At 42.1% G+C, this 143,276-nt stretch overlaps 1 protein-coding gene and 1 long non-coding RNA gene across 6 annotated transcripts in view; both read right to left on the minus strand.

Annotated features, from left to right (window-relative positions):
* Positions 1-972, minus strand: part of LOC109493441 — an 8,925-nt gene extending 7,953 nt beyond the window's left edge. Inside the window, exon 1 of the long non-coding RNA XR_002147689.3 lies at positions 1-972. This exon is cut by the window's left edge and continues 2,299 nt beyond it. This is a non-coding gene — a long non-coding RNA (uncharacterized LOC109493441).
* Positions 973-31,155: 30,183 nt separating this feature from the next.
* SMAD2 (SMAD family member 2) lies at positions 31,156-115,635 on the minus strand. Of its 5 annotated transcripts, none has more exons than XM_023241969.2 (11): positions 115,503-115,635; positions 92,207-92,495; positions 64,494-64,583; positions 63,242-63,435; positions 62,016-62,150; positions 59,138-59,212; positions 49,127-49,180; positions 47,720-47,932; positions 44,634-44,771; positions 44,275-44,419; positions 31,156-39,409 (listed from the first exon to the last, which is right to left on the minus strand). In XM_023241969.2, the coding sequence occupies exons 2-11, from the start codon at positions 92,440-92,442 to the stop codon at positions 39,286-39,288; spliced, it is 1,404 nt and encodes a 467-aa protein (XP_023097737.1). In that variant the 5' UTR covers positions 92,443-92,495; positions 115,503-115,635; the 3' UTR covers positions 31,156-39,285. The 5 variants fall into 5 exon arrangements, with proteins under 5 accessions (XP_023097737.1, XP_023097738.1, XP_023097734.1 ...); XM_023241970.2 differs by having other exon boundaries at positions 115,448-115,550; XM_023241966.2 differs by lacking the exon at positions 115,503-115,635 and adding an exon at positions 115,080-115,251.
* Between the last annotated feature and the right edge of the window lie 27,641 nt (positions 115,636-143,276).

A 143,276-nucleotide genomic window follows, 5' to 3' on the forward strand; every position in this document is an offset into this window, starting at 1 on the left:
GGGGGGTCCTCAGTTCCTCCGTCGTCGTAAAGTGGTTAACATCAGTCCCTGGATTCGTTTGCGAGGGCTGACATAAAAAGCACCACAGATGGGGTGGGGAAGCAACAGAAATGCACGGTCTCTCAGTTCTGGGTGCTGGAAGTTCAAGATCAAGGTGTTACCAAGGTCGGCTCTTTCTGAGGGCTGTGAGGGAGTCTGTTCCACGACGCTGCTGTAGCTTCCTTGGCCTTCTTTGGCTCGTAATCACATCGCTCTGATAGCTGACGTCACCGTCACATGGTGTTCTCTCCCTGTGCACCTGTCTCCCCATCTCCCCTTTTTATAAGGACACAGGCCGTATTGGATAAGGGCCCACCCATCTTAACCATCGCATCGGCAATGACCCCGTTCCCATCTCAGCAAGTCCTACAAGTGTCGCAGAAGGCCATGCACGTGAAAGTACTTAGGGGCAGAGAAAGCAGACAGGATGGAAGGGACCCGTGTGGTGTCTTCAGGCCACGAGGGCCACAGAGATGTGGCCGTAACACCTTCCAGGGGCAGGAGCCTGGAGGTGCCCGGGGTTCGTGACCATTCTGGAGAACTCGGCAGAGAGCTCAGGTGGCCAGCTTACCCAAGTTTCCCCGAAACCCTTGGTGCAGAAAGGGAACCCTCTCCAATTGTCTCCCTCCATCCTATGACACAGAGACCTGGAGTGACTTGTCCCAGGCCCCGAAGACAGGTAGCTGGAGGAGCCCACATTCAGACCCAGCCAGTCTGGCTCCCGAACACCGCAGCTGCCTGCACTGGGGGGCGCCAAAGGGCTCAGGGTGGGATGTGGGGCTGAGGAAAGGACTCCACTGACAGGGCTCAGCCTGGGAGATGTGTGGAAATTTCCACTTTGTGCTTTAGAGTTTTCCAAATAAGCTCCTTGAAGAAGAGGGGGAGGTCCTGGGGAGCAACGACCAAACCTGGGTCAGGTGAGGCATTTGGAGAGGGACGAATCCTTCAGGCCCTCCCCCCCACCCCGCCCTCCATCCCTGGAGAGGTCTAAGTAACTTTTTCCATTACTTGATTTTATTGGAAAACATCAAACATCCAGACAAGGATAGACCATAAAACCCCTTCTGCTATCTGGCTTTATCAAAGTTACCAATACACCATATTTACCTCAGATTTTTACTTCTAAGAAATGGGACGACAGGGGCACCTGAGTGGCTCAGTTGGTTAAGCATGTGACTTCGGCTCAGGTCAGGATCTCACGGGTCACGAGTTCGAGCCCCACGTTGGGCTCTGTGCTGGCAGCTCGGAGTCTGGAGTCTGCTTCGGATTCTGTGTGTGTGTGTGTGTGTGTGTGTGTGTGTGTGTGTGTGTGTGTCGGCCCCTCCTCTGCTGGTGCTCTCTCTGTCTCTCAAAAATAAAATAAACATTAAAAAAAGAAGAAGATTCTCCTAGTGATGAGGCTCCCATGCTCCCCCGTGGTATAGACCTACAAGTGGAGATGCCTGGGTCAGGGAGGCAGGGGCATCTTTGGCTCTTTTGGGTATTGCCAAACTTCTCTTGAAAGTGTCTCTCCAATTTATACTCCCGCTTGTAAACGTTTGAACTCACCGCATCCTTGCCTACACTTGGTATTATCAGACTTCGGAATTTTTACCAAGCTAATGGGTATGAAATGGTGACTCTCTGGGATTTGAATGCGAATTTCCACTTACTAGCTGTGAGATCAAGAATCTTTTCATGGTTTTATTTTAATGGCCTGAATCTTTAGGTAACTCTCCCGGTGAGGTTCAAGGGGCAGTGCAGAAGGGCCTGAACTTAAATCTTTGGCCTGGCTGTCAGTAACTCCAGAAACTCTCCTAGCCCCTGGGAAAGATATTCCCCATTGCTTGAATAGCCTGAAGTTGTTGATCTTGTGGAGGCTGAAGGGCAAACGTAAGAGACAAGAGGCCTGTGTTCCACCCCATCATTCACCGATCATCAGCTCAGCACCCCTGGTGGTGACCCATGGGGTGGGAAGACAGACAAAGCTCCTCAGTGATGGCACGGGAGCCCGTGACGGTGCAGGAACCTTCTGGAGAGAATGTGAACAAGAGAAACAGTAAGATCAAGAGACTGCTCCCCTCTTGAGCAGCAACCACAGGGAAATTCTGGGTGCTATTTTTTAAGTGAACTCTATTGAAATTGAACAGACCGGTAGAAAAGTATACAGTTGTAAGTGCTCAGACCAATGAATTTTCATAAAGCGAATGCCTGGGTGTAATCACCACCCAGATCTAGAGTAGAAAGTCACCAGCACCCCAAAAGTTCCTCTCCCCTCCCCTCCCCTCCCATCACTACCACCTCTCCCCTCCAAGATAGGGCTACGTACATACTGTCAATATATAATTCTGGCTGTTGGAGGGTAGAGGCACAGAAGTTTCTGGATTTTTCCCTTGAATCTCACCAGAGAAGGTACCTGAAGTCTTATGTCATCCTAATACCATGTGAACTTTTAAGTATTTGAGCACATAGCCTCCGATCGCAGCAAGGTCACTGAGGTCCCTTGCTTGGCCATGGAAGGAGGTTGGTGGCTGGGATGGGGGTGGAGCCCTGAGGTGGGGAGTGGCTCAGGGCAGTGATCATTTACTAACTGGCCAGACTGTTAGTTATTCTGACCTTCTCCTACCCAGCATGCACTTGCTGTGTGAGTAGCGGAGACTCAGCAGAGGGCACAAGTGAGAGAGGCAAAGCCACCAAGAAGAGGTTTGTGCCTTGCAGGTGGGGGCGGGCGGTGGGGGCTCGGCGCACGGCTATGCGGAGAGAAGTGAATGGATTGTCAGTATATTTTGCTGGAAGAATTCACAGGACCTGGTGATGGGTTGGACGAGGGGGTGAGGGTGAAGGAGGTGTGAAGGACACCACCTAGGCTCCCGGTGTGGGCGCCTGGTTGGAGACCAAGGCTGTATACCAAGACAGCGTTGCCCAGAGGAGGAACAGAGTTAGGGTGAAAATCATGAACTCTACTCGGGACACGTTAAACCTGAGGTGCCTCCAAGCCCGGCCTGTGGAAATGTCAAATAGAGAATTAGAAATAGGGTGTTGGATGGGGCGCCTGGGTGGCTCAGTCGGTTAAGCGTCCGACTTCAGCTCAGGTCACGATCTCGCGAGGTCCGCGAGTTCGAGCCCCGCGTCGGGCTCTGGGCTGATGGCTCAGAGCCTGGAGCCTGCTTCCGATTCTGGGTCTCCCTCTCTCTCTGCCCCTCCCCCATTCATGCTGTGTCTCTCTGTGTCTCAAAAATAAATAAACGTTAAAAAAAATTAAAAAAAAAAAAAAGAAATAGGGTGTTGGAGCCGAAAGGAAGGTCTGGATTGAAGATTTAAGCCTGGGAGTCAGCGGCCTATGCAGGTTGCTCAAGACCATGGAAGTAACTGAGATTCCGAAGGAGAGAGAACTCAACAACCTAACTAGTTATTGTTAAATAAACATGAAGTGCGTTAGCGATATCAAGGCTATGTTTGGAGAGTCCTTATCTTTTAGGCAAACATACCAAAATGTTTACATGTAAAATAATGCGTAGCATGGGGTTTACCTAAAAGTAAACCAGGGCAAGGATGAGTATTATGAATATTTACGCCTTAAATTGGCAATTGTTGAAGATGGGCGGTGAGTACCCAAGGGTTCATTACCCTGTTCTTTCGATTTTCGTCTATGTTTGAAATTTTCTAGACTAAAAAGATTCAGAGGAAAACAAGGATGCAACACAGAGCCTTGAAGACCTCCAGCGTTTAAAGCAGTCAGATGGGGGAGTGCGGAAAATCCTGCAAAGGAAACAGAAGGAAGAAAGGCAACCAGTAGAAAGGGGTCCCTGACGTTCACCAGAGGGAGGGACTCAAGAAGGATCAAGACGGAAACTGGCCTGTTAGGGACTCAGAGGGCGAGTCGGATAGGCGTTCAGTTGGGCCGGATGGGTTTAACAACATGGAGGCCGTCGGTGACCCCTGCAAAGACAGCGCCAAAAGAGCAGGTTCAGTGTCAGGAATCTCCCCGGAGTGAACCGAGGATCAGGAAAGGTGAGAGAGGGCAGGAGGATATGTGGACACCCCCGACTGGGAATGAGAGCAGAAGGCGGGCAGTTGAGGGGATGGGAAAGACTGGAGCATTTTGATCCGAGAGAGAAGGAGACATCAAGACGCAGGGCGCGGCCAGGGCACCAGCGGAGTGAGCCTCCAAGGGACCCATCGTCTACTGTTACAGGAGGGAAGGGGGGAGTCTGGTGGGGCGGGGGGCGGGGTGGGGGTTGCAGGCTGGAAGGCTCACGGGCCAGGGCCCAGCTGATGGCTGCTCTTGCCTCTTCTGGGGGCAGGACACTAGACCATCGGACGCTCACGATGGAAGGGCACAAAAGGACAGTTGAGGAGAGTGAAGTCTGCTCGCAAGGGTCGCGGGGAATGAGGGCTGGACGTGTTAAAGAAACCCCGCAGGACGGTCCCTTCCTCAGTTACCACTTCCTGGATGCGGATTTTAATTCTTGTTTCAAACTCTGAAGTCACGGCCGCTCGCTGATGTTGCAGGACCAGGGAGCCGCGAAGTAACGCATCACCGCACTCAAGGTGAAAGTCACGGTGACACCAGAGAGGACCCGTGTCCTCAGAGCTGGAGGCCACCTCTGAACCAGAGACGGGGTCAGAACTGAGTCAGGACGAGGCCCCTGGAGTCACGGATGTTCCCGCGCTTGGCAGTGGCTGTGTGAAAACGTCGTAATTCCAAACTGGAGAAATCGAAGAACAAACTGGCCGCTAATGGTAGGCTTGATGCAGTATTTCAGTAATTTGCCGTCTTCCGTTTATTTCACAAGTAAAACATTCTCCCTATTCTCTTTTTCCGTAAACTGTGTGTTTCTGTAATACGGCGGAGGAAAAAAAGTCGGGTGACGGTTTTTGGTTAACTGCTAATACTGAGCTCTTGACTTTTCGTTATTGCTAAAGAAAATTCACCTTGACGTAAATATCTTTCATTTTCTCCCCTTGTAAAGGCTTATATATTTCCCTTAACTGGCTGTCTCTCCCCGGGCTGGCATTGTATTTATCGGGGAAAAGAAAAAATAGCCACCAGCCTGTATCTGCATAGTACCCTGCGTTTTCTAGGCCAGGTCTTCCAGCCTCAGCCGCCTGGAGCTTCACACAGCCTCATGCTCCATGACGTTGGCAAGACGGGGTGGCGGTTCTTTTCATTCTTCTTTTTCATCCCCACTTACCACGTGAAGAACACAGGCGTCCGGGGGGAGACATGATTGCAAAGACGACTTGGCTTGTTAAAGGCCGTTGCCCCAGGAGCCCATCATCCGGCCCGCTCGCTCGTCAGGGCTCTGGGAGTTGCGGGTTTGGGTCCGAGGGACAGGGGACCCAAAGGCTGGGGCTGGGGGCTGAGTGGCAGGAGGGACCCCAGGATGAGAGCTCTGACCGGTCCTCGGGCGCCCTCTCCTGGTGTCTCATTGTTAACCAGCCACAGCAGGTATGAGCAGGAAGTCTTTTTCCTCCAAAGGCAGAGGCCCTCCCCGGGCAGAAAGCTGTGAAAAGGTCCTTCCCTGCCAGAGAAAGCCAGAGGCCTGCCAGGCTTGGGCCATCACTTAGACGTGCTCCAAGTTAGAACAGAACTCTGCTTCTTATTGAGCCACGAGCAAAGGGCCAAAGGCAACACGAGTGGGGACCCCCACCCCCTGGAAGCCAGGCCCCTGCCCCCCAGCGCCTCACCGCAGCCTCTACCCCTCTGCAGACGGACAGAGACAGGTCTGGTGACTCACTCCTCCCCAGGGAGCAGCCTGTGGAGGAAACGGCCCGAGGAGCGCCTGGGAGGAGCTCTGCACGGACGGACCTCAGGAAGGTCCTGGTCTCCAGGAAGGAAAAACAGAAGGACTGAAATCACCACGGTTGGCAACAGTGCCGATCTCCAGGGTGTGTGGGCCCCCGGCGAGCAGTAGGAGGAAAGAGCCGCGTGGGGCTCCTGAGACGTTCTGGGTGGTCAGCCTCTCGTGCAAGAGAAGGAAGTCCCAGGATGGAGCTCCTGGGAAGGGAGCACCCTGTCATCTTGTCCTGGGGCGCGGGAGCACTAGTGGATGCCTGGAGACAGACCCTGCGGTGCCCCACACGAGGCCAGAAATTCATTCAACTCCTCCTGTGTCATACAGCCATTCGTCCCACCACTCTGCGGGCACATGGCAATTGCCCTCTTGTGCCCGATGCCGGGCTGGGCTCCGGCGCAGATCCAGGGAGCGATGAGACAGTCCTTGCCCACGAGTGGCTCCCAAGGCCAGAGGAAGCAGAAGCTTGAATGACTCTGGCTTGCGGCAGCACGACACAAAGCAGGCCCCAGAGCCGCCCCGGGCCCGGGGCTGTGCTGTGGGAACACAGAGCATGTCCCGCTCTGTGCGGATGGATATCTGCTCCCCCACTGCCTTCAGGTGCTGCCCAAACTCCTCGGTGCCGGAGGCCTTCCCTGACCACACCCCATTGCCCCCTGTCCTGTCCCCTGACCCTGCCTTATGTTTCTTCAAGGCACTTATTCCCACCTCCTAGGCTTACACTGATTGATTATCTCACCCAGAATGCCAGTTCTGTGAAGGAAGAGACCTTGTCCTGCTCACCTTGGAGTTCTCAGCTCCCGCTACAGGGCTTGGCACAGAAGCTGCTCGGTGCCTCTTTGTTGAAAGAAGGAAGGGAGGGAGGGAGGGAGGCAGGGAGGCGGGGAGGGCAGCGTGACTCATCAACCCTGGCAGATCTGAGAAGGGCTTCCAGGTGGAGGTGGCCTATGGCTGGGCCTTACAGCAGGAGTAGGATTTCCCCGGGTGGGGGAAGAGAGGACAGTCAGACATAGGGAATGGCTGCTACAGAGTTAGGGAGACTGGAAGGAGCCATAGCCCAAGTGCTAAGAGCTTGGAGCAGAGCTGCGGCCAAGAAGGCCAGAGAAGTATGTGGGACGGGTCCTGAAGGGTCCTGAGGGTCCGAGCCATGTCCCTGGGCTGTAGGGAATTGTCTAGAGCAGTTCAGCAGAAGACAAGGAAGGGCGGGGTGTGCTGGAACAGAGAGACGGAGCCTGGGAGGGAGACGTATTGGCAAAGAACTACTTGATTTAACAGCTGTCAGTACCAGCAGGGCAGGAGGAAATTCAGGGGGCCAGAGGGTCCCAAGCCCAGAGGTACAGCCCAGGTAGAGCCTGGGAGGCTTCATGGAGGAGACACGCTCTGTGCGGGCCTCTGAAGGCCCCCAGACCACACCAGAAGGAAGGAGAGCTCCTGCCCAGTGGGTCCCAGGCCTCTTGTTCAGCAGGGTGATGGGAAGGAGGAAAGAGCCGGAAGGAAGGCACCAGAGCAAGCTCTCAGCAGCTGACAGCTTCCCGGATGGGCACACTCCCCCGACACGACCAAGATGGGCTTGGACTAAATATCCAGCCGGGAAACCCCTGTGTAGACAGGCCCACGTCCCGGGCAAGCCTACCCCTCCCCTCTGCCTGGGCCGGCCTTGAGTATCCTGGGCCCACCCCTTGCCTGGTGCCATCTCAAGGCTGGCCACTTGCCCCAGACACAACTCTGCCACCCACCCTGCCCGGGGGCCCTCTTGGGGCGCCCTCTGTCCCAGGCCAGGCCCTGCTCCCCTTTGGAAGGCACTGGGGTTTGGGTCTCTCCAGGCTAAGCGGAGCCTGGGCGGGCAGAGGAGGCGCAGCGGCTGGGTCTCCTCTGGTCTCTTGCAGCCCCCTTCCTTCCCACCCCCACACAGGAGAGGGGGCCAAGATTCACCCCAACACAGGCGCCTTCCCCTCAGGACCCACCCACAGCCAACATCAGGCTCCGGAGGCCTTGTGGAGAGACACAAACTCTGACAACCAGCAAGTCCATAGACGTCACCCCACCCAACTTTGGGATGTAGGGGAGACACATTATCTTATATATAGCACTGCTCCTTATAGCTCTAAAGTCACTTTTTGGTGCAAACACATTAAAAAAAATGTATTATGTATGACTCGATATCACATTTGATATATTTAGATAATTTTTCAGCAAAGGAAACCAACAAAACCTCTCTGGGAAAAAGAAATTCCCTTTCCCCCACATTTTCAGGTTCTTTTCGGTGCCTGGGTCCTGGCTCTCCTCTGGAGAGCAGAGAGGTCGGGCCCCCGCTCCCGGCCCCAGGAGCCCGGCTCTGGGGAGAGGCGAGCGAGCAGCCCTTCCTCGGGTGCACACGCCCCACCGAGAGGTGTCAGATTGATTAACTTCTTGATGGTAGACAGCTCCCTAATGGTTTTCTTTGCAATGTCTCCGCTCCAAACGATCGTGACCCAAGGCAATTTACAGTTACTTCCATTTTTTTTAATGAAGTCTGATTTAATAGTCGGAATGGTTAATGGCCTCGTCTGTCACACATAATAAAACAGAGCCTAATTGTATTTTAAAAAGGCCCTTTTGGTATGAACAGAAGCAACAACTTGATTGCATTCTGAGAGAGGGTTTGGGTGTGTGCTAAGATGGCTTCCCAAGGGCACCAGAGCCTTCTCCCTGGCTTGCCATTCACCGTCCCTCCCCCCACTCAGCGTGCTTTCTTCTAAAGGGATTTCTCAATTCCCCTCGCCAGTTGAGGCCCATGGCCATCCCACCGGTTTCCTCAGGACGCCCGTCGTGGGCTCCCAGGACTTTACACACCCTGCTGTAATTATAGCCCTCCGGGCCCTCCCACGGGAGAAAATGGCCTGCTGCCCATTTTACACCTGGGAAAACTGAGGCTGGCTTGGCCGACTTGCCCAGAGCCCCAGGGTGGTGAGTCACTGTCTCTGGCAGGCACGGGTATCAGTTCTGCCCACTGACCCTCTCCGACCGCCAGACACCCCACTTGGCCCTCCCCCTGTGTGGCAGAGTGGGGCCCCTCTGAGCCAGGCCCGGTGTCCTGACCTCTCGGAGTCACCGCGGTTGACCGCTGAAGGCAAAGACCCATGAGGAAACTGAGGCGAAGGGAAGCGACTCCCTCACACAGAGTTTGCTCAAAGGCACCTGAGGTGATGTTTGGGGTCACTGAGCAAATGGCACGCTTGCTTTTTATAAAACACCAAAGGAGCCTCCTTCCTTTACAAGAGTCTGGGAAACCGCGCAGAAGTCTGGCAGGGGTGGCCCCCCACCCCCACTGGCCTGCTCTATGCAGCAGCCTCCCCTGCCCACCCCCCCATCCCCCGGTGTCCCAGCATGCCCTGAGAGAGCCCAGCCCGGAGCCCTGGGCAAGGCCTACCAGTCAGCCGAGGCAGGTGTCACAGGGAAAAGGCCTGAAGAGGCAGCGCAGCTTGGCTGAGGCCGCGAGCTAACACGACACTGGGCGCACAGGGCCCTCTCCCCGGGGCTGAGACATGGTGGAAAGAGCACCGGTCCCCGTGGCACGAGGCCACTTCCCCTCGCTGAGGGCCAGCTTTCCCTCTGTAAAACACACCCTCACTCTTCGAGCCTGCCCCTCCCTACCCCTGGCTGTGGGGTCGTCCCTGCCGTGCCCCTGCCTTCAGGGCGAGTTTTGCCAAGGGCGGATGAGGGTGCCGGGCAGGCCCACAGCGTCTGTCTGGAGTGAGACCGGATTCCTGTGGAAGAAATGCCTGGCCGAGGGGGGGTGGGGGGTGGCTTGGCCCAGCTGAGGCACGTACCCCTCCGATCCTGGGAAGTGGGGCCTGTCTGGACATTCCTATCTTCCGTCCTGTAGCCTCTTTTAAATGCTGGTGCCCAAATGGAGGCTGAGGAGGAGCGTGAAACATGTGGGCTCTTGTCCAGTGTCTTTGGCCAGAAGGGTGGGTGGCTGGGAGAGTCATCCAGGCAGGACTGCCGCTGTTCCCCAGAGCTGGCTGGGCAGAGGGCCTGAAGGCTGGTGCCAGAACTTGCAGATCGTGTCTGTGGGCAGGGCCCGTGGCTGTAGGCTCATCTGGCTTCTCTAATAAGGAGAAGGGGGGCGGGGGCGGGTCACGAGGATGGGAGCCTTCTGGCCCCTTGCTGCTACCATGTAGAAGGAAGACATCAACTTGGAGTTGGGCAGGCCGGGCTCCCACCTGCCCAGCTTCCAAAAGGTCTGACTGGACAGGAAGGAGCATGTGTTCTCTCTCTGTCTCTCTTTCTCTCTCTCTCTCTCAGTCTCCAATCTCAAGCTCAAAGGACAAAACAAAAGTGGGTACCAGGAATGGCTGCAGCAGGGGCTCTGCTGGAAAGAAAATTAAAATGAGCCCTTGCAAAGAGAAAGCTTGATGACTCTCCGTGTTGCCAGAAGTTCCAACTGGGCACAGGGACAATTCTCCTCGGGGACATGAGAAGGAAAGATTTCCTCCCAATTGTCTCTGGCAGCCTTCCTGAAGCTATAAGTATAGTAAAGAACCTCAGGATGAATCTGGCGTCTCTCTTCCTTCCCTTCCCGCCCAGCCTCAGCCTCATTAAACACTCCCTCGGTCTCCTCGTCCCTTGCCCCCTCTGTCACGCCTCTCTAGCAAAATCCCGGCGCTGGGGAAATCAAGAGTCTGTCGTCTCCGCTCCTGCACTCGGGCAGGGAACAGAGCTGGAGAGAAGCACACAAACAGGCTGTATCAGTCAGCCCCGGTCACGCTACCGTCACAAACATCCCCCAGGCCTCAGGGCCCCGCCATGGCAGAGGCTCACTTTCCACTCAGAGAGGACAGGTGAGCCGCAGGTGGCTCTCGCCCATGGTCCTCTCTCCAGTCCAGGTTGATGGAGCAGCCTCTGTCTGGGATAGGGCCAGCCTCGGGGTCGAGAGAAAAGAGAACATGGTGAACACGCCTGATGTCACAGAGCTTCTGCTTCGAAGGGACACACATCACTTCCCTTCCTGATTCACTGATCTGTGCAAGTCTTCTGGCCAAGCCCAGTGTCCTTAGGGCAGGAAAATAGAGTTCTCCCCCCCCCCCCGCCCCACCCCGGCCCCCGGAGTGCTCGTGAATATTTTCGCAAAATAATGCAGTCTACCAAACACGTGGGCACACAGCCTCTCTTGTAGGGCATGCCATTCACCTAAAATGGGCTCCATCTGGCCCGTCCATTCGGTCCCCCCCCCAACCTCTATTTGATGCCTTTCCCACCCTTCTCAAATGCCCAAGCTCCCCGCTACACACAATTCCACTCTAGCCAATGACTGTCCTAAATTCACAGAAGAGACAGAGCAACCAGAAGAAACCTTTCAATACTTCCAGCACCAAAGCGACCAACTCTGCCTTCTCTCCTCTCCCCAGATCTGAGCCTTCTGTGTTTCCATCCAGAGACTCTTCTGCTTGGGACCTAGATGTCCCCGACTCCTGAATACCTGTCTCCCTGACACCCCCCCCCCATTTTCCCCTCTCTGCTGGACCATTCTCCTTAGAGTCAAACGTGAGGCTTCATCTTCATCCTGAAACACTCCCTTGACCCTACCCCCTCTCCAGCTCCCACCTCGCACCTGCTCCTGTATATGCAAAATTTCTACAAGCTGTTGCTCTGCTCTGTCTCCAATTCCTCAACCGCCCTTCTCCCTTGGCCCCCCTCCACCGCACCCACCCCACCCCACACGGTTAATCCGACTCTTAAATGTCAGAGAATCCAAGACTTGATCCTCATACCTCCTTTCCATCCATACTCACTTCCTCGGTGGGCTCACAGACACTCGGCATTGAGCACCGCCTGCATCCTGATAATCTCTACACTGACCTCTCTGGGCCCATCATCGCCCCTGAACTTCAGATTCACATATGCGGCAGCTACGCGACCAACAGCTCCATTTGGACAAAATTAAACATGTCCCAAACCAAAGTCTTGCTTTTTAACACCCAAACCCACTGCTCCTACCTCCGTGGTTGTGTTCGCTGTTGCCTCAGTCGTTGGTGGCTCCATTCCTCGAGTCATTGAGGTCAAAAACTAGGAGTGTTCCTTGACTCCACATCCCGTAACCGGGCTCCTTGCTTCTGTCGTTGTCCTCCTCCAGGATGGAGTGATTCTTCAAAGCGAAGTTAAATCAAGGTATTTTCTTCCCCCATTCCTCCAAGGCTTCCATCGCAGGGTAAAACCCAGTGCACCCTCCATAACCTACAGAGGCCTGTGTGATCTGGTCCATTGCTACTGGTTCTCCGTCCCTCCAGGTTTGTACCTCAGCCATCCCGATGCCCCAAACTCACTAAGCAACTCCCACAGGAGCACTTTGTACTGGCTTTCCCCTCAGCCTGGAATGTTCTTCCCCCAGAGACCCACATGGCTTGCTTCCACAAGTCTCTGCGAGGTAGTCCCTGTATCAGAGAGGTCTTCCCTCACCATTCTATATAAAATAGACTTTTGACAACTGCTGTCACTTTATAGACCCCTGCCTGACTTGATTTATTTCCATATTGTGTATCATATGTGCCCCCCTTTTTTCCTCTCATCTCTCTCCCCAAGAGAATGTAAATGCCACAAGCAGACATCTTATTTGTTCCGTTCATTGATGTACGTTGTATGCACATCTGTACATTGATGTAGTCCCAGCCCCTAGAGCAGTGCTCGGCATACAGTAGGCCCCCAACAAATATTTGTTGGATAAAGGAACGTGTGAATGAACCCACGGGGGAGATAGCAGAGACAGGAAATAACTCACTCTCATGCAACACAGGGCCTAGGATGTTTCAAGACTTCTATCTTGCGAGACATTAAGCTTCTTTACTACCGAGGCTATTTTGAATGGAGTGTCTGTTCTTTTCAGCCAACAGCATTCTAATTGAATCACTGCCATCTAGGCCACTGGGCAGGGAGAAAGAGGACCCAGGCAGGAGAATCCTGCCAGCAGCCAAGCTGAGTAGAAGTCCATCCATGGTAACATGGGGTTGGGGAGCTGGCGCTTTGGATATGGTTTTATGGACCTCTCTCCCGGGTTCACATCTAATATGGTGGGACAGTGTCCCAGATTTCAGCAGTGTTCTAGCAGTGCACCACAAGACCCCACAACCAGCCAGAGCTCGGGGTCCTTGGGTAAGGGGCTTAGAGAGAGGAACGGTCACAATAGAACTCTGGTACTTTCTCCCTCAACACCACAGACGCGGTCCGTTCTATTGCAGGGACAGGTCAGTGTTGGCCTCCTTCTAGAGAGAGGTAGAGAAAGAACCAGGTAATCGTGGGCCGTTGCTGTGGGCCAGGCATGTTACATGAATTTTACCATTTAATCCTCACTTGGAAGGGAGCATACAGTGTGGGCTACTACTGACACTATTCTTCTTTTTTCCGTTGTTAAACTTCTCTGTTTTAAACTCATTCTGATCAGGCCTTCATTCCCATCACTGCACCAAATAAACTCCTGTCATACACATCAATGGCCTCCAGGATGCCAAACCCAGTGATGACTTTTCCGTCCTCACCTAACTAGACTTCACAACATCAGCACAACAATTGATGGGTTGACCATGCACTTCCCCTACCACCATATTCACTTAGTTTTCCTGTTTCCTTTCAGGCAGCTCCCCATCAGTGTCCTTTGCTGGTTCCTCCTCATTTTCCCAACCTCTTGAGAAAGGACTACCCAGAAGCTGGGTCCTTTTACCTCTTCTGTCTCTATTCATGCCACTTCCTTGGAGATATCATCCGTCCCATGACTTTATATTTATCCACTGCTGTGGACTGAATGCATGTATCCCTCCCCACCATCCAAATTCATATGTTGAAACTCTAATCCCCAATGTGGTGGTATCTGGGGGGGGGGGGCTTGGGAGGTGATTAGGTAATGAGTATAGAACCTTCATGATGGGACTAGTGACCTTATGAGAAGAAGAAAAGGCCACAGCCCTCTCTTTCTGCCATGTGAGGATACGACAAGAAGGTGGCCATCTGCAAGCCACGAAGAGAATGCTCACCAGAACCTGACCCTGCTGGCACCTTGATGTTGGACTTCTCAGCCTCCAGAAACGTGAGAAATAAATTTCTATTGTTTAAGCCACCCGGTCTGTGGGTATTCCGTTATGGCAGACCAAGAAGACACCCTCATACTTGCCCATCCAGAATTCTTCATCCCTTTCTACCTGGTACATTTCCATTCTGGTATCATTTCCTCTCAGCCTGAAGAACTTCCTTGAGTCTCTTTTCTTGTGTGGGTCTGCTGGCAACAGATTCAGCTTTTGTTTGTCATAAAATGTCTTTATTTCGTATCCTTTTTGGAGACATACTTTTGCAGGATATAGAATTCTAGGTTGACAAGGGCTTTTTCTTTCAGCACCCTAAAGATCCATTCCTTGTCTAGTAACTTATTTTTCTGATGAGGAGTCAGTCATCATTCCTAATGTCGTGCCCCTGTATGCGATGAATGTTTTTTTCTCTTACTATTTTTAAGATCTGCCCCCCCTCCCCCATATTTGGTATGTTGGTTTAGCAGTTTAAGTATGTGTATTTAGTACTTTTTTTTCAAAGCTTGCTTTGGATTCACGGATATTCCTGGATTTGTGGGCTGCTATTTTTGAGAAAACTTGGAAAATGTTGGCTACCATTCCTTCAAATGTTTTTCTGTCCTATTCTCTCTTTTCTCCTTGTGCAATTCCAACTACATGAAAGTCACACTTTTTGATACAGGTCACTGAGACTATCTTCATTTTTTTTTCAGTATCTTTTTCTCTGGGTGCTTCATTTGGATATTGGCTTGTCTTCAAGTACACAGTTGTATCCAACTTTTTAATTTTAAAAAATGCTTATTTATTTATTTAGAGAAAGAGAAAGAGAGAGTGAACAGGGGAGGGGTAGAGAGAGAGGGAGACAGAAAATCCCAAGCAGGCTCCATGCTGCCAGGGCAGAGCCTGATACCGGGCTCAATCCCACCAACCTCAAGATCATGACCTGAGCCAAAATCAAGAGCCAGACACTTAACCACCTGGGCCACCTAGGCACCTCCAATCTTCTGAATTTTTTATTGCATATATTATATAATCCAGTTCTAGGGTTTCCATCTGGTTCCTTTTGAGAGTTTTCCTGTTAATCCTTAAATTTCTTATCTTGTTACTGATTAATCCATTAATTTAAAAGACTTATCACATTTATTTTAGAGACTTTATCTGCTGATTCCAGTATCTGTGTTATATCTGTGTCTGCTTCTGTTGACTTTTTCTTCGACTATGGGTTACATCTTCCTATTTTTTAAAATTTCTTGTAATTCTGGATTGTATATTAGACATCATGATAAATTTATTACAAGGCTCTAGATTCTGTTACCTTCCTCTGAAGAATATTGTATGTTAATTTGTATGTTATTGTATGTTAAATTACTAGCAGATCATCTTAAACCTGAGATGGCCTAGTTTTAGTACCTATTACAGTACAGAAATAAAGAGTGGGTTTATTTCACTTTTGTCCTTAGTTGTAGAATGAATCTCAGTCCCAGGATATATCTTTACTCCTAAATCATGGGCTTTCTGGAGTTTCCACGGGAAGTCTGAAACCAAGGCCCCCACTAACTTGAGTGCAATGAGAAACTGAAATTTCTGCTCAGTTCTGCTCTATCACCTTTCCAGCTGTTGCTTTCCTTGAGTCACCTGGAGTTCTGAGCCCCGCATGCACAGTTAAGAAGTCAGGAAAGGACTTGAGAAAAGTTTCTATACATATTACAGGGCTCCCTGCCCTATAACTCCCCCTCTCGTCCTCAATTTCCAGCTTCTCTAGAAGCCTCAGCCAGCGAGAACTCTGCTTGAGTTCTTCCACTGGGTATTGTGTGGGCCAGTGAACACCCTTAGGAAAACAGTTGTATAAACGTGGGTCTCATTTAATGTGTTTCACTTCTCTAAAGGGTTGAATCTCCTCCAGTAGCTGTTTGCTTTAGGTCGCTCTCCCATGCCTCCAGAGTTGTTATTATCATCAGTACAAGAGTTGGTCTGAGAGAAGCTACTCTGTGATTACCAGAGGCTGGAGGTTCAATCTTTTGGCTTCAGATACTAGCTCTCATCTGACAACTCTCAAATTTATATCTACACCCCAATCTCTCCTTGATATCCAGACTTGTATATCCAACAGCTTCTGTAATGTCAAATAGGAATTTCAAACTATACATGAACGGAATCTCTTGATCATTTCCTTCACAAAATTCCTCCATGTACGGTCTTCCCATCTCAGCAAATGGTACCTCCATCCTTCACAGCAAACTTTGGAGACGCCCATGCTCTTTTCCCCTCACATTCCACGTCCAATTTGTCAGTGAATTCTGGAATGCATATCCAGAATGAAATAAAACATCTGATAATTGCATACAAAGAAAATGGAAAGGGAAAGTGGGGAGGAATATAAATGAAACAAAATCAGCCATGAGATGGTAACGGTTGCATCTAGGTGATGGGTATATGGTTATCTGTTATTCTATTCTGTGTTTATAAATGTTTGAACTACCATAGAATAAAATCACTTCTCGCCACCTCTATCATGATCACCCTGGTCCAAGTCCTCAATGTCTCCTGCCTGGGTTATTTCACATGGCTTCTATCCTTGCCTCTATACCGATATGCCACTCTCAGCTCAAAACCCATCACTGGCTTTTAGGCTTATTTGCCTAAAACCCCACAAAGACCTTTAAAATAGTCTTCAAGACTCATTTTTACCTCTCTGTCTTTATCTTACTTAGTCTTCTACCTTCTTGCTAATAATTATTTCCTAGAATGTCTCCAAACTGGAGTTTTTCAACTGTTTACCATGATTAGATTCAGGTTGTGTATTTTGGCAGAAAGCTGTTGGTGACTGAGCCTGGGTGGCCATGTGAACAGTAGTGTGTCCTCCATGGCCATCTGAACCCTTTCTGCTCCAGAACGTCTGTGTGCTGCTTTCTCTCAAGAATATGTCTGAAGGGGGTGCCTGGGTGGCTGAGTCGGCTAAGCGTTGACTCTGGCTCAGGTCATGATCTCACAGCTGTGAGTTCAAGTCCCGCCTCAGGTTCTGCACTGACAGCTTGGGATTCTCTCTCTCCCTCTCTCTCTCAGTCCCTCCACACTCGTTCAAGCTCTCTGCCTCAAAATAAATAAATTAATTTTTTTAAAAATGTCGAAGAAGAAACCATACCAGTAAAATGCCTGTGTCAGGCCCAGAGAGGAGAAGGATCTTGCCAAGACCAAATAGCTATTAGTGACAAGTGGGTATGAGACCTTAGATCTCCTGGGTTCCAACCCAGTACCGAGTCATTTCTAGTTATTATAGTCTTGAAACCAAATCCCACCTGCCTCCTGTCCCACTCTCCAGGACTCCACCTTTCCACTGACCCTACCTGTTAACCTACGGGAAGCAGCACGGGTTCTGTGAACTCTAGGGTCTTTTCTCCTTAGTCTTCCCTTCTTTCCTGCTTCCCACTCCTGCCTTGAAAGCCAATTATGCCATCACTCCTTCTCAGAGATCCTCCCTCCACGCATGTGTGCATGCACACACACAGCACTAAACTCTCTCAAGGACTACTATCAGTGTCTCCACCCAAATGACCTTTCAGGGTGACCCTTTAGACCCCTAGCCTCTCTCTCATATGCCCACCAACATCCTCTTCCACCCATCAGGCTCAAAATTTGCCCATCCCATGTCCCCATTACTTTGAGTCCTTTTTGCTAACTGATATAATGAGTAACAACTCCACCTTGCACTGGTCATGGGATGTTTGTTTTACAATCATTGCTCTGGGTGAAAAGCATATGGGTCAGGCTTTTCAAGCTGTTTCCTTTCAGATCCACTGAGCACAGGTGCTAGGGCACTCCCTACTATACCACCACTGTCCTCCAAGGCTCCCAGAATAGGACACAGGTCTCTAGACCTATGCTGGTTCTATGCTCCCCATTCTATTCATTCTTATCCTAATAATAAACTAAGAAATCAGTGGATTAACCCTGCCCCAGCCCATAAATATGAGCATGTGAACCAGAGACTTTGGGAGCCACTAACAAGAATGACTAATTATGGAAATGACAGTCACTTGGCAGGCAGACAGGAGGGTTTTTTTCTGGGACAGGCTTTCACCTAACTCCAAGGATATCAAATATTTCTCCACCCTTCCTGGGGTGTTGCTGGCTAGAGGGGTCTTGGGATTTAGCTAAGCTTTTGTACTCTGGGAGCCTTCTTGGATAGACTCTATCTTGTTCAAGCGTGGACAACCCTTTGATCCCATGACACCGTGTACTTTGACCTCATTGACACCATGAAGAAAAGTTGCATGGATAGACCTGGGGGCAGGCAAGTAAGAAGCCACAGACCTCAAGGTGGAAATAACTCCCTGTGTGCTCACAGCAGCTTGGGCTCTGGGCTCTACCGCCCCCTTCCTTTGTTCAGTGCTTTGTACAGGGTGGGTCACCAAGTAACACAGGCGAATATACATAACTAAAGGCTTTATTGATAATGCACCACGATACGTTCAGTGACCTCCCATGACATGTTTAGCAATGCATAGCTCATGTGCATATGCTCATGTGCATATGAGCAATGCATAGCTCCCATTAGCAATGCATAGCTCAATGTGCTGTGCAAAATCACAACCAACACAGTGCTCTAATGCAACATTTCCACCCATCCTTCACAATGTGTTTGTGATATATTGCCTCAGATAATTTGTATCTGATATTCCCTGAATAAATCTGTGGCGGTAGCATACCCCAAAAGAGGTAATCTCAAGAGGGCTCAATCTGGAAAAATGAATACATGAAGGAACAAATGAATAAATAGCATTATCTACATTTTTAAACTTTACGGCCCCTTTCTAGTTTGTGAAGCACTTTTACAATTGTTACCTGTTAGTCCTGGTGTTCCTCTTCTATCAGCTATAGCCTGGGAAGAGAACCTAAGAGTCACCATAGAGAGTGCCCCAAATACAACAGCCCAAAGGGGGGCTCTGTCCAGAAAGAGTAGAAACCACATAGGTGTTGCTTCTTCCTTCTCTGTACAAAGCCGTGCCCATCCTCCACCCTGAACTTGAGGCTGTTCTGATCACCAACCAGCCCCATCTCCCCAAGCGAGATGACCCTACAGAGCAGGGAAGGCTGGTGGAACAGTGGGCAAGACTAAGGAGACGGGGAAGGGGTGGCGACAGGAGGAAAACTCAGCTGATCCTCCTTCCTTCCCATGAAAACAGGAGCCACATCCCCCCAGATGGTGGTAAAGGGGCTGAGCAGAGCCAGGAAGCTTCTAGCTCAAATCCCTGGTCTGCCACTTAAAACCAGCTGACTTTGGGGGAGTTGCTCAACCTGGTTGAGCCTCTATTTCTGCACAGCTCCATAGGGGCACAAAAGAGAAGACCGCCTCTGACCTCATGGCACATAGGAAATGTGACTTGAGTAAAAGTTCTTAAATTAACGGATCTATTCTATTATTTTCCAATGAGAGATGCCCTTCAACGTAGAGAAAGGCAATGCGGTGTCAGGATTGAGGGCTTAAGCTCTGCCTTCAAAAAATCCTGGACTCAAATCCCTACTCTAGCACTTACCAGCTGAGTGGCCCTGGGCAAGACACTTGATCTGTGTGTGATTCAGTTTCCCCATCAGTGAAATGGGAACATTACTAGGAGTGTTGTAGGGATTCAGGGAAATGATGCATGTAAAGCCCTTAGTATAGTATAGTGCTTAGTAGTATAGTATAGTGCCTGGAACACTGGTTACACCCAAGGCTATCTCCATATCTCAGTGAACCTTGGTTTGTTTGAAATATTTCTGGACTTCTAAGAATTGATACCAGAATCAATTGACAAACCACAAGGAAAACCAGTTTCATTGCTTCAGTGCCACTTTTACTGCTAACAGTAAACAGCACCTTCTATGGGAATCAACCCAGTGATTTATAGCTATTTCCAACAGTCTGCCCACTGACCCACATGACGAAAGGAGTCAAAGGCGGTGCTCATGGAAGAGTCTCGGTAATACTTCTGGCACCTCTGTGGGAGACGGTCTGTGGGGTGAAGTTCTGCACGACTATGAACATAGGCAGTCTACTCTCCCCAGTTGGCCCCAGATCCCCACCTTTGCCTTTATCCAGTTCCCTAAAGCATATGGTAGATGTCAGTTGGTCATAAAGGGATGTCACAGCTTTCCAGGTCAGAGGCCGGCAGGATCAGTGGGGGTGGGAGTGGCGTTGTATCATCCCTCCAGTCTGGAAACTGAACTGGGCAGAGGTTGAGGAAACCCGCAGGGGACTGCACATGAGACTAGCAGGTGTAGATATGTGCACTCATGAAGAACAGCCGGCCCCTGGCCCCCCTTCCCAGGGAGCTAAAGAGGACCCAGAAGCAGAAAGATAATGAAGCACTCTTGTGTCTGTGCCAGGTCTCCCAGACTCCTCTTCCCTCCAGGTCAGAGCTCAAGAACAGGGCAGTGACTCCCATCTTTTAAGAGCTTTGTTGGATGGCATCCAATGTTCAGCCTTGTCTGGGCTGTAATTCTCTTTAAATCTTCTGAGGTTTCCCCATTACCAAGCACTTCCCTGGCCCTCTCCTGGCCTGATGATTAAACATTGAGAGGGATGTTATTTTTTTCCCCGCCACATACCTGTTATTTGGGTGGAGATTTCTTCTTAATTCTTCAACCCAAGAGAACAAGCTACCTACTTCCTTTTGACTCAAGGTCTGAGATACACTCGAACATGGAGAGGAGTGGCCTTGCTGCAGAAAACCTTTCAAAGAGAAGACTGAGTGTAATTTAAATGTGTAATAGAGTTCTATCCCATTTGCCAAAAGCCATCCTAAAGAGGGCTGATACAGTCTGTTAAGTGCTGCTAATTATATAGTGGAAACACATACCCTTGCAGACATGAAGTCAGAGGGCTCCTGTCATCCCGGCCACCCAGACCAGTTCATCTGAGCAAAGTCACAGAGGAGCCACTGGAAAATACTATAGTCAGGTAATCAGGGTGTGTGGGATGGCTTCTTATCCTAGAAAGAAGGTGCCTGACCCAGGAATACGAGGAACCAAGAAAATTCCAAAGTGCATATACATAAAAAGAAACAAAGTGGCCACCATTCAAGCCATGTCCCTGTTCATTCCAGAACCTCTTGGGCTTTCTTCTTTTCCACTCCTCCCTCTTCTCTACCACTCACCCCTGCACCCACCTTCCTCCATGGCTCACATCCCCACCGTGCCTCTGCTGTGTTCTCAAGGTCAAATGCTACACCCTCTCTGCCTACGGCAGTCCACCTTCATTACTCCTGCTGAGACCCTATGGCACTTTGTGCCCCAGCCTGTGCTTTCGATCTTCTGATTCCACACTGCTTTATAACCTGTACTGGCTACATCCACGACGGCATATCAAGACCCTCCCAAGCAGGTAGTGCCTTTCTCCCGGAGGACCCAGAGTGCTAGGCACAAAATCAGTGTTTTGAAAAGACAAGTTGACCCACCAATATATTTGATTTCGAAATGTACATAAAATAACCCCATGTATCAGCAATAGCAGCCACGGCTGAACCGTGAGACTCTCGCACCATCATCCGCGCTCAGCACCGTCTTCCTTGCACGTGAGTCGGGGGATGCGAATCACGGCTTTCTCGTGCCCAAACAACTTCTGCGCCTGCCTCGTTCTCTGAAGACAGTAATTACTGACTCAGAGGTTTTTCCTTCGGAATGAGCACTACCATCCCCCAAGGATTGGAGCACCGAGGGGTGTTCGTCAGGACCCCTCGGCAGTACCCACAGCTTCAGCTGAGACCTGTCTAACCTCTAGTCCCCGGGCCCAAATGTACGATAAAGAAGGTAAGAACTACTTGCTGTCTAGCTGGCTTTTGGGGACAGGGTGACAACCACAGAGCTTATGGCCTCCCCCATCAGGCAGCCTACACGGCTGTGAAAGAAACTATCTCTGAAATTCACAGACACGCTTCTGCGCCCTTCAGGGACCACTTCACTTGTACGAGCTAAAATGGGTTGGTCTCCAGTCCTGTCTCTCTACACCGCTCCCACCCCAAATGCACATTTGAAGGCTTGCCAAAACCTGTGATCACAAAAGAGAAAATGAGAACAGCTCATCAGGACGGGATCCCGCGGAAGGCAAAAAAAGAAAAAAAGTGGGGTTGGGGGAAGCATACCAACATTTCGAGGAAAACAACTTAAAAATTAATGGGCTCTCAGGAAGGGAAGGCATCAGAAGAAAATCAATCGGGCTAGGTTTTCTGAGCACCTGTCAGTTGATCAAAATATTCACTGCCTGCCTGTTATGCATAAGGCACTGCTGGAAATGCTGGAATGGACGCGAAGATGTAGCATATATAAAAAAAGAAACGTTTGGGGAAAACCGATTTTAGCCTCTGCTCTTACGGAGCTTTAACGTAAGAGGTACTATCGAATCTAAACCACTCTTCCTAAAGGCCCCCTGTACATGCAGACTCACCGCCAAGTTTCCTTTCTTAGGTGCCCCTGACAGTGTCCCCCAGGACCCCCAGCTGGGTCTTGAAGAACGGATAAATTTGGAAGGCCAGAGAGCTTTCCAAGGCAGAAAGGAGCTCACGATTTAGTTAAATGTCAGGCACGTACAGGCCTACTTAGAATATGATGAAGGCTCTCTCACTGGTATAAACAAATTCTGAAGAGAGTGCTCACAAGGGGCAACAGAGTGAGGGAGGAAAGGGGAAAGGTCTGTGGTGGGGGTGGTGTCTGAAGCAGGCTTCGCAGAAGGGCTAGGGTTACAGCCAGCCGTCAACAGAAGGATGTTCAAGGCTCTAAGGAAGAACGGAACAGGCAAGCACTGAAGTTCGAAAGAGCAGGTCCAGGACGAGCATGTCTCTGTTGGGCCAATACTTTGAGAACCTTACAGACCCCGTTTTCCTTGTGGCTGTCTCCCCCATCTGTAGTCTTTCCACTAAAGCTAGGCCATGAAGGTTAACGATGGCAGGAAAGGAAAGGATGTGTACTCGGGCAGTTAACAGTTACTATTTAGCTGTGACCCTTAGGGTCCTGTATGGTTTTGTTCTTCTCTGGCATCTCTAGAAAGATGATAAGGAGTCTTGAAAGTCAGGGTTTATGGAGGATGAAAGGGGAGTGTCAAATTCTAAGGGCCCCATTCCCATACTAAAGGTAAAGTTTGGACGACTCTACGGGCAATTTTACTCTAAGCCACAGACAGGAGGAACTTAGCCCCTATGAGATCTAAGGAGAGCCCCTTTGTTAGGGACAAAGTAGAATGACTCCTAAGGCAGGGAGAGAGATTCAGAAAGGAAGAGTAGGTTGCAAGGAAGTTAAGAACACGTGTGACTGTGTCTTCATTCCTGGGGTCAAACCCCATGTGCATGGGGGGGCAGAGCGGTAGGGATGGAGGGGAGACGGAAGCTACATGGTGGGCTCATGGGCTGCTCTTCCAGGCACAGCCTGGGCAAGGCGGCCAGCACTCAAGAGAAGCACTCCTTGTGCCTGAGACACATCCAAGCAGCACAGAGGCACTGGCTCACCAATGGTAGAGGGAGCTGTCTAGCTAGTCGGAGAAAATGCTGCCGGCTTCCCAAAGCTTAAGCAGGATGTTCAGGATATCCCCACGTTCCCACCTCCTCCCCCATCCCCCACCCCCAAAGGCCACGCCGATAAACAGTCTTAGTGTTGGAAAATGGAGACCGTTGAAGGTGAAGACCGTGAGACCAGAGGTGATGGCAGAGCTGTGGTCAACAGCAGGACAACGCCAACACGTATGTGAGCAAAAGCCAGGGAGTCACTTACATCACCCAGCAGATTCAGCACTGACAGAGGCCAATGACAGAGACCGCAGCAAGACTGCCCAAGGACCTGCGCGCAAGCCTTGGAGGACCCACTTTCATAACCTCTCCTCTCCCATCTGTTAGATGCCGTCTCGGGGAGGAAAAGAGAAGGGAGGCTCGGCGAAGCTGAGCGTTTATTCTAAGGAGGCAGTCTGAAGCCTGAGACAGACTAAGAGAAGGAGTTATCTCTGATTTGCAAGTTTAAGGCCATCCACCTCTTCCCACCCCCTCCCAAGGCTTGATGGGGCTCCTGAGAGATTTTAAATTAGTGGTATGGAATGAAGAAACTACAGCTTTGTTTGCACAGTCTGAGTCTGAACGTGTGGGAGGTGGGAAAGGAGCAAGGTCTGAAAGCCCACAGGGAACGTGGTCTAACGCAGTGGTTTGCCGGCTGACAATCGCTTCGGGCTTTCTAAAAATGCAGATCCCAGTGTTTCAATTCCAGGCCTACACAGTCAGAATCCTTGGGGAGAGGGGAGGGGTGCGGGGCAAGGAAGCTGCATTTTAACAGCTTTCCTTGTGACTCCAATATGGGAAGCACAAGCACTGATGCGAGCATCGGCCCGGGACAAGATATCCCTTCCTCTGGGTCTGAGGGAAAAGACCAGGGCAGTGCCCGAGGGCAACCACGGCAAGTGCAGGTGAGTGCAGTGGGGAGCTGGGACAGGAACCGGAGCTGGCTGGGAGCCGCTCGTCTCAATCCACTTGACCACACACAGATGAGACAGGAAGTAGTCATGCAGGTTGCAAGGGAACTTTGTCTTCGTTTTCCTGTTGTCTTTTAAAGTGGAGGCTGTGGGCAAAGGGGCACCTGGAATGAAAATCTGAGAAGGAATGTCTGATTGGGAGCACTCTAGACAAGCCGTGCAGAACTAACTAGGTCTCAGAGCACAGGGCTGAGCCCTCCCATAAGACACCTTTTCCTCTGAGCAGGACGCGGTGGTGAGGAGAAAGGCTTTGGAGAGTCACGGTGGGAATCACAGGGGGTCACCTAAGAGATGGTAAAGACACGGTGGGGCTTCTCAGAACCCGGAGACAAGTTCAGCTTCCTTTGAAAATTTTAGCTTCCATTCCACATTTAGTAAAGACCCAAAATACCAAAATACCAAAAGTTCTTCAGGGAAGGCAGTAGAGATGGGCTGGAATGGAAGGAAATATAATTTTTTTCAACTGTACCTATGTATTGTTCAGCAGTTGTGGTTTTTTTTATGAAAAAAATGTTCTTATATAACCATGTAGCTTAAAAAAAAATACCCAAAGCATCTCACCATCTTTTCAGATTATATGTGATATGTATAGTATTTCTGAACACACTTATAAGTTGGAAAAAAGACAGATCTTGACTTAATAATTGCCTAAGCAATTTATCAAAACATTAACAAGTAATCGCAAATGTTTTAATGTAACGCTACTGATTCACTTGACATCTTGAATAATCTGTATGTCCAATACACTTTCTATACTCATTATAATTGAATGCTTAGGGGCGCCTGGGTGACTCAGTCGGTTAAGCGTCTGACTTCGGCTCAGGTCATGATCTCACAGTTCGTGAGTTCGAGCCCTGCGTCGGGCTCTGTGCAGACAGCTGAGCCTGGGGCCTGTTTTGGATTCTGTGTCTCCCTCTCTCTGACCCTCCCCCGTTCATGCTCTGGCTCTCTCTGTCTCAAAAATAAATAAATGTTTAAAAAAAAATTAAAAAAAAAATAATTGAATGTTTAATGATAGCTGATCACTAAAATTCTTTGGTTCCACTGCGAAATTTTAGGATATTTAAGATAAAGGGATATTTGCTGCCAAAAATCCACTAATCAAAGTAGAAGCTCAATTTAGATACATAAAAAAAAAAATCGTGCATGAAAAGGATGTCCAAAATGTTTGTATTTAATTTCAAAGCCCAAGTTTTAAGTAAACCAACACAGATCTTTTGTGTTCCGCAAAGCAAGTAAAAAGAAATTATATTAAACGTCCACTATGGCTTGCTGAATGGGTTGATGTATTTTAAGATTTTTCTCAACGACTTTCAATAGCTCTAACTATGCTGTTAGAGAAGCTCCAAACATTTCCTGTTAAATATATATACACATCCAAAGTAAAGAATGGAAAAAAATATACACCAGTGTTTTTCTCGGATTGTTATGATCTGAGTGAGGTTTTTGTTAGGCGGTTCTGTATTTCATAAAAATGGGTATATTAGAGACAACAAAGATGTTAAAAAGTCCCATTCACCAGGTTGCCAGTAAGACTACAAAAAACTTTGGTGTATTTACATGAACGTGGTAATCAAAGGGAGTTGTGTGACCATTAAATGAGTGTGGGGAAGGGGCGCCCATTTAGATATATATTCAAGGAGAAATGTACTCAGTGCTCTGAGAAACCGTGGTAAATAAATGCTGGACACACAAAAGCTGAAGGCTGAGGTCAACTTTACTTTCGAGGGCTACCCAGCACAGCTGTCCCACCAAAGAGAAGCTCACTTCCTAACTTCCTGCATCGCAGGGACTCAGCCTCCCCAGACAATGTTTGATACCTGCAATATAGAAACGGGCCACAGATGATTGCAGTGTTTCCTTTTTAAAGATTTGTGTCGGTTACAACATACCGCGATCAGTCAAGCAGATCTTTGCTAAAGCCATTAGTCTTGGTGAAGCTCCCCGGAAGCACTCCATGCTTCCGAAACGGCCACCGTGCAGTACGTACAGCAGGGGTGCAGACTGCATCACCACATTTAAGTCCCACAAATGTCTTGGAAGTGGCACTAATGAATGTAAACGTTTATCATTAACATTTCTTCTGAACGGAATGCTTCCTGTTACCTCATTTGTGAGGTGGATTCTTCTAGCTCTGCACAAGCAAGGCTCAGAGTTGAGCGGGTGTGAATTCCAGTCATGTGATAACGGCGGGAGCAGCGGCGACGATGAACCTACAAGAGCGGACAGAGAACACATTCCTTTGGTTTTAACTCCCCTTCATGGTGTACGTGAGAACAGGCGTCTACTGCATGCTCTGGGAATGAAAACACCCATGAACCAAACAGACCCCGGCTTGGGATCTCTTCAGCTTCTCCACGTGTTCCAGTCCTCACTGGCAAACAAACAGACCCGTCCAACAACACGAAGCATGGGTGTGGTGGAGTGTGCATTTAGGGCCCCAGTTCTTCATCCTTCCTTGCCCCCCCCCCAAACCCCCAACCCCCAACGCCCTGCCATTTCACTCCGTGGTGACTTTCTGCTCTGAGCTCAGCCCTGTGGCTTGCTTCTGGGGAAGGCTGGTCAGCATAAAGGAGGCAGACCTGAAAGGGGCTTTGTGGCCTTGGGTGCTGGTGCTGCCCTCGGCCACCTCCACACAAACATGCTTGGGCCGGCTGATGGAGGAGGACAGGAACATAGAAGGGCTGAGTTGCCCCAGGCAGGGCCGACTTGCCTTGAGGTGAGCCAGGCAAGACCAGAAGAAGTGCCCAGATGCCCGGCCCCGAATCACTGATCAAACTCCTAAACTAAATAAATGTTTACTGTTGCACGTCACTGGACTTTTGGGGTTGTTACACATCACTTGGGTGGCAAGAGAGAACTGCCTCGCTTGACACCTCGGAGTGTGACATGTCTCCCAACTTTTCCGAGAGAAGAACGATCCGGGAGTAGAGACCTCACAGTTACCCTCCCCTCTCCTGCACACCATGAAGATTCAGTCATCTATCACCGAGCACCCACTTTGGGCTAATCCCCATAGGCACTCTGAAAAGTCACTTCCTCACTTCAGGGAATCTGAGGAAACGAGGAACGCGAGGCAGTCTGATGACATGATTTATCTAACGTCACCGTAAATTGGCAGAGTCAGGGCCCAAACCCAAGACCTAGTGCCATTTCCCATTACATCAGAAATGATCACCAAGGCTTCAAACTAGCAGAATGGTACTCTGTCCAAAGTCATCAAAGACAGAAAAAGTTTGTTTAAAGAACACAAGTGAGTTTTTATTCCATCATCCAAGGTAACTGAAGCATTTGACCATGACAGCATTTCACCCTTACTCGGCATTCTTGTTGCCTCAATGGCCCTTAGGATAATGCTATTCCCAGCTGAGAAACACCCAGACGACTTGAGACTAAATCATATAGATCCCCTATTTCCCAGTTTTATCTTAAAGGATTTTACGTTCAACCTCCCTCTTCTTCAGCCAATCACTAAATATGTAAATTGTATATATGAAGATCAGCTGTTGCTTGGTGGGAATACTAATTAGGGAAAAATACCCCGCATAAATATAAATTAGGGAATAGCGGAAACATATGCACCAATTTTCAAAGGCAGTCTCTTCAAAGAATGTAGTAACAGGCCAGATCCTAGGACATCACCCGTTTGTGATTTCAGGCCTTACAAAATATACAAACAAATCCATTACATATTGTAAGATAAGGCAGTTTTCTGGGGGCTTATGTGCAGGAGGTTTTAGGGGCAGAACGGGAAAGGGGGGGGGGACGGGACACAGAGGAGAAAGAAGCTGACATTGGCAGACGAGGACTGCACCACAAGGGAAATTGTACAGACGTTGCTAGAAACTCCAAATTTAGTTTGCCAAATCTAGCTTGACTTTATTAGCATATTTGATTTCATATGTATGTAAAATTTAAGCACCTGGATACTGAAATGGTAAGAGATGCTTTAGTTTAAAGGTAGTTAAGCTTTTAGAGTGTAACATTTTGTCAGTGGTTGTCATTTGAGTTTAAAGACTGAATTTCCTCTGCTGCGTACTTCCTTTATACGAGAATCTTGCAGTGGAAAAGTCCCCTTTGACAACTTCAGAGCATAGGAAGAAACCACAGTGGTTTGCAGGCCGCTAATTCCGTTACAGATGAAAGCATTCAATTATCTCTATAAAATTCAATTCCTTAGAAAATGTGTTTGTGATCAACTAAGTACGTTTTCAAAATGTGGTGCTACCACATGCTATTACTCAAGATTTTGATTTAAAAGTTGGAACGATGTAGTTTGTGGTTCTTGGGTAAAACGAAGACACCTCATCTGTTTTTTTCAATATGAAAGTAGTCTCAATATAAAAAGGCAACCTAGAATACTTTTATTCCAGATGTTAAGCTAGGCTTGTTTAAATCTTTGTTTTTAGCCACCGCAGCCCAAACATACTTAAAAACTGCAATCACTTGGAAGGTCATCATTAGCATTAAAATCTTATTTACATGGCATATATATTTGAAAGTGTGATCAAATATAGTCTAGAGATAAGGTAGCTCATGAATAAAACTTGAACAAGACTTAAAATCAGACTAAACTCTAGCTTAAGTTCAAGACAGGGGATCTCAATGGAGAATTCCTGTTGGGCAGTGGTTAAGGCCTCTCTGATGATTGCTACGTTTTGTCAGAAAAACCTACATACACACAACATTCCGCATAAAATCCCAGAGGGTCCTCTAGATTAATAATCTCCAGCTGTACGTTGAGCAAAAAGTTGTTTCGGTTAACACACACACACACACACACACACACACACACACACACACACGAATGTGTTTCAACTCCCCATGCCCAAACAAGCAGCCCATACTTGGCCAGGGTTATGTTGGGTATTCTCCTATCCTTTGCGACGTCCCGCTTTCGTGCACAAAGTCACAAGCAAGAGTTTGGCTCCAAGACCTCATGTCGAACAGCTTCTCAAGTCCTCTCCATCCGTCCACATTCAGCGCATCCTTGAATATTGTGTTTAGACGGTATCTTGTCCATTCTCTTACCGCACATCATTCAGAAGCACCTTCTTCCTCCTCCGGGGTCATCTTTCCTAAATTACTTTCAAAACTTTTTAAGCAATCTTATTACTGGATAGCATTAAGGTAGGTGCAGAGGCAGCCAACAAAACTATCGAAGACAGAACACAGAAGCGGTGGCCAATCCCTATCTCAAACTCCATTTATCCCATAACCAACCGTAAGGTCACGTAGCTTGCACTGGAGCACAGAAACACATGGTTTGTTTGCAGCTTCCTAAAGGCAGGCTTAGTCTGTTGTTGGTTATCACTGAACTTGTTACGCATTAAGTCTGATTCAACGTTCTTGCCTTCTAGTAATGTGGTTGATTTTGGAAATGTCTTCCTATGTGCAAGCCAACATGACATTCGCTTTTACACAAAATAACCATCAGCTAAACCGATTCTACACGTTTCCATACCTATTTATCATAGCAGAAAGTAGCTTTTATATATGCTTTTGTTCTTTGGGATTCCTACATTGGTGAACTATTCATTTTCAGGCCGGGCTCATCTTTATATTGTGATGAAGAGGAGGAAAGGAAGCTGGACCACTGCACGGGACAAGTATGTTCTTGAGTAGCAGATGAACACGGTCTTCACCCTCGGATGTATCAGGTGCTTAAAATGACAGCACTGGAATACATCATTTTGATAGTAAAAGATCTGCTTCCCAAACTAAGGGGCTTTCAATCTATTTTGAAGCAAGGGCGGGGGAGGGGGGAGGGGAAAGGATTTGTCAAATGGTGATAAAGCCCAAACATACAACACACTCCTCCCCTACTCTTCAGCCCTTTGGTGAGCATGTGCAATTATGGAGACTAGGGTAATTATGGAAATCTCCCAGTGCAGACAACCAGTGTCACTAACAGGTTAATGAGCCAGGAACGTTCCCAGGGTGAGGTGACAATGGAAAACGATCTTCTCCTGCCGTCTGTCTAGTGCAGTGATGTAGTTAATGCTGGAAGATTCCTTTCACATGGTTTATAAAGTTCCATGGAGTAGCAATTTAAGTAGGATCTGTTTAAATAGGTTTCTACTAATTCAAGATTGTTGATGGAACCACGCTAGTTCCTAGACTGTTCAATGCCAAGCAGAGTAGCACGTACTTCCGCTTGTGAAGTCCCTTTTGTTACATCCTAAAGCGCGTCTGTCTTAAATGATTTGAAGAAAGCAGTCTGCTAACCAGAAGTATTGATTCATCCTAGGAGCTGAGCTCTTGCAAGGCACAGAGGAATTGGCTCATCTAAAAAGTTTTTAGCGTTTTCAATTATTTTGTGACACTATAGCTAATTATGAGTAAGCTGTGGCTCTTTTTTCAATGGAATCTTGCTTAAAAGGTTTTTGTTGTTGTTGTTGTTTTTGCTAGGAGTACATTTTGAGAGTAAATGTGAATTTCCCCTTCTAGTCTGTTTTGTTTACAGCAGTTGATACGTATTGGAGATCATTAGTTTGGCACAAGCAGGCTCTGAAAGAAACTAAACCGTGTAACTTACCGGCACTGGGGGGTATGTGTTATGGGTGTGCTGTGGGGTGTAATATCAAGCAGTGTGTATCTGTCTGCCAGGGGAGTAGAATAAACTTTTTATATAGCACAAAACTTAAAGAAAAAGATGAACTCTTCATATCACACTGCCATTATGTGAAACACAATTTTTTTTGTTTCCATATAATTTAGGGCATGGACAGCAAAATATAATCCCCTCTAAGAAAGATCAGTTTAAGTTAAAATCAACTAAAACAATTAAGAATTAGTCCCATAATAACATGGTAAACAACTCAAATGGCTTTTTTTCTTTAATGCTAGGAAAAATGTTCACCTTTCAATGGTGAAAGTACTGTTAACACAGGTAGAGAGCAAACAAGGTAAAAAGTGAGAGCACATACAGACACACACAAATATATATAAAAATTGACCAGAAATCACAGGACATTTAAGCAATGTTTTCTTAAGTAGAACTATTTTTTTTTTTTTTTGTACTTTAAATAGACTAAAATATTTGGTGTGGGCGAGGGGAAGGAAATCAGTATTTCACAATTTTAACTTGAAAACCAGCTGCAATAAAGCCTCAGCTCATCGTTTAAAAAAGAAAAAAATGGAACCACATCATACTTTTGACAACCATAGGATTAAAGCTTACAAAGAACACACCTACCATCTACATCACAGTGCACAGAGGACGCAGGCTCCGAGGACTACCACAGGGAAACGACGACAGACTGCATCCCTCATATATTGCATTACAAAATTAATGCTGTATTAGAAAAATCTCACCTCCCGTGCTTGGCGTTCTAGCTGGTAAACACCTGAGGGGTAGGGGGCTACCAAAACTGAGGGCACCGCTCAGTCTGGATCCGGACACCCACTTTCTTCCCCTGCCATTGGCCGATGCATTTAGTAATCTCAATACAACAGTCACTGAGAATCAACACTACATCCTGGCCTCTTGAGCAGGACAGTCTGCAGAATGTAGCAGAGGCTAGAGCATCCAAGGCCGTATTTTCTCTCAAGCGAGAAGAAATCCACAATACCACTCAGTTTTCTCTTACTGTGAACCATGTAAATTTCAGATTCGCGTTAACCCCATAAAGACGTGATTTGTACTTCCATATACACACAGGTTCTGAGGAACTTAGCTATTTAGTTGCCTCTTCTGTTTCATTAGCCCCCTGGTTACCTTCCCTGGATTACTAAGTGTGAAGTCTCACCACCACGTTGGTGCCATTTGCTGTTCTTTGTTATGAATCTCACATTCCGTCCACAGTAGTAAGTGACTGGAGGACACACATCCAAGTATCAGCAATGTTGACAAGCCCTAAGGCAGCTGAACTTAACTGTAACCATCACAATGTTTTAGGGAGTGAGGGTTAGTCGTAAGAACACCTAGGGTGACAGTTCTTCCCGGCGCACCCAGGACTTTCCCAGGTTTGGAACTGAAAGTCCTGCATGCAGGGAACACCTCAGTCCCAAGTGTCCCAGGGCCGCCGGTCACACTGAGAACACCACTCACTCTTCCCCTTGTATCCCTAGGTAAAAGGTAAGAATTTTCAAGATCATAAAGCTACCTATGAGGACATCAGCTCAAAAAACACTTTTAGGGCATTGCTAATGGCAAGCTCCTAGAAGTCCATGGATTCTTTATTTAATGGCGTCCATTATAAGAACAGTTGGTGGTACCTAAGCAAATTAGTGGTCAGTGTACAAAAGTTCATTCTTGAAACCTGTTTTCAGACAAATCCTCTAAAGCTTCTTCTCGTTTGGTCCAGTTATATAGTATTTCACTGAATCTTTCTGAGATTTTCAGAGCTAAATGAATAATTCAGTTTTATATGTCTTTTCATTTTCTTTTTTTAGGTGAAAACACTCTTTGCCAACTATTTCCCACATTCTTGCTTCATATATTGAAAAGACTGCCAACTGGAGATACTCCCCTCAGATTACAAAGGCCCGGAATTGTTACTTTTTACAGCGTTCTGCCAGAAGGTCTGGCCTTGGGAAGTGATGGCAAAGAGTATTCTCAGATATGAACATTTTTATTTTGCCTACAACGCTGTGATCTAGTTCAACAACTGCACATCTGCTTTCGGCGTAATCTCTAGTTTTTCTTGTTTTGCCCTCTTGTGTAAAAATGGTTCGTGTCACAGCTTCACTATCGCTAATAAAAAGATATAAATATTTATGCCTTAAATGTCAGGGTCAGAGAAGCAACAATGAAGCCTGAGGTAAAGTTGGTCTAAAAAGTGACCAATTTGGGTTCTGCGTCTTGCCAAGAAACAGGATTTTTAAAATTAAATCTATGCAGATTACCTACTTGCTACATGTGATGATTTCCCCCAATTTAAATTAATCTGTGTGTATGGTAGTTACACAAACCAACAAATGGACTACATTCTTAAAGCAGGTACATACATTCACCAGAAAAGCACCCTATTCTCACCAATGTACTCTTTTGTTTGAACAATCCAAGAACGTGAATAACGAGACCGACATATTTCTTAAGGGACTTACTGAAAAAAGGAAAATGAAAATCTCTTTGGAAGAGACTTTTAGTAAGACTTCTATCCCTACAGACAGATGCTGAGAATCAACTTTCTGCTACGGCATTGTAAAGGGTAGAACTTAATATAGAACCAGAAATATGGCAAGTTATCTAGTGACTAACAGTGTAAAATAGCCAAAAGCTTTAAAGCCACAGAGAGAAAGAAGAAAAGTGGAGTGTGAAACGCAAAATACATAATGAAGTATTTTTCGAGGTCTAAGACTTCACTTTTGTTCTTATATCAGTATATTATGGATTTCATGGTTCAATGAATGATCATCTTTAATTAGAAATAGGAAGTAAATCCTTAACTTCTCACTGAACATTCTGGAGAAACAAAGAGCTTTCTTTTTTTTTTTTTTTTTTTTTGAAGGGTAGGAGAAGATGATTTTGCAGGATTTTTTTTGGAGAAAAATCTATACGTCCTTTGTGTGGTGCTAACGAATCCTTCTCACTCCCATCAACAGCAGCATTATTCTTCCAAGGGCCCTTCTGTCTCCACCAGTGCTTGAAATGTGTGGTCTATTACAGATCTCATGGCAGCAAACCAATGGACACTGAAGTTAACTTAGGCTAACACACTCTGGTCAGGAGTCTGTGAATCAGAGATGACCCAAAGAACTTTGGAAAATCCATTTCTGTTGAGCACAGCTAAGAAAGTCAGGTCTGAACCACCTTCAGGCTGCCCTTAACTACAGGAGAACTTAACTTGGTAGTGCTACCTCCCAGGTATCTTAAGCAGCTCAGCAATCTTAAGCTAAGATGAAAACAGGGGATGGCAATCTGACACTTAAAAAAAAAAGTTAACCCTACTCTAGTACCTTCCAGAGACCACTGGACGTAAAATAATTTAATCAATGGGTGTCTATCGTAGTTTTACTTGATGTTAAAGAATTCCAGTTATGATTCTTCATTATCAAGCTGCCTAAAAATGGCATACTAACCGAACCGCCAATCAGGACTCTGGCAGAATAAATAAATTACTCCGAAGGTCTGAAAAGAAAATGTCTGCAAGCAAATTAAGGAACTCTCAGTGAGATCTGAGATTTAAACAACAGAATTACTCCGTGATGCTAAAATGTAAGCAGATAAATGACCCCTACTGTTAAGGTTTTCCTAGGAGTGTGTATGTATCTATAAATCCATACACACACACAATAGAATTTATTTCCTACTAAAAAGATTTAAGGCAGTTATGCTATATATAAAGTTAGCTATAATATCCAAGATAAAACCGTTCCTATTCAAAAAATTACAAGAAATTATTCAAGAAATTAGACAAGTTCTTACCATAAAGGCTATCATGAGGCTGTCTATATCTAGTATAGCTGACGTTTCCTGGTTGAGGCTCCAAACACAGGAATTCCACTCCAAGAGATGATTTGTCCCTCAATCCCCACACATAAAAGGTAGTCTGAACACATAAAATATTCATGGAAGCTTGAAAAGACATAAAAGGAACTCAACAGTAGGATTCTGACCACCTCTAGAGACCACTCACTATCGTCATTACTCTTGATCGTACTAACAACAACCCAATACGCTCCAAGGTGGAAATGGGCTGGTATTAGAGGAAAATCATTGGCTGCAACTGCTGGAAAAGTTCCTAATCCTAAACATAATTTAAAATAGAATCTGTAATTCATGCTATTTACTAGTCACAAAGACATTTAACTGGAGAGAATTTCTCAGCCATCTGTTAAGATTTAAGTGATTGACCAACTGGAACAACATCAACCTTCATGGTGAATTAGGACCCTGGGTATGAAAAGCACCATCGTTTTTGGTCTTTAGTAAAGGTCAATGGAGAGAAACATTCTGATGTCTGCAGATAAAACATGGTGGGCAAGAGGACAGCCAGCAAGACCACTAGGGATACGTTCTGTCATGAGAAAGGGAGGAAGGATACAATTCAGCTGATGAATTATCAAGAATTTAGCAGAGTAAAGCTCATGAAGGAAAGAAACTGGCCAAAAATTTGTCACGTCTGAACACTGGTGAGTTGGATCAGAGTAAGAGAAAAGATCACATGTTGCTTACGTCCACAGACTACCTAGTTATCTACAGAGACAGAGGAGATGGTGTGGAAGGGGGCAGTCTGTGAAATTACCATGTATAGCCATGAAAGCAAGTGGACATAAAGGCAAATTTTAAGCAAAGTGAACATTCTCTTGTGTTACTTTATAACTCACCATCAACCAGACTGGGGAGGGTGCTGATTACCGAATAAATGCTCAAACGCATTTATTACAGATTATTACAGATCTTAAAGGTGTATTTGGACATCTTTTGGAAGAGGTAGAGAAACCAACTGGGTATATATAATCCTTTCCTTGATTTCAATTAGCAAGAGACCAGACTGATTGTTCTTCACCTTCAGTGTCTTAGTCTTCATTAAAACTGACCTAAAAGGCACAAATAAACTGAAATTAAAGTAATTTTAACAAAGGAGAAAATCGGACACATTTAAAGGCAGAAGAATCAAGCAAAGTTGGATATGGTTTAAAGTTAAACAAACAAACTAGGTATTAAACAATTTGCAATTACATACTTGGGATACAGAATTAAGAGTACAGAATACGAATATTTAGCTTTTGAGAAAAATTAGGCAGTTTTCCTTCTGGCAAAGTGGCAGGTCCTGAGAGAAGGAGTAACTCCACAGCCTGAGGGCCAGGACTAAATCCCAGTCATCTTTTCATTACTGAGCACCTTCAGTAATGAGGTGCTGGATAAAGAGCAGACATCAGTAAATGTTCACGGAATGAATGGATAGCATACTGTATAATTAGTATAACTGGCGCAGCTCAAACCAAATCAGGAAGGTTCCCTGAAGTAGGAGAAAAGAACACAGGTAGGGTTGTTCCAAAACAGTGGGCCGAAGTCCAGTCGTGTGTTCTAATCCTAAACAGTGCTTACACAGACTTTTCAACTTTTTTTTTTAAAGCGGTAAAACTCTTTTTTAAAAAGAAATCTATAATAGAACTCCATTATAGGATAAAAATGAAGCTGCCACTGGTTAAACCAAAGTCAGTGGGAACATCACCAGCCTCTGATTGCCTACGACGTCTCTCTATGGACTCTGCTGTGCAAACCACCATTCATCTTAGAAACGTGACAGAAAATATGTTCACTCAGTTCTCATGTGAAACAGAGAAAATTACCGGCGCTGTGGAGGGGGAATTCTAAATAATGTTGCTAACTTAAATAAAGACAAAATTCAACAGACAGGAGAACTTATCACTCAGAAGAATGAAAACAACCCCAATGAGGGGAGGGGGGGGGGGCAGGGAACCAACAAAAATTAGGCCGCAGCAGACAAAACAGAATGTAAACACAGCATCTCCTTAAAAAGCACGTAAAGTCATCGAACACCAACAGAGTCAACTGCCTGACAGGTGCAAGGTCCCAGTACTACAGGTATTTCCAAAGAGCTGAGTCTCAGTTTCATGTTGCAGAGAAGAATCCCAACACGGTTGTAGAGATGCCATCACTCCTGAGACGCTAGAGCTGGCACTGCTCCACTTGAAACATCGGCGCAAGAGTAGCTGATTACCAGGACCTTCTACCACTTTCAAGGTTGTTCTCTGTCCCTGGAACTGCTCCCCAACATCACCCCAAGTTCTCAAGTAAGCTCAACTCTTCCAAAGGGGCAGAGGCTGGTGTGGGTTATCTCCAGCCGGCCTGACAGTGGTCACACCTGAACACACGAAGCCATCTATCACAAAGTAAGGCCACCCTCCACTCTTACAGAAATTACAGAACCCTTCTGATCCTCGAGTTTGGATCTGTGCAGAGACTTCTACATAAGCATTAATACTTAATAGTGAGTTTCCTTCAAAATGAGCCTTTGCATTTGACGTCGTTCTCTTGGCCAGGAAGGCCGATCTCCCTGGCTCCCCGCCATGGCTTACTCCCTTCTCACATCAAATGTCAGCTCGAGCATCACTTCCTTAGAGAAGCCTTCCCTGCCATGCTCTACCACAGTACCCTGTTTATCTCCTTCATAGACACATAAGCTCATTAAGGGGCACAGTAACTGATGTCTCAGCCAAGGCAGGGACCAGATTTGTCTTGTCCACCTTTACCCAAGGCAAAGAAAGTTCCTGGCACGCGTAACAGGTGAACAGTTAAGTATTCGTTGAAAGAATAAAAAATTACCATACCAGGTTTACATGAACACATACATGTACACACAAATACAGGAAAATGGGGGAATATCTAATAGAAAACAATCAAATACTGAGAGCCCTGAAAAGGATACCTACAGAGACAGCTAAATATGCTTTCAAAGAACAAGTACCAAAGGGGTCTATCTTCAAAAATATGAAAATTTACTAGAAGGGGGTCAGGAGTGGCTGTTTCCCACTTCTAAAGAGATGCAAACAAGAACTGTTTAAACTGCAGACTTAACATTAGACATAAGGATTATCTGCTGCTGCATGGACTACAAACAGAGCGTCTGGAACCTCCTCTCATGGCAGAGCATAAAACGTCAGCGGGTATAATAGTCAACCACATTTTCAGGATTAGTTAAGAACACCTCCGACTGTAGGTAATTATAAGCTAAAAAAGCTTGCTAAACTGCTTCTCCCCCAATTTTTAAAATTCTCAATTCACAATTAGGTAAAATAACACTTTATAAATTTAATACAACATACTTTAAAAACAAATGGCCCTTATCTGCTGATCATACCTCAGCATCACTTTTGTGGGTATTGTGCAGAAGCAATTACATTTACAAAAAGGTCCATTTCATAATACAACCTGGTAACTAAATCACACGAAACTCAAAGAGCCCTAGGTCTGCTATTGAAGTATTTTAAAATAGCTTTTAAAAAAGAGTGTTTGTATCTAGAGACTGGCTTTAAAAAAAAAAAAAAAAGATAAATACAGTGAAATAATTGTAGCATATCCCTGAAAACAATTATACTGCCATTTGCGTTTTTATGAGGTGCAAGGATAAATCACCAGACTGCTTGGTTACGCAAGTCAATTACTATCTGTTGAAATTCGCTGCAAGACGGAGGGGTTTATTCCATATGAATTCGCACTGTGCCCCAGAATTAACTGGTGCTGGCAGTATCAGTGCCACCATTTTAGTGATGGATGTCATGCTACACAGTTTTGGTATCAGGGCAAAAGCGGGAACGGAGAAGAGGTCTGGAAAGATTTTCTGCAAAGTTTCGTTACAGTGAGATTTAGCAGTAAGTAACACACAAAAAAAAATGACTGTTTAAGACCCACTGAACACATTAAGGTCAAGGATTTCAAAAGTTAATCCACTTTTCTTCCCCCAAGAGTTTATTTTTGGTAAAAGGCAGAAAAATTAGTTTTTCTACAAGGGAAATCTGCTTCTAAATGATAATTTGAAAATCTTGATATATATTATATATTAAAAAAGACACACAAAAATAACGGAGAAGTGGGAATAACAGATTAGGTACTGTAACTTTATAAAGGCTTGCCTAAATCAAGAAGCAGCACACACACACCTAATTTCTGCAAACTAAAAATGTATATAAACAGCACAATACTGTGATACTGGATCATGATACATTACCTGTACACATAACTACTACTGTTATTAATAAACCTTTGGGACACTCAGTTTTATGCCCAACAAGACATCAGTCAAGTCTTTAAAATCTTCTCTTTCTCCTTTATGGGAGGGTATTTCTAGACACTAATTTTCCCATCTAATATTCGAATATAGGAAACCGATTCCACAAGGTGCTTTAATTGACGAGGCCTCAAGTGCTGTTTTCTCTCTGGAATTTTTGGACAGTAAACAGTCCGTGGGGACCACACACAAATACTATGACAGAAGAGTTGTTACATTAAGTCTTTTGATGGCGCTTGACTGGTGCCGAAGCTTTAGGACATGCTTGAACAACGCACTGAAGGGGATCCCATCTGAGTTAACACTTTGTCCAACCACTGCAGAGGCCCATTCAGATGAAGTTCGATCCAGCAAGGAGTGCTTGTTACCGTCTGCCTTCTATTTAAGAGAATACAAGAAAATAATTATGAAATGAAAAGAACATGGCTATGTTTAGTTAGCTACATGCATTAAGAATTCAGATAAATTAAAAGGCTGTATATACTAAAACCTACATCCTTTTGAACAAGCATTCAGTCTGGATAATGATTACTTTGAAAACGATTTAATCCTCAAAGTCTAACAAAATACTTCTAATGACTTTTTATTTTATTTATTTATTTTTGCTTTTAAAGAGATGAACAAAAACATCTTTTTCTCTTCAAATTAGGAGGGTGACCTGACTATTTACCATCCAAAATGAGACACCTTTAAGAGGAAATAAGGGGTGCTTGGGTGGCTCAGTTGGTCAAGCATCCAACTTCCACTCAGGTCATGATCTCACAGTGGGTTCGAGCCCCGCAACGGGCTCTGCGCTGACAGCTCAGAGCCTGGAGCCTGCTTCAGATTCTGTTTCCCTCTCTCTCTCTCTGCCCCTCCCCCGCTTGTGCGTGCATGTGCGCTCTCGCTCTCTCTCTCTCTAACTCTAAAAAATAAATAAATATTAAAAAAAAAAAAAGAGGGGCGCCTGGGTGGCGCAGTCGGTTAAACGTCCGACTTCAGCCAGGTCATGATCTCGCAGTCCGTGAGTTCGAGCCCCGCGTCGGGCTCTGGGCTGATGGCTCAGAGCCTGGAGCCTGTTTCTGATTCTGTGTCTCCCTCTCTCTCTGCCCCTCCCCCGTTCATGCTCTGGCTCTCTCTGTCCCAAAAATAAAATAAAAACGTTGAAAAAAAAAAATTAAAAAAAAAAAAAAGAGTGAATGTAGTCACTATTAATAACCATGCTAGGACAAGAGACTCCAACCAGAGTGCCCCCAAGCAAACCAGAATATACCTTACTTACTATTCAACCATAGAACACAGGATATTCAAATACCAAAGAAAGTCTAAATGGAACAGGGCTCAAATTTCAAGTATACCAACACAAAACAGAATTCTGACCTAAGCTTATCACAGAATGTTAAGAGTTGGAGTTCAGCTTTTCCCTGACAAAGCCAAAGAAAAATATCCCTGTTAGAAACATCATGTAGGCTTTTAATAAGAAACACCTCTAGTACTTCGACATAATGGGAGACTCTGGGAATTACAAATTGTTCAATGACATCCTGCCACTTGCACATACTGATTTTAGTTCTTATTTATTATACACAGTAAGTTGGTGAGTCTGCTTGCTTCTTAGCAGGACAGCCCTTCAAACATGGGAAAAGGCCATTATCAACTCTTCATCTCCAAGCGACACATGCTCAATGAAGTTAAAACTGTATTTCAAAGGATGTGGTTTTTCTGTAGCAGATGGTGTCAGTGCCCCCACTAGCACCTTTGGATTTTTCAGTGTTCTCTAGCCAACTTCCAATTGCATGTATCTGAATTTCGGTGCCTGAGAACTTCTCTGCTCTGGCCACACGTGTATCAGACCGCAAGTGCTAGGAAACTAACCTCCCTGGAGCAGCCCTCAACCAATGACAGGGGGGTTGGCATTTAAATGTCCAGTTTCCTTTCCTTCTGGGTCAGATAATTCTGTACGTTCGTTACTATTTCCCAAGTTTCCCTGGCGGAAAAAGCTCTAATGACCCACCCAACATAGTAGATGGCTTAATAATGGTATTGGCCGCCTTCCCTCCCCCTGCCTCACTTTCCTACTTCCTCCTTCCTTACCAGTGTTTCCTCCATTTCCTGAACAAACTCCCTGCATTTGAATCCTTGTCTCAGGGTCTGAGATGTACACTAAGACATGTTGATATGTGATCATTCCTAAAACATGACACACGGAACACAACACAACAGTCTCAAATCTGATCTGCACAGACTCAGTGTCTTACTTTGACTTAGATACTACATTTTGGTCGATGCAGCCTAAAACTGCACTGGCACATTTCACAAGTTCACTCACGTTATCCATGAGGCAGAGGCAGGACTGACCCTTCTTCATTTTCCCCTCTGTTCTCTGTTGTTCTTCACATAAAGCTTCCCCTGCCTTCTATCTCTCCCTCAGATCAGGCATTCTGCACGATTTTGCCAGGATCCCTTTTAATTTTGATCCCGTCATTTGTGGACTTCTGGGTATTTCTCAGTTTGTTTTGAATCAGATCATTCATTACTAGATTAGTTTAACCTTAGGGAATAATTCTTTTTTTTTTTTTTTAATTTTTTTTTTGAACGTTTATTTATTTTTGGGACAGAGAGAGACAGAGCATGAACAGGGGAGGGGCAGAGAGAGAGGGAGACACAGAATCGGAAACAGGCCCCAGGCTCTGAGCCATCAGCCCAGAGCCCGGCGCGGGGCTCGAACTCACGGACCGCGAGATCGTGACCTGGCTGAAGTCGGACGCTTAACTGACTGCACCACCCAGGCGCCCCTAGGGAATAATTCTTAGTTCGGGTCACTGAATGGGAAGTAAGTAGGTTTAAGAAGGTTGTCACTATACGTATTTGGGCACAGAAATGCACCCAAGAACTTCTTTATCCCCCTATTTACTCACTTCAGTATCAATCCACTGAGCTCAGGTATATTTCTCAATTAAGTATCAATTCTTTGCACATCTGTATTTCCTGTTCACGATACTTCCTGATTTTTTTTTTTTTTTTTAATGTTGGCAAACATGCTGGCATTTTAAGAAACTGAAAAGTAGTTTTAGAAATGTAACCATTAGCTCTACCTCCTCAGCTCCACTGTCAATAAGGATAAAAGGTTCCTGGTAACTGCCAATAGTTCACAGATAGGAGTATTTGACATTATTGTTAAAGGAAATGTTAAAGGAAACTACTTTATTACCCAAGGTAGATCTATCGGACTTTATACAAATAAAAACATACTGTGTGTTACTGCTTCTCATAATTACAGATTTTCAATTCTCTCTGAGTTAATGAACGGCAGAGTCCGTCATGCATGAAGGGCAGTACCTCTCTCCACCAATTAAAGCTGTGGTTAGCAGGAGACCTACGGACATATGTGGAATTCTCCCTGAGCTCTACAGTTCACATTGAATTCCGCTAAATTTCTGCTCCCATGTTCTGTAATATTCTAATCTTTTGAAGAAAAAAATGTGTGACCTAAAAGCCTGGTATCAGATAGTAACCATTTAAATTTAAATTTTAATATCAACTCAGGTCAATTTAAGTCCAAGGCAAAAAGGAACTCGGCATTCTTTAAAGGCATCATATGTCAAAAGGGAAATGATTAAAAGAGAAAAGTCACAAAATTAATTATTCTACCAATAGAACTTGGACAAAATAATGACAAGTCTTCATTCTAGGATATAAACATATAACACACTATATATTTCTTATAAAAGCATTTGACCAGCCGACCTCAAGTCTCATGATCCCAAGAGGCACACACCTCCCCAAAATTTGTTCAAGATACAGAATCAGGTCCAAATGAAATGAAATACATTCTGAAGAAGGGCTCAAACTACTGGACGAAACAGGAATACTATTACTACACTATATGAGTATTTTCATACGCAGGCGTTCAGAGAGTGAGGAGTATGAGCGGCAGAAAGGCTAAGTATTTTACTTAAAATTCTAGCCTTAACTATGCTGAGGAAGTCTTTGCTTTCTCTGATGTGGAATGCAATCCACTGTTTAATTTGGTAATAACTTAATCTATCTTATCCCCTGCTGACACATTAGCCTTTGTAAAACTCAATTATGTGACTGTTACTACTACCTTCGGAGAGGGGGCTAAAAGTCAAGGAGAGCTTTCGTCAGGTCCCCCGTCTCCGCCACTTACAGTGCATCCCTGGGCAAATTATCAAATCTTTTCTAAGCCTATTTCCAAATAAGCATTCGTTTGAACCGCTTTTTGCAACCTCATTTAAAAAAAAAAAAAAAAAAAAAAAAAGGGAACAGAAACAGTTAATTCTTAGCCATGCTGAAATGAGTGAGATATTGCATTTAAAACAGAGGACAAGACCATGGGGAAGGGGAAAAATATTTATATAAATATAAATATAAATAATACAGTTACAAACAGGGAGGGAGCCAAACCATAAGAGACGTTTAAATACAGAGAACAAACTGAGGATCAAGGGAGTGGCAGGGGTCGGGGAGCGGGCGTGTGTGGAGATGGGCATCGAGGGGGGCATTTGTTGGGATGAGCACTGGGTGTTTTATAAAGTAAGTGATGAATCACGGGAATCTACTCCTGAAGCTAAGAGCACACCGTATACACTAGGTGTTAGCTAACCTGACAATAAATTATGTAATAAACAAACAAACAAACAAATAAAATTAAAAAACAAAAACAAAAAACACAGCACAGTGCCTGGCCCCTAACAAGTACCCCCTTCTATTACTGAATAAAGTTCTACCTCTTAACCTTATATTCAACTGGTCAACTTGTCTGTCCAGCCGCCTTCTCCTTTACCTTCCATACTCCAGTGACACGGAACTGGATTCTGTTGCCAGGATCACTGTGGCCCAACCCTTCAACCCCTAACTGAAATCCTACGCATCTTTCAGAATCCAGACCACGTGGCATCTCTATCAGAAGAAGCCTTCCCAGAGCCTCAGTGAAAGCGCCTCTCCTTCCACGAACTGACATAGCCTTCAAATATACCCCTTTTATGGTATTTAACACCCTGCATTACGTTACAGCGCATGTCTGCACAGGTTCTAATTCTGTCTTCTACACTGCCAGCATAGGAACTGGCAGTAGTTTTGAACGTAGAGACCTCCAACTCCCTTTTGTGATTTTGCATATGCTCTGCTGACTCCATACCCTTAAGGAAAATAGATCCGTGTGAACTCCAGAAGATACAAAGAATGGGGGAGAAAAGAATCAAACATTGTGGAAACTGAAGAACTGAATATGTATTTCATACCGGTATTCTGCTCCCCACCCTTTCACAAAACTCATTCTTATGGTGCACATTCTAGTTAGTTGATACACGGCTTCAAAACCCTGATTGACAGACTGAGCCAGAAGAGCAGCAAATTCCTGGTTGTTGAAGATCTTCAGATTACAGCCTACGATTGAAAAAAGTAAAAAAAAAAAAAAAAAAAGAAAAAAAAGAAAAAAAATTGTGTGAAAAGAATATCATGATCAAGAAAATAATTTTAAAGGGGCTACAGATCTTAAAATGCAAGGACGCCAATGATCTCCTGATTCCTAAAATTAATAGCAACTAGAGAAGCTCAGCGCGCTGACACAACAGGTCTGCTGACACAGATGCATCCATACCTGGTGGGATTTTACACACTGTTGCCGGGTGCCAGCCGTATCTCTGATTACAGTTGGGGCTCTGCACAAAGATTGCACTATCGCTTAGGCACTCTGCAAAAACTTCTCCACCTATGTAATATAAGCGTACTCCTCTTCCTAAAACAAAATACATATGGGATTAGTTTCATAACATCTCCTGTTTCAGTATGACTTTGGGAGAGTCTTCTTGGAGGAGGATTAAAATGATAGAAGGTATTTTGATAACCTTTTCCATAGCAATGCTTTTCTGAGGTCTAACATTGAAACATACCACTCTGTATTTTTCCAAGGATTTTTTAACAATGATTTTATTGATTTGAAAAAATACACGCTTGTCAAAAGTACGTAAACGATGTAAAAAAGTACATGTAAAGAATTCCATACAAATTATATATTATTTTAAAACATGTAAAATAAATGGAGTTAAGTCTAAAGGAATTAAGTGTTTGGATAAATACACCTTCGTTATAATAGACAGTATTTCCTTAAAGATGCCACTAAGGTTAAGAAAAAAGTGAATAAAATCATCAAGAAGTTAGTGTCATTTGCCATTTTTACAATTATATTAAGGTGACCACCAAATCCCTAGGTAGATAAGCAGAACTAGGGGAGAAAAAATTATGCTGGAAGATTTTAATATACTTTTTTCAGAATCGGACAAATACACACAAAATATTAGAGATAGAAGGATTTAAAAAACCAACTGTGAAAGGTAGAGATCTCAGACAGCACCTAAGGTTCTCACTCCTGGTGTGCAGACATCTTTTCTATTATTCAGTCAAACACGAATCTAGGTGCTGCCGTTAAGGAATTTTTCGGATGTAATTAAGGCCTCAAACCTGCTGACCTCAAGAAAGGGAGGTCCTCTTTTGGCAGGCCTGACTTAATCAGGTGATAGCCCTTAAAAAGGACGGGGCTGTCCCTGGTGAAAGTGATTCAAAGTGTGAGCGAGAGGGTTCAACGCCAGAGATTCTCGGCTGCTGACTGTGAAGACAGAGGGCCCGCGAGGCAAGGAATGGAGGGGACACCCACTTGTTGAGAACAGCTTCTAGCTGTCAGTCTGCAGGAAATGAAGACCTCGCCGCTGTAACTTGAAGGAAGTGAACCCTGTGACAATCATGTGAGCTGGGAAGAGGCCCTCCAAGCTCCAGAGGAGGACACGACAAAGTCAATGCCATGATTTCCCCTCGTAAGATCCTGAGGAGACTCCTAACCCCTGCCTGGACTCCTGACCTGCAGACACTGTGAGATCATAAATCCGTGTTGTTTCAGTCTGGCAAGCGTGTGGTAACATGTTACACAGCAAATGAAAACTAAGAAAACATTTAATACATAAACACAGAACCTGATGCCCTGCTCTTGTGACCACAGAATATTTGTAAAACAACCAAACATACACTTGACCATCAGGAAAAGATTAAATCCAAAAAGCAGAGATTTTCCAAGCTATAGTCTCTCATCAAAACCACCCAGTAAGTTAGAAATTGAAAGTAAAAAGATTCAATAATTACGGCAACCTAAAATTATGTAGAGAAGTAAATACGGTAGAGGGAACCTGTTGAATTTTTATGCAGAACCCCAATTAAAACACAGGCAAAACCAGAATTATTTTAGTTAACGTAGGGTGGGTACTCAGAAGCCTTCCTTACCCACAAGACACCTAAGATTACACAAAATTTACACATCAAGCAAGATTTGAGAAATTCCACACAAGGCAACATTAACAGACCTCTTTAAGTTACAGCACGTTTGCGGAATGATACTCGCTCTTTAGTGACCAGCATTATTTCTCACAAGAGGTCAGAGTTAATTCATTAGAAACTGAAGCAAACTATTGTTAAAAGAGGTTACTTTAAGGAAATGAGAACTATGTTCAGTTATATTAGTCAAACTTTTTCTACCTCATTGCCAAAAAAAATACTGGAGACTCAAAGAGTTGCTGTTTATGTGGATTGCATCTATGGAAACTTAGCACATTAGATATTAAAACTGAGATTCAAAAAAATTTATAATTCATTTAAAGTTCTAAATAATACATCTATTAAATACTAATATAAATAACATGTTTATGAAAAATAACTATTTCCCCTTCCCCGCCCCCCCCCCAAATTAGTGAGAACAGCAATGTTTTACATTTTTGCGAATCTCTCTAATGTCTGGCTTAAGAGAAGAAAGTTGGATTCTTATCAGATTCTACATGTAATCTCTTGCAAAATCACATGCCTTGTAGCTTCTGGAATATTTCACTGTACATTCATGAGTGAATGAGAGTGAAAAAAAGGCAAATAGCATCTTAGTACCATTATGAAAGAAGTTTTGACCTCACGAACTTGCTGAAAGGGTGTCTGGGACTACCACATTTTGAGAGCCTCTGAACTATTTTTTGACCTACGTACTAAATAGTAGTTCTTATTTATAATATCCTGCTTCGGGGGCACCTGGGTGGCTCAGTCGGTTGAGCGTCCAACTTCAGCTCAGGTCATGATTTCAAGGTTCATGGGTTCGAGCCCCGCACTGGGCTCTGTGCTGACAGCTCAGAGCCTGGAACCTGCTTTGGTTTCTGTGTCTCCCTCTCTCTCTTCCCTCCCCCACCCCCACTCGCACTCTGTCTCTCTTTCAAAAATAAACACTAAAAAATGTTTTTAATAATAAAATAAAGTATCTTGCTTTAGATTAAGGGTGAGCAGATTTAATTATTTAGTATATTAATTCCCTGAAGGGGGAAATACTAGGGGACTGGGAAAAAGTCATGGTTTGTTAAAACTGTAATTCGAAAATCTGAACAGGACACTTTTATGGCTGGCAGAGGTGCAGCAAAGTAATTTTAACATGCATTTATCGAAGGACTTCCCGGAACCAAGGGTGCCAAATAAAGAGAAGCCGAAGGTCAGAGTCTGCAGATCTATTAAAGCAGCGGATCTATCAAAGCAGCGAAGCTGTGCACTCACACTGACAAGAGACAAGGCAGGCGTTTCTGCACACAATCTTCTGATGTGGCAAACTGCACGATGCTCACATTATGAGTACACGGCACTGGTTCTTGACACAAGGTAAAAAACTCTTACCTATATGTCTTCTTGTCATTTCTACGGTGGCATTTCGGTTGACGTTGGAGAGCAACCCTAGGCAGAACCTCTCTGAATTGGATGGATCTGTGAAACCGTCTACAGTGAGTGAGGGCTGTGATGCGTGGAAGGTCTCTCCAACCCTCTGGTTTAATTCATAATATGCTATTGAACACCAAAATGCAGGTTCTGAGTAAGTAACTGGCTGCAAATCTGGGGAAAAAAACCGAACCCATAAAAGCAAGAAATGTTGTGTGAACAGTTCAAGCCAAGAAAAGATTGAATATCATCAGATATCTGTACGTGCTCTATGCCAGCCTAAACTGGCTGCAGCTCAGGAAGCAGACTTAACATCTACACCACAGACTCCAGTCTCCATTAGATCATACCAGATTTTCAATGTTTCAAATTTCCCCCATCTCATTCGGTCATCTAATCTTCAAACATCTTTTTTAGACTTTCTGGGGGGTCATGTTCTACTGGTAGTTTTATCCTAGTTCCTGTTCAAATATAAAACCATCATGGGTAAAGTAAATCAACTTACATAATAAAACTAATTTTTCGTAGGATAAAGTGGAATAAAGCTGGAGCAAGGACTGAGTCAAACGCCACAAGAAGAAAAATTCTATCATAATCACAGAACACAAAATACGACGTATTTTTGACATTGTCTATTTTAACATGAGATTCTCGGTGAGTTACCCTAGTTACACAAATAGAAAACCCATGCATATACAAGAAACAGAAAGTAATAAAACACAAAAGGCATGTAAGTAGAAACAGAATATGGAATCAAAAGAATCTACATATTTCATGGACCACATGAATTTAACTTCTGTAATTTTGATTAAAAGACCCAAGGAGTATCATGAACATTTTGTAGAATAAACTCCTCATGTGTAGAAACTGCAGAGAAATTGGGAAATACTGAGGTAAAACGAAGGCCAAGGATAAACTACACAATGTACACACACACGCAATCTTCCATACCCCATGCATATTTGTGACTGTGTGTCTGTGTATATATACAGACACACACCTTTTTATATTAGTAATTGCTATTACAAAATATCGTAAAATAAACATACCCATATAAGTCTAGCCATAATATATCATAAAACTTTCCATAAAGAATATGATTTCCATGGATAGAAAGATTTATTTGGTTTGATACTGTTTTAATAGTTTTAATAGTATTGATGTTTTAATAGTATTGAGTTTTAATAGTATTAAGGCAAATTATCATTTTTATAAAGCACTAATTTGAACAATCATTTGATTATTCATTGAGATCTGTTTCTCATGTATATGAAAAATAATTTTCAGAGAAGACATTTGATTAACGGATATATTATAAAATGGGGGGGGGGGGGGGAGTGTGGAGGAGAGGAAGTATTTGCCACTTACCCAAACTATGATTAACAGGGGAAAGAGTAGTAGGAGACAGTTCTGCTGGAGATCCTGAAACAAAAGGAGTCAATTCTGTAACAGATCTGCAAGTACTTCCAGAACTTCTGACCAAATAATTGTAAATCTGGTTGCATCTGGTTGTAACTATCACAAATAATACAGATAGTTTACATCCTAACAATTCAAAATAGGCAACTGCGATATGTGAATTTAATTTTGGAGGCTTCAATATATAAAAGGTACGAGCGTATGAGCAGCCCTAGCTTCTAGCCGCCCAATTCTCCTTCCCAAAGGCATCCAGTGTTGCCAGTTCTTTGTGCACCTTTCCAGAAACAGTCTATGAGCCACACAAGCAAATATATACTGTTTTGTGCCTTTCCACCCTGATTTTTATACACAAATGGTAACCATTCTGAACTTTGCTTTTTCACTACCGAACTTTATCAAGGATGTTGATGTTTCCTTATTTATCGCTCTCCCTTCCTCCTTCTCTCTCAACATAAGCTGCATAATCTTACATTATGGTGTATTATGATCCCATATTGATGGATACTCAGACTATTCTCGATCTTCTGATTTATGAACCAAGATTGCAATGACTAATCTTGTACGTCTTGCATACTTCCAATCATATCATTCTCTTAAGAGAAACCGCCAGGTCAAAGGGTTATACATCCACAATTTTGGTAGATTTTGCCAAAACTGTCATCTATAGAGGTGGTACCAGTTTACACTCCCAGTGGCAACATAAATGGTGAGAGGAGGATGCTGATGTGTTATCACTGACAGGTGAAAACATGGTTTTAACAAGTAGAGTTCTAATTTGTATTTCTCTTATAAGTGACATGGAACAGCTTTATTAAACTTTTTTATATTGCATTTCCTTTCTGTGAACAGTCTCTTTTTTTGCTCATGTTTCTACAGTGGTGTTGATCACCCTCACTGACTTCTACAAGGGTCTTTATGTACTAGGGTTATTAGTCCTTTTATGATATGGGTTGTAAATATTTGGTCATCTGTCTTAAGACTGACTCTTCCTAATTTTGATTAAGCAGAATTTTTAAAAACGATCATGTGTTTTAATTCGTGAATCATTTTGGGATATGTCACACTTCGATAAAACAGTTGTGACAGTTGGATATTCCTGACTTACTCTTAACCTTCAGGGGATACTTCTAATATTTTCCCATTAAGTAGGACGCTGATTTGGGGATGAGAGATAAAATTCCTTATTTAGCATTTTTGCATCAATAATCTCAAACAATACTGGTCTGTGGATTTACATTCTAACTGCAATGTTATACTGCCTCATGGAGACAATCTAGAAGCTTTATGTCTTTTTTAAGCTCTGTAACAGTTTACATAGCATTGTAATAAAGCATTTTTAATAGTTTGATAGAATGCCTGTGTAAAATTGTCTGTAGCTAACAATTTTCTAGGGTTTACCCTAAGACATTTCTCTTTTCCTTCCATGAAAGTTCACTGTTAAGATAGCTCTATTTTCTCGAGTCAGTTTTGGTAAATTACATTTTCTTAGAAAATTATCCATTTCTTCCTGTTTTAGGCAAACAGGTTAAACCTAATCAAGACAATAAGGAGAGGGGGCACAGATACATAAAATACACAAACACAGAAGAAAAAAACCAGAATCTTTCAGAGACTACTTCACCCAATTCCATGCAATTCCATTTTAAAGCGCATTTGTCGTAAACGCTGTTAAGCAATCTTATAATTACAGAATACGTTGTGTTTTCTGGTCATCTTCACGTTTGGGGAAAGTTGTGCTAAAAAGCACGACCCACAGCCCCCACACTTCAAACACCACAGCAACAGCGCAGATGCAGAATAAGACAGGTGAGACCCCAGCCTCGCGCAGGTCTCCCCTCCCCCACGCCATTGTAACCAGGACAAAATACCAGGCGGCAACAGGTGAGATGGCAACCCCCAAAGAAACCGATGAACCAAAAATAGAGAACAGGTGACAATTATTTTTCTGAAGACAGAACCGTCCTCCCAAACAAAAAATTAAGTTCTTGAGTTCTTTTTTTGTTCTTCAGTTTGAAAAATCTGCTGGCAAGTCACAACAGGTCCAACTAAGAAAGGTCAAAATATATTTAGAACAATGAACTAAAACTCACCGTTTCCTGAAGCTGGTATAAAATAAACAAAGCTACCATGAGAAATGGAAGAAACTGCCCAAGTATTCTTATCTTTCAGCTATTGATTCCTCTATTAAGTACTTGTCACTTATCAAAAGCGACCAGATCTAGAAAGAATGGCTCACTGTAATCACTCGTAAAATGTGTATATGTTAACATAAGCTAACGATTTATTAGAAACTTTTTTTAAAGATGCAGATTAACGGATAATTAACCAATTAGCTACTCATATATTCACACTGCCACTAAAGTCTGCGACTTCCAGTAACGAGAGTAAGTATCTTCAGTATTCAGGCAGTGGTTTCTAGTAGTACTGGAAGCCGAAGCATCTAGAGGAATACTTGTGTATCTTTGCATACAAGTTTGCCTGTAGTTGTAGGATACATTTATCAATGATGAAATTTTAGATCAAAAAGAACGCGTATTACATTTTTACAAGTGCCAAAGTACCTCCCCAAATGATTGGTCCCACAAGTTACGAGCTAGCGTATCTTCATTCTGCGCCTCTACCTTCTGACGCCTGTCTATTTGATAGGGTTAAAAAGGCTACTCTATTTTCTTTTCATTTTCATTTTTGTTAGAAATAGCACGTTCGTGTACTTTTGTCCATTTTCCTATTACCTACCATCTTTTTCTTCTTGATTTATAAGTGGTTTTAAATTTCAAAATCAGGGGCACCTGGGTGGCTCAGTCGGCTTAAGCATCCGACTCTTGATTTGGGTTCAGATCACAATTTTCCAATTTGTGCGATCAAGCCCTGCGTCGGGCTCTGCACAGAGAGTAGCCTGCTTGGGATTCTCTCTCTCCCTCTCTCTCTGTACTCCCCCAGCCCCCACCTGCGTGCACTCTAAGTAAATAAACTTTAGAAAAAAATAAATGAATTTTGAAATCAGTTATTAAGACTGGTCATTCATTTGCAACTATTTCCCCGCATTTCTGGTTTCTTTTGACATAACTTGCAAGGTAACATTAATTTTTTAAATCAGACATTACTTTTTTAGAGCAGTAGGTTCACAGCAAAAGTGAGTACAATGAAAGTACAAAGAACTCCCATATACCCATGTACACGCACACGGACAAACTCCTCTGCAACGAGCACCTCGCACAATGGCTCATTCGTTGCCATCAAGGAAATGACACCGACACACCGTTACCACCCAAAGCACACAGTTTACAATAGGGTTTAATTGTTGGAGTTGTACATTCTATGGGTTTTAACAAGAATATAACATATATTCACCATGTATTATCCTAAAAAATAAAAATCCCCTGTGCTCTGTCTATTCATCTCTTCTTCCCCACGAGCCCTTTAAATATCACCTATCTTTTTCTTGTCTCTACAGTTCTCCCTTTTCCAGAACGTCATGGAGTTGCAATCATAAAGTGTGTAGCCTTTACACTTTGGATTCTTTCACTTGCATTGCGAATTTAAGGCTCCTCTACGTCTTTTCATGACTTGGTAACCCATTACTTTTTAGCGCTGTGTAATACTCCTTTCTCTGGATGTACCAGAGTCTGTTTATCCATTCACCTACTGAAGAACCTCTCAGTTGTTTCCAAGTTCTGGCAATTGTGAATAAAGCTGCTATACACATCCATATGCATGTTTCTGTGTGTCCATACATTTTGAACTCTTTTGGGAAACACCATGGAGCGGGACTGCTGGATCATAAGAGAAGAGTATGTTGAGCTTTGTAAGAAGCTGCCAAAATGCGTCTTCCAAAGGGGTTGTCCCATTTTGCATTCCCACGAGCCGTGCATGAGAGTTCCTGGTGCTCCACATTGTCACCAGCAGTAGGTTTAGAGCAGTAGGTTCACAGCAAAAGTGAGTACAATGAAAGTACAAAGTTTGGCGTCACCAGTGTCTGGATTCTGGCCATTCTCATAGGTGTGTGGTAGTAACATTTTAAATTTTATTTATTTAAACTTGTTGATATTGTCTCTGATGGTTTTAAGCCTTGTGTATTTCTTGTTCAGATTATTTAGGAAATTCCTCAGTGTCATGTACTAAAACTTAGAGGGTTTCATCTTTAACATTTAAGTGTTTGCTCCAAATGGAATTCATTTGGTATGAGATGAATTACATGTTCAGGGTTATCTTGCAATTTCTTTTGAGGAGTATTAGGATTTCTTGAGCAAAATTAATGGCTGAAGATATATTAGTAAGTTCAAGTGTATTAGTCAACCATAAATGAACAGATCTCAAATGAAACAACAAAAACAGAATTATTCTTTCAAAAGGCATATACAAAAGGACAGTTAAAGGTCTTAAGGCCATTTCACCTGAATGTCTTTGCTTTTATATTACAGTGAAAACCCTGAAGAACTAAAATTATCTACTCTTTTGTTTTTATACCACACCTGCTGAAAAGCAAGCTTTAAAAGGACCTAATTTACTGAATACAGCCCAATCACTTTCACAAACCTTTCAGGAAACTGGGAATCATGTTGGGGTAACTCCTTCAACCTTAGCTCTACACCTCATTACCAAGCAAGTCGTACCTCAGCCATTAATCTCATTTCTCCCTATGTCATGAAACCAACCCAGAGAAGTCTAGTGCAGCAGTCAAGAATGAGGTGTCTAGAATCTGACATCCTAGGTGCGTATTTCGCTCACTTTTTAGCTCTTTTTCTATGACGTTCACTGCAATGTTGTTTTATTTTTATTCTTTGTAAACACTGAACCTTTTAAAATTAAGAGAATAATTATTGCTGGATGATGTAAATTACATGGAATGTCTGTATTTTCTTTTTTTAACCTATCTTTAATTTTTTATAATGAACACCCACTTGCAGAATTCAGAATGTTGCAGCATAAGTTCATCTGTAAAATATTCTCCTGTATTTGACACAAAATGGTAGAGACATTAGATAAGGCAAAAAAAGAAAAAAGACACTTGTAATATGTCAATTCCAGCTCAAAAATGTGCTTCTTTATTATGTTATATGCATTTTCAAGTTTTCAATGAGAATGAATTCTGTTTATGATGAGAATAAAGGTGCTTTTCTTTTGTTTTATTAATAACTTCTACAGGGTTTCCCTTATAATTAGAATGTAGAAGATGGAGAAAAACCCTGGATCCTAAATTAACCAGAAGAAAATACTGGAAACACACAAAAAATTATATTTTTCTTTAGAGCTACCAAAAAGCTGGAGATCTATTTATGAAGCCTAAGTGAACTAGTTTACAGAGGCGGATGAAGTCTTCCTATGTAAGCAGAGAGTAGGAACCATTTTCATCACTGAGAGCATCCGCCAAGTCGGGACACACACACACACACAGGACTGGGCTTGCCAAAGGAAAAACCCAGTAACATTTTAATGGCCACGCACAGGCAAATGGAATCTGAAAGACCAAGCACGGACGTAGTCCTCTTCGCCAGTCACTGTTAACCCACAGGTCTTTAGCTGAGGACAGGGTAGCAGGGGGAGTTGTGGGCGAGGCTGGAAAGCAGTGAGAGGTCCTGCAGTCTTGCCACACTCCTATCTGAAAACCTGCCGAGGGAGGAGGCTGCCCCTACTTTCAAGCCTGTGGTGATCTGATTTGATTAAAACATTAAATCATCATGCATCCAACTCAACTCCTAATCGTGTGGAAGAGATCAGCTCCTCAACTTAGCAACCAGAGAGAGAAAAGGGGAATGCTTTCCAAGGGAGAATGTGATCTACGGGACTCTCTAGTATTATTTCAGCATCCAATTAAAAGAACACATGAGACATACAAGGTAGCAGGAAAGACTGACCCTTAATGAAAAGATAAAAGACAACAGAAGCAGACCTACATGTGAAGCAGATACTGGAATTACCAGATCAAGACTTTAAGCTGGAAACTGTAAAACTGAAAAACAGATGATCTGAAATGAATTCACTGAATTGGCTTAACAGCAGACCAAAAGTTAGACCCTCTTATACACCACTTGACTCCCAACAAAGGTGCCAAGGTGAATCAACAGGAGAAAGAAATGTCTCTTCAACAAATGGCACCAGAATGACTGGACAAGTGTCCAGGGAAATGGAAGGGTGGGCAGAGATGGTAAATATGTAGGTAAACACAAAAAGTTACTTTTTAACCCTTTAAAGAAACCACCACCTCAAAGTCTAAAGCAAAAATAACACCCTTCGGGGATTATACACACGTGTAGGTAAAATAAAGGATGACAGAAGCACAAATAACAGAGGTAGGTGAATGGAATTAGTGTTGTAAAATGCTTACACTGCACAGGAAGCTGTAAAATATTACAACTTAACAATCTAAGGAGAAGGTGACCAAACTGGCACTGTAATCACTAGAACACTGAGAGAATACTGCTAAGTGCTACTGTTAACAAGTCAAGAGAGTGAATAGAATGGATTCAAACATAAATATATTTGACGAATTTGAAAGAAGGCAGGCAAATTATAAACAGAGGAACAAAAAACAGATGGGACAAATAGAAAAAAAACAGCAAACTGGTAACCCAAACCCAATGATAGTACTAATTACATGAAATAAAAAGAGAGTAAATATTCCAGTTAAAAGACGAAGACTGACAGAGTAGGACATACAATGCTGTCCACAAGGGACACATTTTAAACACAACGATACAAACAAACTCAAAGGATGAAAAATCTACCATACAACCAATGAAATAAATAAGAAATGGTGATGTTAACAGGAGACACATTTTATAATGAGGGTCAAATTCATCAGAAGGACATAATAATTTTAAATGTGCACCTGTCAATGACTGAGATTCAAAATACAAGAAGCAAAAACTGACAGGCCCACAGGAAGAGAAGGGCAAATCCAATATCTGAGTTGGAGACATTAACGCTCCTCTCCATTACTGACAGTACAAGGAGAGAACAATGAGAGGGGATTAGGAAGATCTAAACACCACCACCGAGCATGCCGGAAATGACGTAGAGAACATCACATGTGCAGAACAGACCTTCTTTTCAATTATACATGAAACTCTTATCTCTACAAATAAGCCACGCTGTGGCATAAAACAATGTTAGTAAATTTCCAAAGACTGAAATCGTGCATGTTCTTTTGGGCCGTAACAGAATTAAGTTAGAAATCTAGGAAGTATCTAGAAAACTCCCACAATTCTAAAAAACCAGAGTTTAAAGAGAGTTCAATTTTGCTCTAAATTGGGGTCCTGCGTCAGTCAGAACTCACTACAGTGCTGAGAGAGGAGTAGATAGCGGGTAGAAGCCTGGTGGTTGAACCAACTTTTAACACCTCATGAATCAAGTATGTACACTGTCATTACGAGAAATAACTTACATGTATCATTTGCAAAAAGTACCATCTCCCCACTGTAACGGAATTAGAAATATTAGCCTCAGTTCAAAGCAAGACCCCGAAACACTGAATCCGTTGTAGTTGATTTCACTTCTTCTCTCCTTCTCAAACTGGACCTTTATCATAACCAATGATTATCTGCACCTCATCGCTCCTCCCCTGTGTCAGCCCTATGATCAAATAGGGATTCATGCACTCACTGGAATCCTTGTGACCTTCTGTGTCTGGCTTCTTTCACTTAATATAACGCTTCCAAGGTTCATCTTCGTTGTACCATGGATCAGTACATCATTCTTTTATACGGTTGAATAATATTTCACCATACAGACACACCTCATTTAATTTATCCATTCATCATTTGATGGACAATTGGGTGGCCTCCACTTTTGCACTACTATGGGTAATACCTAAGTGAACATTTGTGCACAAGTTTAGTGTGGATGTGTTTTCAATTTTCTTGGGTATATACCTAGGAGTGAAATTGCTGGGTCATATTGTTATTCTACATTTAACTTTTTATTTATTTATTTATTTATATTTTTTTTCAACATTTATTTATTTTTGGGACAGAGAGAGACAGAGCATGAACGGGGGAGGGGCAGAGAGAGAGGGAGACACAGAATCGGAAACAGGCTCCAGGCTCTGAGCCATCAGCCCAGAGCCCGACGCAGGGCTCGAACTCCCGGACCGCGAGATCGTGACCTGGCTGAAGTCGGACGCTTAACCGACTGCGCCACCCAGGCGCCCCTACATTTAACTTTTTAAAGAACAACAAACTTTTCCAAAGCAACCAAACCACTTTACATTCCCACCAGCAACAAATGAAGACTCCCGACTTGTCCGAATCCTCACCAACACTTGTTATCGTCTCTTTCTGATTTAGCCAATGTAATGGTGTGAAGTGGTATGGTACCGTGCTGTTGATTTGCATGTCCCTGATGACTAATGACGTTGAGCATCTTTTCCTGGCATTCACTTTTAAATGTCACAGTGGCAGTTGTCCATCATGGGGCAAAAAGGAACACGACCGGTTCAAGAATACAGATCTTTGGCATACAGGCGTGACAGGAAGATGTATTTGGAAAGCCAAATAATGTGTGCAGTAAGACAGTGTGCATTAAGATGCACTGTTATTTCCAGTGGTCATTAGATTATCTACATTTCTTGGTTATCTACTACTCTGAACAGTTACAAGTATGATCTGCTACAGGAGAAGCTTCTTCATCTGGGAGTCTAAATAATGGAAAGATGTGAACAACAGAATCATTGTGAAAGCCAGTCCCCAGCCCCCCACTCCCGTCAATGCTAATTCATGTAAAAATAACTTGGATTATCATAACTACAGAATGCTTTAGTATAAACTGTGTAGAAAAACTGATGGTGTAATTTGACAGGCTGTGATACTAAAGTATCCAATCCTTAAGACTGCAGACAGGGAGAAACAGAGGAAATCAGACAATTACCATGTCACCACAACTACCTCACTGGCAACCTAATTAGTTCTGATGGATTATACATTTTATTGCAGAAGAACTGTTTTAAGGCTTTGACACGTAATATTTATTACATGCTGAAACTTTTTCTCCACTGCATCTGGAGCGGAGAGCTAAAAATTAAGAATTAACTGAATCTGGTCAGGTACAAGGTGTTTTGTGTAAACAACCTACTGTCATTCAGAACTCACTATTAAGTTAAAGGAGCACAATGGGGCACCTGGGTGGCTCAGTCGGATAAGTGTCCAACTTCGGCTCAGGTCACAGTCTCACAGTTCATGAGTTTGAGCCCCACTTCGGGCTCTGTGCTGACAGCTCAGACCTTGGAGCCTGCTTCGGATTCTGTCTCCCTCGCTCTGCCCCTCCCCCACTCATGCTCGCTCGCTCTTAAAAATAAACATTTTAAAAACTTTAAAAAAAAAATGGAGTACTGAAAAGCTGATCCTCATCCCCCATCTGCAAATTCCTCAGAAAATCTGTTACTGGGTTCATTATGGTTTTTCATCACAAACACGTTTTTTCATCGGGTAACTAAAACTTTAAACAGAAGTACAGAATACTTAAAAAGAAAAGTATTTGAGGGTTTCTAAATTTTCATTCAATCTAAGGAGAGAAACCGGTAACAATTATTCTGCACAGCAGCATGTGTTAATTTTTCATTGACAAGAGGGCCCTCCCTTCAATGGTTCAAATATGATTGTATCAATATAGAAGGTTCTTTTTTTGATGCATATCCCCACTTCTCTAAATTTAAGAGTTATAAATAAGGGGCACCTGGGTGGCTCAGTTGGTGAAGCATCCAACTTCAGCTCAGGTTGGGATCTCACTATTCATGAGTTCAAGCCCCTCATTGGGCTCTGTGCTGATGGCTCAGAGCCTGAAGCCTGCTTCAAATTCTGTGTCTCCCTTTTTCTCTGCCCCTCCCCCACCTGTGCTCTGTTTCTCTCTCAAAAGTAAACATTAAAAAAAAAAAAAAAAAAAAAGCTGTAAATAATTCTTGTGGATTCCAAACAGGACAAAAACATATTATCTCATTGTTGAGGAATTTTGAAAGGTAAGTTTTACCTGTATCCATACTTTGGTTCAACTGTTGATCACTCGTTTCTCCATCCTCACTGATATATCCAGGAGGTGGCGTTTCTACAAAAGTTCAGAACAAATCAAGCACAGTTGCAATTTCATCTCACCACCTTTGTCCTACTACCAAAGATAACTAAAGAATCACTCTGAATATTATAACATTATTATAAAAAGCAATATTTGGGACTAAGGGCTTAAAATTCAGGTTTTGATCCAAATCTTATAGGTGAATCCTTAAAGCCTACTTGTAATATGATCAAGCTCTCTAGGCATATTTTCTTAGCTATTATTTACATATCTGGCTCATTCCCATATGTATATTTTCTGGGGCAAGAGCCAAAAATAGAACTTCAAAGATGCCTCAGTACTGAATCAGTATGCTTCAAAGACATTAGTACCTACAATTTTTTTTTTTTTAAACTAATGGCCATCATCGATGGGTTACACCTAAGAGGTGGTTAAAGGACACACCACACGTATGAAATTTCAGATTACAAAGTACTACGGGCTCACATTAGGTTCTATGGGCAAAATAGGGTAATATGGTTCAGGCCTGGTCTCGCTTGAGTTTCACCTACAAAGTATACTTCTCCAGGGATTTCTAACCAGTAAATCCTGAGTGTTTGAAGCAGAAATTTAAATCCAAACAGACTACTGCACAAACCTGAGGTAAAATACTCCCTGAAGGTAAGAAAAGTAAGATTCTAATGTGCCATTTCCAAGATGCTTTATGAACAAGATGTTTACATTCAGGAGGCATCTGAATAGCTGAATAGGCTTCGTGTAAGATAAATACATTTCTATAATTTTACCAATTATAATTTCAAGGAGGAAAACTAAGTTTAAGGGATTATCAACAGTTTAACATTTAGATGGCTGGATAGTTTTAAGCAATTCAAGATAATGTAATTATCAAAAGGGAGAGGGAGAAAATGTGGGTTAAAGGGCTTCTTTGTTTAACCCTTTACACTCTCCCTTCAGCACGCTAACTGCAAATCTGAAGTTTCAAACTCTTCATTAAGTGTCAATACCTTAAAAGTGTTACTGATGAAATTCTCAGAATAAAATACCTTCAAATGCTCAAGCAATAAAGAACACAAAAATAAGACTAATGCACATCCTTATGTGCATATGCACTACCTTAAAGGTTAAAGCTAATAAAATTAAACAGAGCTACGCTTTGCCAGTTTAACCATCCATGTCTCAAAGGTCTAAACAGGAAGAAATACAGAACTTTTAAATACTTTATCCTGTTTTGCTTTTCTCCATTATTATGTATAAAATAATAAATAATAAAGCTATTATCATTTTGGAGAAAATACTAAAATTTCCTTTGAAGTGGAACAAAAGGCGAACCCTTAACTTTCACTGTCAGCTGGAGCTGGGTAAAGCCCCATTGTTCAGAAAGGCAAATAGGTGTGATCCACTTTTGATTTGCTACTTTGTAAAATAAACCAAATCTAAACAAAGAAAGAAAGGAAAATAAACCCAAGCATCTCCACAAGGAAAAACCACTAACCGTTTTGATTAACAGCCTTCCAAATAATTACCGGGTAGGTGTCCTACAAGACTGTATGCTTACGTCTCGGTTTCCTAGTATTGTTGAATAATACAAATTCCCACATCAAAGACTTAAAATGTGCCCCCCACACCACACACAACCATGTCCGGCCAAGTCTTCCCTGGCGAGTGACCTGTTTCAGTCCTGCCCTCCCCTGCTGGTCCTCGCATTCCACCCGGCTCCAGGCCCTGCCCTCTTAACTTCTCAAAAAGTGTGTTTCCCAGCAACCTAAAAGGCAGTCTTAAGCCCTCTTTTGGAACAAAATAATTGTAAAAAAAAAAAAAAATTATGCACATTAAAACAATCAGGAAACACTTTCTACCTTAAATTTAGCTATTTTTAAAAATCCTTTCTATGTCTTTAAATTGTCAACGAACAAGCATTTCTTCCATGAGACATATCAAAGAGATCTTTTTGTAAATGTACTGGAAACTAACTTCCTTATGTATTTTCTGTTGTATACTGAAAATAAGAGTGGAATGGAGATGCTGTTACAAAAGGAGAAAAAAAATGAGACACTAAAATATCCAGTGGGTAGTTTCATCCCCATTTGAATATGGTACCTTTAATTTCTGCTGGGGGGGGGAAACCCAAAAAACAAAAAAGGGAAACACAAAGTAAGAAAGTAAGAAAATATTAGTTGTTCTCCTAAAAGAACAGTGAAAACTAAAAGTGCGTTGTGGTGTATTACTAGATCACCTACTACAATAATCTGAGCAGGATTTGAGAACCATGTAGTTAAATTCATTCACTTCCCAGCAGAGGTGACTGGGGCCCAGAAGAAAAAGAACCGAATTAGAGGATTTATGATTTTCAGTACAGCAGTGTTGCTACATCTGTAGGAACTCAAATATTTTATCTTCTATAGGCATAGTACTTTTCTCTTTAACATTATCAAGCTATCTATGAAAATGATTATTTGGGTGGTTTTTAGTTACACTTGCTTCAGGAATACCTTTTTCCTGAACAAGTTATTTTGCTTACATTCTGCATCTCTCTTAGCTTCAACAACTAAGACAAACTTACTAAGATCTTTTCTTTTCTGCTTCTCACAGTACTTTGATTAAAGCCACTGCAAAAGAAAATGAAATATAAAGTAAAACTTTTCTCCAGACAAAAGCGTTTAAAGTACGAGGCTTATACATTTCACAAAATAATCAACCAACAAAGCAGATTTTTCTACTCAAAATCCAGAAGCATTTTTTTTTTTAAGTCAAATCACATTTTACTAGTATGTGAATGTTTATGAACAAAATCTGTTTATCTATCCCAATTTTCAGGAGATTCAGAAGGTGAAAATACCTGGGATGTAATTACTCTGTGGCTCAATTCCCGCTGGGAAATTAGTGTTTTCTGGAATGGAGTGGGTGTAATCATCCAGAGGAGGCAGTTCGGTCAGGATCTCGGTGTGCCGTGGCACCAATACCGGAGGCAAAACTGAAAGAGTAAAAGGAACCCAGGTTAATGGCAAAGAGCACACACAGGATGGGCACCAGGGAAGGGGGACAGACCAGACCTTTATTAAAAAAATTCACACACACAAAAAGGAAGTAGCCTGCTTCATTTTTAAAATTTAGGGTCCATCCATTTGGCCTTATATCAGTTCCTAAGAAATTGACAAATCTGACTGGTTTTAATTTGCCATGGAGTCCAGAATCTAAATTTTCAAGTTTCAATTTATCCTGTACTTTGAGGAACAAGGACATTCTGGTAATACTATAATATTACCATAAGAGTTCATAAATCCCCATTGGAAAAGTTGCAGGAAGATCTGTGAAGTCGGATTTAGGCCATTTCTAGAAACACAGCTGTACTGAAATTGAAAATTTTAAAATTTTCAAGTATGCAGCTAAGTAAACTAAAAGTCTTGCTGTGGATTTCACAATCTGCTTAGATACAGATGATACCATTAAAGTGCTTCAAAGAAAATACTAAAGAATAAAATGACTGAAAACAGCTCAGGCAGCAGACAGGTACAGAGGTGTATCAGTTTAGTTCCAACCAGACTATGAATCCGGAGATTAGAACTTCCTGAATAGGGGCTCCTGGGTGGCTCAGTCGGCTAAGCATCAGACTTCAGCTCAGGTCATGATCTCACAGTTCGTGGGTTCGAGGCCTGCGTCAGGCTCTGTGCTGACAGCTCAGAGCCTGGAGCCTGCTTCAGATTCTGTGTCTCCCTCTCTCTCTCTTCCTCTCTCTCCCTCATAATCCCATGCACGCGCACTCTCTCTCTCTCAAAAAAAATAAACATTACAAAAAAAAAAAAAAGAATTTTCTGGATATGTAATTTTGAGGTCAAATAGTATGCTATCCCAAGAAACTGACATCTCTTATCCTCTCAAGTGTATTTTCCCATATTTAAAATGTTTTAAAAGTAGTTTTAATTATTACCAAATAATACACTAAATTTCAGGTAATTTATTGCAATTTTACACCAAGATTTCCCAGGGGCAATTACATAGCAGTGCCTCATTTACTTAAGTTCAAGCATTTAATTTAAAACAAGGAAACAAATCTAATTTTTCTACCTGGTGTTTCAACTCTCTGGTAGTGGTAAGGGTTTACACATACTTCATCCTTTTTAAGATTGAAAGCATATTCGCAGTTTTCAATGGCTTTGAGTTCATGGTGACTGTGAAGGTCAGGCCAACGCCACAATCGGCAATATATCACATGTGGCAGTCCTTTTCGATGAGACACTTGCAGACGGCCATCCAGAGACCTGTCGAGAAGCAAGGGGAAAGAAACGTGGGAACTTTAAAAAAAAAAAAACAGGCGCAGCTGACTGGGCTAAATTAATACAGTACGAGCATAAAGAAAGGAATGACAGACATTTAGTTAGTTTTAGTGAGTACAAGGAAGAAAAATGTACTATTTAATGGGTCGGATATAAAAGCCAGCAGCACCACGCTACAGATGTTTCTCATAAATAGGCTACGTAAATGACTCAGATGTCAATGAATGGCTAACCACTTGGGAAGAAATTGAGTTTTTTAAAAAAAGGATCATAGAGTCTGCTCGAAAAACTTTTTGTCAACTTCTATCTTGAGTAAATCAAACTCTTATTTAGGGATGCTTTGAAGGGCATTGATACTGTAGGTGACTGAGTTATCAAAAAAAAAGGAACTAGTGTGAGGAATGGGAAGTACCAACAATGATGTAAAGTAACTTACTCAATCTAATGTAACTCATTACCCAGTTGTGACTGTTTTGAGGACCGAGGTATATTCCTACAGCTCACACATAAATGCAGATGGTGATGAGTATGACGAGATGAAATGGACATATACCAAAATGCTCAAAAAGAGAATAAGGTGACTTTAAAAAAAAGAGAACATAAAAATGAGTTAGCCTAGCGTGAATTGTGATAGGAGGGGCTTGGTAAATAACTACGTACTTATTAGTATAAAGAAGATGAGTTTAGATGATAGCAAGAAATTTAGCAAAAACTGGTTAGGTATCTACTTGAAAATTAGGCCAACAACAGATTATAATCTAGTCTCAAAATCAAATGAGAATAGAGTTATTATCGAAGTTCCTATTCTTTAGGGGATGCAGTAATTTAAAGAAGATTCAAAAGTAGAATTTCATTGATCAAAACAGCAGCTGACACATTTAATAAATCATTAATACTGGCAAGCAGGTATTTTAAATGCCATGCCTTATTTACATTAAGGAAACATCCTAGGCAAAATGATACTGAGCAACCCCTTACAGGTCTTCCAAAACAGCCCCCCCGCCCCAAGATTGCTAGGATTCCATAGAGGGCAGAATATTCACCTGGTTTGTTCAGAGAAGCTGTAAAGGCCTGCTGTATCCCACTGATCTATCGTATTTGGTGTACTCAGTCCCCAAATTTCAGAGCAAGTGCTGTGCATAAATTGAAAAACAAAAAATTGATGTGAACATGGAAGCATGGTTATTCAAAATACCATGATGTAAAACATGGAAAATGTACAGAATACTTCCTTCACCCAGAAAATATATATACATTGCTTCACTTTTTCACGGGCTTTTAGTGCTGGTTTCTATATTTTCTATATGAAGGAAGCCAATAAAATGGAACATGTGACTCCAGATAAGTTATGATTATGTTTTAAAAATGTGAACACCAATGCTCTCTAGCTTAATGAAATCATACCTATAATGCCCCTTCCAATTTCCACTACTCACAGCAAAAGACCTAATACCTATGCCATCAGCCTTACTAACAGTGCGTCGTTTTATAATCTAGTTTAAAAACTTAGCTAAAAATGGATGTCGACTGGTTTTTTTAATACAGGAAAAATTTCACTTAAATTAGATACATACCCAAAGTTAATATTTTCACATTATTTGTTTGAGAAACTCACACGTTCAGTTCTATTGGAAGTTATTACTGCTCTCTTATTGCTACGATGGAGAAGGAAGTGCATTTTGAAGTCATTCTAACAGAGCGTAACCACCTTAAAAGTTCTGAGAAACTGCTGTGAGGATATGTCAAAGTACCAAATTCTAAAATGGCAGGATGAATATAAAAGATGTGCTGTGTCTCGTTTTCAAAAATCAATGCACCTGAAAGACACAGACCAGAAAGGTCTCAAACTTTTTCTTCCACATCTCCTTCCAGAACATCGGCATGCCCAGAGATAATTCTCCCTATTTTCCCTGCCACAATTTCAAAGTAACTTCTTATCTGTGGGAGGAGGGAGGGAAGGAGACCTTCAAAGGCAGTCTGGAATGGGAACTTGTGCCTGTCAACGTGTCTCAGGTCAGAAGCTGTACTTAATCAGAGTCAAAAGGTAATTTCTGAAACAAACTCAAACTCCATTTCTCTCATATTACAAAATCATCAAAATTTCAAAGAGGAGGAAGAATCGTTTCAAAACAATATCTGAAAATAAAATCAAACAACTGATTAAACTCCAGGTGTACACACTGCTAAAGAGCTAACTGAATCAACATTTCAAAGGACAATGGTGAGAAGTGCCGTCTTCCTGTGGCCCGAAAACACACATCCCGGCTGCTGGGCTCTGGGGCTCCAGGGCCTCTCCCAGGGCCTCCAGACACTTTTCAGGCCATGCCTTGGGGGCCACAGCAACTATACTGGTTGGCTTTTACAAATGCATTTTTTGATACTCCCCAGTACGCTTTTAAGATACTTAACAGATTCTCTTGTTTTTCAGGGCTTCAGAAATCGATCTTTCATTTTCCAAAAGACAAAAGTCAGAAAAAGCCAAGAAACTGGAAAATAATTTAATCTTTTTCCCCCAAAGACGTACTGACTATAAATACAACCCATGACCACACATGGTTCTTCTAAGATATTTATCAAGTGTCTACTGAGAACATATACCACCATGTAGCTTAAATCACAAACAAAATCACCTACATTCTAGAGTGTTACGAATCTGAATTTAAACCTCAGAAGGAAAGGTATACAGCTTACTCTTCAGCCTTTGAAAATAATCCAAGGAAAATTATTAACAAGAGATTAGATTCAGAGGCAACTCTGCTCCTATGAGAGTAGAATGAAGATTTCACTGAAGTAATTCTGACACTGACACAGAACCAGAATCTAAAAGGGAGAAAAGCTTAAGTTGTGCTTTTATTCAAGCCTTGAAATAAATCAGAAAATAATCAACATTATGTTCAGAACATGCAATCAATCAACAGGCAGGCCAACCTAGATCCCAAGCCTAACTCTGCCACTTTCCAACTTGCATATTAAGGTATATTTAAGCCTCAGTTCTACTGTTTATGGTAACATCTCTCTCCACAATTGGAAGGTTTACTTAAAAATAATAAATCTCCTTCTAGCTAGCAAAATTTTTGCTTGCTTATATAAGTATTTTTTAAAAGCATCAATTTATAACAAAACACAAAAGCACCTGGAATAAATGTAAGTACAAATGTGGCAAAACTATACAAAGAAACATTTTCATTATTACTGAAGAACACAAAGGAAACTAAGCAAAGAGAAAAACGCATTATCTTCCTATTCAGGAAGACAACATCATAGTGACATCAATTCTGCCGAATTTATTATTTGATACAATCTCAGTAAAAAGCTCAGACAAAATTACTCCAAATATAACATACCAAAATAAGTAAGAATGATCAGGAAACCTTTAACAAAGAAGAGTAGAGAACTCTGAAACACAATATAAATTCTCAATGGAAACTGTACACAATTAGCAAAAGAGTACACGAATAAAACAAAATAGAGGTTCTGTCTGTAGAGTAGCCTTAATTAGGCAAACCCTCCTTCAGACAATAATGACAGCCTCTGAACAAAATATAATAAAATCAACCATTTGAAAATGGTAGAGAGGGACCAAAAGGACAACATCAAAGGGAAGTCAAACCTTTGCGAGAGGGGAAAGTGAATGAGATGCATTTATGTGGCCCTGTATCAAGGATAGCCCCACAGTCTAAGCTAGGCAGGGCAACTAGACCTTAAGCAGAAAACCACAGTTTTACTGACTTGCACAAATAATCAGAGAATGGATCTGGGGCTGCCAGAGAGGCTGAAAAAAGAAGAGGAAAAATCCTATAAAGAAGGAGTCATGCGGGGGAGGGGGGGGAATCAAAATATGAATGTGAACTCTGCCCAAATCCTCGACTGATTTGTCAACTATATACATGGGGGAGACTATGTGGCCTGCCGAAAACCTGCATTTGGAAGTCCGGAAACACCAAGTGCTAAAATCTCAACTGTTGCTTTTACATCAGAGGCAGACAGTCTGGATTATGAGGCCGACCAAAACTATCTGCTAGAACAAAAATCAAAACTCTTCAGAGGAAGATAACAGAATTTAGTCTCTACAGTATTTCATCCCAAATATCCAGTATAAAAAGCACAAATTACTAAACATATGAAGAAATAGGAAAATGTTACCCCTAGTCAAGAGAAAGAATAGCCAATAGAAATAGATCCTCAAAATCCTAAAAGACCAGGATTTTAAAGTGACTACTGTGAACATGTTCACAGACTTAATGAACAGACAGGAATCTCGCTTGGTGATGAAAACTATCAAAATGAATCAAAAGGCAATTCTAGAACTGAAAACTACAAAATCAAAAATAAAAAATGAACTTGATGGTTGGAGAAGACACAACAGTCAGTCAATTTGAAGATGAGTCAATAGAAATTGTCAAAGCAGAAGAACCAAAATAAAAAAGACTGATTAACAAAAAGGATAGTCTCAACATGTGCAGTTCTGAGAGGAAACAAGAAAAACCCGAAAAAAATACCTGAAATGATAATGCCTAAAACATCTTCAACTTCAGTGAAAAATTAAACTGATACTTCTAAGAAATTCAGTGAATAACAAGCAGTTTAACTACAAAGAAAATCACACTTGGGCACATCACTGTCGAAATACTTAAAAGATAAAAAGAAAATCTTCAAAGTGGTAAGAATTACAAAACTCTTGGCACAAGGACTCCATCTAAACTCCTGCACTAAGACACTTAACTAAGCTCTAGCATGGCTTCTAGGAGCCTAAGGCCAAGTCCCTCATAGGACCCAGACCCTTTTGAGCTCCTGTTTGGAAAAGGTCAAGGCGGCCAAAAGAAGTTACCATTTGTTCCAACCAACACTTGTCCATAGGCCCCTGACTTCCTTTCCTTAGAGCATTTATTTTAAAAACTTGCACTTGTCAATCCTTTTCCTGTCTCTTTGAGATGTATTATGTGTCTCCTACAACTCAGGAGTGCCTTTCTCAAGGACCTGAAATCCATTCCTTTGAAATGTAATCAGTCACCAGAAAGGACAAGGCCTCTGTATCCCAGGCTACCCTCAGAGAGAGGGTAGAAGCCTAACTTGAGAAATGCCATTTAGCAGACACAGACGGCCACACTGACACTGACCAACCAACCCACTAACCCATTTTTTTTTTTTTTTTGGTAACTTTTCAGTTCCCTAACTCCGTTCAAGCCTCTATTCATTCGCGCTGCCTACTCTCCTATTCTCCCAGTCACCTCTGTGCAAATCAAAACTGAGCTCAGCTCTTCTCCTACTATTGTGATTACTGAATAAAATCTGTTTTTACCACCTTAAAACAGTATCTGGCTTTAACTCTGACAGCAGCTGGAGTAGCACAATCCACATACACAGAGCCATGAGCACATGAGTAACAATTTCTCATCAGAAACAGAAGCCAAAAGACAATGGGACATCTTTAAAGAGCTGAACGGAAAAACAAACTCAACCTGAAATCTATACCCCACAAAAATATTCTTCATATAGTAAGCCAAAACAAAAATATGTTCAGGTAAACAAAAATTGAGAACTCATTTGTAGCAGACTTTGCCCAAAGAAATGCTAAAGGAAAGTTCTTCAGGATAAAGAGAAACAGCAACAGATGAAAACTCTCAATCACTGAGAAAAATTAAGAGAACTAGAAAGTATTAAGTATGCAGGAAAATGTAAAAGACGATTATTTTTCTCTTAATTTCTACAAAAAGGAGATGACTGGTTACAGCAAAAATTGTAACTCTAAAAGTATGTGGATGCAATTTGCAGGACAACAGCAACAGAAACAAAAGGATGTGTTAAAAACAGCTATACTGTCACAAAGCTAAGGATTCATACTGTCATTGGGAAAGCAACCCTTGCCCCTGCAAAGGGGAAGAGACAGAGAAAAAATGCATATAGAAAATTAAAATGAAACACTAAAAAATAATTAACCTCAAAGGAAGGAAGGAAGAAAAGACGACCAGATGATAATAGAAAACAAAGAATAAAGTGTAATGGGTAAAAGGGTAAATCCAACCACATCAGTAACAATACATAAATACACCACATATTCCAATAAGCAGCAGACACTTGTCAGAATGAATACAAGATATAAAACATCTACAAAAAAGATGTATACCGATAAGCTGAAAATATCAGAATGGAAATACACAATTCATGCAAGCAATAAGCTTAATAAAACAGAATATCAGAAATATAAGACTTTAACACTAAGAATATTATCAGAGATGACAACATATTTCATAATAAGGTCAATTCATAAGAAGACATTAACAATCCTATGTGCATCTAAGAATACAGTGTTAGGGGCGCCTGGGTGGCTCAGTCAGTTAAGTGTCCGACTTGGTTTTGGCTCAGGTCATGATCCCATGGCTTCATGGGTTTGAGCCCCAGATTGGGCTCTGCACTGGCAGAGTGGAGCCTGCTTGGTATTCTCTCTCTCTCCTCTCTCTCTCTGCCCCTCCTCCACTTGTGCCCTCTCTAAATAAATATAAATACAAATACAAATATAAATACAGTTTTAAAATGCATGAAGCAAAAACTAACAGACCTAAAGGAAGAAATGAACACATCAACAATCAGAAATTTCAGTAACTCTTTGGATAGGCTGCCAAAAAGAAAAAAAAAAAAAGCCATATATCACAGAAGAGCTGCACAATCCTATCAACCAACCATTTGATCTAAGTGACATGTACAGAATCCTTTTCAAGTGTACAGGGAACAATAAGAAAAAGAGATTGTATGCTAGGGCCATAAAAAAAAGGTCAATTAGGGGCACGGAGGTGGCTCAGTCGGTTAAGCAGCTGACTCTTGACTTTGGCTCAGGTGGTGATCTCACAGTCATGAGATTGAGTCCCAAGTTGGGCTCCATGCTGGGTGTGGAGCCTGTGTAAAATTCTCTCCCTTCTCTCCCTCTGCCCCTCCCCTGCTTGCTGCACACTCGCTCTTTCAAAAAAATTTTTGAAGGGTCAATTAATTTGGAAATTAACAACACACTTCTAAATAACCCATGGGTCAAAGAAGAAATCACAAAATAAATTAGAAAATACATGACAATGAATCTACAGTATAAGAAATTGGAGAGGGGGTGCTAAATCTAAAGTAATGATTAAAGGGAAACTTACTGCTTAAAAACTATGTTAGAAGGAAGAAATACTTTAATGACGTAATCAACAATGATACAGTTCTAATCAGCACTGTACTGGAGGTCTTAGCCAGTGCAATACGGCAAGAAAAAGTAAAAACAAAATACTGGAAGGGAAGAAATAAAACCACTTTTTTTAAAAGCCAAATTCAAAGAAACAGAGAGCAGAATGTTGGTTACCAGGGGCTGGAGAGTGGGAAAAATGGGGATATGCTGGTCAAAGGATACAAACTTTCAGCTAGAAGATGAATAAATTCTGCAGATCTAATGTACAGCATGGTGACTATACTTAACAATACTGTACTATATATTGGAAAACTGTTAAGAGAACAGATCTTACAAAGTTCTCTCTCCCTCCACAAAAAAAGGTAATGTGAGGGGATGGAAGTGTTAGCTAACTTTATTGAGGTAATCATTTTGCAGTAAATGTGCATCAAACTATCACACTGTAAACCTTAAACTTACATGTTATATGGCAATAATCTCAAGAAAGTTGGAACAGAAACCCTGCTTTTGTGGACAATATAATTATTTATATAGAAAATCTCTGAAGCAACTTCTAGAACTCATTAGTAAATTTAGCAATGCTACAGAATATAAGGGCAACTTATAAAAATCCATTATATTTCTATATGCTAGCAATAAACAATTTGAAAATTAAAAAATTTAATTCCATTTATGATAGTGTCAAAAACCAAAATATTTAGACAAAAGGTTTAATGCAAGATATATAAGGCCTGTACACTAACATCTAAAAACTTTAAAGAAACCTAAGTATACAAAGACCTACCCTGTCTCTAAAGATCAAATGACCCAATATTAAGATGTCTATTTTCCCTAATTCCCTGATAATATTGGTCTATGTTTTTTCAAATCCATCCCAATCACGATTTCAGCAAGATACTTTTATAACAATTGACAAGCTGATCAGAAGTGCAAAGGATCTCGAATACAAAACAATCCTGAAAAAGAATTACTGATACAACATGGATGAGATATATTTATCTCGGGAAGACTTAGTTGGCTGAAAGAAGATGAACATAAAAGACTAGACACTGAATGATTCCATTCACATGAAGTTCTAGAAGGGGGGAAAAAACCAAACTGAAAGTAAAAAAAAAAAAAAAAAAAAAAAAAAAATTCAAATAGTGGTTGCCTCAGAAAAACCACTGGGAAAGAGTATGAAAGAATGTTCTGGGTGATGAAAATATTCTTTATCTTGATACCCTGTACATGCATTTGTCAAATCTAATCTTATTTAGCACTTATGATTTATGTACTTTGCCATTCGAAAACTGAACCTACAAAAACAACAACAAACCCAAGAAAAATCCCAAAAGAACTCAATGAAACTCAAAATGGAAAGTAGCAACACACAAATATTCATACAGTAATTTAGTATATGATAAAGCTCCCTATGAACTGACAGGGAAAACTCTCTAAAATATCATACATATGAAGTGCAAAAAAGCAAATACAGTATGTATAGTAAGCTATCTGTTAAAAAAAAAAAAGAAAAGGACAAATAGAAATATCTATAAGTATTTGTGTACACATACAGGCAACACACACACACACACACACACACACACACGAACAGAGGTTATCTGAGGTGAGAAGGCTTTTCAATGTTTGCTGTTTGTAGGTATGCATGCATGTATGTGTATGTATAAATGTATACGAATTTTTGAACCACTGAATATACTGCCTTTTATGATGAAACAAATGAAACAAAAGAAAATACTGCCACAGAATTAAATGCAAGTCAAGTCATCTTGACATTTCTATAAAAAGATCTGCTTCTAACCTTAGTTAACTAAGCGTAAGTACAGATTGTTATTTCCTATTCTGTGTCATTTCAGCTCACTTTGGGCATCGCTGCAGGAGACGATAAAGTGCCAGCTGGAGCCCTGTTGATTCTCTTCTGGCACAATGTCTTCTCTCTCTAACACGGACCTTTGGAACCCATTTTCTTCTACATGCATTTATATCAACAGCCCCTTCCTAGCCTCCTTTTGACTTCACTATTAATTCTTTCGGTTTGCCTACCAAACCAGGTCAATTTTTAAGACCAACCGGAGTCTAGGGGACTTAAGTCAGGCAAGTTTTAATCACCCCCTTTCCTTAAACATTGGTTCTTTATAACCACATGTTATTTTTGCCCATAAGACCCTGAGCTCCCAAAGATCTCTGCATACCTACCAGCTAGTAACAAGGTACTGGTGACTAAATTAGTATTTTTATAGCATAAAAACTGGATCACAGGGGTGCCTGGGTGGCTCAGTCTGAGCATCAGACTTCGGCTCAGGTCATGATCTCGTGGTTTGTGAGTTTGAGCCCCGCTCTGACAGCTCAGAGCCTGGAGCTGCTTTGGATTGTGTGTCTCCCTCTCTCTCTGTCCCTCCCCTGCTCACGCTCTGTCTCTCTCTCAAAAATAAAAAAACATTAAAAAAACAAAAAAATTAAAAACTGGATCACCAAACTCCTAATCATACTAAAACATCTATTTTAAGTAACAGTGCAGAAAAATGGCTCTCTCAGATTTTCAGTTTGTTAATAAGGAGTGGCAACTTGTAATTGCAAGTATAGACAGTTCCTATAAAAATGTGAAAAGAAACAAATGCAGGAAAAATGTTAAAGAAATAGCACTGACGGTAACAACTACATAAAAGATCTTTTACACATTCCCTATTTCAATAAATCTAGAATGTCACCTATTTAAAATACATTATTTTGTGTTCCGTGAAAAAGAAAAAACTCTTCTAATTTTACTTACAAGATCCATCCCAAGGTGAAAACATGGTCATCTTGGAATCCATGAAATATGGACTAACAATTACCTTCCTGAGTTAGCTACTGCATGTCAGGTACAGGTAAGACTTTTAATATTATGGACCTTATAATAACCTGCAAGCTATGTATTGCCATTTCATTTTAAATTAAAAAAAAAAAAAAAAAACTCAGCCTCAGAGGGAAAATAAAATAACAAGGTCATACACCTAACAAGAGACAGGGCCAGGATTCTAGTCCACATCTTACCAAACAACGCTCTCACTCTACCAAGAGCTTTCTAAGCTTTTACTTTAATACCAACTTACATCAGCATTTCTAGGACTAAAGCCTACGGATACCGGGGCATCTCAACGACAGTACTTGCAAGGGTGTGTCTGGTTCCCACAGTAACTTTTTAAGTTACATTTTTATTCTGAGATAATAGTAACTTCCATATCCACATACCCTGGGAATATGGGTCACCAGGATAAGCCCCAGTCTTTATTGCTTTATCACCTCAACGTCTGGGTTTGGATCTGTTACAAGCACCTCAGCACCAAGGGTAAATAGATCAACTTAACGTGCAAATGATGACATCACACCAGAAAGGCCAAATGGTATCAGGGTGTGTGCTACTTAAATCATGTTTCACAGCAGTTGTAGAGAAAAGAATTTAGCAACACTGGGCACGTGGCAGTACACTGACCTCCTGAGAACTTTAGTCACGGGTGGCGTGCGGCACCACAACCACAATGGAAACAGAAAACCAGTATCAACAGAAAAACAGCATCATTCATGGAACCGACATCAGAATTTTCTTGGTTACAGAGCTCGGTATACGTAAGCCTTCTTTGATAGGCTTAAGTTTACACTACATTCTGTTTCTATATATTTAAACAATATTAAGGGAAGCCACAAGAAATGTCTGTACAGTACCTGAATGTGAAAAGCATCTACTGGCACAACATTAAACTATTTAGGAGTAAAAATAATACAGGATAGATCCGAGAATGCTAAACTAATAAACCGACTTGAAGTCATACACCCCAAAAAAGTATAGACTTTTATTATCATTATGACAGCACTATCCCAGACACATCCCCTCAACATTTCCTTAATTTATTTGACCATCTGACTTCAAGACACTCTAAAAACTCTTAAGTATTAAAAAATACCAAGCTAAGTGGCTAAAAACATGAACATCTCAGATAAATTCTGCCTGACCAAAGTTTGATATTGTTCACTAAAGCAATTAACATAGACTGTTGCAAACTATGTTGAAATTGGATGTAATAGACCGTAAATCATCTACAATGCTGTCCCTGCATCAATACACAGACAGATGAGCAAGCGTGCCCATGTGAGAATCTCATGCAAGTCCTGCAGTCCTTTGTACGCAACACAATTTCTTAAAGGCAGATTATCCCCTATCACCTGTGTGAACTTCCTGCTTATACAGATTGAATTAAAAAAAAATAAGTTGGAAAAGTTATTAAAATCATCAGGACGCTAAAGTGCCAAAAAAGTCATGTGACATACAATGTATCACTGATCACAGAACAGCCAGATTAGCTAGGTTTACTTGTTAGTAAACACGGCAGAAATTCCCAGAATTTCCTTAGTAAACTTTTACAGTAAATATCAGTAAAATTAACACACTGAAGCTTTTCTTCACCTAAGAATAAACCAGCCTTTGAAAACTGAAGTTAAAAATTGAAATCTAGTGTACAATTTACCAACTATATACATGCAGAAGTATTTTAGGTGCACATCTCTGTTAACAATTTACCATTTTGGTTCCAAAAGACATGATGTTTGTTAATTAACATACTGTATTAAGGACATGTATATTTATTGATTCATATACCATGAAGTATTACTGTTCTTGCCTTATTTGCATGATTTACTGACGCAGCTCAACTACCCACTGTCAAAAGCAATAAACCTCACTGTTTTACCAATTTATTATTTTTCATTACCTTCTTGCCTAAAGAGTGTATTTCTTCTACAAATCAAGAGGAAGAATCCAGGTTGTCATAGTGGAAAGACTACAAGGCATGCTGAACACACTGAGTGACATTAAAGGGGGTAACAAATTAGGAGTAGATATCAACAAAACAAACTTCACTCGAGGCTCCAGCTCTTGTTTACAGATGTACTCATGAAATACGGACTTCCACAGAAAAATCTGAAACTACCCATCCATAATTATTTCTACTTACAACACAACACCCCTTTCATTTCATATAGGACTAGCGAAGACTAAAGTGTGTGTTTTAAATAGCTCAGGAATCAAGAACTGATCATTGTAACAACAACAAAAAAATAAAGTCTTGGGGCACCTGGGTGGCTCAATCAGTTAAGCATCTGACTTCAGCTCAGGTCATGATCTTGCATCCAGTCTGTGTGTTCGAGCCCCGCGTCGGGTTTTGTGCTCACGGCTCAGAGTCTGGAGCCTGCTTCGGATTCTGCGTTTCCCTCTCTCTGCCCCTCCCCAACTCATGCTCTCTCTCTAAAATAAACTAAAAAAGTTAAAAAAATTTTTTTAAAAAATAAAGTGTCTATAATTACACATGCTATACCTTTCTGTGTACGTCATCATCACTATACAGCGAAGAGCTGAGAAACAGAAAAAAAGAAAATGCCTACCTCCAGGTAGGTCTTTTGCCTTCCTTCTATCACCAAGAAAGGAGCATTAGAACACTCTTGTCCTTAACAAATCAGCGAAAGGTCCAAGTAAACAATTAAGAAATTTTCATTGGCTACAGAAAACTTAAAACATTACCAACACTTATTTTAAGTACTTACTATGTATCTCGCATATTCAAAGTACTTTACATATACTATCTGATTTATACTCCTATCAACCCTATAAAGTTAACATCACCATTATTTTTCAAATAAAAAATTGTGAACAGTTAAATAAGCCAGAAGGTCACAGAGCTATTGAAATAAGAACCAGGACTTACATCCATCCCTGGCTGGCTTAAGAGCCTAAATTTTTCATGGTACACATTTCTGCACGATGATGGTATAAATGAACAACCTCAGTCTTTTAGAGGACTATGTATTGACTGTATTTTCTAATTTTCTGTATTAATACCCTGGCATTGGGGGCCTTGATGGGGAAGCTGCTAATTACAGGGCTAACTCTTAGAGGTAAGAGACTCTCTAGTGAGTGCACCTTTCTTACATAAAAGTTAACCATTCCAGGGCCCATACCCATAACTGTTCTTTCAAACTCTCACACATCATGCCAATATTCCTCCTGCCCTAAATCACCCTAGGGCTAGGTACTGGACAGCTAGGAATGAGCCCTACAGTCCAGAGCCTGCCAAAACTATTCAAACTATCCAATCCTAATCTCACTCAGCATACCTACCTGGCATTGCTCATTACTTCCCTGGAAAACTCCAACAACAGTTCTGGGCTGTCCTCAGTCCTTGCCCCTCTATTTATCAACCCATCTTATTTTTTGATATATTAAAAATTAAGTTGCAGATATTTCAAATCTAGACACTTAAACATGCATACATTAACTAGAATTCATTGCTCCCCTGTGGGCTTTTTTGAGGTAATATTTATGGAACGTGAAACTCATCTTAAGAGTGCCATCTTGTTTTATCAATTGTATAAATGGGTTAACCCTCAACCCTGTCAAGAACATCCATCCAGAAAGTCCCTCAGGCTCTTTTGTCATTCCCTGCCATCCCCTTTAGCATCCTCAGAGGCAATCATGGATCTGTGGATATTTTTTGCCATAGCTTTAATCTCTTCCAGAACTTTTATATATGGAATCATACAGTATATTCTCCTTTGGATCTGGCTTTTCTGACTCAGCATTAACGATTTTGAGATTCACCCATGTGACAGCAGTCTACTCTTTTGGTGCTGAGTTTTTCATTACATAATCAATTTTTTAAGTCATTTTTTACTGATGGTTCGGACTTGCTGCCAGATCCGGGATATTATGAATAAAGTTGCTATGCACATTCAATAAGTATGTGCTTTTTTGTGGACATGTGCTTTGTCTTGAGTAAATACCTAGAAGTGAAATTCTTAGAGGTCACGGGGTAGACGTGTGTTTAGTTTTAGAAGAAACTACCAGACCTTTCCTCCCGAGCGGGTAGTACCATTTTATATTCCCTCCTTCGATCTATGAGTTTCTGGTTGTTCCACAGCCTCACCAACATTTGGTGTGGCCAGTTGACTTAATTACAACCATTCTGGTGGTTCTGCAGTGGTATTTCAGAATGTTTCAATTTTCACTTTCCTGATGATTAACAATATTGCACTTTCCACTGGTTTACTGGCCCTTTGTATATCTTCTTTGGTGAAGCAGCTGAATCTTTTGCCCATTTTCAAAATTCTGTAACTGTTGAGTTACAGAAATTCTTTATAAATTCTGGATACAATCCTCTTGTCAGAAATATGTTTCTCAAATATTTTGTTCTACTTTGTGATTTGCTTATTCATTTAACAGTGTTTTTTTGAGGAGATCCCTTTAGTACTGAAGACTAATTTATCAAATTTCTCCCACAGCTTTCTATACCCTTAAAAAAAAAAAAATCACAATAACCTTTGCCTATCCCCAACTCAAATATATTTTCCAGTAGAAGCTTTTAGAAGAGAACTATGATCCATCTAGAATTGATTTTGTGATTGGTGTATGGGTGGGGTCAAAGTTCATTCTTCCATATGGATATCCAGTTCTTCCAGCATTATACATTGGCAAAGAATGCTGTGGCATTTTGCAAAAATCAAATAACCATGTTTCTCTTTGGAGTTATCTATGCTATCCCATTTATCTATGTTTTTATGCCAGAACCACCCTGCACTGATTACTGTGGCTTCATGGAAAGTCTTGAAGTAAGAGAATTTAAGTCCTCTAACTTGGTTTTTCTTTTTCATGATTGCTTTGAATATTCTAGGCCCTGTGCATTTCTATGTAAACGTTAGGGTAAGTTTCTACATTTCCACAAAAACAAAAACACCTTTTTTAGGAGATGAATTTGAGTCACACTAAATTGGAAGAAACTGACAATGTTACTGAGTGTTCCAACTCATAAATATGTCTGTCAATTCCAACATGTAGGTCATCTCAGAGCTGGTCTCCACCGGTTTCCTGTTGAAACAACATCACATCTTCTTTGTTCTTCATATGTTGAGTAATTTGGGACCATATGCTGGACACTGTTGTTGGTGTGATAAAGGTGCTAGATTCTGTTTTATTTCTCCAGTAAGTCTTACCTGGTTTTGTTCCAGCAGGCAGTGATTTGTTTGCACTCAAACTGCAAATTATGTCTTTGAATAAGTCAAATCAATTTTTTACCATTAGCTAGGCTGCACTAAGTCTACCCCGCATATGTGAGGGTTTAAGGGTCAGCCTAGTGATTCTGGTGAAGTTCTTAAGCAGCATCTGGGATTCTTGCTCTGTCCCGTAGCTTTCTCCTTGCTAGGATTCCCCCCTTACTCTTCAGTCATTGTGGTGTTCCAAACTCTGACCTCTGGTTTTTCAGGACAAAAAAAAAAAAAAACACAAACCACAGCGGGTTTTCGATTGACATTTTGGCTATCCTGCACATTCTGCATGGATATAAAAAGCTTATTAAAAACAGAAAATTCACCTGTTCTTATAAGAGTCAAATCCCCTCCAAAATATGTCTGTTTTTGTTTACTTTCTAGTGCTTTATGTTTTTCTTTTTATCTTGTGCAGTTTCTAATTGTTATCTGAGGGAGTGTCATTCTGGTAAAAGTATACCTGCCTATACAAGAATTCTCAATTTGTCTTTAATTTCCCTCAGGGTTTTGAAATTTCAGTGTAGAGATCTTGTGTCTTTTAAAAAAAGTGTATTTTAATTTTTAATGATACTACTTTTAAGTCTGCAACTATTCATAGCATTGTTTTAATATCACTTCCATTTGTTTGCTATTAATATTTACGAAAAAGATTTTTATACATGGGACCTGTAAAGTGCAGCCTTGCTAAATTTACTCATCTGCTTCAGTAGCTGTTTTTTAAACAGATTCCTTTTAAAAGGTTTCTTACATAATGTCATCTACAAAATGCAAGAGTTTTGACCCAATCTTTCAGATCTTTATGCCTTTTCCATTTCATATCCCACTGGCTAGGTCCTCCACTAAAATAATGAAATGAAATGAAGACACAAGAGTGGACATCCTTGTCCTGTTTCTGATCTTGGGAAAAAACTCTATTTTATGATTAAGTGTATTCTTAGTTGTCAGTTTTTCTTCAATGACCTTTATCAGACTGAGGAAAACTCTTTACATTTTAGTTTGGTGGGGGTGTTTATCATGAATGGATGAATTCTGTCAATTACTTTTTATCAAGAGAGGTGACAGGTTTTTGATCCTTTGTTAGTGCAGTGAATTACACTAATTTTTGAAATTTAGAAATCAACTTTGCATTTTGGGGATACATCTCACCCATGATGTATTCTTTTTGTATATTGCTGGAGTGTATTTTGTGGTTTTTTTCCATCTATGTTCCTGACAAATATTAATCTATCAATTTTCTTCTTTCTTAATTATGGCGGCACCATATCTGTCAGGTTTTGGCACCGGGGTTATGATGGCCTCATAAAATAACTTTTTTTCTGAGTTCCTGTAAGACTGAGGTTATTTCTTGCTCCAGTGTTTGAAATTACCAGTAAAACCACCTATACCAGGAGTTTTCTTTGTGATAAAGATTTCAACTACGAATTCAGTTTCTTTAATTGATATAAGGCTACCCAAATTTTCCACTTCTTCTTCCATCAGCTGGGGTAACATTTTTTAAGGAAGTTGACCATACAAATTTAATAGCATAAAGTTATTTACTAAAGTGTATGCATATCGTGCTTTTAAAAATGTCTGTAGGACGGAGCAGAAAGATACCCCTCTCATTTCCAACAGGTCATTTATGTTCATGGCCTCTCTCATCTTTCTCGTCATTAGTCAAAGAGGGGGTTGCCAACTTTTGATCTTTCTACAGAACCAGCTTTTGGTGTTGATAATTAATTCTGTCCCTTTTCTAGTCACCAATTTCTTATTTTTATTATCTTCCCCTTCTACTTACTCTCCATGTTCCTTGACCTTTTTTTATACTTTCTTAGATAAAGTCTTAGGTAACTTTTCTAGTAGTTATTTAAAGCTAGAAATTTCCCTTTAAGCACTGTTTCAGCTGCATCCCACATAACAGATATGCTGTTAATTTCATTATCATTTAATTTGAATTATATTCTAACTTCTCTCAGGGTTTTCTTCTAAATAACCCATCGGTCAAAGAACTGTGTTGTTTAATCTCCATATTTTAATAGATGTTTTATCAGTATTGATTTCTAATTTCATTCTGTTGTTGGCAGAGAATATATTCTGTCGATTTCAATCTTTCAAAATTTACTGAGACTTGTGCCCTGCAAATAGTCTTTCTGGTGAGGTTACCATGAGCACTTGAGAAGATGGTGCATCACACCGCTATTAGATTCAGTAGTCTACAAATATCAAGTCAGTAGTTAATAGTGTAACTTAGATCTTCTGTGTCTTTACTGTTTTGTTTTTGTTTTTTTTTTTTTGGCCTAACTGAACTCTCCACTATAAGTGTGGATTTGTGATTCTGACCATTAATTCTATCAAGTTTTACTATGTGTATCACGAAGCTTTTTTATTAGACAGCTACACGTTTACATTTATGGCTTCTTGATGTCAGCACTTCAGAGATGTCATTTTACAATGTACATATCAGCATGAAGACCTGACACATATATCACTTAAGCTTCCAACAACCCACGAATTAGGCCCTGTTAACCCTGCTGGACAAAGGAGGCAACAGAAGCACCAAGAAAAAGGAACATGTGAGACAGCCAGTTGTATTCTTAATTATCGACGCTAGTCTGCTTCTTATATAGTTATTAAAAAGAAGTAATAAAAACATAGCAAGACAAAACTAAAATAATAACAACTTTGGTACAGTATCCCAGAGAAGGAAAACATTCGTAGATTATCCGTAATTATAAAAACTAGACATTTCACGCCAAGAGTTACTTTCTCAAGAAAAAAGAATTCTTTAGACAAGTAAACTGGCACAGCCACTCACAAATCAAAATAGAAGGAGACAAAAGAATCCCTAGAATCAAAGTTGATACTCTTCTTCTTCTCTGGTTTTGGTAGCGCTCTTCTTAGAAGAAGGACCAGGTAAGGATTGGAAAATTACTTCACCTTTACCTCTAAATGTTATGTTTAGAACACTACTTTGAGACTCGGCCACATGTTTCAACTGCCTTTGAAAACCGTCTCCCACACAAAGAAAACAGTCCCCACCACAGAAGTCCCTACAAATGATTTAAATATCAATTCTAAAAATAGTCGCTCCCATATTTCAAGTTCATCCAAAAACAAACTTTTCACTTAAAAAAAAAAAAACTAACGATAAAGTGGGCTCGGAAGTATTCATTTAAATAATGTAGCTGATGGATTTTCTAAATTCATTTTAATATATATGTTGTTTTTAACAATTTAAAAAAGTATCATAAATGACAAAAAAAAAATCCCAACAGAAGATGTAAGTACATACCATTCCAATCTTTTAAAAGATTAAATGCATAAAACGAGGATTGCAATACAGAATAGAATTCTGTAAAAACTCAACTTTCTAAGTCATACATTTTTGTGATGCTTGTATTCGGTTGTAAAGAAAGCTTTTTTAATTTGACAATTAAAAAAATTAGCATTCTACAAAATAAAAATCAAGTCACATTTGTATCACACTTCGAAGTTGACAATATGCTTTTACATGTAGAAGTTAAAATGCGTAGGTAATATATAAAGATAAATGTATTATTTATAAGTGTTAATGCAAATTATACAAGCCATCACATAAAAACTATGAGGAAAAAGTTCTTTCTAGTTACTTAAATTATTTTGCCTCAGAAATTTTTGTTCGGTATCTACTTCTGAACTTTCACATTGTCCTGAACACAAATATAGCCTCCCTTCACCCCCTCTGGCACTGGCCTGGCAAACTTGGGAGTAAATCAAATCAGGGAGAAATTATATCCTCTTACAGCCATATAAAGCCATTACAAATAAACCAAATTCAGAAAAGAAAAAGGTACAGGGTGAGGGGGTTAGTCAAAAGTCTTACATACTTCTGTTCTAATGTAAGCATTATTCAGGATCTCAATTTTCGAAGAGCCTGAAGACCACCACTGCACAGGGCTTCCCATAACCACCCAAAAGCAGAGCTAAAGTTGGATTCTGAAAGACTAATCTAACTGTTTGGGGAGGGGGGCAGATGGTGAAAGAAGAAAATTTGAATCATAATAACACAGTCTCTTTGGAAATAAAGCCTCACTGGATAAGCTGACTGGTATCATGGTCAAATATTATGTGTCTGGAAAAGACGTTTTATGTGCTGTGCAAATGGCATATAACGCCCCTCCATTCTCCTCATACATTCTACCCATCGCCAGCACCACTAAACTTGTATTCCCAAGCGTTCACCACAAGAACATAGGGCGCTTGCCTGACAAACCAGACTAGGTGGACTCCGCCCTCTCTCACATCGTTTCACCCCCAACAAGCCGTCGTCCATCTGCTCTCCCCGCTCCTGCATGACAGTTCAGAAAGAACCCGGGGCTGTCGTAGTCATACCCAGATATATGGAGTAACAACAGATCTCTTTTCATAAACTAACGTTTTACCCCGATCTAAGTGAAAACTTCATCCTACCAATTTTGCTAACTCCACCTCCTCCGGGACTCCCCAGCTGTCGTTGTTAAGGGCCCCGTAGCAGCAGGAAGAGGGAATTTTTGAGGAAAAGGGAACAGTCTCATGGGGCTGATCAGACTGAAATCTGATGTGATGGTAACGTGGTGGTCAGGTCCCTTGAAGGTCAGAAACCCAGGGCTGCCTCTTACCTGCGGCTAGTTCCTAGTGCAGGCACTTCCCCGGCCCATCTGCCCGGGTCACTCTGACTCTCCAGGCTGGGCCTCTTGATCACTTCCAGACAACTTCCACTACCTTAGTAAAGTCTACCTGGACCCTGGGAAAACTCACGCATCTCTGATCCATCAAACCCTGAACATGCAGGCCGTTCTCACCGGGCCTACTCTTCATTCTACTGATGCAGAGGCAGCTCCCTCTGGTCTCCCACTTGGTTGGCCATTTTCAGGAGGAAGTCAGGTACCAGTCTATTTCCCAAACCTCAGTAAGTCAAAGGAGTGAGTTGCCCTGAAGTCTCTCAATATGGATGAAAGAAAGGGGGAATGCCACAGCACATACTATTCTCTCCAAAAACATTCTCATATGGGATCCCTCTTTTTTTTTTTTTTTTTTTCAACGTTTTTATTTATTTTTCGGACAGAGAGAGACAGAGCATGAACGGGGGAGGGGCACAGAGAGAGGGAGACACAGAATCGGAAACAGGCTCCAGGCTCTGAGCCATTAGCCCGGAGCCTGACGCGGGGCTCGAACTCCCGGACTGGGAGATCGTGACCTGGCTGAAGTCGGACGCTCAACCGACTGCGCCACCCAGGCGCCCCCATATGGGATCCCTCTTACAAACTCCTGCATTTTTTGAATATCGCCTAGAGATGAGTGATGGGTTAACGAGAGCAACACCTGTCTCGTGGAACCCCTTGCACAAGTCCTACATCTGAATGGTAGATAGCACCTCAGTTTTGAACGTAGGTTACTTGCAATCTATTGATCTCAGATTGGGAGTCTCTGAAAACATACCAAAGAATTCTCATTTGAACATACTGTTACAATTCTACTTCCAGTTAAGATATAAGCAGGTCATGGAAGGCTAATGTTACTGTTGCAACAACTAGGGGGAAAAAGATAACCACAACCACAAAAAATTGTGCAAAGACATTGGAAAGCTACTGAAGTAATGAGATCGGGAGGAACTAAAGTTGTAAGAAGGAACCCATCTAGGTGAGCTGAGGACTGTGAGCCATCCCTTCCCAGGGCTCATCTGCAGATTCCAGGAATAGGGTAAGGGTCAGGCTCGGTCTGGGAAGAGAAACTCTACTGAATAACAGAACTTTGGACAGTCACAGGATTCTCCTCCCTCAAAGATGTCTGCCAGATTTTAAAGATGCAATCAATAAGAGGCTCATTAGCCAAACTCAAACCATGGAAGAAAGATGTGAATCTCCTGCAGTGTTTGAGGGAGTAGGTGACAGAGACCTGCCAGGCTTTCAATGAAAATCCCAGGAGAGCACTATTCAAAGAAAAGGTACGAGCCAGTGCTAGATTGAATCCAAATAAATGGCAACTGAGCCCCAACCCTGCTCAACCCCGATCAGATTAAAGCGATCAGCCCCTCCATCCACCTGACATAGGAAAGGTCAAATACTTTTTGTGAAAACCATCATTTGCAGCACCTATAATGCCCTGACGTGCGATATATGGCACACGATCAAAATTACACGGCACGTAAAAGGCCAGAAAATGTAATAATCACAAGAATGAACAGACAATGATGAAAGCAGACCGAGAGATGATCCAGATATTAGAGCTGACAAACAAACTTTAAAATAACTATTATAAATAATACAGGGGCGCTCGGGTGGCTCAGTTGGTTAAGCATCCGACTTCGGCTCTGGTTATGATCTCATGTGCACTTGCACTGTCTCTCTTTCTCAAAAAAAAAAAATTAAGAATTATAAATAATATTAAAGAAGATTAAGGAAAACAGAAATGGATGAAGAATTTCAAATGAGAGTTGGGATTTACAATATCAAAGGAACATATAATAAAACAGAAAAATAAGGTATTTTAAATTAAGAACTTATTAAATGTGTTTAACAGCAGACTAAACACAGCATAAAACAGGATCAGTAAACACAAAGTTAGGTCAACAGGGAGTATCCAAACTGAAAAAGGGAAAACAAAAGAAAACAAAAAGAACGAAAAGAACAGAGCATAAGAAATAGGTGGCATCTAGTCGTTTGAGCCCAAGTACCAGCGAGGATTTAAAACAAGATTGCAGGATATCCTAAACTGGCGTTTTACTATTATTTTCCATCTCCACAGTCCATGTGTGGTGCTTTCTATTTCAGGTCCCTTAGATGGTCGTACGTTTTCTTGTGTACCGCTAGTGGGGATCACATCAGCCTGGAAACACTCTACCACAGGACAGGAAAGAGAAGGAGTAAACAGTATGGTTAAACATCCCCAATAATTACAATCCTCCCAGAATGTGGTTAGTAACACAGAAATGGTCTGAGCAAAGCTGGAATGGCTCCAGGTACAACTGGAAACAGACCAAGGATGCCGGCAAAACCAAAGGTGGTTGTAATTTCTTAAATGCCTATTATTTTAGCCAGGTTGATAAATGTATTCTTTAAAGCCAAGCCATTACATTAATGGGACAAAAAACAAGTGGAGAGAATGCTTATTGCATCAGGTGTTAAATGTTATATTTACAGACGTTAATTAGTCTGGGTGCAACTCAGTGATTTTATGAAGAGACAAAAGTCCCAGAGCAGGTGGCTGTTTTCCCTGATAAGGTAAGTGATAAAAATGTCCGTGTGAGAATATATCATGTACACAAAAGAGCTCTGAATACCAGTGTCCCGCAGCAGGAGCTCCCTCAAAAATCCTAACTGTAAACGTAGGTACCGGATAAAGGCAAAGTGTATTTCCAACTGCGTTTTCACAGGACCCTGCACCTCATCAGAAGTGCTTTCACAACTTAGACACAGAACACATGGAAAATGACAAATTGGATGCCGAGGCTGATAAAAGGTAGCTATTACCCATAATTTCCAAGTTCTAATTCGCATCTATGAAAAGCTTCATTGTTCTGACTGATTGATTTTACGACTAAATGCTATAGTGTGAATAAACTAAATTATACATAATGCAATGTCACCTGGCAGAAACTTCGTCTAAGTATAGACAATACAAGTTAATGTCTACAACTTAGTGTAAAGTCCTCTTAGCAAAAAATGGAAGGAAAATGAAGACGCGGATTATCTGTGAATATTACAAATAAATCACATTCACATGGTTACAGTGTTTCACAATTCACAAACCACACTCACATTATTTCAAAGGACCCAAAAATCGTACTGAGGAAGTACTCAGGTAGTATCTACCACCCCTTTTCACAGGTGAAGAAACAGTAAAAAGTAAGTCACATGCCTCAGGATCCCCATTCATCCAGTACTGAAGCCGACTCAATGGGTTACCAGACTTCAAATTCAGACTTCTCTCACACATATTATGGCTGATACACACACACACACACACACACACACGCTGACAAGCTGCATATATCTTATGTATGAACGAGGGAAAGAGGGTTATTCTTACTCTCTTCTAAAAAATTAAAAGGAACTAGTTTAAGAAGAACTGAAGAACTAGTTTAAGAAGAACCCATTGCTCGGGTTCAAAAGACTTCTCTTTAAAAATTCTTCCTGGGTTATACAGAGAAGTAAAAGGGTAGGAATACGAAGTTAGAAATCAAAGTTGACAATCCACATTTAAAGTACTCTGATGTTTACAACTTTAGAAGATGGAAAACCAAAAATCAATAACAGCATTAAAAAGAAACACACTATCCTGGAAGGATACAGGAGAGCCAGTAATACAATGATTTCTGAAGAGGGAAAGTGGGTGAGGAGATGGGGGACACTTGGGTAGGGGAGACCTTTCCCACCCTATCATACAGGGGTGAATTATGAATCATGTACACCTTATATTTTGTTTTTTAGGAATGTACTTTTTGTTTTTAAGAAACATACTTTTTGAAGGAAAATACAGATATAAATGTATATGTTTCTAAAGACTGTTAATAAAAATACAATTATCCTTTAACAGAAAAATTGACTTCTAAGGGTTAAAAAAGAGTAAATAGTTTATGTATTGCCCAAAAGTCCTATTTAAACATTTCATTGTGCTGGCTATAAAAATAAAACATACTTTTATATATAAATATTAGGAAAAGATTATAGGACATTCCTTTTTTTAGAGTATCCATAAATAATTTGGTATATTCTCTCTAAAGATTCATGGTTATGTGTTAACACTTTTACAAGTATGCTTTATCAAGTTAAGGAAATTCCTATTTCTAATTTGTTAACATGAATAAATACAGAATTTGATAAAAATCTCTTTCTAGATCCATCAAGATGATCAGAGTTATTCTTTTTTTTTAATATTTATTTATTTAGAGAGAGAGTGTGCATGTGTGTGAGCGGGGAAAGGCAGAGAGAGAGAGAGAGAGAGAGAAAGAGAGAGAGAGACAGAGGGAGAGAGAGAGAGAGAGAGAGAGAGAGAGAGAGAGAGAGAGAGAGAGAGAATGAATGAATGAATCCCAAGCAGGTTCCATGCTGTCAGTGCAGAGCCCAGCGCAGGGCTTGATCTCACAAACCATGAGATCATGACCTAAACCAAAACAGAGAGCTGGACACTTAACCAACTGAGCCACCCAGGTGCCCCAGAGTTGTCTTAAATATGACTGTGGAGTATCTCATATTAATAGGTTTCCTGCAGTCGAATCGTATTTGCCTTCCTGCAATAAACCTTTCCTAGTCATGATTTTGTGATTTTGTTTTTAGTAACCCCACTTTTTTCTTTTAATGTTTACTTATTTTTGAGGTGGGGGCGGGGGGACAGAAAGGGAGAGACACACAGAATCCCAAGCAGGCTCAGGCTCCGGGCTGTCACCACAGAGCCTGATACGGGGCAGGAACCCACAAACCGCAAGATCATGACCTGAGCCAAAGTTGAACGCTTAACCGACTGAGCCACGCAGGCGTCCCAATAACTCCAGTTTCTGATATTTATTTACAATTTTTGCAACTGTTTTTATAAGTAACACTGGTATAATAAACTTTTCTTGTACTATTCATGTTCAATTCTGGTATAAAAATGGGTTGGTAAGTTTCCTTTACAATCAGTGGTAAGAAAATGAAGGATCAGGATTGGGATTTTTCTAATTCTTTGCTATTACCAACAAAACTGAAATGAACACCAGCAACCTCTGACCATATTCCTATTTTCTTAGGATGACAGATCAAAAATGTGATTATATGGTCAAAGCACCACTGTAGGAAAGCCTTATAACGCACGTCTATGAAAATGAATTCTTCATTCCTACACATTTACAATATAAGGGATATTATAAAATGGCCCTTTTAGACCTCACAGCCCCTTTCCTTCAACTTCAGAGTTCCCAACCCTACAGCAGTTTAGATTTTGCTTTATTGTAGAGAATATGCATTGGAAGCCTTTTTTCTTCTTCTTCTTCTGATTGATTCATTACCCAAATATCAAACGCCATTCGAATTTTACAACAGAGTTGTCTTCCATTCCTTGGTCTCAAAAGTGTTTGAGATATAAAAACCTCACAAAACTTTACTTTTATACTATTCAGCTCCTTGCAGCTTGGGAAGGTGACGTTCTACCAATGAATCACTTTGTACCACCACCTTCAACAACAGGGAAGAGGCAGTGACATATATACCTAACCACAGCTTCCATCCTCCAGAGACAAAGCCATGGAGGCAGAGTAATTGCGTGAGGGGTGGGAGGGACATGAAGCCAGGACGGTTTCCGCCCTAACTTTGGTCCACTCTAACGTTAAAAGAAGAGGGGTCGAGGGGGAAAAGTATGAACAGTCAACAAAACAGGTATCTTAACAGAAAACATTTGCTGTTTTTAAAAATTAAGGGATTTGTTTCCTGTTCATCAGAGGAACTTGTTGGTATTTTTAGGCTTGTAAAACCTTCGTGTTTTTGTTAACAATTTCCTTGCAATTTTAAGTACATCAACTTACACAGTAAAACCATTTTGTGTCGTATTTTCAATAATTCTGCCTAAACTATGGTTTGGATTTATCCATAATAGAACTTTCTCACTCCTATTCCTCAAACATTACAGTCTAGATAAGTAAAGAGTTGCCTGAACGTTTAAGGACACTTCGTAAAGAAATAGCTAATAATCTGATATAACTGAAGTGTTCTCCTACTAAAAAATGAGGCAAACTCTATAAAATACACGGCACCAAACCACAGTATTAAAAACTTAGACTTCTTGATGACAACAACCGATACTAACAAATCTACATGTCTTCCAAAAGCAAAAACCAAAAGCCACCAAATTAGACACGTCAAATTTGTGAGCTTCAAAGAACTCTGGACAGTAAAAGAGACAGGACAATGAACCACCACCACTCCACTTTCCCTATTCAGGTAAAAGAGTAAAATAAATGTTTTTTTTTAATGATGATAAACCCTAGAAGAACCCTAGAAGGATCTTTCAAAGAGGCTATCAAAAGAAGAATGGGAAATAGGAAAAGAATTCCAAGGTGACCTCCACACATTTCAATCACCAACTCACCACCCACCGTATCTCCTGAAAGGAAGGGACTTCACGAGCTCTACTCAGGCTCGGCCCTGTCAAGACTGCCCCGCACCGGCCACTTCAGCCTCCAGTGATGGCGCACAAAACCATGGCGCCAGGTCTTCCCGCACACACGCTCCCTTGGAGGAGGAAGAGAACCTACTCACCAGCCTCCCTGCCTCCACTCCTGCCAGTGTCACCAGCATTCTCCTCACCGCAGCCCGATGCTGTGCTAAGACTCTTCAGCGACTCCACCCTCACCCACTCAGGTTCAGGTTCACGTTGTGGTTCCTTATTCCTCACACAGCCTCAGCCCAACCACATCCCACCCCCGATCTAGAGCCTCCCAGGACACTCAGTACTAGTTGGCGCAAAATCCTTCAACTAGAGCCCCCTTACCGTCCCTCTCAAGACCCCAGCGCCACTCTGGACAAACCGGGCCTCTCTTGACTAAATCCCTCCCTTACACCCATCAAGATTCAACTCTTGCACCGATTCTAGTCCAGAAGGAAACTTCCACAAGCTGCAGAGTAGGCAAAATTCCTCCCCTCTGGACATAACTCCCTGAGCAAACATCTTTCTTAACACCTATGACACCTCATGAGATTATCTTCTTTATTTTGTCAAGTTTATCCCCCTTTCTAGAAACAACTCAAAAGCAAAGACTGAATTTTTACTCCGGTGAGGAAGAGCCTATCACACACGTAGTGGGTTGTTTAATAAATGTTTACTGAACTGAAATACCAGACACCATACGATGAAAAATTAACAAATGTAGCTTGACTTGTCCTAACTGGCTAATTACCCTCAGCCAATTCATTACCAATCCCTTCAGGTCTACTCCATCCAAATCTGTCCACTTCATGTGTCGGCACAGCCACCATGCCAGTCCAGCCGCCAGCATCTCGAATTTAGACCACTTTACTAGCCTCTTGATCTCCTTCCTTCCAGACCCACTGTCCACACACACACACACACACACACACACACACACACACACACACACACACTTTAAATTAAAAAGCAGGCTTCAAAGTCCTCATTTGCTTTCTGTTGTATTTAGACTAAACTCCACACTTCCACAGTGCCTTACAATGCCCTATATAATCTGACCCCTTCTACGTCTTGTACTCATTTTGTATTCCTCCATTTCCACGGGGCTCCTTTTAAATCCTCCAATACAATCAGCTATTTCTCAGCTGGGTGTCTTTACACTGGCTCCTTCCTCTCCCAGAAGACTCTTCCTCCAGCTAGATGCTACTTCTCAAAGCCCGGTTTGAGGCTCACAAGCCAATCAAAAGCAGCTTTTTTATCCCTCAGTCATTGTCTTCTTTGCACTCATTACCGTCTCAAGTTCTACAATTTGTCCACTTGCTTTCTGCGTGGACCTATCCCTCAGAAGAGCAGGAACTTTGTTTTGGTCATACTGTATCGTATCCCCATGGGTCTAGAAACAGTGCCCTGCACTCAGCAGGCACTCAGAAGCATAAACCAAAAGAGTGACTCTTTGGAAGATATACACGAAACAGGTAAAGTAAAAGAAATGGGTAATTAATTAATCGACTAAATAAGGCAGGAAACATCCTACTGTTAGTATCTGCAAGTAGAGAGGCTGGTGTTACTGGGATCTATTATCAACAAGCATTTGACTGCATTTGCCACACAGCTCACGGGAAACCTGTGAAGTAGAATGAGGTCACGTTATTTATGCTAGCCTACACGTAGGACACCGCCACAAGTCATTTTAGAAAATGCTGTATGCTGCCACTCCCCAAACCCTGCAAGGCATACGAGTGTAGTGAAACACTTAAAAAACACCCTCTCTGTTAAAGAAACAGTATTTCTGACAGTGGTACTTATCGAGTAATTAGATTTACGCTAATAAAACTTCACCCTCTTAAGTAACAGGCCCTTCCAGTACGAGAGGCAGGTAGGTCTCTGAGTGAGGTTCGGACTCCCTAGACATCTAAGAAGCTGCCTCCTAGACTGTTCTAAGAAGCCATGCTGCAACTCAAGCAAAAATTATGGAAGTAAAATTCATCACTGTGTTAGCAGCTTCCGTTAACTCTTTACTGACCATATTTTTGACCAAGGGGAGAGAAAACGGTCAGTCACTGCTGCGCTAGTGAGAGAAAAAGCTTTCTGACTCTTTATTCAAATGTCATGCAATCAGACACGAGGATAAGCTACAGTGAAGCATTTAGGCAATGAACGCAGTGAAGATCGAAACACTACAACTAAGTATTTTATTTTGCTTGGTCAAACCTCATTGTTCAAGAAAAGGATCTGTAAAATAAACCAGTCTTAACTAGTCACACAAAACTGAAACGACAGGTTAAAGATAGCTGTCATCTTTTAATAAAATCACGATTTACAGGGGACTTGAAGGTAACAAAAATTTCAGTGACGTTCCTACGGATTCCTCTAAGCAATTTAACAGTGTGACCATCGAACTTCTGCTCTAACGACACTTACCTTGGTATGGTAACACATTTAGTATTACAATTTTGAGTGGTGATGGCTTTCTCAAGCTCATCTAATCGTCCTGTTTTCTTTAGCTTCTTCACCAAACTTTTAACCGCTTTCTCACACCACTTTTCTTCTTGTCCGTTCTGCTCTCCTCCACCCGCTCCTCCAGAGCCACCGGCTGATTTCTTCCATCCCAGCAGTCTCTTCACGACTGGCGGAGTGAAGGGCAAGATGGACGACATGCTCTTACCAAAGGCCGCAACCCACACTGAGAAAAGACGCTTCTCTATCTAACCTAGAAGAGACACGGAAAGGATGGTTTAGAGGCTAACTTCAAACTCCAGTAATAATTTCAATGTTGTATCTAAAGCGAACGTGAAAAGGAGGCAGGAAATCAAATCAGGAACTTTCGGAAGTGATCTTTTTCTCCTACGAAAAGGTCTTTACTATTTTAAATGAGCAGTAGAAACAAACTTAAAAAACAAAACGTCATAGTATCATAAAGTAAAACCCAAAGTTGTAAGAAGGGAAAAGGCATCAAGTGTGAAGTAAACCAACAAGAATTAGAAAATAAAGGTAAACAGAGTCTGTGAAGACAAGGTCTGGTTCACTTTTACCATCCCTTAAGAAGACTGTCAATTAGGCCTCTTTGTAAAAATATTTTTTCATTTTTGTCTAAGTAACAATATGCGTCGTGACTAAAGTCAAATACATTTCCTCTTCTCACACTGAGGTACAATTCCTCAAATCTTTACCCTTTATTCTTGCTATTTATATCTCAAGTAACAGGCTCATGATGGTATCCCCTGAAACATCCAGGGTAGTATTATCTACCGATTACGGAACGTGAGGATTTACACCACAACCACTCACTTTCCTCCAGCCTTAATAATTATCTCCCAAAGGAGTTTAGCACCTGATGAGACCGGTAGTAAACTACTATATAATCATGTTTCCCTTTTTGTACAACTCTTTCTTATCTCAGTTTGTCATGTGCTTAGTTTTTCTCTGCACCTACCATAAATTCTCCCCACACTCCTCATAAGCCCCATAATTAAATTTTAATGCGGAAGACTTTAATCTCAAAATAAGAGACAAGATCATTTACCACTTGAGGACAGAACTGGAGACTTGGGACTTGAGAAGAATGAAGATTTAGAAACGTAGCTCTAAGAAACATCTACAGAAAACCAGCTAGAATGATGGCGGCACACTTGATCAGGTATTTGCCAGGCTACACAGTAAAAAGTATTCCTTCGGAGGAGCCCCACTTCTAATCAGGATGAAGAAATGACAACGGACGATCATTTTCACCTTAACAAGCAAAACAAGCCAGATAAAAGCTATAAAATCATGGTTTTTCTGAACCTGTCAAAGCTCAGGATGCAAAAAAAAAAAAAAGTTCCACATAAGTGGAACTAAATTCCAGAAAGTGTTGAGCCGTGAAAGAGAGCCCTCCCCCCCCCCCCCCATGGTTTCCTTCCTGGTGGAATGGCTAAGGAGGAATCATCCCACCACAGAGGAGGGTAAGGAGAAACCAACTTACCCTTTCATAAATTTTAACAGCAACATGTGTGCTGACAAGATCTAGAAAAATTCCAAGGATTTCACAGAGCAAACCTGTACCACCCAGCCACTCACTCCCACTGGGCCCCACTGCAGGCTTGCCAAATTATGCTGAAGGCTGGGAGACGGGCCTGGAAAGCTGAGAGATACCCTCAAATGCAAGTAATCTGTCCTCTGACAAGGAGGGGGAAAGAATGGACACAAAGGAGAGAAATCAACCCCAGAGATTTCAGCCGTTCAGCTGCCAAGGGCCGAGGTGAGACAGGAGAGCTAAGACCAAAACTTCCACCCAGATACTCCGGACACTGAACTACCAAGGGAAGGACTGCTAAAAGAAATGGTGTTACTAGCACGGAGATACCTCGCCACGCACAAAAGCCTGGGGCAGGACGAGAGCAAAAAGAACTGCAGAATGACTAAGGGACAGACAATTGGGCTGTAAAGCAGAGAAATCACCCAAGGTTCAAGAAAGCTGAAGGCTCATATATAAAGCACAAAGAGATAACTGAAATCACACTCAGACAACAAATCTTGCAGAAGGTCAAGTCTCAATCTGCTCTCAAAACACTGGAACTAGCAAACTAAAGTTGCAAAAAACCCTGAACTAGCCCGACAACACAGCTTATGGATTTAACCTCACTGTCTATTAAACTAACATGAGAAATAATAGGCAGTTTTCTGGAAGTAAAGAGTATTTACTTCAATCCGTACTGTTTTTGCATAAATATTCAGCTTTTGGTAAAAAATTACAAGATACAGGGGTGCCTGGGTGGCCCAGTCGGCTCTTAGCCTCGGTGGCTAAGTGTCCGGCTCTTGACTTCAGCTCAGGTCATGATCTTGCAGCTGTGGTAGGGAGCCCCACATCAGGCTCCACGCTGACAGTGCAGAGTCTGCTTGGGATTCTCTCTCCCCCTCTCCCTCTGCCCCTCCCCTGCTCCCACACACTAGCTCTCTCTCTCTCTCAAAAATAAACTTAAAAAAAAAAATTAGAAGATCCAGGGAAGAGCAAACCACAGGCAAAAGATGAATTTATTAATATAATCAGATTAGACAGGGCCGAGATGTTAGAATTATCAAACAGACTAAAATGGCTATGACAAAAACACTAAAGAAACGGGGAACTTCATTACAGAACTAAAGCTAGAAAAGAAACAATCACAGGGAAATGTTAGAAATGAAAACTATAGTAACAGAAATTAAATATTCCTTTAACGTTTATTTATTTTTCGGACAGAGAGAGACAGAGCATGAATGGGGGAGGGGCAGAGAGAGAGGGAGACACAGAATCGGAAACAGGCTCCAGGCTCTGAGCCATCAGCCCAGAGCCCGACGCGGGGCTCGAACTCACGGACCGCGAGATCGTGACCTGGGTGAAGTCGGACGCTTAACCGACTGCGCCACCCAGGCGCCCCTAAATATTCCTTTAGATGAATTTAATAAAAGACAGTAACGAACAGTGAACTTGAAAACAGGTCAAACAGTACCCAAATTGAAAATCAAAGAGGGGAAAAAAAAAAAAAAAAAAAAAGCAAAACCCTGAATATCTGAGACCAAATATCTATTAACTGGAGTTTAACTGGAGTCCCAGAAGGAGATGAAAGAGAAAATGGGACGGAAAAAAAATACATGAAGAGATAATGGTCAAGAACTTATTGGAAATGATGGCAGATATCAACCCATAAGTGCAAAGGAAACAGTCACAGTCAATGGGCTGAATGTTAAAGACAGAAGTAAAGATAAAGGCTGAGTGTCAGCTAGGATGACAGCTAAAACTTCACTGAAGATCCAGACAGAAGGGGAACCTGCACTCATTCATAAGCTCTTCTCCAAGGGCTTCAACTGAGATCTCTTGAAAAAGACTCGCATGGGCGAAAGATGGGAGAGAGCTCTTCCGCCTTGGCAGCATCTCAAATGAAACAAAAGCCTTCAACGAGGAGGAGAGAATCAGGAAAACCTCCCACACCTAGGGCCCAGGGAAAGAGCATGCCTCAAGGGGAAGAGCAGAGCAAAAGCCATGGTACTATTGGGGGACGGGGCAGAACCTACTTGCCCACCTGCTACACACACACCAGCCTTTCCCCCTGTAACGATAACCACAGTCTAGTGCTACAAGAAGGCAGGAAACACTGTCACCACCAGTCCCAGACAAGGATACACTGATGCTGAGAAATAAGGAGAAGAAAAAGCTATCGGACACTGGCACAGGAGCAAGAAACTGGCCTGGGACTCAAGATCCTGAACTAACACAAAGCAAAGGTCTGCTGTTCCTAGATGGGGAAATCTGTAACAAGTATCAGCAAGTCACATTCAGTTATACATACAGAAAAGGTAACACATCATTACAATGCAGGGTTTACCGCACGGAGCAAAACTGGCTCGACGGTAAAATAATAAACAAATAAATAAAGCACCTCATTTATCATAATAAAAAAGAAAAACTTTACGATTCACGATTCTCTTAACTGATGCAGAAAAAAAGAAAGCATTTGGTATGTTAATTTAATATCCATCCGCAATTAAAAAGTTTCAGCAAACTGGAAATAGAAAAGAGGAAGAAGTTCTTTATTCTGAAAAAGGACATCCATGAAAAACCTAGAGTTAGCAACATATGTAATGATGAAACATTAAATCCCTTTTCCTTATGACTGGAAATAAGACAAGGACGTCCACTGTTGCCACTTCTATTTAATAAAGCCCTGGATGTTCTCGCCAGCCCAGTAGGGCAAGAGACAAAAATAAATTAAAATAAAATAAAATAAAATAAAAATAAAATAAAAGACTGGAAAGAAAGCAGCATATTCTCTGGTGATATGACTGTCTCCATGGAAAACTGCATGGAATCTGCATGGTGGTAAGGTTGCTGTGATAAAGGTATACATTTGCTAAAAAAAGAAATATAATTCTCAAAAAAGGACTTTGGATTCTCAAAAGACCATTCTCAAAATGGTCTTCCAACTGAAGACACTTGGGCCTTGGGACAGTTTGCCAGAAAATAATGGTCACAACCTAATAAATAATCCTACTCATTCCCCCAAAGGGGAAGAACAATTAATGAGGTTAAGGTCCCCAGGCCCAATTCAGGACACTGTCCCAAGGGTCTCCCAGAAGAGCCAATACCGTATGCCAAATTTCATAAATTTATCCGGCCAATGGGTACATTTCTTTAGGGACATCTCCTGGAACCATGTAACAATGCTGCCCTGGCACTCTTGAAAGTCCAGCTGTGGTTTAGACACTAAAAATGTGAAGGGAGCCAATAAGCAGGATTCTGTGACTTTCTTTAGCAATACAGCAGACATGGCGAGAAGGTGAGGTTTGCCCAGAGCTAGGGATTTGTAAGGTAGGTAAAGAACAGCGAGAACTTGAGTAGCACGGTTAAGCTGTCTACAGTGGTTGACTCTATATACTACCCATAAATAAGCAAGCCAGTACACAAAACTACAACTTGAAAAATAAAGCAAACACACAAAATTCCATCAAACACATGTAATAATCCACCGAAGCAGATGTTGGGACTACCGGGCAGCCAAAGGTATACCTGCCTATCTGTGGCTTCTGCTGAATTCCTCCTCTGCCACAAAGCATGCTCAAGGGGAGCCAGCTGTGTAAACCTCAGGACCATGTGACATAGTCTTTTTGGAGCACAGAGAACATGCTGATTAATTCAACCTTCAGAAGGGAGAGGGATCACAAAAGGGACACCAGAGCAGAAGCCTAAGAGGAGAGAGAGAACATCAGGCAGAAAGTTCAGCATGTTTCCAAAGAGTTTCTAGGAGTTACAAAATCTGTACGTATCGCTATAATATGGGGTAGAAGGAAACAATGTGGTAGGCACGCGCAGGGAAGGGGAAGGCCAGCCCAGAGCACAGAGCCAAAGAGAGTCTCCTCCTTCAGGTATTTCCAGGACAATTCACCACCCCGATGAGGACATTCCCCGGAAAAGGAGGACTCAGACAACTGCCACTAACCAACCAAACTGAAGAGCGTGTAGTGGCACACAAGTCACTGTCTGGAACCCAGAAAGAGAAGCAAGTCTGAAGGCTACGGTTTACGGGGTCACTACCACACAGGCCTTAGTGTAAGTCACCGTGCCCCCCACGTGACCAGAAGGCAGCACCGAAGACCGCAGAGGCTCAGGAGAGGGTAGTCGGCACACAGACAAGAGTGTGCCCAAGCAAGGCAGACAACCGTCCCTGCTGAAAAAAGCAGATGCAGCCAGTCTCGAGGCTCGGTTTCTGAAGACTCTCCGGGTCCGTCCCAGCCCCACACCCATTTTATCCTTAGAACAAAGCTCTGAGTTCCATGAGGGGGTCCCTGTTCCTTGTGAAAAACTGATAGAACAAAATATAACAAGAATTTGTCTGAAAGGATCTATACCTTTGGTTCAAGGTTAATCAATCCACTTGAACTTGGTTAATCCACTTATGAGAATTCAGCCTAAGAAAATGAATAAAAATTAACCTGTATCATCAGCAAAACTGAAAGGGATTCTCAGTGGTAGTAACAGGTAGTAACAGAAACACTTCTTCTGGGAGAAATGTTTCTGAGGTCAGATGTATTCTTGGGAATCTAAAAGTTTTCTGTGAAACCTTTCTAATTTTATTTCTTCATGGGAATAAATACCCGAAAAGTTTAAGCCTATTCTGGGTCATCTGTGAGACCTCATGGCCTAGTAGAACCACACAATCTCCGAGTCCCATGTCTTAGAAAAACAGTTATGAGCACTTTGGAACAATGTAACCACCGAACGTTAACAGCCTTCAGTCGTCATGTCTTTGTAACCAGGGCTGGCTGACACCTGGCTAATTATCTCCAGAGAATTTTTAAAGTATTCGGTAAAATATTTTTCAGGAATGCTGATAATACATTTCAACCGGTTGCACGTTTTAAATAGCTAAGATATATTTAGCCAACAGTCTTGAAATGCTAATAGACTGAATTTAGGTTTTTACAAGGTATCCATGTCAATATGCTCCAAGTTGAAGACAAAATGGAATAAGAAGACTAGATTTATGATCAAGTTATTGAAAAATGAGTCATTTACGGAATATACAGATTTCCTTCCACAGTGTGGCAGCAAGCTCTGTACTGAAATTAGATTTTTTTTTCAACATCTGCAAGAAGTGAAAAACAAGTTCAGATACTAATTCTGTTCCTAATTCCAGCAATAAGTGAGACTTACAAAGCAGGATTCATTACAACAGGAAGGCTTTATCTGTACAGCTCAATAAGAAACCTTATCAAGTGATAGATCAGTAAAACTAGGATTCGAAGATTACTCACTGGAAAGTTTCAGTTAAGTAAAAGGTCTGATTATCCTGAACTCAAAAATAAAGCCTTCAAGTTATTAATCACTGTATAACATAGCTTTACAAATAGGACTCTCTACATATTTTATTAAACTATAGTTCATTTCTTTGAGCCTTCAACGCTGCTCTTTGCTTATTGTTTTTATTCTGGTATAAACCTGATCACTTAATACCGATTTTTAAAAACCTCCAAATCCTGAGAATGTCTTCTCATTTTCCTATACCGTCTTCTAGAGTACACAAATTTTTACTTTAGACTCTTTTAGGACACACTTTGCTTCTTTCTAAAGAAATTCCTTCCTGCCCCCAAGCACCTAGTGCTTACTTTAGGACACAACAGGTTAGTCTCAGAATCAGGTAATTAAGCATTAACTCAGTTCTAAGCATCCTACCATTACTCACGAATGAGGAATCTGAGGCGTGAAGGCCCCTGATGTAAAGATATCCCTCTCTAGATATTCTTGTGGAAGTTTTAGTACTGCTTTTCACATTTAAGTTTCCAACATACCAAGAATTTGCTTTTGGTTAAGGCGTGAGATAATGACCAAACATCTCCTGTAGGACAGCCTACTTTATCAGGGCCGTTAGTTTATCTTTCCTTTAATAATCCTCGTGGCTCTTGTCACAAAGCAAATCCCTAGAAACCAACGTCTGACTGCAGGCTTTGTATTCTATTTATTGTACTTGTTCACACCTACACCAGAATCCCAATGTTTTACTTCCTACGGCTCTCTAGGAAGCTGATCATCTGCAGGGTGAGTCCCTCTCTCCTCGTTTTTCAAACGTATGTTAGTTATCTTTAAAGTCCCACAGGATTGAGATTACATCACTTTGTGGAGAACCAACATGTTTATAATATTGAGTATCCCTATTTATGCAAATGAGATATTTCTACTTATTTTGAACTTATGATCCATCAGTAAGTTGCAGAATTTTCTCCGGAAAGGTCTCCCACATCTTGTTTGTTTACTCTTCCAAGTACTTGGGTTTCATTGTGAATGGGTGTCTTATCTAAAAAATTAAATATTTCAGTCATACCAAAAAAAAATATGGAAACACCCTTGGGCCTCCCACCCAGCTCTGTCAACTCTTAGCATTCTGGGGTATTCTGACCAGATAGAAGAAATAAGACATGATAGATGGATAGAGCTCAAATCCCCCTATTTACCCCTTTCCACTTCCATTCCCCTCCTCCTTGCTTCTCAGAGATCATCGTCATCCTGATTTTCCCCTGTTGTCACTTACACGGTTTGGGTACATACTGTACCCCTAAATTCGTGCACATTTTATAAATTTCTATGACACATTAATACCGCTCATGTCACTTTGCTTTTTGCACTATTACTATCCACATTGATACATATATAATCCTCAACTCTAGCTCATTCATTTCAGCTGTCATAGAGCATGCCACTGTGTCACTATTACAGCTCACTGTCCATTCTCCTTTTGATTCCTATTTAGATCGTTTCCAATTCTCCACTCTTACAAGCTACCAGGAGTAGTCTGTGTACCTTCTTACACGTATGTGAGAGCTGTTCAGGGGCAGAAACTTTCAAACTTCTTGATCAAAAGAGCAGACCTGCAGTGAGAAATACATCAGTCTCTCTCAATTAAAACAGACATTTTACTGTATGTCACCCTCTGCTATTTCTCTAAATTGAGTGTCATGAACCACTGGTGAACGTGAAATCAATTTGGTTGGTTCTGAAAAATTCCTTTTAAAAAGCAAAAGAAAAAATAGACAAAAATTAAGTATAAAAAGTAGAGACAATAAAATAGAAAACAGTACACTTAATTATTTCAAAATTTTAATTGTTTTTATCACACGTAAGATACATTTTCCAAGAGGGTCTGTAAAAAACATACGAAAGCCACTGCCTTGGGACATATGCCGAGGAGCAGAAAGGCTGCAGAGTAGGCCATGCACACAGACTCTACGAATACTGTCAACATGGTTCTAGCAACTGTCACTCCCACCAGGGAAGTAGGAGTTCCTCTTTAGCCCCACGTCACCAACATTTGACATTATTTAGTCCCTTGGAACTTTTGCCAAAAGGATGGGTGTGACACGGAGGGTTGCTGATGTTTTGCACTTCCCTGACTACTAAGTCGTCTCAGGATATTTTCATGTTTATTGACTTTTCAGGATTCATTCCTTTGAATCATTTGTTCATACTCACCACCTTTTTCTTAAATCACGGGATTGATTTATAGATTCTGGATAATAGCCTTTTGTTAATTACACTTGCCACATCTCTTCACCCAGCAAGTGACTTTTGGTGGCTTTTTACACTAAGATTTCACTTTAATGTGCTCAAATTTAATCAATATTTTAAATATTATGTATAAATGGGTATCTTTTTTTTTTAAATGAAGTGGGTTTTTTTTTTTTTTTTAACGTTTGAGAGAGAGAAAGAGAGAGAGAGAGAGCACGAAAGCGAGCGAGCAGCGGAAGGACAGAGAGAAAGGGAAACACAGAATCCGAAGCAGGCTCCAGGCTCTGAGCTGTCTGTGAGCAGAGCTCAACGTGGGACTTGAAATCATGAAACACGAGATCATGACTTGAGCTGAAGTCGGATGCTAAACAAACTGAGCCACACAGGTGCCCCTACGTGGGTATCTTCTTAAAAATCCCTCCATATGTTGTCATCTTTTAGAAGTCATAAAGTCTCAAGTTTTGCTTTGTGTATTTTGGTGTATGTTGTGAGGTAGGGATCTTTCCCTCCCCAACAAAGATAACCAAGTATACGAGTACTATATATTGAATCTTCCTTAGCAGTTACAATGCTACTTGTGTTTCTGGGTCCTTTTCTTTTTTTCCCCATTAATCTATATTTAAGGCAAATACCATCATGTCTTAACTACTAAAGTGAAAGTATATTTCTTGATATTGGAGAAAGTGACTTCTTTCACCTCCTGGGATTTTAATTGGAATGACACCAAATATACGAGAAAGAAAACTGACATATATAATAGTGTCTTCCATTCATAAACACAAGTATATACATCTCCCTATAATTATATGAGCCTTAAAATTTTCTCCATTAAGGTCCCACACATTTTGGCTTTATTTTTTCCTAGGTATTTTACAGTTTGTGTTGCCATTTTAAATGGTGACTTTTAAAAATTTAAATTGTCGCTGGTATACAGAAATGCACGGTATTTATGTATTGGCTTTAAAAATCAACTTTATTGAGGCTTAGTTTGCATACAATGAAATGCACAGATGCTAAATGTATAGTTTGAGGAGTTCTGACAAATATATACATCCACATAACCAGCATCCTAATCAAGATATAGAACCATTTCCACCATCTCATCAAGTTTTCTTGTGTCCCTTTTCAATTTACCCTCTTCACCCATTACTGATCTGATTTCTATCAAAGTAATTGTGCCGGTTCTAGAAATTCATATAATTGGAATCATGTCATATGTACACTTCTGTTTTTTTTTTTTAACCAACACCCTTTGCTCAAATTAAGCAAGTTCTCTTATACTCCTAGTTTTCTAAGAATCAGTACAGAATTTAATCATATGCTATTTTCCCCTTCACCCATCAAGATTATCATTTGGCTTTTTTCCTTTGATGTGATTTCATTTATGGGTTTTCTTACGTTTAATCACCTTTACATTCCTGTGACACACCCTGACTAGCTATGTTTTTTTGTTTTAAGCAAATACTAATATTTTACCTAAAATTTTTATTGCCATGTTCATTAGTGAGATGTGGCCTATTCATTCCCTTTGCCTAGTACATTCGTCCCATCAGGGGTATCTAGATTGCAGTAGCCTAACAAAATCATGTTTTCTGTTATTTCCTATAACATTTCGTGTAAGACTGAAATCATGGATTCTTCGTATGTTCTATACAACTTGCCCATCTGGGGTTTTCACTTGGGGTTTGGTTTCTTGGTTTTGGGTTTTTATTTAATTTTATTTTGGTGTAGGTAGTTGTCTAATTTAAGTTTTTAAATTATAATCTAGTCAAGTTTCTTATTCTTAAGCCAATTTTAGTAATTTATTTTACAAGAAATTGTGCATTCTGTTTTCAAATTTAAAGGCAAAAAGCTGTTCACCGTGTTCTCAGCTTTAAAATCTCAATTTGTCTGTAGTCATATCCCCTTTTGATTTCTAATGCATTTGTGCCTTTTTTTCCTCCTCTATCAATCTTGGCAAACGTAGTCTTTTCAACTTGGCACCTTTGGTTCAGTCGATCCGATTATAACTTTTTTTTTTCATTAATGTTTCTCAACTTTATTTCCTTCCTTTTCCTAACTCATCACATTGTATAGTTAACGCATTAGTCTTTAGTTCTTTAGTAACAAACATTTCCTCGTGAATGTGATTAGTGTCCTTATAAAATAAACCCTGGGGGGGAAAAAAACCCAAAAACCCTAGGAATCCCCTTGTTCCCTTCCACCAGATGAGGGTACAGCAAAGACAGCGGTCTAAGAAGTAGGAAGCACGTCCCCCACCAGACACCAAATCTGCTGGTGCCCTGAACTTGGACTTCAAGCCTCCAGATCTGTGAGAAATAAATTTGTTTTTATAAGCCACCCAAGTCTATAGAATTGTTACAGCAGACCAAAATGGATTCAGACATAAATCCTAACGCCTAGTGTATATTTTTTATTCCTTTACTTTGAAACTATGTCATCATACTTTTAGTTGTGTCTACTAATAAAAAGCATTTGAGGTTTTTTGTTTTGTTTTGTTTTTTTAAGTTGCCACTGTCCTTTAACCAGCAAGCTTTATTAAAATACCTGGGCCAATTTTCTATCATCTTATTTTGTGTTTTGTAATTCTTCTGCATCTTCTTTGCTTTTTCCTCCTTTTTTGCCTTCTGTTGGAATGATCAAATTTCTTCATTTCCACTCCCTCATCCTCATTTGGAGTTATACATTCAATTCCAATTCTTTTGGGGGGGAAGGGTGGGGAGATACCCTTAAAAATTTTTTTAATGGAAAACTTTCATCAGAAGGTTGCAGGTGAAAACACAGCTTACTACAAAACCATAATAAAGGAATTAGAAAAAGACAATCTCATGCAAACAGAGAAGGGTAAAAAAGAAAGCAAGTAAAATTTTGATAACTGGAAAATGAATGGATGAACAGATCAGAGACTACTAACTCTACTAACTCTAAGCGAGGTATGGGGAAACATCCTGATTTTCACAGCAGAATCCTCAAAGGGTTAAGTAAAAGTCAGCACTAGTCACAGCAAAAATTGAGGGCTCTGAGAGGGGAGATGAAAAAGGCAGGATTGGGTGAGAGATATCTGAGAAGCAATTAGATCCTGAGATCTGCTCTCCAACTCTATCTATGTCACTAAGTACCTGTTCCTGTTCCTCTCCCTCTCTAGAAGACTAAATGTTTATTCTCAGCAGAAAGTAAAACAGTCTCACTGGACTAGGAGATGGCCTGGGGATCACCGGGAAAAGAGAGGGAGTAAATGAACGCGAGTACACTGCATGCTGAACGCAGACTCCCAATCCCTTCCTCCACTGGGTTCTGGCTCCCAAAATACTAGCAGCCAGACCTTTACCATTTAGTCAGATCAAGACTCTGGGGTGCCTGACCCAACCGAGGAGAAAAGACGTACAGATACTAATACTGAGAGTTTACCAACAAACAGCCCACACAGATTACTCTACACTGAAACTGAAAGGAGACAAGCCTCACCCACAGGCTCGGTTTTCAATCGGCTTTTTGGACCCCTACCTTCGTAATCAAGGATGACTCTCATTATCTGAGGAAAAAATGGCCCAAACCTGAAAAACACAACTCAAGAAATTTGAGACCATACAGAGAGAAGAAATCATTGTAAAATCATCAACATAGCTAGAGAAATGAGGGAAGACAAGAGCAACCCTGAAGCAAGTGCAGCATGTTTTATAAAAGAAACATTAAAAAAATTAGAGAGCTTTGGATAGCTTGAGAGTTCTTGATAGCAGAAAGGGCAGACATCAATAGAAGGGTTGGAAAGGTAGAGGAAATCCAGAAAGTACAACAGTAGGATGAAAAATAGTAGAAAAAGTGAAGAGGACTGAAGGACTTAATTCAGGAGGTCCAATGTCCAAAGAGGACTTCAGAAAGACATTAGAGATAACAGCGGGGCAGGGGTCAATCAAAGAAATCAAGAAATATTCCCTGAACCGAAAGACCTAAAGGGCCAATCAAGACCTCAGGACAATAGAAAAGAACACACCCACATACATCCAGGTTGGTGGCTGTTAAACTTCAGAATGCTAATGACAAAGAAAAGTCTGAAGTCTCCTGGCAGAAACAACAAGTTATTTTAAAAAGAATCACAATAGCTTTGGTTTTCTCAAGAGTAACAGTGTAAGTGAGGTCAACAGAGCAATGCCTTCATAATTCGGGGCAGGGGGACTACTTCCAACCGAGAATTCTATTACCCAACCAGGGTAGAATAAAGGTATTTTCGACATGTAACATCTCCAGATATTTACCCAACACGTTCTCTCTCAAGGAAAGTCTTGACAGACATGTTTCATTAAAAGGAAGGAGAGCCAAAAGAATAAGGGATCTAACAAAGAAAAAAGGTGAAGGAACCTCATAAGATGACCAAGAATGAAGAGGGATCCCAGGATGACTGCTGTGTCCTAGGTATACAGGCAACCAATGCAAACTGGAGCAAGTTCAAAAATATACAGCCAAGAATAATGCCAGGCTTCTCTCCAAAGTGCACAAACATCATAAAAGTCAATGGAAGCGTTGTGATGAGCCCCACAATGGTCATCGTAAATGATTAAGAGTAAATGATACAGTAAAGAACCACCCGATACCTCTCTTTTAACCACCACCTTAGCAAGAGATTTCTGCTCCCACAGACTACAATGCAAAAGAAGAAAAAAACTGCCTGAGAAATTCTCACGTATTCATACATGTCTGTATACACGTGCAATTTCTTTAGACCAGGGCTGCCCAACAGAAATAGGATGCCATCCACACATAATCGTAAATTTTCTACTAGCCACATTAAAAAACTAAAAATATAAAATTAATCATTTAAATAATTTAATAATTTAATCCCACTATATCCAAAATTACTATTTCAATGCACAATCAGTACTAAAAAGTAAAATACTTTACATTCTATTTTTTGTTCTAAATGTTATAAATCTCCTGTGTATTTTCCACTTGCTGCCCATCTCAGTTCTGACTCGCTATATTCCAAGTGCTCGGTGGCCACATGTTGGGACACAGCAGCTCTAGAATGATACACCAGAAAGAAGCTCATAACAGTGGTTCCCCTTCTGGAAAGTAGAACTGGGGAGTAGGAGGTGGGAGTTTTCAGGGAGACTTACTTTTCATTATTTACTATTTTGTTCCTTTTGAATTTTGCACCATATTCATGTACTACCTACTCAAAAACATGAATAAAGTCCATTCCATAGAATAAATACATAAACGTAGATATCCTCTGACCTGCTTCTAGAAACCTACCTCATGTATGTGTAAAATGATGAATAAACTAAGTTTATTTGTTGCGACACTGTTTTTAATACCCTGAGACTGGAAATAACCTAAATGTCCGTCAACAGAAGACTGGTCAAATACATTACAGCACCCATACAAAATAATACTCTGAAACCAAAGTAAATGGGTACTCATTATGTACTGACATGGAATAATCTATAAGATGATTATATAAAATACGTGACTCTTTGTCCTAAAAAGTAATATATGCACAAAGTTGCTCATATATGGACAGAATTACTGGAACATTACACAAAAACCTAGTAACGTTACTAGCCTTTGGAAAGGCAACTGGGTGGCAAGGGACAGGCTCGCAAAGAGACTTTTCACCATATATCCTTTTGTACCTTTTGAATTTTGAATGGTAATAATGTATTACCTATCTTAAAAGCCCCTCATTCTACATCTAGCTGGTATCTTTTTATTTACCATGTTTGGTCTTCATGTGATATGTAAGTTCATCTATAAAGACTAGTGTTTTTCTAGTTTCTTCATAGAGAGCTTTGAGGCTTGTTTTTCCCAGAGGCCAGATACTTGAATGATACTGAAGTAGTTTTTATACATACACACACACTTAGCACATAGTTCCCAGAGTCATATCATTACAACTTCATCCCTAGCAACTGGATTCGTTAGTAAACTCCCCAAAGTCAGCTTTTCCTGAACACTGACTGATTTCCAAGTTTCTGGTACCTGGAAACATCTCTCTCCCTCTCCTCCCTTCCTTTCCCCCTCCCTCTCTAGATCAACTATATAGATAAGAGAAAAAATTTATATACCCAAGGAAAACTCTTACATCTTATTCAACATTTGTAGCAGGTGGAATGGGCCTAATCTGTGTCTGCTTTGGCATGTCTGTGTGATTTTAAGAAATCTAAGTAAAGAAGAGTTTAGTCAATAATGACAAACACTGGAAAAAGTAGCATGATAACTAAAAAAGACTGCTAAACTTGGCTGTTCAGAATTCACTGGTAACTTCTGAAAGGGAGGTAGGAAGCGAATATGAAAGAGTGGCAAAAAACGTTTCCAAGGTTCAAGTGTAGAACAAAGGAAGTGATTAAATATAGAAAGCAAATGTAGGTTTCAAATATCTTCAAATTACAAATACAAAATATTCCCCAAATACCTATATGAATTTTTATTTCAAAAGAAAGCTAGATTTTTCAACATAAAATACTTCAAGTGTAATAGTGCTGTCTCAAACACCTAAGGTCCTTCCAGAAAGAGTACCAAATCACCATAAGATTTTTGGCAATCCTGTTCAAACATGTGCTACACAGGTAGACAAAAACAAAAAACAACTAATGACCTGAATTTTGGCAATGGTTTTAGTCAAAGAAATGAGGATAAAAAAAGTATTAAAAATATATATATAAAGATAGACAACAACTCATTGAAAAACAGACTTCTCGATTCTCACTGTAACTATGCTCTTTTCCAAAGTTGTAAGCCAGAAAGGAAAGACCCTGCCATTGGAAACATAAGGTGGCCCCACTAGAGAACGATGGGTGTCTTTTAAATGAAAGCAAATAGAAAACATTCGTGTGTTCAATTTTATGGACTGTTAAAACCTAAAGTGAGAGCATGAATTTAACCCTGAAAGCAGGTCATTGGCTCAGTGAAAGGCCACATTACATACGGACTGCTGTGTAAAGAGACTACCTATTCTTGGAGTTCTATTCCTTTCTCCTTGAAAGAGTTGTATGGAATCTTTATGTCAGTAAGCAGCTTGTAAACATAAAATTACATGCTGGTTTATCATTCCCAGATTAAATATATATATATATATATATATATATATATATATATATATATATATATATATCCAACTATTAGGAGACCACACTGGCCCAGACTCAAATCGGCATGACGATTCAGTACTCCAAATGCCCTTCCAACTCCCAGAGTCTTGACCTGCTGAAGCAGCCGCTTACAGTCCTCAGGGTGTGCAAGTGCAATCAAAGCAAAATCTAGAGTAGGCTTGTTCAACAAAACTTTCTATTAAAATTAAATTTAACATTTATTTCTTCAGTTACTGCAGTCACAGTTCAAGTGCTAAGCAGCCACCTGTGGCTAGTGTCTACCATATTAGTTCCGGTCTACAGCCAAGGTTTTTCTCCGCGATCAGTCCTCAGGGGGAGCTTCAAAGGTTTCCCACAGGAGAGGACAACTGAGCAGGCAGGACTTCTGCAACCGCCCATCCCCCTTACATTTTGAGATTCTGCATAATGTTTTGTACGTTCTGGGTGCTGTTGTGTGCATACAGGGGTGGGTGTGGGTGTGTGTGCGCGCGCGAGCATGCACGTGTTAAGTCTGAAAACTACTGGCTTAGAGCAGAAATGATGTACAAACCTCAGACCAAAGCTGAACCCTCTGATACTTAAAACAGTTTATAAATAAAAGTTTAAATGGCCAGTTTACATGAACTACTGCCTAACCACCTGTCTGTGAAGTAAAAGGCTGGTCTAAGCATGGAAAATTTGCATTCACTGCCACAGATAGAACATCTCTAGTCAACAAAAAAGTTTCCATAGGTCATTCAAATCAAGGGAGAAAGCTCACGGCCCTGCTTCCATTGTAGCATTTATCAGGAGTTTATTCTGTGAATTTTGCAAATCAGATTCGCCGCCCCATATTTTGTAAAGAAGCATGAGATTAAAACAGAGCATTTCCTTAATATTCACAGAAGTTTAACCATTATCTTTTTTTTTTTTTTAACATTTATTTATTTTTGAGAGACAGAGAGAGACAGAGTATGAGCAGAGGAGGGGCAGAGAGAGAGGGAGACACAGAATCTGAAGCAGGCTACAGGCTCCGAGCTGTCAGCACAGAGCCCAACGCGGGGCCCGAACTCACAAACCGCGAGATTATGACCTGAGCCGAAGGAGGACGCTCAACTGACTGAGCCACCCAGGCGCCCCTACCCATTATCTCTTTCTAGAATTTTTGGAAGAGCTGAAGCAGCATACAAAAATGCACTTTACCTTAGACACAGGCAAATTACAAGATCACAGATTTCCCATGTTACTTGCTCAGATGGCATCTTTTTTGAATCAAGGTAACGAACTTGATGGACTTCCAATGGCTCCCCCCAAGATTATTCTTCCTTACCAACTGAACACATTAAGCCTGAAACTATGCCCTCCCCCAAAATGGAAGGGAGTTAGGAGGAGGACACCAGATTTAAGGAAATGCAGGTTTTCAGACGCAAACTGGGCACATGTACTGAACAGATAGCAACTAAAGTCTACACTTACTTTCCGCTGCTCTCATCCTCAGGCCAAAGTAATTCCAGATTTTGAAAAATTACAGGACTAAAAAAAAAAAAAAAAGACAAAAAAAAAAAAAAAGAAAGAAAAAGAAAAATCACAGGACTACCTAGAAGAATTAGTGACCATTTCATATTACAATGAAATAAACTCACAAATTGTAATGGGATTAAAGTCACTCACTAGGATCTCTGTTTTCTTAAGAGCCCAAACTAAAGAGATCTAAATTACCAGGCACCAGCCCTACTACTGTGGCTCAGTTACATCTAAAAGGAATGTACACCCTGTGTACTCTAGAATGTAAGTCACAGAATTAGCTTAATATTTCTGGCTATCTGGCCAAATCAAAGGCAGTGTCTAAATCCATCTAGCTTGGCAAAATTATATTCTCCCCACATGAAATTACAGAAACTGAAGCTGAGGGCTATCCTTGACATGACTAGCTAGAATCAGCACTGAAATATGCCCTAATTGAATACATCGCAATTATAACAATCTGGAATAATGATCAAAATTGATCAGAGACAAGCCATAAGCCTCAAACTCATTTTTAAATGAGTAAGATTGAATTACTTGTGTACTACTGGAAAAAAAAATGGCTAAGGCGATGTGTTACAAGGTCACCAATTAGCATTTAACGGAGTAGATTTAGAAAGTAACTCTTCCTGGATAGGAAGGAGAATAATCTAAAAAAAAAAAATATTAAGGCTAAATACTGGGTCAAAGTCACACATAAGAGGCAAGAAGCCCTCAACAGACAGGCTAGCCAACTGTCCATACTTGTTCAGTCCTCGAAATCTCCAGCACACTCTATCTTGAAGCCTGAGTGAAATGTTTTAGCTGACACCCCTGCAGACTGACAAGGAATGACCTACTCCAAAAAAAGGGGGTGGCATGGGGTGCTACAGCACTTAGATCACCTTTCTTTACTACTGGCCTAGCATGAAAGGCTTCTCAGTCACGAACAGTGGCGCTCTAAATAGCAAAACAAATGAAAAACATCTTGCTCATAGTAGGTCCTGTGGATCTTTCACAAAACAAGTCATTCTATATGGCACAATGTTCTACCCCTTTAAGAACATTTGCTAATCATCCCAAATGACACTCTAAAGCATATTATGTAGATTACTGCACTCTTAAAAAGATTTTCCCAAACATGGCTTAAGCTAATTGATGAACATTCATTACTACGCTTTCAGGTCTGGTCCTGCACTGAATGGTCCCAGACATGCTAGTTAGGCTCTGAATATTTGTTTTGTGTCCTGTAGATTATCTCTATTATCCTCACCAGGCTGTTATCTGTTTTTTTTTTTCTTTCGAGACACACAGAGGCTGAAACAGTTCCCCATCCTCCTACCCCACCCACCCCCCTCCACTCCTCTTAACCTCCCACATTACTCACAATCTACTTGTTTCTAATCTACTGTGGGTTTAGAAGCTAGATAACTTTGTTAGAAACACCTGAAATAAATGCCAACAGGTTCCGATTAAGGGGCTCGATGGCTCTCCTATCACTAGAACTTTAGCTTAAAAAGAACTGCTGAAAGCTACAACCAGAAGACATGGCGCCTGGGTGGCTCAGCTGGTTAAGGGCCCAACTCTTGATCTCGGCTCACCAAGGTCATGATCTCCGGGTTCATGAGTTCAAGTCCCATGTCGGGCTCTGCACTGATAGGGTGGAGCCTGCTTGGAAGTCTTTCTCCCTGCCCCTACCCAACTCGTGCTTCCGCTCTCACTCTCTCAAAATAAACTCAAGAAAAAAAAAAAAAAAGAAAAAAGAAAGCTACAAGAGAGCAACAGATCACCTGGGAGGACCCTATGTCTGAGGCAATGTTCTAGGTACTTCAACCACAATCATTTAATCCTCGTAATAACCTGAAGAGGCAGGTATCCTTACAACCATTTTCAGCCAGAAAAACAAGGCTCAGGAGTTAAGCAATTTGCCCAACATAGTAACTGAGAAACCAACTATTAGCCTGTCTCTCTGATGCCACAACCCATGGCCGTCCTACTACATGAGATTGTAGCCCAATCCTTATTCTCGATGTCGGTCATTGTCTTTGCACTTTATTTCCAATTCGTTCACTGGAATGTGTCTGATGCAGGTTTGCTTTCTTTCTCCAGCCACTTTCTATAACTAAAGGGCAATGGAGAGTCAAACTAAGGCCGAAGGAAGTTTAGCTCTACAAGTGTTCACCTGTTCAGCAACAAATGTGTTTCTGAAACACTGGCCACATCCTCAGTTGTATAGATAGTGAAAAACTGATGACAAGCTCCTCCCCAAACTACAGACTGTTCCCAGTGACACTATGAGTTAACACTTGTCTTCCCTGGTAATGTCCTCTACAGTAAAGTATGCAACGCAAGCATACTTTAGAAACTGGCTCAGTAACAAATCGCAAGCTCCCTCAATTTGTACAATAAAGTGATTTCCTTACTCTGAAGACTGGAGAACAAGGCAGGAGATAGAAGGAGTTTCTACTTTTCTTTTTTTTTTTTTTTTCAACGTTTATTTATTTTTGGGACAGAGAGAGACAGAGCATGAACGGGGGAGGGGCAGAGAGAGAGGGAGACACAGAATCGGAAACAGGCTCCAGGCTCTGAGCCATCAGCCCAGAGCCTGACGCGGGGCTCGAACCCACGGACCGCGAGATCGTGACCTGGCTGAAGTCGGACGCTTAACCGACTGCGCCACCCAGGCGCCCCTACTTTTCTAATTCCATTAAGGAACAGGGGTATACTTGTTCCCTGTTAGATACTTTATTGCCGAGTCCAGGGCCTGACACACAGCAAAGCCTGTTTTATTTGTTGAATAAATGCTACTTGTTCAATAAATACAAGTTATTTGTTGAATAAATGTATAACCTGTCCTGAATTGGTTTTGAAATCTTCGGATTTCTCACTTCTGACACACCCTTGCAATAGTTAGTGGAAAACAGCTTTCATCTCACAAAAACTAAAAGCTTAACAACGGTTCCTCTCCTCCCATCAAAAGACAAGGGATCTGAAAGACATGCCCCTCTCCACCCTCTAAAAATGACTCTCATCCCAAGAACATGAATGAGCCCCCATCTGCCGGACCGCGCCAAATACAGCTTTTATAAGCATTACAAAAACACCTGTATAAAAAAAGCCGCTCTAAAACAAGGCCTTTGGAGTCCTAAAGTACAAAGCCAATAGAATAAGGAGAGCATTCAGGCATTCATAAGAGCCAAAACTGAAAATATCACCTAAATACAAAAACTTAATAAATGGCTCTTTGATCAGCAGGCTATGCAGCCACATATCTCCCCTCAACATGAATATTATAACAATATGACTCTAATATTTACAATATGAAAATGAAAAGGGGACCTTTTGCCATCTTGAAATAGAAATAACCTTTGTTCCTATTAAAGAGTGACTGCTGAAATATACAAAACCAACCCCAAATTCCTACTTAGTTAAAACACATACCAGGCCTGACAAGCCACAAACAACAGGAAATTACCCCTCATGGTTTCTTACAGGACTATTATTACACGAACCTCACAGATTGTGTAGATTTGATCACTTTCGGCTAGGCACAGGTAAGTTACAACCATGAAAAAGCAAACTTTTGCTGAACACCTACAATGTAAAAGCACTTTAGAAGACACAACTACAACGCATAAAATCAAAGCTCTGAGAGCAATTTCTTACTAAACAAGCCCAGAAATGGATATTTCCAATCACATTGATTAAAACTTGCCAATGAACTACTTTAAACTCAATTTTAACATTAAGAGTACTAAGTGAGCACTTAGACTCAACATATTCTTATTCATTACCACGACTAATTTTATGGCAAAAATTAAGGAACTTTAAAAACAAAAATCAGTGTTACTTTTCTAATTTAATATAAATGTTTGCTAAATAAACTTCTGGTTGAGAAAATTCCTCCAATATCCTGTATGGTTTTTTTAAGGCAAATGAGAAAAATCCTCAAACTAGTATACATTTATGAAATCTATTTTACATGATGTCTCCCATCTCTGTTATATCTGCTTTGCATATTTATGTATTTACATTAAAACTCCTCAAACTTCATTTAACTACTTAACTTACACTTCTATTTAAAGAAAACGTTTTAAAGGGGGTCAAAACTAGAAAAGCAAATGTATTTTCAGAGTAATAGCAAATTATTTTATGTGGCTCAAGGAAAAACATCCTTACGATCAGTGATACAGGTTCAATTCATATAAAACCAGGAAAAAAATGAAAAGGAACAAAGATTACAGAATTATGAAGAATTCTATAAATTAATTCAAATTTCAAGGAGCACTTTTGAAAGATGTAATTACTCCCAAGTTAAGTTTGTGTGACCACTTATTTATCCATTAACAGTTACTTTACATGTGTTACTTCAGAAGTTTAAAACAACCAAATTTAGGACACTCCAAGCTGTAACAAACAAGACACGATTTTGATGGAAAAAATGCTTCCAAACTCGTTTTACCTGGAGATGCTTTTCTAATTAAAGGTTTAATTGACAAGAAACCGGTAGTATTTAACTTTTAAGGGGTCAAGAGGAAGGAACAACAAAACCAACCTAGGTATTGTTTTCCTTTTGTTTGGGATCAAAAGGAAACCATAACCACAAAAAGGTTAAGTAAAAGCCCAAAGTACCCAACCCAAGGACAGTATCCCCCAAGAGAAAACAAAACAGAGTTGCAATTTGTAAACCAAGTTTGAAATACGCGAATCAATTAGCGTGCTTTCCTAAAGGCGTGTGATAAAAACTAATGGGCTCCGCTCGCAGAGCAACTTTCACAAGTGAATGCAGGAGGATCTCGGCAGAGTATCAGCCGTGTGCGTGCTTGTGAGAGTACACACAAGCAATTCAGAACCCCGGGACTATAATGGTTAACAAAGGTTACGGGGCGGGGGGGGGGGGAGGAAAGTGGAAGCGAAGTATCGCACGCTCCTAACACGGCTTGCCAACAACTCCCGAAACGAGAGCTCCGTCCCTCCGGCTTTGAAAATCAGAACCACAAACTACCAAGCGCGTTCGCGGCGGAGGGGACGGGCCCCGGCCGGCCCCAGCTCCCGGAGGAGCAGCTCGGGCGCCGACCCCTTCCCCTCCGGCCCGTCCGGCCCCGCCACACCCCGGCCCCCAGCCCCCGCGGCCATGTGACGCGGCGAGCCTCGCCGACCCGAGCCCGACACAAACACACCCCTAGCCCCGAGGGCCCGCCGGGCGCCGCCGCTTTACCTGCGCGCCGAGGCTCCGGGTCCCGCCCCGTCAGAGCCGGGGGTCCGGGACCTTTTGTTCCTTCCTCTTCCGAATGGGATGAGGGGCTGGCGGGGAGAGGGGAAGGGGCGATTGGAGGCGGAACTGAAAACACTCTCGCGGCCGCCCGGCCCGCCCCGCCCCCCAGCCACTGCCCGGCCCGCGGCCCGGCGCGCGGGGAGGGGGCGCGGGCTCGGCCACCGCCCGCCGGAGGGAGGGGGTGGGGACGCGCGTCCCGCCGCCGCCGCCGCCGCCGCCCCTCCTCCCCTCAGGCGCGCGCCCGCCCGCATCCCCCACCCCTCGGGCCGCCCGGACGGCCGGGCCCTCCCCCGCCGCTCCCGCCGGCCCACCTCCGCTTCCGCCCTGCGCCCTCCGCCGCCGGCCGCAGCGGCGCGGCGCACCCACCTCCGGGCGGCTCGCTCGGCGCTCGCTGGCTGCTGGCTGGGAGCTGCTCCGCCGCCGCCGCGGCCGCGCGGTAGACCCGCCTCCCACCCCGGGCCGCGAGCCCCGCCGATTCGCCGGCGCAGCCCCGGGGCTGGCACCCTGCCGCCCGCTGATTGGCGCCCCCGGCCGCCCGTTAGGGCGCGAGGCACGCCGGCCGAGCGCAGCGCTCGGCGCGCACGGAAGACGGGGTGAGCGGAGGAGGGAAGGAAGGAGGCCGAGCACCCGGGAAGGGTCGGGGCGCGAGCGGGGTTCGGAGAGTCGCGGGCCACTACCTCCCCACCTTCTTTCCCTTTGGCCGCCCCGCCCTCCCGGCCGGACCGGCGGCGCGCGCAGCCAATCAGCGCGCGCGGTGCTCGGGGTGTGAGCCGCGCGTCGGGGGCCTCGAATCGGAAGGGAGACGTCGCTCGCTGATTGGTCCCGCCTCCCCCGTAGAGCGTGAGGCGAGGCGCGGCCGGGCGGGAGGGCTGCCGGGCGGCCGAGGATGAGGCGGAGTGGGACGCCCGCGGTTTCGGTTGACTACGTCTGGGGCGCGCTCCCACGAGGCTCTGGGAAGAGAAGGGGAAGGGGAGCGATGAGCAGGGGAAGGGAAGGCACGGAACCCGCCGAGCTGCCGACCACCCCTCATTCATCGCCTGGGCCCGGGGCCCCTCCCCGGTCTCCTGCCAGCGCCATTGGGTGGGGCCTGTGGGGGCCGCCGCCTAGTCCACCTTCCGTACTCAAGCCGGGAGTGGACACGTGCTCATCTTTTGAGGGGGCCCGGGGTCCGCCTCGGGGACGGGACGAGATGGGGCAGAAAACGGGTCCGCAGAAACCCGAGGACCCGACCCACCCTGGGCCCGCCCAGAGGCGAATGAGTGGGCGGGGCCCTCGTGGTGGTAAACGGGGCGGGGTCCGAGATGTAAATAAGCCCAAGGAGGGGATTTTTTTTACCGGGCTTAGGAGCCAGGGTAAGGGATGCCAGGTATTTAGGTAGAACCGGAATCTTGGTTCTGTCTTCGTTAAAAATGGTGCTAGTCATGCATGCTCTGAAAGATCCTTGCGAAGTCTAAAAGATAAGCGCTTAGCACGATGCTCCCTAATTGCTGGGTTATCTTCCCTTCCTCTTCCATTCTCCACTGATGAGGTGATGTTCTTGGGCCCCAACTTCGCACATGTGCTATACAAGGCCCTAAGCTGCTGGCTGTCCAAGGCTGGTGGGCGGGTGTCCGCACTTCAGTAATCTTGTCGCTTGTACCCTACGGACACCCAAGCCTATGCTGAAACATTGAACCCAGCTGATCACATCAAGTATTTATTAAGCACCTACTACGTTTGGCGGGGAGCACCACAGCACCAAAGACGAAAAGGAACAGGTCTTACACGGGTAGTTGGTGCCAGAGCAAGACCGGAACTCGGTTTTCTTGGCTCCATGGCCCGCACTCATCCCCCTCCATCCTTACTTCGTGGCTTCAACGGGGAGCTCAAGACAAACGAGGAAAGAGACACTTGGTAGTGCACATCTGTTTTCTAACAGGCCAGGTGACCATTTCCAACCGCAAGAGTTTTGAAGCATACTCTTTCTTTTCAGAAATGAAAGCTTCCCTGAAGAGCGTGCCTTCAAATGGACTTGGAGAGATCGTTGGCCATTCTCTGTGTCCTGCAGGTTTTCCAGACCATCAAGATGTTCATTTCTACCACCTCCTCCGATATGGAAGCCCTGGAGTTAAGCAAATTGTAGTTTTGAATGCTGCTGTGTTCCCAATCTGTGAGCTTTGACAAGTGGAATTCACCTGCAGTGATGGCTCTTTAAAAATAGTTACGTGATGGAGCGCTTGGGTGGCTCGGTCAGTTAAGCGTCCGACTTCGGCTCAGGTCAGGATCTCACGGTCTGTGAGTTCGAGCCCTGCGTCGGGCTCTGGGCTGATGGCTCAGAGCCTGGAGCCTGCTTCACATTCTGTGTCTCCCTCGCTCTCTGCCCCTCCCCTGTTCATGCTCTCTCTCTCTCTGTCTCAAAAATAAATAAACGTTAAAAAAATTTTTTTTTAAATAAAAAGTTACATGGTGATTCAATAAAATAAATATGACCATGAAGAGCATAGGGCTTTGAAGTGGAAGGAAAGTCAATGGTCGTTATCATTTCTTCCTTTCTGTTGCCTTCATGCGTTTGTGCTAAGATGAACGTACTCGGCAGAAATTCTTCACAAGTTTACCTCCAGGGTGGATTCTACCATTGTCAGTTTAGAGACAGCTATATTCACCCGTTTTAAAAATTAGCTTGTGAAGGAGACCCGGGAAGCCAATTGGTGGAGCTGTTCCACCTCCTAAGATTTCTATTTCCACTTCCCAGAGACATCAGGGAGGATAGTCTAGGGCAAAGGCTGTTCCATTTAGAAGTAGGAAGGCTGTTTTTGATTTTTGGTTCTTCTTCCTGCTAACACAAGCCAACTGTTTTAATATGAAATAACTTATAAAAAGCTACCCTGGGTCACACAAATATTTTCTGCTTTGTGACCCGGATGTGCACTTGGGTGTCCACGTGGGAGAGTGGGAGTAGAAACAAAAGCAAGGGTGGCTGGGATTCCAGAAGAATCTGCTCCCAATATGGGAGTTAGGTGCTTTGGGGTACATTAAGTAAATGGGTAATATGCTTGAGGTCTACATTAGACCATCTCTCCGAAGTGTCAGAATCTGGGTTCCTAACTCTTCCCTTTAGGAAGCTGGGATTGAGGAAAGGGGAGGAGGGGAAACCCGACTACAATGATGTCCCCAAAGGGCTTAGAAGTGGGAGCATGCCTACTGTCCCCTCTGCTAGAAATGCATCTAAACTAAAGGGGGTCAAGACAGAAACTAAAGGCAGATGGAGCAGAGATTGTCATGGCAACAACCAGCTTGGAAATCCACTGGGGTACCTCAAGACAGACCTAACAGTAGGTCCCTATTGTATAAATTGTATTGAGTCTTATTTTTATGTGAATAGACGTTGCAAAATCAATTCAGGGGCATCTAGGTGGCTCAGGCGGTTAAGCATCTAACTCTTGGTTTGAGCTCCCGTCATGGTCTCACGGTCCATGGGTTCAAGCCCCACATTGGGCTCTGTGCTGACAGCGCGGAGCCTTCGTGGGGTTCTCTTTCCCTCTCTCTCTCTCTCTCTCTCTCTGGCCCTCCCCTGCTCTCTCGCTCTCTCAAAATAAATAAACTTAAATCAATTCAGAAGCAATTTAAAAGTAGTTAAATGTGTTGGAAAGACACAGAAGACATAGTAATGGTGGTTGCTTTTGGAAAGAGATCTGTGGAGTCACAAGTTGGAAAACTTAAATTCCATCATTAATTCTTAGGCAGTTTGAGTTTTTTAAAAATCTGTCCTTTCGCTGATATTTCAAAAGATATAACTCCTATTCCATCTCCTCTGATAAATCTATAAAACCCTTCCTGGTTACTCCAGCCCAAAGGATATCGCTCACCTCTGAATTTTCTCTCGTAGTCAAAATGATTTACATACCATGACTTCGCTTTGATTAATGCCTTGATCAGTTAGTTTAGTCTTGAGCAGTTTTTTAACTTTTCATGTGTATGTTTTGTCTCCCCCGTGTAGATTGTAAATTCCTGAAGGACAAGGACAGCATCTTGTTCTCAGTTGTCTTCCCACACTCGGAGATTAAAAAAAAAAAAAAAAATTACTAAGTAATTGAAAAAAGGTGAAATAGAGCATTTGTGTAGCAGGCATATGCTCTGTGTGTGTCAAAGGTCTGCAGGCATTCTGCACAGCTTTGTCCAATCTACTGAGTTGCCCTTGACACAACTCTTGAGTATCCTATCAGCATCCAGTCTGTATACTCGCTCATCCTGGTGGAATGCAATTGCAGCAAGCTTACTACCTCTTAAAGAAAGATCCAGTCATTTACAACTAAAAGGACACCGATTAAATGAGATGACCTAAGTAGAAATTGTAAGGAACAGAGGGATGGTGTTACTTTTGTTGCAAATGACGATGAAGAAATCTGACACCAGCTGGATTTTTATCTCAATATGACGAAATAGCACTTTTTGAAATGAATTTTTAAATGAATTTTTAAACGAATTCATGCTGAAGATGTGTACCTGCCTCTGTGTACACACAGTCTTTATTCACATGCTAGTTTTTATCAAAAATAATAAAAATTTAACATCTGATGGAAATGCTGGAGAATAAAGTATGTGTAAGAAAAAAGAATTAAGTTTGGCATTTATCTGGTGTCTGTTATGTGCCTATCATAAAAGCATGGTGGAACATTCTCATTTTATGGCCAACATTTCTCAAGAAAAGAAGACATTTGTTTAGGGTTTTTTAGATTTAAGGGGAGAAAGTATTTGAGAAGTTGGCACTGGTTGAGAAAAACATTCAGTGAAAAATTTTTTTTTTTTAATTTTTTTTTTTCAACGTTTATTTATTTTTGGGACAGAGAGAGACAGAGCATGAACGGGGGAGGGGCAGAGAGAGAGGGAGACACAGAATCGGAAACAGGCTCCAGGCTCTGAGCCATCAGCCCAGAGCCCGACGCGGGGCTCGAACTCGCGGACCGCGAGATCGTGACCTGGCTGAAGTCGGACGCTTAACCGACTGCGCCACCCAGGCGCCCCTCAGTGAAAATTAAAAACGTATGTCTCATCGTTCTCCAGGCATCTGATAATTAATATATTTCTTATCTATACATTTAAAAGTGTAAATAATCATTGGATCAATTGATTATTGGATAGCTAATCTAACGACTGCTCAAATATTACTTGGTAAATTATAAAACCGTTTTGATGCAATGAGCATGCCCATAAAGGCATTTAAATATTATTTAAGATCTATACGTTTGGGAAAAACTAGACAAAGGCCCATGTCTAAATGCCAAAAGAACAATGTACAAATTATTTAAAGTTCTATTGTAAAGAGGGGTAACTTGGTAGTCATATGTCAACAATAGGGCTTTATGCCTTGATTATAATTGTCTGTGTGTGACAATATTGACTGAGCCAGGCTGCTGCTAGGCAGGAAGGTATAACGCTCTTGGAAAATTTCAAGCATGTTAGCATAATTGCTCTGATGAAGAATGAGGAGCTTATTTAACATAACTGACTAGGGTAGACAATAGATGCATAATCAGTGTCCTAATGATTGAATTAATGAGCCCCAGTTGTTTGTCCTTACTGTAAACAGTCCTCAGCTATGAAAAAGACATTTTGCTGAAGAAGTCTGACGATTGGGTTAGCTGATGAGTGGCCAGAACATCATTAATGGTGGGAAAGGGCCAACTACTATTGGGTCCTAAAGACCTCAATGGTGAATTTCAAGGAGTAAATTATATCACTACATAGCTCCTGCTTGCCTTGAAGTATGCATACAGTCATGGAGCCTGATCAATGCTCTTATTTTCAGATAAAGAAACCCAGGCCCGAGCTTCTTCAAAGTCCGATGGCCACTTAGCTCCAGAAATTACACACAGTATCTACCTTTCCTGCTCTGACACTGCCCACTAATTCATACCCCTGTTCCTGGTCTCTACCCTCACCCATGCCTTTGCTGCTCTCTTCAATTCTCCTGTTCCCATTACCTTCTACGCACATGTCCTGACCAACTATTTCACAGTGAAAATAGGGACACATTTCCTATCCACACCTAACCCCCTAGCATTAGACTATATGTCTGTCTCCGGATCCATCCTTCCAGCCATGTCCTGTGAAAAACCTGCTCCTCCTAGAAAAGGCTTTTCCTTCTGTTCCCTTGGCCACCTAGTCTAGGTTAGCATATACCACCCACCCAAAACACGCATAGCAGCCACACTATCCTATCACCTTTTTAAATGTCTCTTCCAAACTCTATTGAGAAGTACATCCACTTATTTCTGTACTGATTTATCATTTGTCACTCCTTCCCACTAAATGTGAGCTCTGTAAGAGCAGGAAGCATGTCTGCTTTGTTCACCACAGTATCCCTACTCGAGCATGTCTCTCTTGTTCACCACGTTATGCCTAATTTAACCACACACGGAGGCACTCAATAGATATTTTTGAATAGTTGGATGAGTTTCACTCAAACTCAACATCAACTGAAAGTTGATCAACCCCTTTTGTTTTCCTCTCTGAGTGTGCCTTAGCCCGGTTCCCTGGAACATAGAGCCTGGTGCAAGGATGCCTGTGCTTTATTTAGGAGGTATTATCCCAGAGCAGTGACCACAAGAGAAAAAGCAAGGAAGAATGGGGAGTAATGCAGAAAGATGCATCACTATGCTAAACACTGCTTCATGCTAAGCCTTGAAAAGATACAGCCAGTCTCTTGACAGGTGCAGCCACTGGGCCATACAGGACATCTTCCGATGGACAATAAGGAAAAGTCATGCCTTAGAGCAATCTGAGGAGGGGAAGACATTTATCTACATGTCGCCTGTCTCCTATTGGTCAAAGCTGGTCCCAAAGGGAGCTCACTTTCCCATACTTCCCATCGTATGATCCATATTCTCTGATAGCGACTCAGAAAGCCAGGTGACCTGCCCTGGAGTCCAGGAGTGGTGTGAGAAGACTATGGATATGTGGCTGGTTGGCCTTAGTCAAACCAGAAGGGACTTAACTAAGTCAATTGTGGTGGCAGCTGAGACACAGCAAGAGGCTCAGACAATCTAAGACGTAAACAGAGCTGATATAGAGCAAAGGGGGTACCACAGTAACAGTAGGGTCGGGTCTGTTTTATTCACTGCTAATTAAATTTTGGTTGAATGAATGGATGCATATATAAATGGCATCACCATCTACTGACTCATTTAAGCTGGAACTTTGGCGTCATCACGATCGTCCTTTTTGCTGAATTCCCACATATCAAAGCGAGGGCAGAATTCCTCCTGGCTCTACTTCCTCAACTTATCTCGGACCAGTGCCTCCTCTCCACGCTCCCTGCCTTGATTCAGGCTACATCATCTTTCGTGGGAATTATGGCTCTAGCTCCTTAACTATAGTCCTCCTGTCTCCACCCTTGCTCCCTTCCAACTCATTCTCCTCCCCGCTGCCAACATTTACTTCCCTTAGAGCATGTTTTACAAATGCAAAGCTGATAATGTCACTATCTTGACTATATTGATAGTTTCCCCCCCTCTCCTCCCCTTTTTTTTTTTTCTTTTCAGGATAGAATCAAGACTCTCTAGCATAGCCTGTAAGATCCTTCCTGATCTGTGCCAGGCTAGTCTCTTTATCTTTACACCTCCCCACTCCCTACCTTGCTCCTTAGACCTCAGCCAGACTGAATTCCCAGCAGGACACTGGGCCGTCTCATTCCTCAGTGCCTATGCTGTGCTCTTGGTTCTGCCTGGAATATGTTTGTGCCTGATGAACCCCTCCTCATACTTCAAAACGATTTCCATGAAGTCCCATTCAGCCGTGGATGCCTCCACCCACCCATCCTCCCCCCCTCCCCCCATCTGGTATTCATGGTTAACAGTCGGGTTTTTCAGTTGCAAGTCATAGAAGAAACTGCCATTACTGACTTAGGAGAAAGGGCGCTTGTGACAGGTTATGGGGTGGCTGACACAATAGCTAAGAAGGCTGCAGAAGCAGGCCAGACGATAAGCGAGAACAAGGAAGTCTGGGCAGCAGCTAGGGTCACAGCCAAGATTACAGCACAACGTGTTGGGGAGGTGACCGTCACTGCCACCACCATTCAACACAGGATACCTCAGCTTACACTTCCAGGTCAATGGCGCTGGACTCTGGACCCCCTGCCACTGGCATTACCAGTGCTGTTGCCCCTGGAAACCAGATGTCACCGCAGTGCCTGTTACTGTCATCAGAATGGATTCTGCACCCACCCTGCTCTGCATCACCAGAGCTCCCTCGTCGAAGCCTGGGGCAGATCCATCAGGGTTACTAAGCTTAGCGTAAGTTTCTTGCTCTAGTTGCCGGCAGAGCTGGGCCAACAAGGAGCTGACATTTTTTTTTTTTTTACTTCTATATTGTAATTGGGATCTGCTTCCTTCCAGTAATTATGAGATGACCCCAAACAAAGAAAAGTGGGTCAGATGCTAGAGAGCCCCCAGATGGCTGATGTTACCATGTTCTCAAATTTGCTCAACAAATAAATTGTGCGTCTGCCCGTGCCAGGTTCTCTTTAAGGCACTCAGGATGCAAAAATGGATAAGGTGACCGCTTCATGCCCACGAGGACATCGATGGCCCAAAAGACAAAAAACATGCTTTGGCAAAGATGTAGAGAAATTGATGGGAGGAACGTAAAATGGCACAGTCACTGTGGAGAACAGGCCGGTAGCTCTTCCAAAGATTAAACAGAGTAAACGCACGACCCAGCAATTCCACTCCTAGATACACAACATGTGAGGGAAATGGCAACATTCGTCCGCTCAAACATTTGTACACAAGTGTTCACAGTGACATTATTCATAAGAGCCAAAGAGTGGAAACAACTCAAACACTCATCAGCTGATAAATGGACAAATTGTGGCACGTCCATACAATGGGATGTTATTCAGCCATGAAAAGGAAGGAAGTTCTGGGGTGCCTGACTGGCTCTTGACCTTGGGGTTGTGAGTTTGAGCCTTATGTTGGGTATAGAGAGTTCTCAAAAAATAAGAGCTTTATTTAAAAAAAGGGAATGAAGTGGTGAGACAGGTTGCCACCTAGATGAATCTTGAAAAGACTGTGCAAAGTGAAAGGAGGCACAAAAGGCCACATACTGTAAGATTCCATTTATGTTAGGGGTGCCTGGGTGGCTCAGTCGGTTAAGCATCCGACTTCGGCTCAGGTCATGATCTCACGGTCCACGAGTTCGAGCCCTGCATCGGGCTCTGTGCTGACAGCTCAGAGCCTGGAGCCTGCTTCAGATTCTGTGTCTCCCTCTCTCTCTGACCCTCTCCCATTCATGCTGTCTCTCCCTGTCTCAAAAATAAATAAACGTTAAAAAAAATTTTTGAAAAAAAAAAAACGATTCCACTTATGTCAAACATCCCAAAATGTTTGGAAATGTATAAAAAGTAGGTCTGGAGATCGGGTCGGGGAGGGGGCGGGTGGCGAATGGGGAGTAACTGCTAATGGGTTTCTTTCCAAGGTAGTAAACACGTTCTAAAATTAGATTGTGCTGACGATTGTACAAATCTGTAAGTATACTAAAAACTATTGAATTGCATACTAAAACAGATACATTGCTCGGTATGTGAATTATGTCTCAGTAAATCTGTCTTTGAATAACAAGTAAGACCGAAAAGTCTCCCTTTTCCTGAAGGGGCTGACGCGCTCCTCAGAGAGCAAACAATCAACGGAGAAACAATACGACTTCAATGCATGGCAAGCCTCTTCCTCACCCCTTACCTCTTCTTTCTCCCTTCCTCAAGAGGGAATAGGTCCCTTCCTTCCTGTTACACTTACGCTTTTGTATTGTCTTTTTCTGAAAAGTGAGATGCTCGAGGGGGTCTGTGTCTTGGAACTTTGGGTCCCCAGGGTTAAAGTGCAATGCTTGGCATACGGTGGGCTTCCAACAGTTGTTCACTGAGTGGTGAATAAGTGACAGAGCCGGGACGAGAATGTGGGTGTCCTGAGTCCCGGATCAGCACTCCTTCCAACTAGGCCAATCGCGGGAGTTGGCGATCAGTTGGAAGACTCCCCAGATGTAACAGCGAGCCAGGAAGTAGTCCACCCTGAAACAGTCCCATTTTCTACAAGCTGTCAGATTCTAGGTATGGGTTTATACTGTACATCATAAGCGTAATTTTGCGGTGTCCTTCCTAATTACGCTGTGTCCTCTGAAGAGTCTTCCCACTTTCTTCGCGTCCAGCCCTCCCCACCGATTTCAGCATCAGCTTTGCTGGCACCTTTAGCACCTTGTAATTGTGACTTCTAACCAACTGCCCGGTCAACAGTGAGTGGGGCGGCCTGGCCTGTGGGCCCAGGGTCTCCAAGGCCTAAGTCTTAGAGATTTGGGGTTTTTTTTGCTTACCACGAAGCATCGAGTAGAACCACTCCAAACAAAGATTATTTAGAAAAATAATTTTTTTACGGTCTGCTGAGGTATAACTTTGCCACAAATGTTCTCTACTACTTTTTAAAAACAGCTTTATTGAGCTATAATTCACACGCCATATAATTCACCCATTTAGGCTGCACAATCCAATGGTTTTTAGTATATTCACAGAGCTCTGTAACTATCATCACAATCTAACTTTAGAACACTCTCAGCATCCCAGAAATAAACCCTCTAGCATTCACTCCCCATTCTCCCTCTTACCCCAGCTCTAGGCAACCACTGATGTCCTTTTTTTTTGCCTTTATAAATCTGCCTATTCCGGACGGCTCATGCGAAGGGACTCATATAGTATGTGACCTTACGTGACTGTCGTCTTTTGCTTTGGTTGTTATCAAGGCTCATCCATGTGGAAATGTGTCTCAGGACTTCATCCCTTTTCATGGCCAACTAATATTCCAGTGTGTGCGCATTCCACACTGTGAATACATTCATCAGTCATGGCCATTTGAGTTATCCCCACTTTTTGGTTCTTAGGACTAATGCTGCCATGAACATTCATGTGTCTCTACTACTTTCTAGATCATAATTACTGTACTCTAAACCCTCCTCCCCTATTCTGATGCTTTGTCTCTAAATACACTGCCTATCGGTTTACGAGATTCTCCCAGGCTTTTTACAAAGTATCATTAGTGTATATTGAAGGGCTGGCAAACACATAACTTGGCCGCTGTTGGAGTTGGCTGGCAACATATAAAATATTTTAATGAAATGATGAAGTGATCATCTCTCCAGTGACATTTTCTGACTTCCTTTCAAGGATGCCAGGAAGCCAGGTTTTCCACTCATTCAGCAGAGTTGTGTGTACCTGGAGAGTCTGCTGCGTGCTGGGGAATGTGCAGTGTGTGGGGAGAGAGATCCTCGCCCCGCAAAATCTTCTGTTCTGTTAGAGGACAGAGCCTTGGGGGAGGCAGCTCACCTGGTCCTGGTGATCAGGGGAGGCTTCCCCGAAGAAGAAGCCACTAGAACTAAGATGATACAGCCAGGAGTTTGCCAGGTGAAGAAGACAGAAAGCAAAAGAAAACACGAGCGGAAAGGGCCAGAGGTGAGAGGAGCATGTGTGGATGGGAGAGAGGAAAGAGAAAGAAGGGAGGGCGTGCGGAGGGGTGGAAAGAGATTAAAGTGAACAAGAGCGTGAAGCCGTACCATTCAGGGCTTTGAATGCCAATATAGAAAAGACCCATAGCCTGATGCGAAAGGGTTCAAAATTCGGCAAAATTAAGCGCTCACTGAGGGTTGGCCCTCTAAAAAAATTAAATTAAATTAAATTAAATTAAATTAAATTAAATTAAAAAAACACAAGAGTTTATTGAAAAAGGTACAATATGGAAAAGAACTCACGGATTGCTCAAATTTGTAATCTCATTAGAAGCAAAGAGGTTTTTCTTTCAATCAAAAATTTCAGGTTTCATGTCAATGTGTAAGAATAGGGATGTTTAAAATTATTGTCTTATTCTTTAAGAAATGTGTTTAGACCCTCTTATGTGCAAGAGATTATTACTCTGGTCTCTGAGGCTGTAAAATGGTTCATAATGCTGGTTTCTTAACTTCCAGGCAAGAAGTGGTCAATCAAGTGAGACATGAAAAAGAAAAAGATCCACAAAGAGATTTTGCATATTGGATACATTTAAGAAACTATTTATTTAGAGGAACAAGCATTACACAATAATTCAAAGGGCACCAGCACTAATCTCTCTCCTTAGCACAATTATAATTCAATTAAGTTTTATTTATTTTGAGAGAGAGAGGGTGTGTGTATGTGTGAGCACGAGCATTTGGGTGGGTTGGGGGGGAGAGAGAGAGAGAGAGAGAGAATCCCAACTGTCAGCATGGAGCCCAATGCAGGGTTCGAACTCACGAACCCTGAGATCATGACCTGAGCCGAAACCAAGAGTTGGACACTTAACTGACTGAGCCACCCAGGCGCCCTGTTCATATAGAACCTTTTAATTTCTTTTAACGTTTATTTATTTTTGAGAGACAGAGTGTGAGTGGAGAAGGGGCAGAGAGAGAGAGAGAAAGAGAGAGAGAGAGAGAGGCAGAATCTGAGGCAGGCTCCAGGCTCTGAGCTGTCAGCACAGAGCCGAACACGGGGCTCAAACTCACAAGCCGTGAGATCATGACCTGAGCTGAAGTCAGACGCCTAACTGACTGAGCCACCCAGGCGCCCCTAGAATCTTTTTTTTTTCTTAAGTTTATTTATTTATTTTGAGAGAGACACAGAGAGAGAGGGAGAGAGAGAGAGAGACAGAGACAGAGAGACAGAATCCCAAGCAGGCTCCACACTGTCAGTGCAGATCCCCACTTGGGGCTCGAACTCACAAACTGTGAGACCATGACCTGAGCAGAAATCAAGAGGCCCCGTTCACATGATTTTTTAAAAAAAAGAATTCTATACCAAAAGACCTTCAACTAAGAGTTATTTAGAAATTTTTGCTTTGGAGATTTTTGTATCCTCTGGTTCAATTCGGGGTGGCCACACCGGGAGTACAATAAATAAGAATTTATTAAACGTTCTACTCCGTGGGCCATGGAGAACATAAAGAAGTGGCAGGTATGGCTCCTTCTCTCAATGAACTTCAGCTCATCTAAGAATATGGGAGGCAGTGTGAAGGTCCGGGGAAAGAAGAGAGTGAAACTTTACTGTTCCTTCTATCACTGTCCAAGGCTCCTAAAACTAACATATTTCACCTCACCTTCAAATGATCCCAGAAAGAACGGATTTTTCTTACCAGCAACCAAGTCTCCATAGAGGTGAAACAACCCGCCTAAAATCAATAGGCTACAGTGGACACATTTCCAACCGAGGTAAAAACCAGGAAATCCACACCAAGTGCAGACATGTGGGCAAACTCCTAGTTCAACGGGGCAAGAATAGGGCTGAGCTCTCTCATAACTGACCTTCAGGGGTCTCGTTTGCATATCTACTCTTTAGTTCCAGGGAAGGTGATGGAAAAACCTGGGGCTTGGATAGCCAGCCACCAGGGAAATGAGGGTGTGTTTCTATAAGGCCTTGGTTTGACCTCTGGGCCCGGGGGAAGCACAGGGGTAGGTACGCTGTTGTGTGCAGGCTGGGGTTCCACCCCCGGCCCCCAACTAAGCCTGTCTGAATCCCCAAGATGGGGGGTGCGGGTACAGGGGAGTGGGGAGGGTGGGGGGAGGGACCAGAGTTGCAGCCGGGAGCAGAGTGCTTTTGCCTGGACAGAGGAGCAATGAATGTCGCTCGGAGGGTCCAGAGAGAGGTGCCACGTGGCCAGGGGGCTGCATTCCAGAGGGGCTGGGATGGAAGTGTCCCCAGCAAGCAGTTACCGAAGACTGTGAGACAGTCAGGCTTGCTGATGCCAGGGAGCTGTTATTGTACAATTTCCGCAGGGCCTGAGTGAGAGTCACTCACTCCAAAATACCTACTAAGCGTGTACGTTGTGTCAGGCCCTATTCTACATACTGGAAATCAGCAAATAGCAGTAAATGAAACAGACAAAAATCTCCATTCTCTCAGGGCTTGCATTCCAGGCGGGGGTGGGGGGGGTGGATAGAAAATACAGAAGATGAGCGGTAAACATCAAGGGGTGTTAAGAGAGAAATAAAACAGGGAAGAGGAACAGGGTGGGGGGCCACTGTGGTTTTCAGTAGATGGGTTGGAAAAGTCCACACCGAGAACGTAACATTGGAACTAAGACTTGCAGGAGGTGAAGGAGCCTGCCATGTCTTGCCGGGGAAGGAGGCTCTCAGGAAGTGGAAAGAATGAATGCAAAGGTCCTGTGGCAGAAGTGTGCCAGGCAAGCCAGTTCAGGCATAGCAAGGAGGGGCAGAGTAAGGGAGAGAGAGTGGAGACAGGGTGGGGGTGGGGGGCTGTGTTAAGGATTGTGCCTCCTGACCTGGGTAGAGTGAGCATTTCCAACATGCTCTGCTATGAAGCTGCGGGTGTGGAATAAGGCAGGGGAGTTGGATTCGCCAAGGTGGGTAGGATTTTGTCACGTGAAAATAAAGAATTGGAAGAGGGGCCAAAAAATTGAGGAGTGATTGCAATGATGGATTATTCCAGTTATCCCTGTTGTGTAACCAGCCACATCAAAACACAATGGCATAAAGCAGTCACGGATTCTGTGTGTCAGGAATTGGGGCAGGACACAGTGGGGATGGCTTGTCTCTGCTCCATGATGTCTGGGGTCCCAGCTAGGAAACCTCAAGGTTGGAGAATGGGCTGACTCAAGCTCACCCTGGCATCGTCTGGAGACACCTTCCCTCTGGCGAGTGATGCTGGCTGTCAGCTGATACCCCGGCGCATGGTCTCATCTTGCACTCCAGCTTCCCCACAGCCCAGAGCCCTTAGACAGCCCACGTGGCCACTCAAGGCACCCAAGGTGAGCGTCCTAAGAGAGAGAAGGTGGAAGCTGCCCGTATCTTAAGGCCTAGGCTTGGAAGCTGGCACAGTGCCATTGTCACGATGTGCTACCGATCAAGTGGTTGCAGAGCCCAGATTCAAAGGAGAAAGGAGAGAGACCCCGCCTCTTGAAGGAAGAAGGGTCAAAGAAGAATGATGTTTCAAGTACAAGACTAATTGAACTCATCCAAGGAGGAAGGAAGGCCATGGGAACACACCTGGAAGAACACGCCATCATTTAGAAGCAGGAAATAGGAAGAGAATCCAGTCGCCGAGAACAAGACGGTAGGAGGAAAGCCAGGAGAACAGGACGATTGTTTCAAGAAAGAGGGAATGATCCACTCTGCCTATTGCTGATGAGAGGTCAGGAAGGTTACGCTGAGAAGTGACGTTTGGACGTGGCAAGGTGGAGAACAGTGACATGGTGACAATGGCAGATTTGGTAAAGCCACGGGAATGAAAGTCTGATGAGAAAGGGTTGAAGGGAGAACAAGGGAGAGGAAGAAAAGCAGCAAAGACAGGCATGTCTTCGGAGTTTTTTATAAGGGGTATGGGGGAAATGGGACATGCTGACGAAGCGAGACACAGGTTCAAGGGAGGATTTTCATAGATGGAACATACAACAGTTTTGTAGGCTGAAGAGAATGATCTAGAAGAATGGCAGAAATAATGGCAGAGGAGAGAGGGGACGATGGTGGGAATGATACCCTTGAGTTGGTGAGAGGGGCTGGAACCCAGTGCACAGTGGAAGCTTTAGCCTATGGTGGCAGCACGGACAGTTCTCGTGTTGCATACATTCTCAACGGGCGCGAAAATTGGTTCCTACTCTTTTGGGGTATAAAGTGCATATACTTACAGTATATGAACAGATATACAGTATATCTGTGGTAATAAAATCTCATGGGAGAGGTTGTGCAATTAGCAAAAACTCTATCTAAAAAGACTACCTAAGGGGGGGGGTGGCAATGAAAACCAATGATTGTGAAATACTTGTCTATTATAACTGAAGAGAAGGTAGAGTGTATGAGGAGGTGTTTCTCTAAATACATGGTAGGCAACATGGAAGATATCTTCTGATAACATCTCTTTTCTTTGTGAAATAAGGAGCAAGAAGAATCAAATGTGAGGATGAGGAAGGGGGTCTTTCAAGGTTTGGCAAGAGATGAGAAAGTTTGAAACCAATGTGTTGGAGGGTAGTCGAGGGAATTAATTAAGGATGAACTTGGTGTTGGTGGACCTTTCAATGTGAGACCCATCAGCATGTTTGTGTGCTTTTCTCCAATGACTTCACCTGCTCAGATCAGGAAGAGATTGGGTTTCACTAGGATTGGGATTGTGCTAGGGGAGTACAATGGATGGAGTTATGGGCAGGAGTGTATCCTAAAGGGATAATGGCCAGTAATGGTCATCAGTGCCTTCCCCACTCTCAGTGCTCCCCATAACAATACATATGTTGGCTCTTTACATGAAGCACCTGCAACTCTCTATCTGGGGACTTCCTGTTGATCTGTGTTGTTGGCATGCCAGAAATGCCGGTAAGTCAGTGTCCCCAGCAATGACCTACAGCCAATGATGGATGGGATATCCCTGTTTCCTTGCCCCTGAGGGGAAAATAACTCTGAGGATTATTCCGCATGCCTGTTCAATAAATGCCCTTTATTCACTTCATTTTCTTCCCTGTAGGACTTCCCTATACTCCCCTCAGCACTTCCTGGGATCACCTCCCAACTAAACTACTCACACTCAGATTCTTGTCTCAGAGTCCGTTTCTGAGAGAACCAAACTAGGACAATGATGAACCATAGTTTTTAAGCCAGGTTGGGAGAGAATTAAGAATATGATGCGGGGTAGGGAAAGCAAGTGTTGATAAGACAGTGAAAGGTGATAAGATCAAAGGATTGGAAGACCCAATGAGGTCCAAGAATGTTGAAGTTAAGAGTACTTGAAGTAGGGATTGAAGAGTGGGACACTTGAAATTGGAATTATGCCGTTATTGGTGAAGGTAAACTTTAGCGTATAACCATGGGAGTGAGGACTGGTGAAGTGGAGGGTAAGATCATTGCAGGTGAGAGAACAAGGAACGGAGAGAGCAAAATGGCCCATAGAAGGCTGATTGTTTCTCGTTTGCCTTCTATCTCTCCTAGAACATTATTCTGAAGGTTAAATGACCTAATCCACACAAAGGTGCTAGTTCAGAGCTCCGTACATAGTAAGTGCCTAACAAGTGTTAGCAGAAGTCCACAGTGGGCATATGATCCAAACCACACCAGCAATCCCTCCCAAGGATTGTTATAACTCAATCCATTGAAGAAGCATTCTCTTTCCTCTTTGGGTGTAAGGTTGGGAAGCTACAGCCGCCTATGGCTATCCAGTCTGTCCAACAGAGAGAACAAAGGAGTTGGGGCAACACAAAGGCAGAAGGAGAGAGAAGCTGGAGAGAGAATCCTGGCAGTGTTTGATTCCCTAGAGTCGGTTGTCTCTGCAGTCAGATCCACCCTGCCCTCTCTACAATCATTCACTTGGTTTCAATAAGACTTTTGTAAAAACTTTAATTTCGCTTTACTTAAGCTAGTTTGAGTTGAGTTCCTATCACTTGCTACAACGACAAAAAACAATAAGTTAACGGATAAGGGAGTTCACCTCTTGCCTCACGCTGGCCAAAGAATTCTAATGCAAAGTTCATACATGGAAATCTTTTCAAGCCTAGAGAGAAGGAAGTATTGTGAGGTTTAAACACCTGAGGAAGCCACGTACCTGAGTTTGTCTCAACTCACCCATTTGCCTGCTGAGTGGGCATCAGGCCTTGGCATCTCATTGGGAGACTCTCTGAGAGTCAGTCTTGCTAATTTACGTTGTAGCAAAGCTGTTGAAAGCGTCGTCTACCCCACCTCTCAGTGTCTTCTCTATGATGCACACAGGTGAAGTTTATTTTAGAATTTGTGGGCAAAAATCTTTAGTTTTCTCAAAAAACTGGCAAGGGTTCTCTTGGTGGAAAGAGAGAACTAAGTAATCAATTGTGTTTCTTCACTTTGGTCACCTGGAAGCTCACAGCCAAGAATACAGCCCAACTTTTGGGACCTTATAATCTCTATATGTGAATATGTGAGTTTTATGTTTTTCTACTAATCTTAATATTCTATTTTAACTTGTATTTTCCTTAAGGCTTACTTATATTTTACTATTGTAAGTGTTCTATAAAACTTCCTCAAATCATTTAGAGAATAGAGCAAAGTATAAATAAATAAATAAGCACACATACTTTGTATTCAACCTGGGAAATATCCCTTTGCCTCTTTATTGCCAAACTATGGGGTTAAAATTTCCAATGGAGGTGGCAAATCTAATACATCCCTTTACTCTAAAATACAGCAGTAATAGATAACTATAACAAAGTAAAACTAAAATAACACAACTGGGTTCAAAAAGAAAATAAAAATTTCCATGACCCAGAAAAAATAAAAATAAAAACATCAAAAAGTAAACAGGGCTGAAGCCATGGCTTTCCAGGCTTCTGGTCTAGAGGCACAGCCATGGCTAGGAGGTCAGTTCCTGCAGAATAATGGGGACCAAATGTGCTCCACATGAGATTAAGTATTGAAGCCAGAAATACCTACCTGACCATGATGGGAAGCTGTAAAAGACAACTGTTGTTGGCTAATGCGTGAGCTCTCAGCTTTTATAAAGGAAGAAAGGAATCAGAGGGAGGTAGGAAACAGAAACAATCCCACAAGTAGAAAGCAAAACAAGCTGCCCACTGGCCTGGTGACAGGGTCTAAAACGTCCTCAGTATCATCATAGGGCAGGAGCCCCCACCCATATACATAAGATCTGGTTCTAGACTCAGATACCTGGGAAAAGGTGGGGGAAACTAATAAGAAGCACTCACAAATGAACTAAACAGAGAAGAGAGATAGGAACAAATCCCCCTCTCAAAATGAGTTTGCAAAATTAAAATGACTGCATTTGAAGATATCTAAGATAAAGAAAGACTACAATCAAGATCAGGAATTAAAAATACAAAGTGTTCCATTAGGAATAAGTTTTAGAGGTTATTTTAAGAAAAGACTTAAACATAAGTGTGGTTAGTATGCTAAAACTAGATTCATAAAAATAAAGACAAAAAAAGCAGACAGACAGAAATAAAAACAGCTTTACACAATGAAATTGATCCAGAATTTTGAAAGAAAATTAGATTTTGGGGGAGCGTGGGTGGCTCAGTCAGTTAAGCATACAACTCTGGATTTTGGCTCAGGTCATGACCTCATGAGTTCATGGGATTGAGCCCCGCATCAGGCTCTGTGCTGCAGCATAGAGCCTGCTTGGGATTCTCTCGTTCCCTTTCTCTCTGCCTCCCCCGCGCTTGTGCTCTCTCTCTCAAAATAAATAAATAAACAAACTTAGACAAATAGATTTTGTAATCAAAAACTTAATAGGTCACTGGGCACTTTTAAAGAGCAACTTAGTGAGTTAGATGACTTATCACAAAATTCACCCAGAACACAAAGTGTTAAAAAATAGTTAAGAGACATGTAGAATAAATTGAGAAACTACACAATACATGTAAAAAGGGTTCCAGATGAAAGAATAGAGGAAATGAAGCAATAATTGAAAAGGCAGTAGTTGAAAACTTATCAGAATTAAGCGTTGTTACATGTCCTTTTTTTGCAAGTACCAAGTAAGAAAAATGTAACTAAATCCACATGTAGATACTTAACAGTAAGACTGCAGGACATCAAAAATAAATGAAACATCTTTAAGAATTATTAGAGAAAAAGATAGATCACCTAAAAATAAATGACTTAGAGGCTTCTTATTGACAATAATACACACCAAAAAACAATGGAATAATATCATCAAAATGCAAGAAAATATATTTGGCAAGCTAGAATTTTATACCCAGCTAAACTGTGATTCAGGAGATAGCAAAGTATACACATACGCATAATCTGAGCATTTAACACCCACAAGTCCTCACTCAAAGAGAATAATTGCACCTTTTAATTTAAGGAAGTAAGAAACAAAGAAGAGAAAGGAAAAAGGAAGAAGAAATGAAGGAAAGAGAAGCAAAGCCTGGGATACAAGAAAAAAATTGTGAGCACAGAATGAGAAGGTATGTTTCTATAAATTTAATAAAAAACTGACTGTAATAAAAATAAAAATAACTAATGATATATGTTTAAAAAGAAACAATAAATTGATCTTCTAAACAATAATAGGAAGTTTAGGGACACATTGTTCAATAGGTAAAGTGTATTCATGTCCGTATCATCTTTAAAGAGGGATAGAAATATTGGCTAATTAGCTAAATATGTACAAAGTAAACATTTCGAATAACCACTTTAAAGAATAAAAATAATACCCAGAGCTTGATAAAAGGGGAAAATTTAAAGATAGAAGATTTTATCTACATACAGAAGGAATGGAGAAAGAAAGCAAAGAAGAATACCATAAATAGAAAATACAAATGAAGAGGGTAGAAACGAGTTCAAACATATCAACAATTTAATATATAGAAAAGGATTAAATTTACACATTAAAAGGCAGAGATTATCATATTGAATTTTAAAAATCCATCTATATAGATCTATACCTTGCTTATAAGGTCCACCTAAAAAAATGTATATTTTTTATATATAGAAAGGTTAATAAAAGGACAGAAAAAATATACTATGTCAATACCATCCAAAAGAATGCGAGGACAGCAGTAATGATATCAAACAGAATAAATTTTAAGGCATAAGGCCCATATAGGGATACATCACATAATGATAAAAGTAACAACCTAACAAGAATATATATTAACCATGATCACCTAACCACACAGCCTTTAAAAACTGATACATTCACAAGGAGAAATGGACAAATCTGCATTCATGGTGTAAAACATTAACCTGCCTCTTTTCGAAACTGCTAGATGGAGCAGACAAAATGTTAGAAAGAATATAGGAGCTTGAAATAATAGTATTAAGAAATATGACCCAATAGATTATTTAGGAACCCTGCTGGCTGGGTTGGGAGAATACTAGAGCAAACACTCACAGGCCTGAGCTTTGGGACATGGGGGCCTCCTCAGGCAGCACACCAGGCCTCACTGATTCCGAATTCCAGGGCAGAGTCCCAGAGGTGCCCACTGTAGGGCAGGGACCTAGTAGAGAGGTAGAAGCTCAAGACAGGGGCTCCTGGCTTGACTGAGCCACTTTGGGCAAGTCATTTTGATTTTCCTAAACTCTACAAAATAGAGATAATAGCAACACATATACATCTGGGTTTTGTTATGAAAATCACGTTGTTGGTTAATGTCTGTGACGAACTTTACAGGGTGCTTTACCCATATTGAGCGTCTGCTATGTGCAAAGCGTGATGGTAGTTGTAAGAATTACAAAGACAACGACCAAGAACCCATCTTTAAAGAGGCAAGATGGCAGCAATGGTCCAGCAACAATTTACCAAGGATTGCTCCCTCACTTTATCGCTTCATCACTAGGACAACAAGCACATGTTTTGGTATTGGACACACCCAGCTCTACCATTTTCTATGTGCCTTTTTTTCTACTTTGTTAAACTGACAAAGTAACAGTCCTCATCAAATGGGATTACTGGGAGAAATGATTGGAATTATACATTAAGCAGAGTGTTGGACACATCTAAAATATTCAGTTACTAATATTACCTATAGGATCGTATAAATGTGAACTATTACCATGGATAATATTAATAAGATTAAGCAGTAGAAAATGATGCAGGGTAACCATAAATGAAGATGAAGAAAAGACCAAAGGATTTCGTTGGAAAATGTATCTCGATGTACCCAAGTCCATGATGACAGCAGAAAACAATATGATTTGGTACTAGAAAAGTATTTCTCTTCCCCAGCCGAACATCTTTGATGTGATATAGGATTATCAAATTCAACCACTTAGTTTTTAATTCCCACATAATGATGGCTACATCACAGTTCCCTGACAAGAGTCAACTGATGAAAGCATAAACATCTATAATTAGGGATCTTACTTGGATTGATGAAGGGAGTCATGTTACCAAATAATGCTTGAAGACTAATCTTAATTTTCTAACACAGATAATTGCATTTTTTATGTTACCAACACTTTCCCACTCATTAATTTTGCTCTTTGGGTTTCTCAACAACTTTCTGAAGTATATCTGGGCACATATAATTCTCCCCATTTTCAGAAGAGTAGAGACTAAGAGAGTTGAAGGACCCATTCTAAGGTAGCTATCTAATGACCTAAAGTTGGTATCATCCTAAGGCGAAGCCAGGCCTAGAACCCAACTGCCTGCCCACGTCCGTTGAACTAGGCCTCTTCCTAAGAGAAACAATAAAAAAATCTTGCATGGATGGCACAAAGGCCAAAGAAAGTAGGTCAATCAATTCGATGAAAATGTTCCATACTCAGACTAACCATGTAATAAATGACTTGATGTGTCCTTTTAACAAATAGTATTTGCCCTGGCTCTGGGAACACATGGAGTCTCAGCCATTAACCTACCGGAGTTTAAATTTAGCAAAGAAGGAAAGTAGAAGCAAGGAACTTTTTCAAGGGAGAGCGAAATATACAATAGGCTCACAAAACTGCTCTAGCGCTGTATTGGAAAATTAATGTTATCACCTCCCCAACATATCCCTTTCTTCATGAAACCGTACTTCCCTTCTCCACAAACTGCTCCTCTTCCACTTATAAGGATCCCATAGGGGCTTCCATATGCTTAGATGACCTCAGTCTCATGGCCATAGTTGGCTGGCCCAAGTTGTGCCAATCAGAACCCTATGCAGGGCCACCACCAGTCCATACGGCATCTTTGTGGAAATTAGAAAAGGTGCCCTTCCTCAAGATACTTTATCCCCATCTGCGAGAAAATTGTTGAAATCTACAATGTTTATGGCATGAATGGTGCCTCCGGGTTTGTGCAGTGGCTCCCTATGGCAGGAGTTTTGAACTTGAGACTAAAAACAACAAGGCAGTGTCTTTCCAGTAGCAAAGATAATAACATTCAGGGGTTTAGGACAGACATCGACTCTGACACATGGAGAACGCTGGTGTGCAGTGAGACGGAATGACGTCAGTGTGTGGAAAAAAGCCAAAATGCAGAACAGAGGGAGACGGTTCTGGTCATATTTGGGGCTATGATTCCAATTGTTCCTGGAGGCTCCGCTGCGTCCCTGCCTCTCTCATTGTTTGGTCGTTAAACTCTTTTTTTTTTCCCCCCACAAGCCAAAACATTCCTCTTTTTTGCTCATGCAAGATCAAATAGAATTTTTTGTGACTTGCAACTAATGCAGCTGTGAATTTAATTTCACTAATTTCCACATCCCTCAATTTTAAAAGCAAATTGGGGGAGAGCACATTAGCTCTAATCTCAACTTGATCGAGTATGATTTTTACACAAAGGGAAACAGCTCTGTTTCTATCTATTCCAACGCAGTAAGTAGTTTCTCATTCTATGTCCATGCCTAAAAAGAAAATTACATGTTGGCTGCCCACTTTAATTGTTTGTAATCACTGAAATTTGCAATCCTATCCTGTGGTGTGTTCTCAGACCTTTCCTCATGGGGCATTCTTTCAGTGTGTTTTGTTGGCAGTAGCTGTAGCAATTAGAAAATTGGGAAATGTATAAAATCCGGAAGGATATCAATTTTGGCATTTCTTCCCTTTAGTCAGTGTTGTTAGAAATGTGTAAGGCCCTAGAAAAAATTAAATGGAACCATGGGCTTTGCTACTGAGCTCATCCTGTTCCAAGAATCACTTGTTATCCCCATTGGCGAATCTAACTCTAGGGGGCTCGGGGTCCAAAGAGGCTCCTCCTGGAAGGAGAGGAAGACCACTGGGCCATCTTCTTTCCTCAGTGCACATGACCCTTTCTTAGGCTTCTCTTTGTCAGAGTGGACTTTAATTTACAGTTACAGTCAAATATGTAGTGCGGGAAGATGTAGCCTTATTTATGTACTTGCATACACAAACCTGATCAAGTGCAACTATAAAGTCATAAGACTAATTTTATTTTACTTAAAAAAATTTTTTTTTTAATTTTTTTCAACGTTTTTTTTAATTTATTTTTGGGACAGAGAGAGACAGAGCATGAACGGGGGAGGGGCAGAGAGAGAGGGAGACACAGAATCGGAAACAGGCTCCAGGCTCTGAGCCGTCAGCCCAGAGCCTGACGCGGGGCTCGAACTCCCGGACCGCGAGATCGTGACCCGGCTGAAGTCGGACGCTTAACCGACTGCGCCACCCAGGCGCCCCTTTAAAAATTTTTTAATGTTTATTTTTGTGAGAGAGAGAGCGAGTAAGCAAGCACGAGTGGGGGAGGGACAGAGAGAGAGAGAGAGAGGGAGACACAGAATCCGAAGCAAGCTCCAGACTGTGAGCTGTCAGCACAGAGCCCGACACAGGACTTGAACTCACGGAACCGCGAGATCATGACCTGATCTGAAGTCAGAAGCTTAACCGACTAAGCCACCCAGGCGCCCCAGTATAAGACTAATTTTAAAGCATAACTTTCCCCATCTTCAAAGTGCTTCAAAAGTTTATTTTCCCTTTGATAGAGTAGGGACCAATTTGGAACCATGTTATCTGGCAAATAAGGTAAGCTGCAGTTAAGCAATTTTGAGTCCAAAGAAAAGTATTATTAAGTTATAAGACTGGTTTTCTCTGTGGCTCAAAAGCTATTTTCAACAACAATTTCCAAAGGAAATCAGCAAAGAACTTTTCAGCAATGGAAGCATCCTTGAAATAATTATGTAGTCTTCTAAAGAAACTACTCAGAAGGGGAACCACTCATTTGGATATAAGAGGCTGTGTATGCTTACCATTCGAAAGAAGTTCAGTGATGAAAAGCATAAACTAATGCATCTGCACCAAATACAGCAATAGAGATATATGTTTCTAGAATATTCACCAAATGGTTCTGGAAAAATTGGCAACTTAGAAACAGTGAAGTTAGATCTTCACCTTATACTACATTTTAAGATAAATTCACAAAATATTAAAGGGAAAAAATAAAATCATAAAAATGCTGGTGATTGAACAATGTGAGAGAAATATAGGTCAATATTGTAAGTGGTCTTGGGCCAGATTTTCTAAGCAGACAATTGTGAAAGAAACATAAGTGTAAGAATGATACATCTGTCTACATAAAACATTTTATTATTTTATTTTAAGTTTTTAATGTTTATTTATTTTTGAGAGACAGAGAGCGAGTTGGGGAGGGGCAGAGAGAGAGGGAGACACAGAATCCGAAGCAGGCTCCAGGCTCTGAGCTGTCAGCACAGAGCCCGACATGGGGCTTGAACCCACAAACTGTGAGATCGTGACCTGAGCCGAAGTCAGACGTTCAACCGACTGAGCCACCCAGGCGTCCTTACATAAAACATTTTATAAGATCAAATGCATTTTATACGAAAATGTTACATTAAATAATGTTTTTAAAATATGTCCAGTCTTACTACTCACCAAAAAATTTCACATTAAAAATTTTGTAACTAGAGTAATATTTCTAAGTATGCTAACATGAATGTTTGCTTAATGGTCCTACGCATGTGATTTTAATCGGCCTATGAAATCCAACTGTGTTAGGTGAAGGGACAGGAGAGGGGGTGAGGGTCTAGGGGGCAGAAGGGGCACATAGAATTCTTACTATAAGAAAAAGGAAGGGGCTGGGTGGCTCAGTTAAGTGTCTCAATTTGGCTTAGGTCATGATCTCATGGTTCACGAGTTTGAGCCCCACGTGGGGCTCTGTGCTGACAGCTTGGAGCCTGGACCCTGCTTCGGAGTCTGTGTCTCCCTCTCTCTCTGTCCCTGTCCAGCTCATGCACTGTCTCTCTCTCTCATATGAATAAACAGTTTTAAAAAATCAAAAAAGAAAAAGGAAGAGTTAATAATTTGCTTTTGATACCCAAAATAGAGTTTGAGACCATGGAAAAGGTCTTGAAAGACAGATTTTGTCAGGAAAAACAGGATTTTTAAATTCCCGTAGCTCCTGTTTAACCAGATTAGAGACTAATCCAAGAAGGCTCAGAGCACGCACTTTCTTCCACTGTAGAAGAATCGTCTGCCTCTGCCCTATGATGGTTAAACTCTGAGGTCTGCTGACCTAGGGACAGGGAAGGTATGACACAGAGACAGCGGAGAGTCCAAAGGCAGTCCTGTTCTGCTCAGATGGGATGAACACAGGAGAAAGACTGTTTTCCTCTCCACACATGCCAGGCAGGCACCTAAACGTCCCAACAGGGGCGCCTGGGTGGTTCAGTCGGTTAAGTGCCGACTCTTGGTTTCGGCTCAGGTCATGATCTCATGGTTCATGAGTCTGAGCCCTGCGTCGAGCTCCACGCTATCATTGTAGGGTCTGCTTGGGGTTCTCTCACTCCCTCTCTCTCTCCATCCCTCCCCTGCTTGCAGTCTCTCTCTCTCTCTCTCTCTCTCTCTCTCAAAATAAACTTAAAAAAATCCAGACAAGTCTTGAGAATCCCAAGGCCGTTAGAGCTAGGAGCTCATTTCTACAGAAACAATGTACGAGAAAACTTACCTGCGGCTGTTTCAAGCACCGAGGGACGCTGCGGTGGGATGGGCAGGAGATGGGCAGTTAGACAAACTGGGAGCTCCTGGTTCTCCATGGCCTTCTGGCGGCAAGACAAGGACCTGTAGGAAGCCAAATGCCTTAGTGGGGAATGCAATGGCACTGACAGGGTCAGGGGACCACAGAAGCAAGATGGGGCTAGATTGCTTGGCTCATGGCTGGGACAATGGCAGCTAGCACATGATCCCAAGAGGCTGGGGGTGGGGGTGGGGTGGGGCAGGTGCCCTTCAGCAGAACCAGGTTCAGGTAACAGATCACTCCAGTCCCCAAGCAGCCAATACCTTACGGGAAACTGATCTCTGAGAAGTTTGAATTTATAAATTTAAAGTGCGTGTTTGTCAGAGACAGACAAATGCCATGTGACTTCACTCATATGAGGACTTTAAGACACAAAACAGATGAACACGAGGGAAGGGAAGCAAAAATAATCTAAAAGCAGGGAGGGGGACAAAACCATAAGAGACCCTTAAATATGGAGAACAAACAGAGGGTTGCTGGAGCGGGTGTGGGAGGGGGATGGGCTAAATGGGGAAGGGGTATTAAGGAATCTACTCCTGAAATCCTTGTTGCACTCTATGCTGACTCACTTGGATGTAAATTAAAAGAATTTAAATAAAAATTAAAAAATGATTAATAAAAATAATCTAAAAAAAAAATAAAGTGCATGTTTAAAACCAGAGGATGTGGGAGTACTGTTCATCAGCAAATCTCAGGGCTCCCATCATCCAGGGCTCATGAGGGATATCAGAGTATTTTCAAAGCACAATGAAACACCAGTTTCTCAACTAAGTGTAGCTTGAGCAATTCCTTCTTTTTTTTCAATCACAAGGTTTACTGTCTTCAATCATATATATGTGTTTTCTGACTTTTTTCTATAAAAAACACGCATTGCCTTTGAAATACAATTACCTTTCTATAAAAGCACGCATTGCCTTTGAAATAAAAAAACACTATAAATATTTTCAAAGATGTTTGCATATTAAACAAGATCAGAAGAGAACCTAGGGTGGCGTTTCGGTTCAAATCAGTTTCCATATAGTTAAGCACACACAATAAAAATTCAAAAGTTAACCAAGTTGTCCTTCTTGATCTAGTCACACTTTACCCGCATGTGTATCTTTCAGTGTGTGTGTGTGTGTGTGTGTGTGTGTGTGTGTGTGTGTTTAAGATGAAAACGAGCCATCTCCTGCACTGATTTTCAATCATCTGTACTGTGGAAATCCAACATACTCTTCCCAATTAAGCATATGCTTGGTGGGATTAAAACTAGAGAAGAGATGTACCGTCTACCGAGGCTCGCTCGGCTCCCAGCACCGTCTACACGGTGAGCTGTGCCTGGAGCAGTCTGGGACAGAGATTTGGTGATTCACTGGAACCTGGTCAAGAGTCGGTGAGACTCTGACAGAAAACAGGATATGGTAATTCTCTCGAGGCTTAGCCCAACTCGGCTGTGGTTTCCTTGATATGCTCTCTGATTTCCCAAGACCAGCCTTCGGTTTTTATTGCTCTGCAGTGGTTTTTCCACACACACCCTGGTTCGGACGGAATGCGTTCGATAATGTATTTGTGCGCTGTTACTTCTCCAGGAGGCCAAGAGGCGACGAGAGGCTTGCCCAAGGTCACATTGTTGGCTGGCGGCAGAATGAAGTCCCGACCCAGGTGTCTGGACTCCTCATCCAGGAGTACAAGAATCAGACCAAAATGCTCACAACCCGAGGTAATATCGCTTGTTTACTCACCAA

Source organism: Felis catus, chromosome D3 (assembly GCF_018350175.1).
Source record: "Felis catus isolate Fca126 chromosome D3, F.catus_Fca126_mat1.0, whole genome shotgun sequence".
Taxonomy (NCBI): domain Eukaryota; kingdom Metazoa; phylum Chordata; class Mammalia; order Carnivora; family Felidae; genus Felis; species Felis catus.

Coding starts and splice junctions, on each gene's coding strand:
- SMAD2 (XM_023241969.2), bottom strand. CDS start 92,442: ATGTCGTCCATCTTGCCCTTCACTCCGCCAGTCGTGAAGAGACTGCTG. Junction 62,151..63,241: donor CCAGAGAGTTGAAACACCAG/GTAGAAAAATTA, acceptor TTACTCTTTCAG/TTTTGCCTCCGGTATTGGTG. Junction 44,772..47,719: donor AATGACAAGAAGACATATAG/GTAAGAGTTTTT, acceptor ATTTTGTTTTAG/GAAGAGGAGTACGCTTATAT.